This window comes from Aotus nancymaae, unplaced genomic scaffold (assembly GCF_030222135.1).
Source record: "Aotus nancymaae isolate 86718 unplaced genomic scaffold, 86718_ANA_hifiasm-v0.15.2.pri h1tg000064l_0, whole genome shotgun sequence".
Classification (NCBI taxonomy): Eukaryota; Metazoa; Chordata; class Mammalia; order Primates; family Aotidae; genus Aotus; species Aotus nancymaae.
The window spans coordinates 4311641-4414863 of NW_026988478.1; the positions used below are offsets into that span (position 1 = coordinate 4311641).

The window sequence follows — 103223 nt, forward strand, 5'->3', positions numbered from 1 at the left end:
GCCAGGCTGAGGGGCTGCCCTTACCATGTGGGCTGGAAAGCCAGGGAGAGGTGAAGATTGGCAGCGCTTTGGAGGCCAGATTGGAGAGCTCTGAAGCTGGGCAGTCCTCAGTTTCTTGGCTCTAAATTCCCTGGAACCAAAGTCTGGATTTACTTCAAAGCCTGGCTGGAAGTAGGGAAAGGGAGAAAGGAAGTGGGGGGGTTCCAGAGGAGGAAAAGAAGTGTTGCTGCACAGAAGACACAATTAGGCCAGGAACTTTTATTGTGAGAATGCTCTTTTGAAAAGGATCCTTTTTTTCAAAGGCCCCTTGTCTTTGCCAGCAGTTAGAAACCAAATTGAGAATTATTCCAGCCTGATTAAGCTTGCTGGTATCTCAAAATACTGAAATTATAAATATGTAATTATAAACAATACCAAACTGCAAAATAGGCAAAAGAAAAGTCCCACAAAGTTCTGATTTTGCCACTTTTTCAATTCCAAATTCTTTCCCTAGGAAGAGTCTGATGCTGAGCCTGTCCTGTCTGTGGTGGGGAAGGAAGCCTGGGACACAGCCACTGCACCTGCCTCTGGGATCTGGACATGATGCCCAGCGAGTAGCCAGCAGGTTACGGCCCCCACTGGAACACCCCTGGGAACCACATGGGAGCGACAGGTACAGGGGCCAGTGTAGGGTTAGGGCTTGGCCCATCAGGCCCAGGCCAGCACAGTGAGGCACATTCATTTGTACGCAGGAGTTGGATTTGCATTCTGAAAAGGTAGCACACGTAACAGACCTGTGGGCAACCTGGCAGTGGCCATGCCATGAAGGAAGGCCCAGGTGCAGTTGCTGAAAGGAACCCGTGCCCCTCCCAGCTGTGCCAGCTGAGGGCCCTCAGGCTGCTGTATGAGAGTTAAAACACTGAAGGCCGGGCACAGTGGCCCATGCCTGTAATCCTAGCACTTTGGGAAGCTAAGGCGGGCAGATCACGAGGTCAAGAGATTGAGAACATCCTGGCCAACATGGTGAAACCCCGTCTCCACCAAAAATATAAAAAAATTAGTGGGGCTTGGTGGTGCACGCCTGTAGTCCCAGCTACTCAGGACATTGAGACAGGAGAATCGCTTGAACCCAGGAGGCAGAGGTTGCAGTGAGCCGAGATCGTGCCACTGCACTCCAGCCTGGTGACAGAGCAAAACTCCATCTCAAAAAAAAAAAAAAAAAAACCGGAAGTACCAAGATTTCTGTTCTATAGCAGGACTTTCTTTGGAAATGAGGTGAATTCCTTTATGTTCTGTGGAAACCCAGGATTAACATCACAAACGTGAGGGTGACCAGGTTAGCGGGGATGCTTGCACAGTCTGAGAGATGAATGGATAGCTTTGCATCGGTCTCTTACCCTTTTCTGATTTTAAAAATTTGAGAAAATATGTCGGCATGAGACTTCAGTTCCTGAGGAAAATAACACTATTCCTTTACCCTTAGTATTCATTTAAACAAGTGTTTAGCTGAAACCTTATTAATTAAAAACTTGAAGCCCACCCAGGTACAGAAGGCTCTGCTTGTACAGCAGCTAAGGTATATTTTCATTTCACCATGAGTGATGCTAATACATTGTAAATAGTTCTTTATTATGAGTTTATGTAGTACTTGGTACATAAAATAAATTTCATTTGAATATTTAAAGTAACTCCTGAATATAAGCAATTTTTCAGATTATTGCTAAAATAACATTTATATTCATGCCTATAAATCTGAGGAATCACTATTACATATACACAGGAGGCCACAGTCAGTAGTCTAATAGTGCTGTTTACCAGAGTAGTGTAAACTGCTTTCAGAATCAGGGAACAACTCTGGATCACCAATGAAGGTAAGAAATAAGTGCTCTTCTCTTAGGCCAGCGACACTTCTCACAGGTCTTGACATCCCACATATGGACTGGTGGGTGAAAATCTCAAGTCTACTTCCCTCCCCATTTTTTTTTTTTTTTTTTTTTTTTTTTTGAGACAGGCTAGCTCTGTCACCAGGGTAGAGTGCAGTGGCACGATCTCCGCTCCCTGCAACCTCTGCCTCCCAAGTTCAAGCGATTCTCCTGCTTCAGCCTCCCAAGTAGCTGGGGCTACAGGTGCAAGCCACCACACCCAGCTAGGGGTTTCCCCATGTTGGCCAGAATGGTCTCAATTTCTTGACCTTGTGATCCGCCTGCCTCACCCTCCCAAAGTGCTGGGATTACAGGCGTGAACCACCAGCGCCTGGCCCCTCCCCAGTTTTAAGAGTCACCATGTCACATAAAAGCTGCAGGGTCCCACACAATGCCCTGCTGATCATTGGAGGTGTCATGTGGCCCATCTACCAGCACCCTGTTTGAGTGCTTTTCAAGAGGCCTTAGCCCCACTCACTTTATTCAAGCCCACGGTAGGTGCCTTTGTCAAATTTGGCTTAATGGTCCCACTGGCTGGGGTCCTGCTCATCACTGTCTTCCTCTGAGTCAGCAGACACCCTCTTGATTCTCTGGAGCGCAGCCTTGATGCTCCTCTCAAGATCACTGGTGTGTCTGCTGCTGGGGTTTGGGCCAAGGTCCGGGTGAACTTTCTTCAGTTTGACCCCTTGCCTTATGGCAGCCAGAATGTGCTCATTGACTAAGGCGTGGGGAGGGCGCACCACCGGCACTTCTACCTTCCGGAGAGGGGCTCTGCCATGCCTCAAGGAGGCCAACACTTCGTCCATAGATCCTGAAATTGGGTAAGCAGAGCAAGTACCATCAAGAAAACATGCTCCCTCCCCACAACATTATTGCTACAACATTGTTAAATCTCACATCAGTTAACAGCATGATTTAAACAAATAATCATTTCATTAAGCAAATGCCTTCAGTACCTGCTAGACAGATCAACGATAAGCTCCCTGGTTGAATCCAGGATAGCTGAATAGCTCATGTTTTAGCTTAACCACTTCCTTTCTGCCAACTTCTTCAAATCCATAGCAACCGAGAAGCATAGGCAGGTATACCTTTTGTTAGAATGACTGTTTTTTTAAGACAAATGTGATCTGTCCCTCCCATCCTGAAGAGAGTTATGGATGCTGGGGTGGAATAGTCTTATCCAGTGTGCATAACCTGGATACCTCTGAAGCTGTGTCTCCTTCATTATCCCGTCCAACTAAAATAAATCTTTAAAAAAAAAAAATTTATCCTGCTCAATTTAACTTCAGTCTTGGATATTAGTCAGTGATGACTCATTCTACGACAATGAAGTGAATAGGTTTCTACACATGAAAAGGCTTAAAATAAAACTTTAACCAGCAACTCAATGAACCGGGAGGGGTAGCGCTGGCACATTTTTCCGTAATATAATGTGGTTAATTCCACCTACATTACCCTGAGGTGGCTTACATACTTTATTTTTGAGGATGTGAAATGCTGTCAAAACACAAATTAGATCAGAGCTTCAAGGCATTGGTGAGGAGAAGCTATTTTTCACTCTGGCACTTGGAGACCCCTGAGAGGGTAAAATCTTATCGCCTGCTGGAGACAGGCCTGATTGTGGCCACTAATTTAGAGATCTGCCAGGTAAAGCTTCAGGATTAATCATCGTTTCTAGTTCAGGACTGAAAGGCCATGCTATGGATAACAAAAGGCTATTCTGCTTTGGTTTTAAAGCTCTAACTTCGTATTACAATTTCTTTCTGGGAGTCATGATGCAGGTTTCACAATCAAGGGCATTCTGTGGTGCAAATTCACACCTCCTTATTCTTTCCTGTGAATTAGCAGTGTTTGTGAGTTGAACAGGTCTTCCCAAAACCATGTGCATTAAACCTGGGCTGGGAATGTGGCACCCCACAAAGATCTGCCCACTTCCAAAGTCTGATCTAGACACAGGCATGCGAACTCTTTTCATACATGGGACAGTTCCTGCAAACCCCATGGAAACAGGCCATTGGATCTCCACCTAATATTTGGGCATTTTCATTTGTACCTGGTTCTAGGCACAGTTGAAGCTCTGAACTTAGAATAGCCAAACTAATCAACTAACCAGAATCACAACTTGGAACTGTTACTCAAATCAACTATTACAGTAACCTTGCACAGTATAGGTGAAGGTGCTCAAGCATACTTTTAAAAACAAATTAACATAAATTTTGGTAGGATTTATCTAAAACACAACCACAAGGCTCCAAGTCTCGTCAGAGTTAGGCCATTCTCAATACTCAATGTCTAAAGCCATAATTCAAATTCTGAGAACTATAGCCGTATTAAAGAAACAGTCAAGAGTATTCAGTGTACTGCACTTGCCAAGACAAGTGGCCCACTTTTTCTTTCTGATCCATTACACTTTAGAAAGATTTCCAACAGTAAGGGTCATCAGTCTGCAAGAACAGCCTTCTACATCTGGCTAATATGCCTCTACAGTAATTTCCAACCAATATTCTGCTTAAAATACAACAACTGGATTCTGTAAAGGACTCAGATATAACAGTAAGCATAATTTAAAACAGTATTGAAAAGTATTCCAATGGCAGACATCAAATACATACTGAAGTTTTAAGAAACTTCAAATAAGTTGATACTTTAACAACCTCAGAAAACCCAAGTCATGCGATCATTAAAGGTATAGAGATGGTTTCTTCAAACTGAATTAACATTTATGAAACCATATTTAGGCTGTACTAACTTTGTGATGAAAGAATAATGATAAGGCAGCAAATACTACATTTTAAGGCTAGAGAGAATTCTAAAAATGATTTCCATTTGAAGATGATGGCTTCTGAAGCTAGAATGCTTCAAAAGCTTAACAACCCATGGAGAGCAGGGACAGAATTCCAGTGGATTACCTGGACATGGGAAATGTCCCAAGGAGTCACGTGGTCTCTCAGCAGGTGATTCACACACTAGAGGAAGTGGCTGGTCATCTTTCACTGGAGCCCTGAAGCCTAAGTTCTGCTGAGTTGCAGCTTCAGAGGATGAGGACAGAGCAGGCAGAGGAGGTGGTGGAGGTGGTGGTGGTGGAGGTGGTGGTGGTGGTGGAGGTGGAGGTGGTGGCGGTGACAATTCCTCACTGGATTTGGAATGTGTTTGATCACCAACTGGAACAAAAACCTGGACAGAGGTATTTCCATGACAGTCTTGACACTTGGGGGTTTTCACGTTACTAGCTTCCGATAGGGGAACACCTCTAGTTTTCCTAGAGGATGGATGAATTACTGACACCACCTGGGAAGCTGGCAAGCACGTCTGCTGGGAAAGGCCACCTGGCAGGTTTGGAGCCACAGGTTCTGAGCCAGAGGTCTTTTGGACAGATTGACCTAGGTGCTTCTGAAAATGAAAAACCATGGTGAGGAATCTGCCACAAGTGCAAACCATCAAAATGCTGAAACTTTCTAGAAATTTATAAACAAACACATGCGTTTCTATGCGTGGATGGTCTAATTCACAAAGTAGCTCCCTCTTGTTTGTACAGCCATCCTTGCTACTGAATCCATTTTTCATGGATTAAAGGATAAGCATTTATATCCTTTGATCAGGTATTACCTTCTCTATGGTAAAATGAAGATATAAAAACATACATATAGAGGAAAATAGTCATCAATTTTTAGTATGGAAAATTAGAAACGCTAAAATATGAATAGGATGTTTAAAAAATTGTGACGAATCTATCCAAAATGTTAAGTACCCATAAAAAGTCATAAATAGTACAAAACCTGAAACATCTGAAAAAGATAGTGTTCAGTGAAAACCAGATATATATGTATTATGATTATAAATGAGAAAAACTCTATGAAAAATGCCAGCAGAGTGGACATCCAAGTGGCAGCTACAACAGAGCCTGTGGATATTTCTTTTCTCTTTTAGGCTTACAGTAAATTTCATAATTTAAAAAATATAAATTTAAAAAGTTCTGGTCTTTCAGGTATTCATTTGATAAAGAAAAATCTAGCCCTACAAAGAGCTAATCTTGAGAGGAGGTCCCTAAAGAAGGCACTGATTAGCCGATGAAATATAAAATGTAATAGTGGGAACTCATTAAAATGAACTAGGCCTATACATATTAGCATGAATATATCTCAAAAATGTAAATTAAAGAAACTGGCAAAGGATGCATTCAATAGGATCCTATTAATGCAAATTCCAGCTGTCATCCAACTGATCAGGTCGTACCTGATATTGGGGTTCCCTGAAACACCCAAGGATCCCCTCCGTGGCATCCTGGCTGCAGCATGCCACTGTGACTCTGGACTATTAAGTTCTGCCTTTGTTTTTTTTTGTTTTTTTTTTTTTTTTTTGCAGAGATGGGGGGTCTCGCTTTGTTACCCAGGCTGGTCTCAAACTCCTGGGCTACAGCAATCTGCCTGCCTCAGCTTCCCAAACTGCTGGGATTACAGGCGTGAGCCACGGTGCCTGACCAGGTTCTCCTTATATTGCACAGGCAGTCTGTCCACTCACAATAAATTAAATCCTTTACCTCACACAGCCCTTCAGATAGTCAAAAAACAACTTCCTTGATCTCACCAGATATCATGTATCACATGATTTTATTTCTAGTTTTCTCCCTCTCCTTCTTCCCTTCCAATGGCTCTGTCCCCTTCCTTCAAGGGTGGCACTGCCTTATAAACACAGAACTCCCTTATTCTACACAGGATGCTGCTGTCCATACATCCCAAAAGCCTGTGAGCTTTTGTCACACAGGTGGCTCATTAAGCTGAAGGAAACTGAATTAATCCTCAAATTCTTTTCCCAAAAATTTAAGCAACTCAAAGATTCTTTCCTATCACCCCATGCAAGTGCATACTGCATATGGGCTTTTTTGGCCTAGAAAACCAGTAATATATCCCAACTTTAGGTGAACTTATTAGTGTTCAACTAATTGTTCCAGTTTCATTGGAAGCTTGGGAGGCCCGATTCTGTCACTTAAATCTGGCTGCCCCTCCCATTTTCATATCACCCACACATGAAAAAGTAATCTTCTGTATTGCCAAACAACTCCTTGATCTGAATGAGGGCTGAGGAGGACAGGTTGGCCACCCTTGGATCCCGTCCTCCACACTGACTCCATTCTGTTCATCAAAACTCTCTTGGTGACGGCAACCAGCCAGTTCCTCTCTACCTCACTGGCTCTACATTCATCTGGCATTCATGCAGTTCCTATCAATTCAGTCTTCCTGCTGCAGTTCACACCCAGGCCCCTATCCAAGGCAGTCATATCAGAATTTCTGTGGATGGGGCTGGGCCTTAGAAGAAGCTCACCAAGGGGATTCAGATGTGTTGCCCAGGCTGCAAAGCCCTGTAGTGGCTCTGGAGTAAGAAAGACCTGGCTTCAATCCCTGCTGTTTAACCTTGAGCTAAGTTGTTTAACCAACCATTCTGAACCTTGGTTAATCATTTGTAATATGGTGATGAAAATATGTCACAAGGCTGTTTAAAGAACTAAGTGGGAGTGAATGTGAAGTGCCTAGCATGGTGCCTGGTACACAGAAGGCATGTGATACCTATTCCAGAATCTTTTCTGGGATAAAGTGGGTTGTTTCCCTTTTGGGAGCTACAATAAACTTGGGTCTTTGTGAAGGGGCTGGGGAATAAGAGCAGGTCTATGTATATAGTCAATAAATTAAATATTATTTTTGAGACAGTCTCACTCTGTCGCCCAGGCTGGAGTGCAGTGGTGTGATCTTAGCTCACTGCAACCTCCACCACCCGGGTTCAAGTGATTCTTCTGCCTCAGCCTCCCAAGTAGCTGGGATTACAGGTGCGTGCCACTATGCCCAGCTAATTTTTATATTTTTAGTTGAGATGGGGTTCATCATGTTGGCCAGGCTGGTTTGGAACTCCTGACCTCAGGTGACCCGCCCACCTCAGCCTCCCAAAGTGCTGGGATTACAGGTGTGAGCCACTGCGCCCGGCTAATGATATTCTTAAGCCCCTATTTATTTTATTTTTTGGGACAGTAGAGTCTTGCTCTGTTGCCCAGGCTGGAGTGCAGTGTCACGATCTTGGCTCTCACTGCAACTTCCGCCTCCCAGGCTCAAGTGATTCTTGTGCCTTAGCCTCCCAAGTAGCTGGGACTAAAGGCATGAGCCACCACGCCCGGCTAACTTTTGTATTTTTAATAGACTGGGTGACTATGTTGCCCAGGCTGGTCTCAAACTCATGGACAGCCTCAAGCAATCCACCTGCCTCAGCCTTCCAAAGTGCTGGGATTACAGGCATGAGCCATTGAGCCTGACTCTCTATTAATATTGTTTTAAAAAACCTATTTACCTTTAGATGAATGTTTGAGGTGACGGATATGCTAATTACTCTGATTTAATCATTACATGTTTTATATCTGTATCAAAATATCATACTATACCTCATAAATAGGTACAATTGTGTCAAAAATAAAAGCAAAAAAATTTTTTTTTGAATGTTCATAGCAGCTTTTAAAGGAATTTCTCTCTAATAATAAAGTCAAGAAATAGAAAAAAAATTAGATTCAGGATCATTTTGTGGAGGAAATGTAAATGTAGGCCTGGAACAGAAGGCATAAAAAATAACATTATCCTCATAAGTATATACTTAAAAAAATTTTTAAAAAGAAAGATGCAGATAAAAAAAAAATTAAAAACACATTTTACTTTTAACAGGGCACTTTCAACTACACTTATATCACAATGCTGCCTGGATAACATTTTAAAGAATTATTACAAATGAGGGGAAAAGCCAGTTAAAGTCAAGGGAGTTGAAGAGTTTTCAGTTTTCCCTGCCAATCTAAACCACCAGTCCAGCTAGGACTACTCAGTGAGGAGTGCAGAGCAGGAACCCAAGAGTGTTGTGATGTCAAAAACAGCAGTTATTTTATATCATGGGTTTTGAATCACTGATACTTCTATTTTTTTTTTTATTGATATACCGGAAATAATGGTATTTTTGAAACATTTCACGTTCTGAATGACCTGTTCCTAATATTTTATACTTTCCTCTTAGGATGGGTGGTCTTCATTTATTTCCCCAGAAATGTAGGTGAGGTGATTGTTTATAGAACTTACATCTTTAAATGCTCTCAATCGTTGGAGTGTTTTTTGGCGTTCTTGGTTGATCCATTCTTTGTTCTTTTGTTCCTCTTCTTTTATCTTGTCTCTTTTCTATATTTAAACAAATGTGTATTTGTAAGTTGCTCAACATTACAAAAAAATGTCTTGACAAAAAAGAGACTGTGCCCCAACATTACCAGCCTCCCAAGGCTGCGCCCAGGCTACAGGCCTAGGGCACTGCAACTCCAGTTTCCACAAGTTTAGGCCTGCATGTCACACTACACAAACACACAACATTTTCCTTCAGAGACTCACCATCTGAATACTATGATGCTGACGAGAGTATCTTATGCTTTCTTCAGCCTGTTGCAATCTGAGCTGATGATTTTCTTTGCATTGATCCTGGTGGAATAATACAAATCACCTACATGGTTTTTAATATTACCCTTATATAGCATAAAAGGTTGAAAGAAAAAAAGCACTGCATTTGGGCTGTAGTATAAGGCATTCATTAATATTAGTTCTGGCGCAGCCCAATGGTACTGTCTCCTCCACCGTCTACGATGAGAGTTGCTTGGCTGCTTATGGAAAGATTTGTTCCCAGCAGAGTCCTTTGAGAGATGAAAAACAATCTGCCAACCATGAAAGGACATATAGGCAGCCCTCATTCTTAAATGTGTCCCAACAATCTGTTTTAATGTGATTGTTTTAAACATATTTCCTCATATTATAAATACTAATTACATTTCCAAGCATGCCTACAAAAGCAGAGCAACCTACAAATATCTGAAAAATTATGTTAACTTTTCACCTGTGCTTAACCACTCATTATACCAATATATCCTATATGTACATGATTTTTTTTTTTTTTTTTTTTTTTTAAGATGGAGTCTTGCTCTGTTGCCCAGGCTGGATGGAGTGCAGTGGTGTGAGCTCAGCTCACCACAACCTCTGCCTCCCTCAGCCTCCTGAGTAGCTGGGATTAGAGGTGCACACCACCACATCCAGCTAATTTTTGTATTTTTAATAGAGACGGGGTTTCACCATGTTGGTCAGGCTAGTCTCGAACTCCTGACCTTGTTATCTGCCCGCCTCAGCCTCCCAAAGTGTTGGGCTTACTGGCATGAGCCACTGCACCCAACTGCAAAATTCTTCATCTATGTAAAAAATAATACAGTAATACTCACAGATAATATTAACATTTATTGAGGTTTTAGGTGCTAGCCTCAATGCCAACAACTTTTCATGCCTTATGCTACTTTATCCTCACATGAATCATGAGATTTGTATTACCACTATCATCCTCTATTTAACAGATGAGAAAACTGAGCTCCAAAGAGATTTAAATAATTTACCTAAGGTCACATGGCTATCTAAGTGGACAAGCTGTGATTTGAACCCAAGTTGAGAGCTCACCTGAACTGCCATTCTATTAACCGAGTGCCTTCCAAATTCCAACATTTCCAGAATCAGTGCAAGAGCTCCCCTAAATGAGGGAGGGGGAGTGATTATATCTTGAGAGTGAAGGTTAATGCTCCAAGTCTGGATAGAGAAGGCACAGGAGCATTACACACACACACACACACACACACACACAGCCAAGGAGAGAGAGGCATCTCATCCACAGTGCCGTGGGAGTGCCCAAGGAGACTTCTCTCAGTGCTCATGGTTTTTCTGAAATGTGGAGCAAAGGGCAAATGCCTGTATATCTTCAAATCCTCTGAAGAACAGTTCCTAAATCCAGAAGTACAATTCTTAAACACAAACATTCAAATAATATACTCTTCTAACAAAGTTTTTTATTTTGATTTTTTATTAGAGACAGGGTCTCGTTCTGTCACCCAGGCTGAAGTGTAGTGGTGCAATCATAGTTCACTGAAGGCTCAACCTCCTGGGCTCAAGCGATCCTCCTCTGCCTCAGCTTCTTGAGTAGCTGGCTCTATAGGTGCACACCATGGAGATGAAGTCTCATTGTGTTGTCTGGTCTCAAACCTCTGGCCTTAAGTGATTCTCTCACCTCAGCCTCCCAAAGTACTGGGATTATAGGCATGAGCCACCACACCTAGTCAAGCTTTTTTTTAGGTATCTGTATTTACATGGAAGAGTAACATTTTTGTAAGCTACAAAAGTCACAATTTTCGTGTTTTCCTAATTCTAGTAAGAAAAGTATAGTAAGCTGGGTGTGGTGGCTCATGCCTGTAATCCCAGCACTTTGGGAGGCCGAGGCAGGTAGACTGTTTGAGGTCAGGAGTTCAAGACCAGTCTGACCAACATAGTGAAACGCTGTCTCTCCTAAAAATAGAAAAACTAGCTGGACGTGGTGGCAAGCACCTGTAATCCCAGCTACGTGGGAGGCTGAGGCAGGAGACTCGCTTGAACCTGGTAGGCGGAGGTTGCAGTGAGCCAAGATCACGCCATCACACTCCAGCCTGGGAGACAGAGCAAGACTCCGTCTCAAACAAAACAAAAAACAAAAAAAAGTATAATAAATGTGATTAAATACATATAAACGTCTAGATAAAAATGATATATAGAAGCTTCCTTTTCTGTCAGAAAAAATTAAATTTCTTAGTGTATTATCTTTTTATGTATTCATGGATTTTTAAAAATTAAAAAAAACATCAGGTGTGATGGCTCATGCCTGTAATCCCAGCACTGAGGCAGAGGCCGAGGCAGGCAGATCATTTGAGGTAAGAAGTTCGAAACCAGCCTGGCCAACATGGTGAAACCTCCATCTCTACCAAAAATCAAAACAATTAGCCTGGCATGTTCTCCTGCCTTAGCCTCCCAAATAGCTGGGATTACAGACACGCGCCTGTAATCCCAGCTATTTGGGAGGCTAAGGCAGGAGAACTGCTTGAACCTGGGAGGTGGAGGTTGCAGTGAGCCCAGATTGCACCACTGCATTCCAGCCTGGGCGACAGAGCAAGACTCCATCTCAAAAAAACAAATTAGAAAAATCACCAAATATAAGCTCTGAAATGAGCTGAATATTCTATCAGTAATTGATTTTTGTACTCAAAAAATTAAAAAAAAAAGAAATTTAGAGTTGTTACAGTTGGTTATTAGAAATAGAGTTTCTACCTATTGTGGTTTTTAAAGTACCTGTGGTCCAGGGGCAGTGGCTCACACCTGTAATCCCAGTACTTTGGGAGGCCAAGGTGGATGGATCACTTGTGGTCAGAGTTCAAGACCAGCCTAGCCAACATGGCAAAACCCCGTCTCTACGTAATATACAAATATTAGCTGAGCATGATGGGACGTGCCTACATGCCTGTAATCCCAGCTACTTGGGAGTCTGAGGCACAAGAATCCCTTGAACCTGGGAGGTGGATGTTGCAGTGAGCCTAGATCACGCCTCAGTACTCTAGCCTGGGTGACAGAGCAAGACTCTGTCTCAAAAATAAAGTGCCTGTGTATGCAATGGGCATTCAACAAATAGTTGTTGAACGAATAAATTAAAACCTTGAGATTTGCTAAATGCTTAAGTCCCAAAAGAATAAAAGAATATTTTTTTTTAAGGAAAAAAAAGCATTTTAACTATAGCCATGAATAAGTACATAAGCACATAAAAAATTAATGACTGTGTTGGTAAAAACCTTATTTCAATACCTCTTTATCCTTCATAAAAGAATAACTATTTGGAAGAGAAAAGAAAGCCGCTCTGGGCGTACCTACCTTTTTGCTCCGGAGAGAGGCTCTTTTGGCACAGATCCTGCCCCGTTTAGACTCCAGCTGCTGGCACTGCCTTCTGAGTTCTTTCACTTCCAAATTCTTATTGTCCTGCAGCCCCACCACACAGGCAATGACTTTAAGTTCCTCTGGACTTTCACACGGATCATAATAGACAACTTCATCCTGTTTTTCTAAAAATGTATTAACGATTGTTTAAAACATTATTTTAGAAAATGCACTGAATTTTTTCAAATGTAAGGAGAATAAAGGTAACTTGTAATCCCACCACTGAGGGAGAAGCACTATTTACATATATATATATAAAAAACATGTGTGTATATATAGGTAACATACATATACACGTGTATATATACATGGATGTATACATGTATGTGCATACACACACGCATACACATACTACTTACATAGCTACACATATCAACAGAATTCTAAGACATCATTTTCCATGGAATGGAAATAAAAATTTTTAGGCCGGGCACAGTGGCTCACACCTGTAATCCCAGCACTTTGGGAGGACAAGGCAGGCAGAACACCCGAGGTCAGGAGTTCAAGACCAGCCTGGCCAACATGGCAAAACCCCGTCTCTACTACTAAATATACAAAGATTAGCTGGGTACAGTGGCGCATGCCTGTAATCCCAGCTACTCAAGACGCTAAAGCAGGAGAACCGCATGACCTGGGAGGCGGAGGTTGCAGTGAGCCGAGATCACACCACTGTACTCCAGCCTGAGCAACAGAGCGAGACTCCGTCTCCAAAAATTAAAAAAAAAAAAAAAGTGAAAATAAGGTAAATTTTAATGGCAGCATAGTATTCTCTAAGCAATCCATGTTGTTAGGCTGTTCCAATGTTCCATTATTATTCATTTCACTGTGATGAACATCTCTGTATTAATCTTTCTGTACACTTTTTATTATTTCCTTAACAAATATTTAAGAATCTTGATACTCATTGCTAAATTGCCCTTCAGAAAGGCAACTCACATTCTACCAGCAATATATTATTAAGATGTCTTAATGATATTTAATCTTGATTACCTATTGATTTTTTAAAAGTCATGCTTACAGTAACAAATTCAGACCCTCCAGAAGTACATAAAATAAACAATGAAATTTTCTTGCTCCTTCCCTAAACCTTCCGAGTCATTCTCAGAGGAAAAACATTATGAACAATTTGGCATGCATCCTTCCAGATTAACTTTTTTTAATGTAGTTTTTCCCTAAATATGTAAAATGCTTATGATCTGAAACTACTACAAAAAGTTCTGAATACTCAGGATTAAACTAAAAGTTCAGGATCTATGTGAAGAAATTTATTAAACTTGGAGACACTTTAAGAAAAAAGATTTAAATAAATGGAGAGACATACCATGTTCTTGGGTGGGAAGATTCAAATTGCAAAGACCACTATTCTCCCCAAAGTAATTTCTAATTTTAAGCAAAATCACAATCAAAATTCCAACGAGTTTTTGTTTTGAACTTGATTCTAAATTTCATCTGGAAGAATAAAGGAGTTAAAATAGTCAGAAAACGTCTGAAGAAGTAATGGGGCAGTGGGCACTTGCCTTACTAGACCCTAAAAATGTGCTTCCAGGGTACAGTCATGGGAACAGTGTGGAGCCAGCACCAGCAGCCACTCACAAACCAATGGAGGAGAATAACTCAGAAATAGACTAAAGTTAATCTAATGTTTAACTTGAGAAAAGTTAAATATTTAGGGGAAAATGGTTTTAAAATCAGTGATTGGGACTGCTTAACAATTTGAGGGAAAGGTTCAGTTCCTACTACAATCAAAATAAATTCCACCTGGACAAAAGAATTAAATGTTTTAAAAGCAACATCATAAACATACTAAAAGAAAACACAAATATATACTGACATAATTTTGGGATAGGAAGACTTTGCCAGACAACACTAAAAGCAGAAGCCATAGGGGAAAAAATTAATAAAACACGACTTCATAAAAATTATTTCTGAAAGGCAAGAAAACACAAATGACAGGAAGAGATTATTTGCAACATATGACAGACAATAGAGGATATTATTCTTAAGGTGGGAAGAAAACATTTCAAAGAAAAATGGACAAAGACCATGAATAGTCATTTCATAAAATAAGTACAGATGGCTTGTAAACATACAAAATTGTATTCAATATTCACTCATAATTAAATGAAAATTAGAGACTGCCATTTTCTCAAGTAAGCAAAAATGCAGAAGAATGGCATGAGTCTGGGAAACATACACACTCATATTCCGCTGATAGGAGTATCTTTTTTTTTTTTTTTTTGAGGCAGAGTCTTGCTCTGTCACCTAGGCTAGAGGGCAGTGGTGCCATCTCAGCTCACTGCAACCTCTGCCTTCTGGGTTCAACCAATTCTCCTGCCTCAGCCTCCCAGGTAGCTGGAATTATAGGCAACCACCACCACGCCCCACTAATTTTTGTATTTTTAGTAGAGAGAGTCTTGAACTCCTGACCTCAAGTGATCCTCCCAAAGTGTTAAGATTACAGGCATGAGCCACCACACCCAGCTTGGAGGGTCATTTTAAATGTACAGCCTATCTAGAGGGCCATTATGTAGTATGAAATTTGGAAATCAGAAAGTACAGAGGTGAGGAAAAAATGTATCTCAGATGATTGTTCTGTTGTTTGAACAGATATATATCAAAATGTAAAATATACATTGCCCTTGACCCAATAATTCCATCCTTAGAAATTTATTCTAAGGAAATAATCTGTCCTATACTCAAAGACATGTGTAAAGGAAAGTCACTACACTACTGTTGAAAACAGCAGATTGGAAATCATGATATTATCTATATAATGGAATACTATGCAGCCATTAAAATTTTGATACTTTTATTGTTTACTGAAATGGAAAGACAGTTATTACGTATTAAATGAAGAAGAGACTATTATGCATTGTATGCCTGTGTCAAAATATCTCATGTAACCCATAAATATACATACCTACTATATATCCACAAAAATTAAAAATTTTTTAAAAAAGGTTACTAAACTGGTTATGTAGTTTTGGTTAAAAATTTATATTTTTATGTATCAGCATATTTAAAAATCTACAAAGTTATACAGCAAATTGTTACCAGTAAGAATCTCTTTTTCTTTCTTTTTGAGATGGTCTTGCTCCGTTTCCCAGGCCAGAGTGCAATGGCACGATCTTGGCACACTGCAACCTCCACCTCCCAGGTTGAAGCTATTCTCCTGCCTCAGCCTCCTGAGTAGCTGGAATTACAGGCATGCACCACCACGTCCACCTAATTTTGTATTTTTAGTAGAGACGGGATTTCTCCATGTTGGTCAGGCTGGTCTTGAACTCCTAACCTCAGGTGATCTGCTTGCCTCAGCCTCCCAAAGTGCTGGGATTACAGGCGTGAGCCACCACGCCCAGCCTCAGACTTTGTATTTTTAGTAGAGACAGGGTTTATTATTTTTGTATTTTTAGTAGAGATGGGGTTTCACCATGTTGGTCAGGCTGGTCTGGAACTCCTGACCTCAAGCGATCCACCCTCCTCAGCCTCCCAAAGTGCTGGGATTACAGGTGTGAGCCACCGCGCCCAGCCAACCACTAAGTATCTGTAGATGACGAGCTTGGGATAATAATCATTTCTGTTTTGCTATGTGTTAATGAATATTATTTGAGTAATAAACCACTGAAGGAAAACGTCAGGAAATTTTCAGATGTTATAATTTACAAAATGTAATTAATATGGTCTCTATTTCCTTGAATTTGTAATTTAAACATTGTAATCTATATATTTAAATATAAATTTTACCTTTTATAAGTCTTTTAAGAGAGTCCAACTGTGTAGTAAGCAGTATTTCTTCATTTCTTAATATCTCAAATTTAACATCATATAGTTCTAACTGAATTTCATAAAATTGTATTTCTAATTCGTCTACAACATTGATATTTTTTTCTTGTTCTGGAAGATCTTCCATCTTGTTTTCATAGAAAAAAGGAAAATACATTAAAATAAATTAGTATATTAAAAACAAACTTTAGAAGCATTCTAGCTATTTTCTATTCCTTGTTCAGTACTAAATATAAAAAGGCAAATAGGAAATAAACACTTTTTCATTTCATCTAGTGATGCAAAAATACTTTATCTCATCCTTGAAACAGGAAAACATAGGTTTGAGGTATTATTATGTACTGAATATTGGTGTCCCTTCAAAATTCTTATGTTGACACTCTAACTCACAATGTGACGTTATTTGGAGGTGGGTCCTTTGGAAGTAATTAGGTTCAGATTATGTCAAAAGGGTGGTGCCCCCACCATGGGATTAGTGCCCTCATAAGAAGAGAAAGAGGGATCACTTTCTTTCTCTCTAAGCATACACACAGATAAAAGGTTGTATGAGCACTCAGTAAGAAGGCAACTGTCTACAAGCCAGAAACAGGACCCTACTGGATGATGAATCTGTAGGCACCTTGATCTTGGACTTCCCATCCTCCAGAACTATGAGAAATACATGTCTGTTGTTTAAGCCACCCATCTGTGATATTTAACCTTGTTATAGCAGTCTGAGCCAACTAAGTAAGACAGGAGTTTATTTTCTGCTTTAAAGTCATAAGATTATAGGAAAAAAATTAAGTTTCATCCTTCAGTGAAATATGTCTTTGATTATTTTAAAGTTGTACTGAAAACACTGCTCAATTGATTTTCAAGTACAGTACCCACTTCAATACTCAGCTCGGTGTTACTATAAAGTGAATCCTACAATATGGTATTTCAAAACATCTTAACCAAAGGAAAACTTTGTCTAACCTTCCATAGAAGATGGTGTTGGAATAAGTGAATTAAAGGTGGTCTTTAATGATGCCTGGAAAGAAAAGTGCTATCTAAAAATAAAAATGTGCTTCTACCACATGTTCTCACTTCTAAGAGGGAGCTAAGTAATGTGTATACATAATGGAGAGTGGAATAATAGACACTGGAGACTCAGAAGAGTAAGAGGGTGGGAGGGGAGATGAGAAATATTTAATGGGTACAATTACATTATACAAGTGATGATTACACTAAAAGCCCAGACTTCACCACTATACAGTATATCCATGGAACAAAACTGCACTTGCATCCTTTATAAAAATTTTTAAAAAACAAAAGGGTATTTTTTTTTTAAAGGCTGGTCAAGCAAAGCAGTGGGAGTGGAGAAGGAACAAAATCTGTAACTGGTTGTCATTGATTAGTTGTAAACACCACTGCACTCGGACCAGCCAAAAGTGTATTTTTAAAACAAAGTTATGTTTATCTTTGTCTTACCTTTCCCTGAATTTCAGCTCTTTTGTGATTTAAACACAGCTCTTTCGCTCTCATGAGTTGCAGAGTCTCTCGAGCTAGCATTAGCTTAAGTTTTTCTAGCCTGGGAGTTGCTGTGGCCCAGGCAGCCTGGCCAAATCTCTTTCCATCCTGTTCCATTTGTTTCTGCATTCCTGTTGGATTTTTAAAATAAAATACAATTACACCTTATTAAAATGGGAAACATTTATCATGAGCTAATGCTTTTTTACTGCCTCCATACCACCTGCAGAACATCCTTTTTAAAAGAAATTTTATTAACTATTATAAAAATACATGGTCATTGATATAAAAATTTTAGGTATTCCATTTTTAAAAAGACATAAGTCATGATCTCACCTAGTTGAGGCAACTGCTTCTTATATTTTGGCACACTTGCTTCCGTATTGTTTCTACATCTAGCTAGACAAACATGCTTATATGGATAGTTTGACCAAAAAACCAGGATCATCATTCTGCTTTATATCTTGTTGATTCTGCACAATAGATCAGAAACTCTTGCCACTCACAAAAAAAAGAAAAAATCAAGAATCATGCTTAACATCTATGTAGTTTTCTGTTTTAGGAATGAACCATAACAAACTGACAGACGTTGTTTCCTATTCTTTGCTTTTATCAACAATTATTTAAGACTGAAATAAGTCCTTCACTCAGCCCACAAACCCCTGCATGGTCTGACTCCTGCCTGTCTTGCCAGCATTTTCCATCATACCATATTATTTTGCACTCTCTGCGATCCAGCCCTGCAGGTTATCTTTAAGCTCCTATTTGCCAACTTCCCTCAAGCCAGGGGACCTTTGCCAGTGCTATCCCCTTCTGCCTGGAACACTCCTTACTTTTTCTGTCATCTCAACTTCTATTTACTCTTCAGATACTGGGGCAAGCGCCACTTCTCAGAGGCCTTCAATGACCGCCCTGATCAAGCCCAGTTTCTCTCACAGACTCTCAGAGCCCCATATGTCTCTTCTTTGTGACATTTGTCGTCACTGCCATTTTGCATGTGCTTCAGTGAATAATTAAGATTTCTCTCCCTTCACCAGACTCTACAATGTCTCTTAATGCTTGACACCAAATTCTTAGTACTTAGAAAACAGTGCCTGGTGCTTAAAATGACAATTACGTGTATCTTTGTAAAGCATTTTTTAAATTATCACCTGCTAATGCTTTTACTGTCTCCTTGAAATAATTCACTGTGACATCTTGAATAGAGACGACAGCTTCTTCAGCCCGTCTGCTCCATTCTTCGGCTTCTTTCTCCAGGGCAATTACCCTTCTAGGGCCTAGGTCATCCTCATCCAAGGACTTCTACAGACAGAAGGGAAATTTGTCTTAGTAAGAGCTAATAGTTATGTGACCCATTAGGAAACTGAAAGGAAACTGGTCACATGGATTAATTTAACTACACTACTACTTAGTCAAATTTTCATTCATTCATCAGTCCCTTACTGAGTATGAATACGGCCCTAAGCTGAGGACCACCTGGAAGACAAAAAAAGACACTCTGGGGCATAAAGGAAAAAAACTTACTTTCACTTTCCATGCCTAGAATAACTTTTTCTGGAGAAGAATGTTGTAAAATTATGTTTCTCTCTATTATAATACACAATTGTTTAAATGAGTGATCTGTGTTGTCAAGCACTCAGCATAGGGCCTGAAACAGCACTTAAGTGTTAGCTGTTGTTATGGTTTCTTTTAAGGATATGTAATATAATCACCTAAAACATAGTAGTTTCTGTATATATTCATGCTTATAACATGTACTGACATTGAACTGAATGTTTGGGTCCCCCCAAAATGCCTATGAAGCCTTAGTCCCCAGTGTGATGGTATTTGAAGATGGGACCTTCGGAAGGTAATTAGGTCATGAGGGTAGAGCCCTCAAGAATGGGATTAATGCCCTTATAAAAAGGAGACAAAGGATCCCTCTCTCTGCTCTTCACCATGTGAAGACACAGCAAGACTGTCATCTAGAAATTAAGAAACTAGCCCTCACAAGAAGCTGGATCTGCCAGCACTTGATCTTAGACTTCCCAGCCTCCAGAACTGTGAGAAAGAGTTTTGTTGTTTATAAGCCACCCTATCTCTGGTACTTTGTTATAGCAGCCTGAACTAAGACATGTACTGCTATGTCATCCAATATGCAATTTTTCTTCTACAAATCATAAGAAATATGTGTAAGTTAGCCGACAGGGAATTACAAATCAAAACTATAACAAGATACCCACTAGGATGGCTGTAACCAAAAAACAGACTACAACAAGTGTTGGTGATAATGTGGACAAATTGGAACCCTCGTTTACTGCTTTTGGGATTATAAAATGATGCACCCACTTTGAAAAACCATCTGACAGTCTTTCAAAATGTTAAACATTGAGTAATCAATCATATGATCCAGCAATCCTACTCCTCAGTACGTACACAATAGCATTGAAAACGTATGTCTACACAGAAACTTACACACAAACATTCATAGCAGCATTATTCATAATAGCCAAAAAGTGGAAACAACCCAAATGCCCATCAACTGATGAATAAAATGTCATATAGCTAGCCGGGTGTGGTGGCGCACGCCTGTAGTCCCAGCTACTTGGGAGACTGAAGCAGAAGAATCATTTGAACCCGGGAGGTGGAGGTTGCAGTGAGCCGAGATCACACCACTGCACTCCAGCCTGGGCGAGCAAGACTCCATCTCAACACACACACACACACACACACAAAAAAAAAAACCACACAAAATGTGATATATCCATACAATGAATATTACTCAGCAATAAAAGGAAATGAAATCCTGCTTTTTGGTACAACATGGAATAACTATGTCTTCAAGACATGCTGTTGGTATGTCCAGAGCAGGGAAATCCTCAGAGACAGAAAGTAGATTGGTGGGTTCCCAGGGCTGGGAGTGACTAATGGGTACAAGGTTTCTTTTGGGGGTGAAAATGTTCCGATATTACATAATGATCATTGCACAACTTTGAATATACTAAAAATCACTGAATCATACACTTTATATGTATATGTATATATATGTGTGTGTATGTGTATATATATGGTCTGTGAATGCCATCTTAAAACAGCTGTTACTTAAAGGAAAAATATATGCAAGAAATAGACTCTCCAAATAATAGACTTTCAAAATAATGAACAGAACAACTTTATCCACAGGTTAGAGTGGCATAAGTTTCATCTAAATGTGATACCATTTTTATAGTACAATCATCTGGCAGGGGTCATGAGATTATACATGGAAAGATGGCCCAGTGCAGGAGGCAGAGATCAAAAGACCTCTTAGGTGTCTTCTGATTCCAGTTGTTGAGACCCAAGGTGCAATATTTAACTCCTCTGGACTCGATTCATTATAACACTGGAATAAGAATGCCTTTTCTGAATGGTGTGACAAGGTTATCTGATGGCTCAATGAAGCAAGAACAGTAACAGCATTTACTAAAATTTAAGTTACTGAATTACAATCTAGGGTCCCGCTATTTAAATTTTCATGCTATTTTAAGAAATCTGTATGAGCCCTTAGAGGAAAACAAGCTGAAGCAAATAAACATCACATCAAAAACAATTCATCATGACGGGAACAGTTCCAGCATTTTGGGAGGCTTGAGGGAGTGTGTGGATCACTTGAGGTCTGTGGGTCAAGATGGCCAGGGGGAGACCTATGTTAATTCTAGCCATAGTTATAAGCTTGTTTGGCTCAGAGTACACTGAAGTTTATACACTGAACTACATTATTGGTGTGCTTAATTAGAAATCAAGCGGCAACAGGAGGCCTAAAGTAAAGACCATCCGAGAGCGCAGTAACACCAGGGAACACCTCGGGGTGGTTGCAGAGCAGGGAATACTGCTCTGGTCCCACAAATGCCTTCTCAACACGGAGACTGTATAAAGGCCTGGTAAAGAGGCCTTATGCAAAGATCTCTGAGAAGGAAGGCAACCTCTCCCACAAGATCTGGGAGGGTCTTTGCAGAAGGGAGCTGGCAAGGAGGAGAAAAGCCTTGCAGGGCAGAGATCAAGGAACACCTCAGGATCTGCCTAGGTTCTCAGAATATGGGTGATTTTAATTGTTCTATGTCTTCAATGCTCACGACATAAAAGCCCCTTGATGCATTGGGAGTAGTCAGACAGGGTAGCTCCTCATCCCAGCTTCTGATGCAGCCACACCGTGATAAACTCAGAGTACTAGTTTAGCATATCTTAGAAGGATCTCAAATGCTCTCCAGCCAGCTATCTGACTTACTCCTTTACCCTCCCTTTCCACTCCAACAATATCAATGAGATTATACACATAATAAGAGTTTGGAGCCCAGAGCTCCGGGGCCATTAGTCCCCTGGACCCATGCTGTAAATTCTACTCTCGTGTCTCTGTCTTTATTTCCTTTTCCCAATCCCTCATCAGCGCTGGGACTAAGGACACCCACGTACAGGGTTGGGCTGGTTCCCAACAAGGTCAGGAGTTCAAGACCAGCCTGGCCAACATGGTGAAACCCTAACTCTACTAAAAATACAAAAAAAAATTAGCTGGTTGTGGTGGTGCACACCTGTAATCCCAGCTACTTGGGAGGCTGAGGCAGGAGAATCGCTTGAACCCAGAAAGAAGTTTCAGTGAGCCAAGATCATGCCACTGCACTCCAGCCTAGCTGACAGAGGGAGACCCTGTCTCAAAAAAAAAAAAAAAAGAAAAAAGAAAAGAAATTCATTGGTAGAAAAAACATTTAACTTTCAAATCTGTAGGAATCTTAAGATGACCAACATAAATGTCTTCATTTTCTATCAATTTAAAATATAAATTCAATATTTAAACATAAGGGTGAACTGAGCATAATGGCCCACGCCTGTAATTCTAGCACTTGGGAGGCTAAAGTAAACTGCTTGAGCTCCAGAGTTCGAGACCAGCCTGAGCAAAATGGCAAAACCTCATCTCTATCAATAAATAAGTAAATAAACATAAGGGTGAACCCAACAAAGTACAGAGATTGAACATTAAGTGTAACTAAGGACATGACAAATGGTAAATCTGATTAAAAAAAAAAACATACCAAAATATCAAGCTTACATAAAGTTGCAACTTCTCTCATAGCCCTCAATGGCTGCAATAAATATTGGAAGAATGTGGTTGCCACAGTAACTAATTCCTGGTACGCTTCATCTTCCTCTTGGTAAACTTTCATTAATGCTACCATGGTGTTGGCTTTTGTGTGTCCTTGAAGAACCTAGAAAGCAAATGTGAATAAAGCTCATACATTTAAGATCATACATACCCAACAAATAAACCATGTTCTCAATTTTTAATACATTACTTTGAAATATTAAATATTAAAATGTTATCTCCATCAAATATGCCCAATAAAACAAGAATGGTTAAGTAAATTATGATATATCCATGGCAGATTATTATTACTGTAGTCATTCAGCACTCTGCTTTTGAAGATTGTTTGATAATATGGAGACTTTTGGCTGGGTGCGGTGGCTCATGCCTGTAATCTCAGCACTTTGGGAGACCAAGGCAGGCAGATCACCTGAGGATGGGAGTTCAAGACCAGCATGACCAACATGCAGAAACTCCGTCTCTACTAAAAATACAAAATTAGCTGGGTGTGGTGGCACATGCCTGTAATCCCAGCTACTTGGGAGGCTGAGGCAGGAGAACTGCTTGAATCCAGGAAGCTGAGGTTATGGTGAGCAGAGATAGTGCCATTGTACTCTAGCCTGGGCAACAAGAGTGAAACTCCATCTCAAAAAAAAAAAAAAAAGTATGGAGCCTTTTATAATACTAAATGGGAGAGGCAGCGTGCAAAATTTAATCTCAACTATGCACTAAGTATGCAGAGAAAAGGACCCAATAGAAGGTTTGGGGTTGTGGATATTTTTTCATTTGACTTTTCTTACTGTAAAGGTTTTCAAGGCTGTATTCCTTTTTCAAAAGCTCATAAAACATTCCAGAGCTGTCTCTAAGTACTTCAGCATGTTGGTTCTCTTAATGCCCCAGGTTAATATTCCCACAAAGCCCTTAGCAGTCAACTCATTTACAGAGCCTAAACTGTGGTTCCAGTCTCTGCTGGCTACTGCTTCTGCAGCAAGATGGAAAATAAACTGAACAGTGTATAAGCTAGGTGGACTCATTTGGTAGGAAATTATCTTACTCCCCTAAGAAGAGAAATCAATAGATTTTCTTTTTCAACCAATACATTCTTAAATTCTATTTCCATCCTTCCGATTAAGGATAAAGTGATGTACTTTCAGCTGTAGTTTTTTTATCCAGGTAATATTATGGGTTTTTAAGTGGCAGCCTCACTGAACAAAATTAAAACACACATGCAAAAGTAAACTTAAGGCAAGTGATACATTTCAGCCTTATCTCTTAGACTATCCAGAAAAATTCCAGAGTTAAGACATTCAGCTTCATTTTATATATCCTAGCGACACTAGCAATTGGTCTAATTCTAGAATCAATTGCTTTTCTATTCAAAATATAAAGTAAATGTTAAAATTACTTGGACGTGATTTGAATTTAAGCTTCCCCTCCCAACCCCCCATTTTTAAGTTCCAGGTAAATAAGTGAACTACTCTAATGTGAACAGCTACCTCAACAGTATGAACTACATTCGTGCTACAGTACCTCAGAGTGAAATTTCGGAAAACTATAACTATTCTGATAGTAACTACAGTAAATACATCATACAAATGTTCGATTTTAAGGAGAAACCACCTATCTCTGAGAAACCAAGTGTGTAAAAAACAAGTTTGATACAAAATAATATCATTTTTGAAACCCCCTGTGGTTTCCTGTATCTTAAGGTGAAAATGATAAAGTTGAAGATCAAAAGCTGACTGGTCTGGAACTCTCCTGTAGTTTCCTCATATTCTAAAGTGAAATCAACACGAGAAGTGGGTTGTAGATATTTACACATAAAACCCACACTTAAAAAAAAAAAAAAAAAACCCACAGTACAAAAATGACCCCACCAACGAGCTCCTTTTATAAAACCATTTTAATTTAGAAAGCTTATTCTATATTTAGTTAGCAGGATATAATTAAGATTTTGAAATGTAGCTGAACTCTTCTCTTCACCTTCCCTTCCTTAAAATAATGCACAGAAAAAAAATCATTCGGGTTAATAACAGCAGTAAGCCAAGATCGTGCCACCGCACACCAGCCTGGCTCTCCTTAGTAACCTGTGGGTGTGGATTTAGAAGGCATATTTTCTCCTAAACCCTTCTATGAACTTGTACTTCCCCTTCCCCTTAGGTTCGGTAGGTGTACCACTCAATAACTCCTTCTCAAACTACCTCTTTCAAGCAGCACTCCTGAGGTTATTCCAAACTGATGACTAAAGTTCACATTCTGCCGGCTTTCCATTTGACCAGGTCTTTATTACTTAAACAAAACAAAATACCCTATCTCCTAAGAGCCATTTCTTCCATTAAACCATTTTATCCCGTTTGTGACGTTCCCTCATACACAGACTTGGAATTGCTTACATTTAGCCCGTGTTATTCTTTCTTACGTGGATGGGTTGTTTACAGTTTTGCTTGCAATATTTCTGGCATTTCCCGTTACAACACCCTGCTCTGCCAGCATCTCCAGGGCAAAGGTTGGGAGCCTAGCCCAGCTCCCAGCCGCAAGTACACTCGGCTCTAACTTCGCTCGTCCTCTCTGCAGGCCCTCCCGGAGCTCCCTTCCGTTTCGCACCGCGGAGCCCGCGGCCTTCTCCACCCGCCGGTTCCTCCTCGTCAGCGGTCAGCCCGGGCTCTCGGCGCCCGGGGAGCCTCCTACAGGGTCCCAAGCCTAGGAAGCGCGGACTAGGCCCGGCCTCGCTTACCAGGCGCAGTCGCGCGTCCGCCTCGGCCCACCGCGCGCGCAGGGCTCGCTCCCGGAACTCGCGCAGGCTCTCGCAGTCTGCCGCGCCGCCCTCAGCCGGGAAGAGCGCATCGCGCACGGTGGCGCCACCGCAGCCGTCTGCCGCCGCGCCCAGGTAGCGCTCCAGCTGTCCGCACAAGTCCCGCAGCGCCGCCTCTCCGGGTCCCGCGCGCGCCGGCCACAGCAGCGCCCACAGCCCGAGCCCTAGGCCCCAGGCCCCGCCGCCGCCGCCTACATCCAGCTCCGGTGGCAGCCGCGGGAAGCAGCGCTCTAGAGGCGGCCATAGCGCCGCCAGCTGCCGGTGCGCGCCGCGGAACCCCGCGGCCGAGAGCAGGCCGGCCCAGCTTGGGGGGGACATGGCGGCCTCGGGCTCGGGCTGGGCCCCCTCGCGCCGCCACCGCCGCTGCTCAGTGCGGTCGTGACAAGTCACAGCGAACTTGCCCTCCGCGCCGTTCCAGGCCACCAGGAAGCGCAGTCGGTGCCGCTCGGGCTCGGCGAAGAGGCCCTCCCGGACCGGCACCCAGCCCTCCAGGCTGTCAGGCTGCTCGTCCTCCATGACAGTCGGTGGCAGTTGGCGGCAGCGGCTCTAGGGCTCGACGGCCGTGGGGCTGTCCTCCTCGCACCCCCTGTCACGAGATAGTCCGAGCTGAGGCATTTTTCGCTGGAATCGAAACCGCGTCAGCGTCCCATCAGCGCCCCGGTCCCCGGCACTTCTGATTGGCTGATTGCCGGAGGCGGGGCTTAAATGAGGCATCCGTCCGGGATTGGTTGGGTGATAGAAGGGCGGGTCAGCGACAACCAATGAAAAGGTGAGAAGGTCTCCCTCGGACGTCAATCATCTCGCAACCTGGTCCGGAGTCTGGGAAATAAAACTCTTGGCTCACCTTTTTCCACCCAATACATGCGGACGTTGGAAAAATGTCGTTAAATGGTCGAGTTATTATCTTAGTCTCCCACACTAAACTATGAACTTCTATGAACAGGGACCAAGCTGATTTCCTCTTCTGTCATAAGGGCCCTATTAAGTACATGGTTCCCGCCCTCAAGAACGTCACAAATGTGCTGGGGAGATGAAACAAACTTGATAGTCATTTATTGAGGGCTTCTAAGTGCCAGGTACTGGACAGAAGCCACAAATTTACTTTTGTCAACTCAACAAACTTTTACTGAGTGTCGGCTGTGTGCCAGTATCGAGAGGATGGAGTAAGAGGGAGAATTCAGGGCACCACAGCTCCCAGCCAGGGTGTTTAAATACAATCTGCATTCCAACTCTTCACTTTATACCAAGTACCAGCTCGGCCATAGAGACCCCCACCCAGGCAGCGCTGAAGGAAATGAGAGGCAGACACCCAGATGGAACAGCAAAGTGGGCCTACGGGGGCGAGGGGAGGGCGGTGGCCAACAGCCTTCTGAGCTGAGAGCCTCAAGGGCCGACAGCATTCCGGACTGAAGGCCCCGAGGAGACGCTGACCCATGCATTTATTCTCCCTGAACAGGTGCTCACTATTAACAAACAGGTGTTCTGTGTTTTCTCATAACACAAAACACGCCAAGTAGGCAGCTGGTGCCACTTACCACTGATCACAAACAACCTAAAAAGTATTCTCCACGAGGGAGCCACGGGGGCACGAGGGAGCTGAGCCATGGGGTCAGCTACCTTAAAGAATTGTTTTAACCGGTGTGTGATATTTATACATTGTCCTGACATTTTGGAATGCCCCAAGTAGTTTTCTACTTGGGTGGGGGGGCGCTGGTTTTCCTTGCCATCGTTCTTCCTAGCAAACAATATATTCTGTCATACACTCAGCATTCATAAACTTAACATTTCTCAACATCAATATTCATAAACTTAACGTTTCTCAACAACTTTAGAGTTAAGGAAACAGAGGCCCAGACAAATTTAGATATCCCAAAACTCAGGCTCAACGTGACCACCTGGCTACTGCAGTCCCGTTTAAGGAGATATCAGGAAATCCAGTTTCCATGTCAGGGTGGAGCTGGATCTGTTCATGCAATAAGGACCAAGATGGCCCTCGTCTCTGCCTGGGAAATGTACAGCGTCAACTGAGAAATAGAGTCCAGATTTTGGAATCAGATTTTGTACTTGCTGTTATCCCCAAGGGTAAACAAGCAGGAGAATCGCTGGAGCCCAGGAGGCGGAGTCTGCAGCGAGCGGAGATCGTGTCACTGCACCGTAGCTTGGGCAGCAGAGAAAAACTCTGTCTCAAACAAACAAACAAACAAAAAGTCTGTTTTAAATATCTTTCCTGTATATTCCTCACATTGTATCATTTTACTATCTGTTTTATACTTTGTAACCACTTCTACTAGTTTTCTAATCTATTTGTTTTTCAAGAGGAAATTGCCAGTCTTTCTAATTATGAAAGTGTGGTGGGTGGCCGGGTGCAGTGGTTCACACCTCTAATCCCAGCACTATTGGAAGCTGAGGTGGGAAGATCACTTGAGGTCAGGAGTTCGAGACCAGACTGGCCAACATGCCCAAACCCTGTCTCTACTAAAAATACACACACACACACACACAAATTATCCAGGCATGCTGCATGCCCTATACTTCCAACTACTAAGGAGGCTGAGGCACAAGAATTGCTTGAACCCAGGACGGAGAGGTTACAGTGAGCCGAGGTTGTGCCACAGCACTCCAGCCTGAGTGAAACAGTGAGACTCTGTCTCAAAAAAAAAAAAAAAAGAAAAAAAAAAGTCTCCTCTTTCTATATATTAATATATATCTTAGTCCATTCAGGCTGCTAGGACAGAATACCATAGACTGGGTAGCTTATGAACAACAAACATTTATTTCTCATAGTTCGATACCTGTATTCTTACTGCATCTTCACATGGCACAGCTCTCAGGGACCGCCAGTGTAATGGCACTAATTGTATTCATGAGGGCTTGCCTTCATGATCAAATCACCTCCCAAAGGCCACGTTTCCAAATACCATCATGTTGGAGATTTGGTTTCAACATGGGAATTTTGGGGGAATATAAACTGTCTATAGTATATGAATGTATATGTATGATGGTTAATTTTATGTGTCAATTTGATTGGGCCACCAGGATGCCCAGGTATTTGGTCAAACATTATTCACATTATTCTGGGTGTGTGTTTCTGGATGAGGTTAACCTTTGAGTCAGGAGACTGAGTAAAGCTGGTTGCCCTCCCTAATGTGAGTGGGCCTCATCCAATCAATTGAAGGTCTGAATAGAACAAAAAGCTTGAATAACAAGGAATTCTTCCTGCCTAACTGCCTTCAAGTGGGGATATGGGTTTTTCCCTGCCTTCCAACTCAGATGGAGACATTAGCTCTCCAGGGTATTGAGCCTGCTGGCCTTTGGACTAGAACCACACCAGTGGCTCTCTTGGATCTTCCACTTGCTGACTGCAGATCTTTGGACTTTTTGGTCTTCATAATTACATGAGTCAATTCCTTACGATAAATCTGCTTCCATATAGGTATACATTCTATTGGTTCTGTTTCTCTGAACAACTCTATTACTCTGTGTGTGTGTGTGTGTGAGAGAGAGAGAGAGAGAGAGAGAGACACAGAGAGAGACAGAGAGAGAGAGAGATTATACTGTTAATATGCTAATATACTGGTCTGTGGGCTCAGCATCAAAGTAGGAATTTGCAACACACTCCACACTTAACACTCACTTTTTTCCTCAACACCTAGACACTTTCCATTTCTTAACAGAATCAGAATTTGGGGAGAAAGGAACATTGATAATAAATTGTCATTTTACAAATGATGAAACTAAAGCTTAGAGGAATAATCAATCACAGTCCATAAGGAATGTATTAGCTGGACAGTCCCATCTCTATGTCATACTGTAGCAATGTTTTTAAAAAATGTTTGCTTAAGGCTTATATGGAAAGTATGTCCTGTGCTTTAATTGGAAAAGTCCCCCCGACATGTTTTTCAACCTTTATGGTTTATGAGCACCTCTGAGAATCTATTGAAACCTGTGAGTTCTTTTCCCAGAAGTGATTCCATAAAAGCGCAAACATAATTTTGCATATAATTTTAGAAACTCATTCATGCAGCCCCTGGCAATTCCTGAGCCATAGCTAAAGAAAACTTGCTTTAAAGCATTAGCTATACAGTGATACGAAGGAGTTCAAATCAACTTTACAGGCACAGCCCACTTAAAAATATCTTGTGGCATTTTCTACACTTACAAAACAGGCATCCACATTATCACTAGTATTATGTTTTTTAAGAGGTAGGGTCTCTGTCACCAGACTGGAGTGACAGTGACAAAATCACAGCTCACTGCAGCCTCAAACTACTAGGCTCAAGTGGTCCTCCTGCCTTAGCCTCTCAAGCAGCTGGGACTATAGTCATGAACTGCCATAGCTAGCTCCACATGATTATTTTTAATTTTTGAGACAGGGTCTTGCTCTGTCACCAGGCTGAATTGCAGTGGTGTCATCAGGGTTCACTGCAGCCTCGACCTCTCAGGCTCAAGCAGTCCTCCCTCCTCAGCCTCCCAAGCAGCTGGGACTACAGTCATGCACCAACGCGTCTGGCTAATTTTTTATTTGTGGCTATGGGGGTTTCACCATGTTGCCAAGGCTGGTCTCAAACTCCCAGGCTCCAGTGATGGGAATAGCTTCAATCAAGCAGGGAGAATCAAATGATGGGAATCCTGGCCCCATAATGGGAATCTCCAGAGACTCTCCATGAGAGAGAGTCAGAGCTAAGCATACTCCAGGCCCAGAGAGCCTGAGGTCAGTACCCACTGTGATGTCTACTCAAATAGGAGACATCTTATGGCTTCAGCCCTCCCGCCCTGGCTTCTAAACCAGCAGCTCCAGGAGGACAGTGGGGAGGAGAGGCCAACCCCATGCTTCTTTTCCCAGTGCAGGCTTCCTGCTAAAGAGGCCCACTCTGGGAAGGGAGAAGATTTGACTCTGGCTAAACCACATTTGGCTTGTTGATTAACATATTGACCCGGACATTCAATTCCTGAATTTGAGATGCTGACTTCAAGCGATTTTAAAACTGTGTGTCGCCTAAGAGGAAGAAGAAAGTCATTGGGTCTGCTGGATTTTCATCCAAAGAGGAGAATAATTCCCACCTGGAGTACACTAAAGGAAAGTTGGGAGGGAAAGGTAAAGCTGCATTCGATTGCCTTCAGAGCGGGGCTTACCCAGAACACTTTGGAAGAAGACCCCGGGAAAGCCCTGGTGGAAGGCACGCAGCCCAAGGGCTCTCAAGAATCTCCTTCCTGGCCTTGCTGTGACAGTCCCCACCCGTCACCACATGACCAGCCATCTGAGACCCATAGTAGAGCCACAAGTCTCAAACCCCCCACAGCTAAGGAAGTAACTCAGAGCACAGCATGTGACCTCTCCTGGTGACACCTGAGTAGTGAGAAGTGGCAGCTCAGCCACAGCAGGTCTATATTTGGACCTTCACTCATGGCAGGCCTGTTGCTATTTGTGGCTGGAGCCAGCTCATGTTACCATCCAGCCTCGGTGCCCCACCTGCGGAACTCTGGTGTATAATAGGCAGGGATAGCCTGCGGGGCATGCAGAGGTCACCAGGAAGGAAAGCCTGCTGAACACAGATTCAATTTTCTAGCAGAACTCCAGGTCCTCTGAGTTAAAGGAAGCATTTATGGATGCTTAGCAGGCAAGTTTTGGGGTCGTCATATTCTTCTAATGCAAATTACATTATTAGAAACTCAAGCTTAATGCTGCAATATTAATGTAATATCTTTCCTTTAGGTGGGAAAAGATATCATGGTAAATTGCAGATGTTTAAATTACAATAAACAGTGCAAATGTTTTCTGTGCCTTCTTCAAGTAAGAATTCGCATTAACTGAATGTGATGTTGGGACAGGATGGGAGTGGCTCTGATGAAAGTAGAGAGGGGCTGGTGATTCTTGTAATGTATCTTTAGGATATCTGTCATGCAGGGGCCCATTTGTTAGACCTATTTGCTAGAACAGTTTGGAAACCTAGGTGTTGAATATCATCTGGCTATAGTATTATGTTGTAAATACATTTTACTTAATCTGCAGGTACATGCTGACAAATAATTACTTCATGCTTTGATTCAAATACTTAAAAACAGCATTGTAATTGTTTTTCACTTGTTATGCATACAGCCTCCTCCTGTAGAAAGTTTTCAGGTTTGGGCAGTGTCTATAAAGCTGATTTGAATCATTTCATATCACTGTAACACTTTAAGGCAAGTTTTCTTTCGCTGTAGCTGGGGAATTGCCAAGGGCTGCATGGATGAGCTAAAATTAAATACAAAATTATGTCCCGCCCCTTATGGGATCACTTCTGGGAAGAGAATTCACAGGGTTCAGTAGATTCAGTAGATGTGCTCAGGACCAATAAACGGTTAATAAACAAACCAAGTGAGGTGGCAGATTGCTTGAGCCCAGGAGTTCAAGATTAGTCTGGGTGACATAGCTAGACCCTGTCTCTAAAAAAGAAAGAAAGAAAAAAAACATTCTGGGGAGACTTTTCTAAGTAACGTGCAGGGACACACCTCCCATATAAGCCTTAGGCAAACATCTTTTTTATTTTTTTAAGTGCTGCCCTATGGCACAGAGGCAAGGCTATCCAGCCAAAACATTCATAATGGACTGTGACTTATCACTTTACTTCTCCAAGCTTTAGTTTCACCATTTATAAAATGATAATTTATTGTCAATGTTCCTTTCTCCCCAGATTCTGATTCTGCTAAGAATGAGTCCAAGTGTTGAGGGAAAAAGTGAGTGTTAACTGTAGGGTATGTTGCAAAATTCCTTCTTTGACACTGAGCCAGTTTGTGTTGAGACCAGTTTGTGTGTATGTTCAAAGGGCAAGTGCCAGCTTGAAAGCACGTGTTCTTATCTGTATTTGCACTAAGTGTTTTCCAGTCTTCTTGCTTGTGTTTTTCTGACAGTTCAACTTGTGCTTCACATTCTAGCTTCTAGTTAAAAGAATTTCTCATGATTTACTGGTCAGACAGAATGCTGGCTATCTCCCTTTGGGTAGCACATGCGAATGTAAGCATTATTTTTAGTGGGCTGCTCCTCTGTCTGTAGATACTGTGATTTAGTGGAAACCTGGGTTCGACTCCAAGCTCTTCACCTGACTGGTTGTGTGTCAGTTAAGAGCTTGGATTCAAGCACAGGGCTAAATACAGAGTAGCCCAGATATATTTTTGTAAAAAAATTGGCTATAAGCAAGCACTTTATCCTCAGAGGAACTTATTTTGCCATCCTGAAATCAGGAATTTTTTTTTAAACATCCATGACCTCCTGAATAAAATCAGGAAATTGAATTAGATGCTCCCCAAGGGACCTCCATCCCTAGAGTACAACATCTCTGCCTGGGCCCCTTGGAAGCTTGCTATAGGGAGAGGAATGATCTCATAGCTGGTGTCTGTGCCATTATGAGGCTGTTCTGCTTTAGTGCCTTCTTTCGTCATCGGCTCTTTTCAAGGGACACATATTCCCACAGTGGCCACGGATGATTCCACACTGGTGTGGCCACTGTAAGCCTTCATTTTCCATCCCTTGTCCTCACTCTCCATGAGTGACCAGGTAGAAGGCTTCTAGCCCAGGTGGGAGACGCTAAGGTCAAATAATGATAGTGATAGTAAGAACAACCACCATCAGAGCAGCTAACACTTACTGAGGGCTTACTTTAAGCCACATACTATGCATAAAGTACGTTATGTTACTTCATCTAAATACCAACCTTATGAGGTAGACACTGTGAATAGAGCTGTTTTATGGTCCATGAAAGTGAGGCCTAGAGAGATGATTCTCCTGAAGCCATACTTCTAGGATGTGGCAGAAACAGAATGCAAACATAAGACTGTCTGAACCCAGAGGGCAGTGTTCTTGGGGAGGAAGGATGGGGGACAGGAAAAGAGATGATATTACCTAGAGATTAGAGGTAGAGTCAGAATCAGGATTAACTGGTTAATGATTAGATTGGGGATGTCAAGGATGAGCATCTGGTCTCTGGCTTGGTGCTGGAGGGGGTGAATGTCACGCTATCATTCATGGATAGTAGCAATGCAGTGGCCTTCATAGAGGGCCATGTTGGATGAGCAGGGGTTTGAGAAGCCGTGGTGAGATGGGGAAGAGCGGGGAGGTCTCAGCAGGCAGGACAGCCTGAGCCAGGGCCTAGGGTAGGTCTCACATGGAAGACCCTGAGAGTGACCAGAAGGAACGGAGGGTGACCGCTAGGGAAGGTGGGGCTGCTTGGGGAGTATAGAGCTATGGCATGGGGTTGGGGGGGTCCCTGGTGCCCAGGGGAATTGGGACTTGCCAGTAATGGAGCCCTCAAAATGCAAGAGATGCAGACCTACCACTTCTGCCTGAGCAAATGAATGTATGCTGTATAAGCTATGCTGCTGTCCTGGGCAGGGACACCCACGAGGAACAACCATGCCGTGCACGGTCAGCAGACTGTAGAGTCAGGAGGGTTTCAAGCAGGATTTCGAGCCACAGAGGGAAACAATGGGATTCCGGATCTCCTAAAGCACGGAGTCTGTGCTTTAGGAAGGAGAAGTACTCTGGGGACCCAGGAAAGAGGGAAAGTGGCATCTCTGAGAAGTTGTGCATAGCCCCAGATGGGGTAATAATCACTTCTTCACTTGTCTGGAGCCTCCTTGAGACCAGTAACTGTGTCTCATCGGTTGTACCCCCAGTGCCTAGCTCAGTCCTGTTCTCTTGAATTCACACCTCACCAGCCCCATGAACAGTGAGAGCTAGGGCAATGAATGATGACCACATCACAGACCATGAATGTGGTAAGGTTAGCCAAGGTCACAGACGGACCTAGAGCTTCCCCAGATGGCCTCTGCAAGGGCGCAGACTTTGCAGGTCATTCCATGTTGCCCCATAATACACTGGCTCCAGGACTTCTAACTCCGGCATGACCAGGTAGAATCTACAATGCCCCAGGAGCAGAAGCAGCAACCAGAAGCCCCGGTGGAGTGTAGATGAGGAACTGCTCCTAAGCTCAGGAGACCCGCTGCTGCAGTTCCTGGCTGATAAGAGGCCCCTGGAGAAGAAGCATGACCTCCCATTCTCTCGGGTTCTATTTGCAGAGATACTTGTATTCAGCTTCATTCTCCTCCTCTTCCTCCCCATGATGCCAAGTAAGAGCTCAACCCAGCTGTTAATGGTAAGACATTATTTCTAGGCAATGTGGGTAATTCTGATTAGCTGGACAATCAGATATACAGGAGTGTGAAGGCAGGACTCAGGGCCTCTTAGGGCAGAAGACTCTGATTGCTTTGTTGAGAATCATCCACTACAATAAGGGATTCAGAATGGATCATGATGAGAGAGGAGGCAAAGTGGTGTCTCCATAGCTGGAAGGCAACTTTGACCTTGGAAACCACCGGCGGGAAGCATGGGCTAAAGTGCAGGCAATGTGCCTGATACCCAGGAGGAGCTAGCAATCCCTTGGGTCTGTTATGTATGGAGGTGGAGACTTGTGGTCCAGCTCAGCACTAGTTTTGCCGGTGTGCAGATTCAGTGTGAAAAGAAGTTGTGTCCTAGTTAACTTGAAGCCACACTTCTCTAGTCCTGTGTACAGGCTGCATTAGTTAGGAGCCAGGACTGCCCCAGCCAGGGTCTGATGATGGACAGGTTTCTTTTTTTTTCTTTTTTTGAGACAGAGTTTTGCTCTTGTCACCCAGGCTGGAGTGCAGTGGCATGATCTCGGCTCACCATAACCTCCACCTCCCAGGTTCAAGCAATTCTCCTGCCTCGGCCTCCCAAGCAGCTGGGATTACAGGTGTGTGCCACCACATCCAGCTAATTTTGTATTTTTAGTAGACACGAGGTTTCTCCATGTTGAACTCTCCAGGCTGGTCTTGAACTCCCGACCTCAGGTGATCTGCCTGCCTCGGCCTTCTAAAGCGCTGAGATTACAGGCATGAGCCACCATGCCTGGCCTGTGGACAGGTTTCTTAGTAGTAACCTCCCCACAAAGAAAATTCTGGAGTCTTCATAAGTCATAGATGCTGTGGAGACAAAACCCTGGTGGCTTCGTGATGCTGCCTCTGGAAGCCTGCCTCCACTCATCCTTCTCTCCATCTAGGAGGTGGACCTGATCCTGTCTGTGGCCCCGGGTGGCGTGGACCAAGACATGGTGGAGCTGGTGCCTTGTGTGCCTTAATCCTTCGTGGTCATGGTATCTCAGCCTCAGCAGGTGTTACTGAAGTGATATTTACCATTATGTTCCATGTGAAGAGTTTTGGAGCATTAGAGAATGGGAGAATCCCAAGAGTGATGTTCCCAGGTCTTGGAGTCTCAGGAGTAAGGTTTCCTTATGGGGATGCAGAACTCTGAAACTAGTAACATACACGGCATTGGGTTAGGATAGCAGCATCTTTGTCACTAATGACCGCTGGAGGTCGACCTCTCTGTGTGGTGCTGATGGAGTACCTAGAAAACAGCATCCCGTGGGCTCTTCAGAGTGAAGAGGAGAAGAGAGAAGGTCCCCAGGGGCTCACCAGTGCTGAGTCTGTGCAGTCACACTCCCAGCTCTCACCCCCCCAACCCCTCCACCATCAGGGAAGGCTGTTTGGTTCTTGTGTTTTTGTCTTGCTATCAGAAAGAGCCAGGGTGAGCCCAAGGAGGGAAATGTGAGGGACTTCCAGGCTAGGTGTGGCCATGATTAATTGGGGGAGTGATATTTGGGACAAAGCCCCAGATGAAGTGGCTAAAGGCCCCTCCGGCTTAAGAGCAGGACAGGGTTCCATCAATGGCATCAGAACCTCCTGTTCTTGGATCGAAATGTTACCAGCATCCTGCGTTCTTATAATCTCCCAGGATAAAAATCAAGAGAGATCACCAGATACAGCAGCAAAGAGAAAGTTGATTTCAGCTTGTGCCCAAGGAAGCCAGCACTGAAGAAGCAAAGAATGGGCTGCTCCTTGAGGGCAGTCGTGTGTGGGTTAGTTTTACAAAGTCTTTCTCTAAGGAAAGTTTACATTAAGGCATGTGTAGGAGGGTTTTTCTAGTGCTTGCACAGTGGCTTAACAAGCTTCTTCAAACATTATATGTAGCATTAGCATTTTAAATCTCCATCCCAGTGTGATTTTTAGCATTAAAATGAAGAAGGGGTAACTCCAGGTTGGAGTTTAAATCTAACTGCACATTTGGGGCTCCAGGGAAGTCCCCAGCTCCCTGAGGTAGGAGCTTATAGTTACAGTGGTTATAGTTTCTGGGGTCTTTTGTTACTGATTGGCTGGGAGTTAGATAAGCAAGAGCTTGACTGAGGAACTTTTTAAGACAGAATCTCGCTCTATTCCCAGACTGGAGTGCAGTGGCGTGATCTTGGCTCACTGACCTTCGCCTCCCAGGTTCAAGTGATTCTCATGCCTCAGTCTCCCAAGTAGCTGGGATTACAGTCACCCACCACCATGCCTGGTGTGGTGGTGCATGTCTGTGATCTCGGCTACTCGGGAGGCTGAGGTGGGAGGACTGCTTGAGCCCAGGAGGTCAAGCCTGCAGTGAGCTATCACACCAGTGCACTTCAACGTGGGCAACAGAGCAAGACCCTGTCAAAAACAAAACAAACAAACAAACAAAAAACAGTGGAGGTAGTGGAAAGAAAAATTCATGGCTTTTTGAAAATACAGGTTGAGGGCCAGGTATGATGTCTCATGCCTGTAATACTAGCACTTTGGGAGGCCAAGGCAGGTGGATCACCTGAGGTCATGAGTTCAAGACTAGCCTGACCAACATGGAGAAACCCCATCTCTACTAAAAATACAAAATTAGTCAGGCATGGTGGTGCATGCCTATAATCCCAGCTACTTGGGAGGCTGAAGCAGGAGTACCACTTGAACCTGGGAGGCGGAGGTTGCAGTGAGCCAAGATCACACCATTGCACTCCAGCCTGGGCAACAAGAGCGAAACTCCATCTCAAAAAAGAAATAATAATAACATACATATGTATAGTTTGGGAAGTGGCTATTAAAAGGACAGTCTGTTAGCAGAAGTGACAGTTCATCACTGTAGAAGGATAAACAGAGTTGATAGGAAGCTGTCAAACTTGTTGACTTCTGTTTTCTGTGGACAACATAGGGAAGATGAACAGCTGGCTGCTAACTTTGATCGCATAAATGGAAGTTAAGGAAAACTGGATCATAAAAGTGGTGGATAAGGGAAGAAAGTGCTAAACCATATCTTTAAATATTTTGCTTATCTTATTTTTCTCAAAATATTGTATGTATGTCATGTTGAAATAGTTTAATAATATTAGTTTTTTTTTAAGGCATTAGGTCTACCACAATTTTTAAATGGGGATGGCTGCACAATTTGGGGAATTTACTAAGAATCGTTGAATTGTGCACTTGAAACATGAATTTTGTGGTATGTCAATTATATTTCAATAAGCTTCTTTTTAAAAAGATACTATGAATCAGATAAGCAGGAAATCGGTTGTTGATAGTACCCGTGCAGATGAATTACCATGGTACAACAATTACGGTGGCTGGAAATTTAGATCAGTATTTGAATATCTATCATACCTATTTGTGATTTGTGCAGATACATTTAAAAACAGCTGCTTTTCTAACAAAATGAGCAAGAACAGTTTTAGTGGTGTGTCGGGATTAGAATCCAGACTGCAGTATGTGGACCTTTTACTTAAGAACCCTCTTAGAACATTATGTTATCTAACAATTGTTATTAAAAGTTAAATAGCCTTGGATTAGGCAGCAATTTCTCAGATATGGAACCAGAAACACAAACTAAAAAGAAAAACATAGATTAGACTTCATCAAAATTAAAAACTTTTGTGCCATCAAGAATGTAAAAAGACGACTCAGAGAATGAAAGAGAAAATATCTGTAAATCTTATTTCTAAGAAGAGAATTGTATCAGAATACAACTGGGAGACCAAGGATGGAGGATTACTTAAGTCCAGGAGTGTGAGACCAGCCTGGGCAACATAGCGAAACGCTGTCTGTACTAAAAATAAAAATAAAAAATTAGCAGAGCACGGTGGTGCACACCTGTAGTCCCAGCGGCTTGGGATGCCGAGACAGAAGGATCACTTGAGCTTTAGAGGCTGAGGCTGCAGTGATCCATGATCCCACCCCTGCACTCCAGCCTGGGAGACAATGCGAGACCCTGTCTCAATAAATAAATGAATAAATAAATAAAATTTTAAAATGCAAGAACAAACTCTTCTGTAACATTAGAAATTTTACATTTTTTTCTCCTTGAACTTGTATTTCCATTTTACATCTCATTGGCACTTCATCCTAATGTAACATTTTTATTGTTATTTTGTTTTTTCTTTCTCTTTTCTTTCTCCTTCCTTCCCTTCCTTCCTTTTTTCCCTCTCTCTCTCCCTTTCTCGCCTTCTTTCCATTTTTTATTTTTTAAAATTTTTATTTATTTATTTTTATTATACTTTCAGTTCTGGGGTACATATGCAGAACATGCATGTTTGTTACACAGGTATACACCTGCCATGGTGGTTTGCTGCATCCATCACCCTGTTATCTACATTAGGTATTTCTCCTAATGCTATCCCTCCCCTAGCCCCCCAACCCCCAACAGGACTCTAACCCTTCTTCTTTCTTCAGATAGAATCTCTTGCTCAGTCACCCAGGCTGGAGTGCAGTGGCAAGATAATTGCTCACTGCAGCCGCAATCTTCCAAGCTACAGTGATCCTCCCCCGCCTTAGTGTCCTAAGTAGCTGGGACTACAGGCACACACCACCACGCTGGACTAGTTTTTTTGTTGTTGTTGTTTTGTTGTGTTTGTTTTTTGAGAGGTAGAGGTAGTTTCACTCTTTTTGCCCAGGCTGGAGTGCAATGGTACCATCTCAGCTCACTGCAACCTCTGCCTCCTGGATTCAAGTGATTCTCCTGCCTCAGCCTCCCAGGTAGCTAGGATTACAGGCATGCACCACTATGCCTGGCTAATTTTGTATTTTTAGTAGAGATGGAGTTTCTCTATGTTGGTCAGGCTGATCTCGAACTCCCCACCTCAGGTGATCTACCCACCTTGGCCTCCCAAAGTGCTGGGATTATAGGCGTGGGCCATCGCGCCCAGTCTTTTTATTTTATTTTATTTTTAAGGGTTAGGTTTCATTATGTTGCCTATGCTGGTCTCTAACTCCTGAGCTCAAGTGGTCCTCTCACCTTTGCCTCCCAAAGTGCTTGGATTACAGGTGTCAGTCACTGCACCTGACCTGTAATATTTTTCTGTGCTTGAAAAGTCTTTTGTTGGTCATCTATAATACTTCGTTACAAAAATATCCATGTATAACTTGAGATTTAAGATTTTCTCTTTTCCTGCGATCATACATCTCTGAATAGTAAACCCTTTTTTTTTTTGAATGAAGTTACCAATACAATTTTTAGTCAAATGTAAGCAAAACAACATAAATATATTACAAATTTTCATAAACAATTATTAAATGAAAAATAAAATGGAAATGCTTTTCTTACTGAGGTAGATGGAGCTTTTTTAAAAAAAGTTAATTTGTGTATCCATTGATGGAAATAATATATTTTAGACTGCAACAGGAATTAGGGTCAATTGTCTTTCTGCTTTTCATTTGGTTTATGTAAGCACTGAGCAACCTTGTTCCCCGTCTTGGTCAAACATTGATGGAAATGAAAGTGTTTTATTACAGCAATGTCACTCATACTTTTGAACTCTTTCTGAAATGTATGTCAAAAAGTACATAGTGATCTATCATGAAAAATTATTTTTAATCATATATTAGCTGACAATTTGATTAGCTCCTCCTTCAATTTTATTGAAAGCAAAGAACTGGAAACCACTCAGCTTGAAAAAAAATTTTTCCTTACACATTCATTAATGTCACTCACGCTCTACCATTGATACCAATACTTCAAATTGTCCTCCCATTTAGTCCTCTGGAGGTTTTTTTTTTTTAAATTCTCAATCAATGAAATCTTACAGTGCAATGAAATATTCAGGATGAGTGAGAGGCATAGTTTTACTTTTGTAATAAAGAGAAGAAGGGCTATTGCGAAAAAATAATCTGCATGAAGCTTCAAATGCCGGCTACTTCCCAGGCAGAGCAGCTCTGGGAAAGATTAAGTATGAGGTTGAACATCCGGAAGCCGATGCTCCTGAAACTATCTCTGCCCGTGTACCCCTTGGAAAGTCTCACATGCAGATGCCACAGCCTGAAGTGTGGTGGTGGAAATGCCACCCTTTGACAGAGGCTGGATATGAAAAGAGGAGAAAGAGAGAAGAGCAGCTGGGGGAAAGCTGGGTGGGAAGTTTGTTTTTAGTCTGGGACAATGAATTAGTCATCTATTGTGACATAACAAATTATTTCAAAACTTGGCAGCTTAAAACAACAAATATTTATTCTCTTGAATGGTTTCTGAGGGTCAAGCATCTGAGAACGCTCATCTGGGTGACTGTGGTTCAGGGTCTCTCATGAGGCCTGGTAACCACTTTCCCTTGGTCCTCCTGATATGCCTTATGCCCACAGCAATGCTGCCAACTTTCTCAGCTCACCTGCCAGCCAGCCTTGGTTCACCTGTGTTTCCATATTTTTTTTTTTTTTTTTTTGAGACGGAGTTTCGCTCTTGTTACCCAGGCTGGAGTACAATGGCGCGATCTCGGCTCACTGCAATCTCCGCCTCCTGGGTTCAGGCAATTCTCCTGCCTCAGCCTCCTGAGTAGCTGGGATTACAGGCACGCACCACTGTGCCCAGCTAATTTTTTTTTGTATTTTTAGTAGAGACAGGGTTTCACCATGTTGACCAGGATGGTCTCGATCTCTTGACCTCGTGATCCACCCGCCTCGGCCTCCCAAAGTGCTGGGATTACAGGCGTGAGTCCATATGTTTTTCTTGCTTGTATAGCTACTGGGGACCAGCTCTGGCTAGGACATTTCTGTTTGCCATGATGTGGGTTGCAGTCACAACTTCTATGACATTTGAACTCCCTGTCAGGTTTATCCTGTGTTAGAGTCTTTCAGTCTTAGAATATCCTTTAGTGCTCTCTTTATAATTACTCTCCTATCATAATTCTCTTATCATCTAATATCTTTTTTTCTTTTTTGAGATGGAGTCTTGCTCCGTCACCCAGGCTGAAGTACAGGGGTGCAATCTGAGCTCATTGCAACCTCCATCTTCTGGGCTCAAGAGACTTTCCTGCCTCAGCCTCCCAAGTAGCTGGGATTACAGGCGTGTACCACCATACCTAACTAGTTTTTTTTGTATTTTTGGTAAAGATGGGGTTTTACCATATTGCCCAGGCTGGTCTCAAATTCCTGAGCTCAAGCAATCTGCCCACCTCAGCCTCCCAAAGTGCTGGGATTACAGGTGTGAGCCACTGCACCCAGCCTAATACTCCTTTAGAGTGAACTGTCTTCCTCTGATACAGCTGTAAATGCCTATATTTAATTCTCATAGACTTGTAGATGCTAATCTTCTTCTAACCTCTGGTTTATTATCCTACTACGAAGTTGAGAATTGGAATGTTCATTATCAGGTTCTGGGGAGGATTTTCTTTGGGGGTGTGTTATATTTCATAGGAAGTGCCATTTTGTTATATGGAAAAAAGACATCATAGCTTGAGATCCTCCAACAAAGTGTTGTAATTTAGAAATTCTTAGGAAGCTTGTCATAATAAATCAATTAAAAAATTAACAACAATATAGCCAACTCTACGTTGTCTACAAGATACACACTTTAGATTCAAAAATACAAATAGGTTGAAACTAAAAGGATAGAAGATAAATCATGTAAACAGCAACCACAAGAAAGCTAGAGGGGCGGTACTGACATCAGAAAAAAAATGGATTTAAAACAAAAAAGTGTTACTAGAGATAAAGACGGATATGCTATCATTAGAAAAGAGCCAATCCATCAGGAAGATATGACAATTACATATGCACATGCACCTAACTATGCCAAACAAAAACTGACACAAATGAAGGTAGAAATGGAAACTCTAACGATAAAAGTTGAAGACTTCAATACTCTGCTTTAAATAATGGATAGAACAACTAAGCAGAAGATCAACAAGGAGACAGAAGACTTAAATAGTACTGTAAACCAACTGGACCTAACAGACATCTATATAACACTCTACCCAACAACAGCAGGAGCAGAATACACACATTCTTCCCAAATGCCCCTGGAACACTTTCTAAGACAGACTATATGCTAGCCCAGAAAACAAACCTCAATAAATTTAAAAGGATAGAAATAATACAAAATGTTTTCTGGTTGCAGTGGAATGCAAATAGAAATTAATAACAGAAAGAAAACTCGCAAATATATGAAAATTAAACAACACACTCCTCAATAACCAATGAGTCAAAGAAGAAATCAAAACGGAAGTTTAAAAATACTTTGAGATGAATAGACACGAAGATAAAACATATGAAAACTAGTGGGATGCAGCGAAAGCAGTGATTAGTGGAAAATTTGTAGCCACGAATGCCTATATTTAACAGGAAGAAAGATGTCAAATCAATACATTAAGAAACTGAAAAAAGAAGAGCAAACTAAACAAAACAAGCAGAGGAAGAAAAGAATAAATATTCGAGTGGAAATTAATGAAATAGAGAATAGAAAAGTGATAGAGAAAATTAAATAAACCAAAAACAGATTATTTGAAGTAATCGGCAAAATTGACAAACCTCTAGTTAAAGGTTTAACAAAGAAAAAAATGAGAGAAGAATCAAATTACTAGAATCAGAAATAAATAAAGCATACGGAAATAAAAAAGACTGAAAAGAAATATCATGAACAATTGTATTTGAATAAATTAGATAATTTAAATGAAATAGACATTTCATAGCAAGTCACAAAGTACCAAAACAGACCCAAGAAGAAATAGGCAATCTAAATAGGCTTAAGTAAAGAGATTAATAATTTAAAAACCAGCTCTTGACGGGCACGGTGGCTCACGCCTGTAATCCCAGCACTTTGGGAGGCCAAGGTGGGCGGATCTCCTGAGATCGGCAGTTTGAGACCAGCCTGACCAACATGGAGAAACCCCATCTCTATTAAAAATACAAAATTAGCCGGGCATGGTGGCACATGCCTGTAGTCCCAACTACTCAGGAGGCTGATGCAAGAGAATCGCTTAAACCCAGGAGGCGGAAGTTGTGGTGAGCCGAGATTGTGCCACTGTACTCAGCCTGGACAATAACAGCAAAACTTCATCTCAAAAATACAAAAAACAAAAAAAACCCCAGCTCTTTCCAAAGTGAATTCAGGGCCCCATTGCTACTTATGCTATATTTCAACATACCTTTCCTTTCTTATTTTGAAAACTTCCTGGAAAGCCATCTTCGCTAAGTCTCTCCTAGTCTCTGTATGTGTGGCTGGTAGTCGTGGAAGTGACACATTAAGTAAGCCAGAAGTTTGGTGGAACGTGTAAGAAACTGTTTTGTGCTTTTATGGATGTCATACTTGACAATACATGTATAAGTTACTAATATATGAATTGATGCTAAATATATCTTCCATTTGAATTCCTTTTGGATAAAATTATTTCTTGATGTGAAAAAAAAAACAGCCTGGCCAACACGGTGAAACCCCATCTTTACTAAAAATACAAAAATTAGTCAAATGTGGTGGCAGGTGCCTGTAATCCCAGCTACTCAGGAGGCTGAGGCAGGAAAATCGCTTGAATCTGGGAGGTGGAGGTTGCGGTGAGCCAAGATTGCGCCACTGCACTCCAGCCTGGGTGACAGAGTGAGAACCTGTCTCAAAAAAAATTAGTAATAATAATAATAATAAACCAACCACAGAGAAAAGTCTAGGACCAGGTGGCTTCACTATGAATTCTACCAAATATTGAAAGAAGCAATAATACCAATTCTTCACATACTCTTCCAAAAAAAACAGAAGAACAGGAACACTTCCCAGCTCGTTCTATGAGACATATTACCCTGATACGAAAACCAGAGAAAGATACCACAAGAAAAAAACCCCAAAACTGCAGGCCAGTATCTGTTAGGAATATGAATTCAAAATTCCTCAGCAAAATGCTAGCAAACTGAATCTAGTAGCATATAACAAAAAATTAGGCCAGACATGGTGGCTCATGCCTGCAATCCCTCTTAAAAAACAACAACAACAAAGAAAAAATATTAACCATTATGATCAAATGGGATTTATCTTAAATTTGGCAATGGATTATTAGACATGACACCAAAAGCACAAGCAGCAGCAACAACAGAAAAATAGATAAACTAGACTTCATCAAAACTAAAACCTTTTGTGCTTCAAGGGACATCATCAAGAAAATAAAAGGACACTTCAGAGAATAGAAGAGAAATATTTGTAATTTACGTATCTGACAGTGTACTAGAATCCAGAATACATAAAGAACTCTTAGAGCTCAATAATAAAAAGGCAAATAACCCAATTTAAAAATGGGCAAAAGATTTTGAGACATTTCTTCAAAGCAGGTATACAAATGGCCGGTAAGTACATGAAAGATACCTGACATCATTATTCATCAGGACATGCAAATCAAAATCACAATGAGGTACCATTTCATATCCACCAGGATGCAGATAATAACAAGTGCGACAAGAATGTGGAGGAATCCGAGATTTCCTACGCTGCTGGCAGGAATGTAAAATGGTGCAGACAATTTGGAAAATAGTTTGGCGGTTTTTCAGAAAGTTAAACATAAGTTACCATTTGACCCGGTGATCCCACTCCGAGGTGTTTACCCACTCCTAGGTATATATCTAAAAGAGATGAAAACATATTCTCATAGAAATTTGTACACAAATGTTTTTATCAGTATTATTTAAAGTAGCCAAAAGGCAGAAACAATCCAAACAAAATAGCAAACCACCGGAATCAACTAAGGCGTGAACGAACAAAACATGGTATATCCATACAACAGAATATTTTTCTGGTCCTAAAAAAGAAATGAAATACTGATACATGCTACGACATGGATGAACCTTGAAAACATTTTGGTCAGTGAAAGAAGCCAGTTACAAAAGACCATATACTATATGATTCCATTTATAAGAAATGTCCAAACAGGAAAATCAATAGAGACAGAAAGTAGATGAGGTGTCGCTTAGGGCTAGGGGAGATGGGGGAATGCTGGTGGTGACAGCTCAAGGGTACAGTGTTTCTTTTTGAGGTGATAAAAATGCTCTAAAATTACGGTTGGGCACAGTGGCTCACGCCTGTAATCCCAGCACTTTGGGAGGCTGAGGCAGGCAGATCCCTTGAACTCAGGAGTTCAAGACCAGCCTGGGCAACATGGCGTGACCCTGTCTCTACAAAAAAAAAAATTTAAAAATTAGCCAGGCATGGTGGCATATGCCTGTGGTCCCAGATACTTGGGAGGCTGAAGTAGGAGGATCACCTGAGCCCAGGAGGCAGAGGTTGCAGTGAACCAAGATGGTACCACTGCACTCCAGCCTGGGCAACAGAGGGAGATCATGTCTCAAAAAAATTTTCTTTAAAAAAATTAAAAATACATGCTCTAGGCCAGGTGAGGTGGCTCACGCCTGTAATCCCAGCACTTTGGGAGGCCGAGGCCAGCAGATCACCTGAGGTTGGGAATTTGAGAACAGCCTGACCAACATAGAGAAACCCTGTCTCTACTAAAACTCTGTCTCTACTAAAAAAAAACCCTGTCTCTACTAAAACTGGGCGTAGTGGCACATTCCTGTAATCCTAGCTACTCAGGAGGCTGAGACAGGATAATCACTTGATCCCAGGAGGCGGAGGTTGTAGTGAGCTGAGATCATGCCATTGCACTCTAGCCTGGGCAACAAGAGTGAAATCGCTTCTCAAAAAAAATAAAATAATAAAATAAAATAAAATAAAATACATGCTCTAAAACTGACTGTGGTGATCACCACACGTGTGAGTACACTAAAAACCACTGAAGTATACACTTTTAACAGGTGAATTGTATGGTATATAAATTATACCTCAATAAAACTGTTACAAAAAAGAATTAATAAAATACAGTGGCAGCTCTATGCCAGGAAGAAAGCAAGGACTTCAGAGTTCAACAGACTGTGTTAATCTGGTTCTCCAAGAAGCAGGCACAAGATGGAAAAGAATTTATTAGAGGAAACACCTGTGTGAGAGATAAAATGGCGAGGAAGGTAGGAGAGTCTGGGAGAACTGTCAGACCATGATGCAAGTCTGACCCTGGCTGAAGGAGAGCAAGAGGGAAGGTTCAGGTGAGAATCCCGGACTACCACGCAGCTAAGAAAGCATTGGCAAGGCTGTCAGGGAATCCTCCAGCCAACTCTTCTGGCCACCAGAGAAGTTTTTCTGTTTGTTTTTTAAGAAACAGGGTCTTGCTATATTGCCCAGGCTGGTCTTGAACTCCTGGGTTCAAATGATCCTCCCACCTCAGCCTCCTGAGTAGCTGGAATCCCCCTAGAGGAGGGCTCAAATGAGTTATGTATCAACCAGAAATGGAATCCCTGGCTGTGCTTGCCACTGGATGGCAGATGTTTGTGGCAAGCGAGTCTTCCATGCTATGCAACAATGAACTTCAGAGGGCAACTGAAACCTCCAGTCAATTACACTCCCTGTAGTTGGATATCTGTGAAGCGCAGTCTCATAGCTGCCACACCAATTCAGGCTCAAATCCAGTTCAACAGTATACCAACTGTGCGGCCTTACACAGGATACCCTTCCTGAGATACAGTTGTCTCATCTACAAAATGGGGATAATAGCAGTGCCTGCACATAGGGTCGATATTAGGATAATGTATATATAAAGTGCCTAACACAGAAAAGGCATACGATAAGTGTTCAAGAAGTAGTATTAACATTGTATTTACTATTACTATTGTTATTATTACATCCTTGTAGATTTTATGTACTTCATTAAAATAGTGGACATCATATTCTACATATAATGGGCATTCTGTTCATTTTGCTTAACGTCATATTGTAAGTGTTTTTCCAAGTTATCATTTGCTCTCCATGAACATGTTAAAGCTGCTTTGTATTCTATGTAGTGTACATACCCCAATTTACGTAGCCCTTCTCTAATCATCAGACCTTTAAAAAAACAAGTTCTTGCTACTTAAAACAATTATGTGGTGGACATTTTTACATAAAATAATTGTTTTCCTTGTATTTGGGATTTTTCCTCAAGGTTCCAGAAAAGGATTACTAGGTTAGAGAGTGTGGATAGGCTACAGAGTATTAACATTTTGTTTTTGAGACAGGGTCTTGCTCTGTGGCCCAGGCGGGAGTACAGTGGTGCAATCATGGCTCACTGCCTCAGCCTCCCAAGTAGCTGGGACTATAGGCATGCACCACCACACCTGGCAAACTTTTAAATTTTTTGTAGACATGGGGTTTCACTATGTTGCCTAGGCTGGTCTCGAACTCCTAGCCTCAGGCAATCCTCTTGCTTTGCCCTCCCAAAGTGCTGGGATTACAGGCACGAGTCATCACACCCCACTGCGAGTATGAACATTTTTAAGGTTCCTGACCCAGGTTACCAAGCTTGCTCTTCAGAAAAATGGGGCCAGCTTATATTCCAGCCAGCAGCATATGAGAGTGCTCACTTCACTGTCCCCTTATCCAGCAGGGGGTATCATTTTTGATATTTTTAAATATTTGCTAACCAAAAAGGCAAAAAAGCATCTACTTATTTGTTCGTTACCTTTTTTTTTTTTTTTTTTGAGACAGTGTCTTGCTCTGTCACCTAGGTTGGAAGGCTGGAGTGCAGTGGTGTGATTCAGGCTCATTGCAAACTCCACCCCCACAGGCTCAAGCGATCCTCCCACCTCAGCCTCCAAAGTAGCTGGGACCACAGGCACACACCACTATGTGTGACTTTATTTATTTATTTTGTATTTTTGATAGAGATAGGGTCTTGCCATGTTGCACAGGATGATCTCGAACTCCTGAGCTCAAGCAATCCATTGGCCTCAGCCTCCCAAACTACTGGGATTACAAGCATGAGCCACCACACCAAGCCTGTTCTGTCACTTTCAAGTACAGTTTTTTTCAAATGTTTGTGTGCAGTTACTATGATATACAAAATCAATTGTTTTGTGAATTGTCTGTGCACATTCATCTATTGTCACTTTTTCAATTAATTTATATAATTTAAAAATAATAGACCAGGCACAGTGGCTGTAATCCCAGTACTTTGGGAGGCTGAGGTGGTTGGATCACCTGAGGTTGGGAGTTCGAGACCAGCCTGGCCAACATGGTGAAACCCCATCTCTACCAAAAATACAAAAATTAGCTGGGTGTGGTGGCACATACCTGTAATCCCAGCTACTTAGAAGGCTGAGGCATAGGAATTGCTTGCACCCTGGAGGCAGAGGCTGCAGTGAGCCAAGTTCATGCCACTGCACTCCAGCCTGGGCGACAGAGTGAGACTCCATCTCAAAAATAAATTAATAATAATAACAAAAATTTCCTGAGATGCTTCTCATTATTTTGCCTTTTAAGGTTTTTTTTTTAGTGTATAAGAAGGGAAGTATTTTGTTGGTCATATCTATTAGACATTTCTTCTGTAATTTCTTTTGTCTCTTTTAACCTTAGAAAGTCCATCCCAGGGCCGGGCGCGGTGGCTCATGCCTGTAATCCCAGCACTTTGGGAGGCCGAGGCGGGTGGATCACGAGGTCAAGAGATCGAGACTATCCTGGTCAACATGGTGAAACCCCGTCTCTACTAATACAAAAAATTAGCTGGGCACGGTGGCGCGTGCCTGTAATCCCAGTTACTCGGGAGGCTGAGGCAGGAGAATTGCCTGAACCCAGGAGGCGGAGGTTGCGGTGAGCCGAGATCGCGCCATTGCACTCCAGCCTGGGTAACAAGAACGAAACTCCGTCTCGGAAAAAAAAAAAAGCCCATCCCCCCCAATAGAAGACAAACCTTTTTTAATAGATGATTCAAAGTGAAAACACAACTGAGCTACACAGATAATTTTTAAAAATTTTCTGAGTAGAGCCCAATCTAACGATCATCTACAGCAATGCCCTTCTCCAGAACTGATTTTCCTCCTCTTTTTGTGTTCCAGGGCCCAGATATTCACTATTAAGTGTCCAGGAAGGCTCTTTCTTGTGTAAAGGTGCTTCTGAGGACTTCCAGAGTTACAATGGAGGAGGAATCCGGGGAGGAACTGGGGTTGGACAGGTCTACTCCCAAGGATTTCCACTTTTACCACATGGACCTGTATGACTCTGAAGACAGACCGCAGCTCTTTCCAGAAGAGAACCCTAGGATGAGGAAAGAAGTAGTCCAAGATGAAACGGCCAATGAGTCAACAGGAGCAGGGGATGGTAAGGCTCAAAGCGACCTTCGAGAGGAAGTGGAGGAACTTGTCCACTTATACGGACTTGAAGATGACCACGAGTTAGGGGATGAGTTTGTTGATGAAAACATGCCCAAAATGGGAGTTTCAGAATATCCTCCTTATGGGATGAAGAGGAGAGACCCAGCCAGGGAGCAGAGAGACTGGAGACTTAGTGGAGAGGCAGCGGAGGCCGAGGACCTGGGCTTCGGAGGGTGGGGCTCAGCAGGCCAGTGCCAGGACTTGCGGGAAGTCTATAGGTACACACACGGCCGTGCCAGCGAGGAGTATGAATGCTACGTCATCCCCGAGGAAGAAGATGAAGAAGAAGCTGCTGATGTCTTCTGTGTCACTTGTAAAACTCCAATAAGAGCTTTTCAAAAGGTTTTTGATGAACATAAGGAGCATGAAGTGATTCCACTCAGTGAAGCACTGGAAAGTGCCAAGGTAAATAGGTCTCCTTGGTTCTTCTCTGTCTTGATACTGTGTTTGTATCTCAAGTACATTTTCAGGGAATACATCTAAGATGCCCTCTACAAGAGCGAGACAAGACGTAACATTAATATCTTCTTTGTGATCCTCTGTTGAATAGGATGAAATTCACAAAAACATGTACAAATTGGAAAAACAGATAATCGATATGGAAAACTTTGCAAATCACTTGGAGGAGGTTTTCATCACTGTGGAGGTAAGAGCATACTTGAAGACATCATCAGACTCACAATGCTTCCATCAGTGGCTAGGTCAAGCAGCTGTTTCTGATATGAGTTCCAGAATCTGTTTCCTTAAAATGTGAGGAGTCACCTCTGCCCCTCTCCCCTCCCCATTTTTGTCGACCTCCCATAGCACCTGGGTGTGGATGTCATGGAACTGATTACCTGTCAGCATTCCCTACTGAACTATAAGCTCCTGGTGTGGAGGCTGGGTTTTCTGTCGAAATATCCCTAGTCCTACTACATAGCATGTTTCAGAGCAGGCATTTTATACATGTTTGTTGCATGAGTAAATAAGGCAGAAATTTCCCAATCACAATCCCTCTCCTTCACTGGCTTCATTTTCTCCTAATCCCCCTTTACCCAAATCACTAATTTTATGTGGTTTAGACCCTTATCCTAATTCTTTTTTTAATGTATATTGTTTTCATCATTCAACTTGATAGATCCTTATTCTAACAAAGATGACTTCACGGTGGCATCTTCAGTGAAGTCTCTCATTTGAGCCCGGGTGGTGAAGAGGGGATATCTTTTCTTTTGCCCTTGTCTTTTTTGGTTTGTTTATTTGTTCTGGACCTCTTTTTTGGGGTAGAAGGTCTTACTGAGAATCCCTGGGGTGCTCCCTGGTGCACTGACTGAGAAACCAGAAACAGTGGAGTTCCATGTTATTTCCTTGGTTTTGGGAGCTGTTAATTTTAGGCTTTTAGAGGTACCTATAATGTTGACTACATAAAGTCAGGTGTAGACTGTCAAACACTTTGTTGTTGTTTTAGGAGGCAAAATACTTACTTCTACCAATGATTGCTACTCTAACAAAGGAATATTTTTAGCTCTGCATGCATTTAAAAAATAAATTTATGGCCAGGCACAGTGGCTTATGTCTGTAATCCCAGCACTTTGGGAGGCCAAGCGGGTGGATCACCTGAGGTCAGGAGTTCAAGACCAGCCTGGCCAACATGGTAAAACCCCGTCTCTACTAATAATAAAAAATTAGCTGGGCATGATGGCACATGCCTGTAGTCCCAGTTACTTAGGAGACTGAGGCAGGAGAATCACTGGAAACTGGGAGGTGGAGGTTGCAGTGAGCTGAGACCACGCCACTGTACTCCAGCCTGGGTGACAGAGAGAGACTCCATCTTAAATAAATAAATTTATTTATGTGTTGCCTTTGTCTAGTTAGCAATTTCCAGACTTTCCTGAGAGATCAGTAAAAGCTTAGAATTCTAGGACTGAAAAGGAGTTTTTATCCTTTGACGGCCCCTCTCCCTCCCAATCTTGACATGGGGAAGAATGTGAGCCTTGATCCAGATGCCAACATGACTGAGATAGAAGGTGTGGCTCTGTAACTTCCGCCCACTAGTCATATTGGCCCCTAGAGCTACACAGAATAAGACTAGTCCCTCTTTCATGGGTCAGCCTTGACAAGGCATTGCAAGATACCCATCCTGTTTTTGATAAGTGTTCTTTTCCTATTTCTTGTAAGATTATTAAGTTTCCATGCCTGCCATCAAACATGCCACAGTCCCCTGTTGTGACCTAGTAGATACATGGTACACCATTATCAGCACGCCAGAGCTCAACCCAACCCCTCAAGTGAGGTCAACCAGGACTGAGGAGCTCAGGACTTGCCCTCTCTCTTCTCTTCATGCAATGCTCTACTTCTATTAATGTAGCCTCGGATGGTACCAACAGGAGCATTTCATGTGAATCAGCTAAGCCCCAGAACCATTTCCCATGAAGCTAGACCTTTTCCACCCCCAATATTAAGGAGAGCTATTACATTAATCCCCCATGGAAGACACAGAGAAGGGGGCAAACCCTTCCACTGCCAAGTATAGGGTGGTGGTAGAAGCGGGTAAGTGTACCACATCTAAGACAAAACTTCTTACACTGGCCGGCACGGTGGCTCATGTCTGTAATTTCAGCACTTTGGGAGGCCAAAGTGGGTGGATCACTTGAGGTCAAGAGTTCAAGACCAGCCTGGCCAACATGGCAAAACTCTGTCTCTACTAAAAATACAAAAAAGTTAGCTGAGCATGGTGGTGGGCGCCTGTAATCCCAGGTTCTTGGGAGGCTGAGGCAGGAGAATCGCTTGAACCCAAGAGGCAGAGGTTACAGTGAGCTGCGGTCGCTCCACTGCACTCCAGCCTGAGTGACAAAATGAGGCTCCATCATAAACAAACAAACAAAAAAACAACAAAAACTTCTTACACTCTGCTCTGCCAGCTTCCTCTCAGATCAAAGTCCCTTCATCCTCAGTGAGGACCCTGTGGGCCATCCTTTCATACTCAACACTGGGAAGTTCATCTGTTGCCTTTCTTTCTCTTCCACCACTCTGAGCAAGTCCTATGCACATAGCAGGTGTTCAGTAATTACTCTCTGAATGAATGATAAGATCCTCTTCCTTGGAAATGTCCCCATCATCTGATGAGGATGACATCCATCAGAACTTGCAGAGCTCTGGGGACAGTATAACTAATATATACTCTATTAATATTTCGCATCCACTGTGCTCCTGGATTAATATTGTCAGAACCCTCCCTCTGCTCTCCTGCATCTTCTCAATTATTAGGCAGTGCTGCCTGGCTGCAACCCTTGTTCCCCCTTTGCCTTTATCTCCCCTGGTTGATATGATCTTAGTTGATTTAATCTTGGTGTTTGTATGATCCAAGCACCAAGGAGTGAAGAGAAGCCTCATGAGATGTTAAGAGCTCAGGAGGGAATAGTAGATGGGAATCTCTCAGGGAAAATATTTCCGCATTAAGGTCCGATATTGGGCAGAGTCATCACTGATAATCTCCCTGATCAGTTATCGTGGTGACAGAAGGTAAATGAACTGGAGGTGGATTGCAAAATGCTGCCAGGAGAGAAAGCAGTGCTTTTGTTTAGATTATTCCTGGGGATCTAGGCTGGAGACGCCTGTGTTCTAGCACCTCCAGCTTTCATTCCAACATCCTGACAAGAGATGAGAGGACAAAGTAGAGGGACTAAAATAATTCTGGTAGGTACACATTTATCTAATGACTCTAATCAGGCTGGGCGTGATGGCTCACACCTGTAATCGCAACACTTTGGGAGGCTGAGGTGGGTGGATCATTTGAGGTCAGGAGTTCAAGACCAGCCTAGCCAATATGGTGAAACCCCGTTTCTACTAAAAATACAAAAATTAGCCAGGTGTGGTGACACGAATCTGTAATCCCAGCTACTTAGGAGCCTGAGGCAGGAGAATCACTTTAACCTGGAACACGGAGGTTGCAGTGAGCTGAGATTGCACCACTGCACTCCAGCCTGGGTGACACAGTGAGACTCTGTCTCAAAAAAAAAAAAAAAACGACTAATCAATGCACCACATGTACTGAAATGATGACTGAGTTCAATTGTCTTGCAGGAGAATTTTGGAAAACAAGAACAAAACTTTGAGTCACATTACAACGAGATCTTGGAAACACTTGCTCAAAAATATGAAGAAAAAATACAAGCTCTAGGGGAGAAAAAGAAAGAGAGGCTGGAAGCCTTATATGGACAACTGGTCAGCTGTGGAGAAAACCTAGATACCTGCAAAGAACTGATGGAAACAATAGAAGAGATGTGTCACGAGGAGAAGGTGGATTTCATAAAGGTCAGTCATGAAATGAAATGAAATGAACATAAGAGAGGGAATTACAAACAGAAACGACAGTTTCAGTTACCTCAGTTATGGCTGAGGTAAGCTAGGTTGTCCTCGCTCCTCCTGGAGGCACTGGAATCGACTTTTATGGCCAGCATCCCTTTGATTCCACTGGGTGATCATGACAGGGAGGCTGTGACCCAGTCTCTCTGCATGGCCACACGAGTAGCCAGGGAGACTCACAGCAGCAGACTCTCTCCCTCCCCCACCGCGGAGGCAGCACCAGTCTTTGCTCCTCTGTTCTGGTCACCTGGATACCTGTCCCCTCATCCTGGAGCTGAGCTGAGCAAAAGCCGTGCTCTGAGAGTTTTCCGGCCCCCTCTTGGAGATGGCCTCTTGGAGCTCTGGGGAGAAAGTTGTCAAGGCTGAAAAGGTACTTTAAATTTCCCAGTTACAAGTGTAGCAATAAAAAAAAAAGGCTTACTTCACAAACTCAGATACGCAAAAAAAAAAAAAAAAAAAAAAAAAAAAATCCGTTGCCTAATTTTCTTGAAATCAAATTAAATCTGACCCAACCCCCTACGAGGCTGGGCTGTGGGAAATTCAATCTCAGTCAGAGCCGGGGTCCCGTTTCTTCACAAGGTCCCACAGGAGTACGGGGAAGATGTGGTGTCCAGGGCATGGGGAGGGGCCTTTAGCCTCCAGAGCTTCCTGGTTGCCAAGTATGGCCCCCACATTTTCCAAGCACACAGTCACCCCTCAAAGTCCAACCGTGCCTCCTTCCTGCTGCGCTTAGGGTGAGAGACCCGTGAATGAAGCTGGAGAGCAATTTGTCAGGCGCTCCAAGAACCATCAATGGTCATACCTTTCCAACTAGTGGGCACACCATACGCAAAACGTGGAGAAAGTGATAAACACGAAGGTGGGCTTCTCACTGTTACGTATGATGGTGAAAAACTGGAAACGACAAAACGTCCAACGATAGAGGAATCGTTAAGTAAATGATGGAGTTTCCATTCATTCACTGTTCATAGTCAACTGTACAAGTGTTCAAGCTGATGGCCCAAAAGACTATTCTTAACATGGAAAGTGCTTACACAGTGTGGATTTTTTGCTGTTGTTTTCTCTTTGAGACAGGGTCTCACTCTGTTGCTTGGGCTGGTGGACAGTGGTGTGATCATAGCTTACTGAAGCCTCCTGGGCTCAGATGATCCTCCTGCCTCAGCCTCCCAAGGAGCTGGGACCACAGGTGCATGCCAAAGTTGATGGGGAAAAGCAGTGCTGTGGTATGGAAGAAAATGCACAGACATAAGGGTGGTTTTGTTAGGGTATGGGACACAGCTGGGCTTTTTTACTTTTTCCTAATATTTAAGTTTTCTTCTATGTTTATGTTATATATATTGTACATATGTTATATATAGTAATATCAATTGTTATATATATCATCTTATATATGTAGGATGTAACAATATATATTATTATATATATATAGTTATAGCTATCTATATATTTATTACAATATGTTGGTAAAAGAAATTTATTTCCAAAATCAACTTCATATTTTCTCCTTTTCCTTTTTAGGATGCAGTGGCTATGGCTGACAGGTAATACATTTGTTCTAATATGTATTTCCTTTTTCTGTTTTTTTCAACTTTAGATATCCAAATAGACTCTGTTCCATTTGGTTATGCGCTTCCAGCTTCAGCCTTTGTGTCAATCCTGAGTAAACTAGCACTAGCTTTGGAATGATGGCGTGCAGTCACTAGGAGCATCTAGTATTGAATCTCAGGATCTCAGGCCTAGCAGGGGGCATGCATGGTGAGGCTCAGTCAGCAAGCCTGTGGGCAGCCCTCCTCCACAAGCCTCTCATTTCACCAGGAAGAACCGAGATCTGCAGAGTATCCCCAACATCCCCCACTATGTCTGGCTGGGCCCAGACTATGCAGTTGCAGAAAGCATGCACATTTTAGAGTCAGACAGACAGGAGTTCATATCCTGCTACACTCATGACCTTGGCAAATCCAATCAGTCTAGGACTCATGTTATCTACAAATAAGGATAGTTTTGAGAATCAAACAAGATAATGTCCATAAAGCAACATGAACATATAAGTTTAATAATGTAAGGGTTAAGTGCAGGGATTTTGGCAAAGATGGACCTGGTTTCAATTTTTTTTTTTTTTTTTTTTGAGATGGAGTTTCGTTCTTGTTGCCCAGGCTGGAGTGCAATGGTGTGGTCTCAGCTCACTGCAACCTCTGCCTCCCAGGTTCAAGCAATTCTCCTGCCTCAGTCTCTGAACAAGCTGGGATTACAGGTGCCCACCACTATGCCTGGCTAATTTTTTTGTATGTTTAGTAGAGATGGGGTTAAACCATGTTGGCCAGGCTGGTCTTGAACTCCTGATCTTAAGTGATCTGCCTGCCTCAGCCTCCCAAAGTGCTGGGATTACAGGTGTGAGCCACCGCTCCCAGCCCTGGTTTCAAATTCTGCCTCTGCCATTTACAAACCTTGTGACTGCCAGGAAGCAGGTACAAGGAGCCCCCGAGTCCCATGATCAGCAACTTGAGGGATTTGACCATGTAGGAGGAAGCCCTGGGAGTCTGCACCCTCAGTACATCTTGGGCCTGGAGTGACTTGAGAGTGGGAACTCCCAGGTTAGCACCTAAGAGATCTTCCAGAGGGTGTGGTTCTGGATCTTGGTGGATCGCCTCTGACATGGCCTTACCCTTCCTCCTCTCCCTCAAAGGCACAAATCAATCCCACCCATCCCCATTGATGACCCCTAGGTCAGTCTCCAAAGAAGATGGTAGATGGCAGCCAGCAGCTGTAAAACGAACTAAATACAAGTTCCGCAAAGAGGTCCTCTTCATTCATGACTAGTGACTCAGTACTATAGATAGACCCGAAGGAGAATGCCCCTCCATTCTTGTCAGCGTGTCTTTTTACACCAACAGACTCGGGAAATTCCTGAAAACAAAAACGGACGTGGAAATCTCCGCACAGCCTGACTTTGAAGACCAGACCTTGGATTTCTCTGATGTGGAGCAGCTGATGGACTCCATTAACACCATTCCAGGTGCGTGTCTCACCTGTGTGTGTACTTCACGGCAGGCTCAGACTACAGAGCACTTTTCTTTCTTGTGATGAAAACACTTAACATGAGATCTATCCTCTTAACAAATATTAAGGTGCACAATACAATGTTGTTAAGTATAGGTACTGTGTTGTACAGCACACCTCTAGAACTTACTCATCTTGTATAACTAATCTTTGTATCCACTGAGCAACAATTCCCCATTTCCCCTCCCCCAAGCCCCTGGCAACCACCATTTCATTCTCGGCTTCTAAGAGTTTGACTATTTTATATACCACATGTGAGTAGAATCATGCAGTATCTGTCCCTCTGTGACTGGCTAAAATCACTCAGCTTAATGTCATCAAGTTTCATCCATGTTGTCACAAATGGTAAAACTTCCTTCATTGTTAAGGCTGAATAATATTCCATATGTATACACACACACACACACACACACACACACACACACACACCACTTTTTAAAACCCACCATCTATTGATGGACACTGAGGTTGTTTCCATGTCTTGGTTATTATAATGCTGCAATGAACATGGGACACAGGTATATTGGAGATCTTGATTTCAATTCTGGTGAATACATACCCCGAAGTGGTATTACTAGATTATATGATAGTTCTGCACAGAAGAAGACTGAAATCATATCAAGTATTTTTTATTGTTATTATCATTACTATTTTGAGATAGGGTTTTGCTCTGTTGCCCAATCTGGAATACAGTGGTGTGATCATGGCTTACTGCAAACTCCAACTCCTGGGCTCAAGCAATCCTCCCACCTCAGCCTCCCAAGTAGCTAGGACTAGAGGCACATGCCACTATATCCAGCCAATTTGTTCAATTTTTTTGTAAAGATGGGGTCTCACTATGTTGCCCAGGCTGTTCTTTAACTCTTGGTGTCAAGTAATCCTTCTGCTTAAGCCTCCCAAAATGCTGGGATTACATGCCTGAGTCACTGTGCCTGACCTCAAGTATTTTTGTAACCACAATGGCATGAAACTGGAAATCAACAACAAGAAAAAATTGGAAAATTCACAGATATGTGGAAATTACACAACACACTCCCGAGCAATCAACGGGCCAAAGAAGAAATCAAAAGGAAGGTAAAAAAAATCTTGAGATTAATGAAAATGAAACGCAACATACCAAAATTTATGGGATGCAGCAAAAGCAGTACAAGGGAAATGTATAGCAATAAGCGCCTACATTAAGAAAGAAGAAAGATCTCAAATAAACAACCTAACTTTACACCTCTAGGTACTAGAAAAAGAACAAGCTAAGCCCAAATTTAGCAGAAGAAAGGACATAATAAAGATTAGAGCAAACATTATAAGAAATGTCATATATGACATCCCACAGCTAACATCATACTCAATGGTAAAAAGTTGAAAGCTTTCCCTCTAAGATCAGGAACAAGACAAAGATGCCCACTCTCACCATCCCAGTTCAATGTAGTGCTAGAAAATCTTGCGAGAGCAATTAGGCAAGAGAAAGACAGAAAGGCATCCAAGTTGAAAAGGAAAAAGGGGGCAAGCATGGCGGCTCACACCTGTAATCTCAGCACTTCGGAAGGCTGAGGTGGGCACATCACAAGGTCAAGATTGAGACCATTCTGGCACACGTGGTGAAACTCTGTCTCTACCAAAAATACAAAAATTAGCTGGGAGTGGTGGTGCGTACCTGTAATCCCAGCTACTCGGGAAGCTGAGGCAGGAGAATGGCTTGAACCCAGGAGGCGGAGATTGCAGTGAGCCAAGATTGCACCACTGCACTCCAGCCTGGTGACCGAGCAAGACTCTGTCTCAAAAAAAAAAAAAAAAAAAGATTTAGAAACAAGTATTTTTTTTTCTCCTAACTTCCTATTTTTGTCTTTATGGCTCGTAAGTGAAAACAGAGGCTGACCTCTCTAAGTACCTACCCTCACTCTCCAGGTTGCCAACATCTGACGTTAGTCTTGAAATATTTTCTGTTTATAGCCTGTACAGCTTCCTAAACACCTACCTTCCTGTCTAATTTATAGCAAACAAGAAGCTCAAATTTTATCTCCTTAAACGTATTTATGTTCCTCGTGGGTGTCTGTTTTTAGCATAGTGGTTAAGAGATGGGCTTTGGAATTCTATGGACCTAGTGAGAATCCCAACTCTGCCACTTCCTAGCAGTGTGACTCTGGACGACTCACCTAACTTCTCTGAGTCTTGGTTTCTTAATGTGTAAAAATGGACATTATAATACCTCATAGGAATATGGTGAGAATTAAGTGAGATAACTTATGTACAACATAGTACATGGTGCCAAGTAACTCTTTAAAGTATTATTGTGGGCCAGGCGTGCTGGCTCATGCCAGTAATCCCAGCACTTCGGGAGGCTGAGGTGGGCAGACTGCTTGAGCCCAGGAGTTTCAGTCCAGCCTATGCAACATAGCAAGACCCTGTCACCACACACACACAAAATCTTAAATCTTAAAAATCTACAGGTGCATGCTGGTGTGGCAGCATGCACCTGTAGTCCCAGCTACTTGGGAGACTGAGGTGGAAGGATTGCTTGATCCCAAGGGAGACTGAGGTGGGAGAATTGCTTGAGCCCAAGAGTTTGAGGCTGCAGTGAGCTATGATTATTCCATTGCACTCCAGCCTGGGTGACAGAGTGATAACCTGTCTCAAAAAAAAAGAAAAGAAAAGAAATAAGCCAGGTGCAATGGCTCACACCTGTAATCCCAGAACTTTGGGAGGCCAAGGCAGGCAGATCACAAGATCAGGAGTTCAAGACCAGCCTGACCAACAAGGTGAAACCTCATCTCTACTAAGAATACAAAAAATTAGCTGGGTGTGGTGGTGCGTGCCTGTAATCCCAGCTAGACAGACAGCAATTTGTGGGTCACTTCTACGATAATCTCGATTTTCATCACCTTCTTCATCTACTTTCGGTTTATCAACTTTTGAAGTAACATCTTGTCCATTTTCTTGAGGCTTATTTTTCTTCCAAAATTCAGATTCACACTCAAGTCCTTGTTCTCGTAGTCCAGGGACCAGCTTAAATATAATTTCCTCTAATGTACTGTCCAATCTCAACATTTCTAATGGCTTTGTCTCATGAACTTGGTTGCCACACCTTGGGCAATCATTGCTATCTTCAAAGTGCTGAACACCACAAGTCTTACAGACTGCATGGAGGCATTCCGTCACTGTTGTTGGCTTGATCAGATACCCTTTACAGATATAGCAGGTAATGAAAGGATTAAAATCTTTCACCAAGTGTTTGCTTTGTGTAGCCATTCGTGGCTAGTTAGGACTGGCTTTAGTAGTTCAGGCAAAGAGGAGTCCTAAGTAGATGAAAGTCTGATCCCAGGAGCTGGCGTGGTGTTTCCAGTAGGACGTCCTGAGGCATGAGAACTAGCATCCAGATTTATCCTGAGATCGTTGATCATCACTCCTTTTGGTGGTTGTGCTTTCCCACGTCCAGCGGCCGCCACCGCCACCGCTCCTCACCCGCCAGTGCGCCAGCCTCAGAGTGAAGGAAAGTGAAAGAGAAACAGGACCCGCCACAGCCCAGGCGGTCCCTACCACAAATCTTTAATCATAGATCTTGGGAACCATTCTTAGAATCACTGGGTCAAGGAGAAATTTCACTGGGCTATGAAGTCTACTGGATGGTTCTTTTCATCATCTAGGAATGGTGCTGCTCAGATGATCAGGCTTAGTCATTGGGAACGAAAGGCACTATTGCCCAAATCCGTGCTCGAGAAGCAGTGATATTTTTCTTCACCTTCCTGTGTCCAGGTCTCACATAAACCACCACCTTCCTGCTTGCATCTAGGGCTTCCTGAGGGGTTAAAAGCTCCCAGAACCATCCAACTTCTTACACTGCATCTCCAGGTGAAGCTGTATTTGACAGTGTCTAGCAGGGCATCTGTTGTGCACCCTGGACTTTGTCATTGGGAATATAAGTTCTTTGTCTTCCTCCTCACCTCTGTCACGTTATGGTCTTTCAGCCCCTGACTAGAAAGCAAAGGATGAGCCAAAGCTAAGTCAACTCCTTTAATCTCAGCTGGGCTTTTACATGGGTTGATCAATTTCAACTTTTGAAACTAAGGATGGGATGGAGGAAGGTGCTGCCATGGGAGAATAATTAGGGAAGAAAGGGCCAGGCACAGTGGCTCACACCTATAATTCCAGCACTTTGGGAGGCAGAGGCAGGCAGATCACTTGAGGTCAGGAGTTCGAGACCAGCCTGGCCAACATGGCGAAACCCTGTCTCTACTAAAAATACAAAAATTAGCTGGGTGTAGTGGCATGCAACTGTAGTTCCAGCTACTTTGGAGGCTGAAATATAAGAGTCACTTGAATCCAGGATGTGGAGGCTGCAGCGAGCCAAGATCATGTCACTGCACTCCAGTCTGGGAAACAGAGTGAGACTTTGTCTCAAAGAGAGAGGAAAAAGAAGAATTTTAGAGGAAAAATACCACTTGTTCTTATTCTTGGTTGTGTGTGTGAGATTGTATGGGGTTGGGAGAGATAGAAGTATTCACCTACAGAGAAGAAAAGAATTAACTTAGTAAATGAACTATAAAGAAGTTGGTTCTGAAAAGCACAACTGGGCCACCCCAGTCTTCGCTCACTGTAATGTGGGAGATGGTTCCTGGATGCCCCTTCTCCGCACCATCAATAAAAGCAGATCCTTCTTGCTGAAGGCTTCTTTCTCTCTGCTGAGGCAGCAGCGCTGTGATCCTGGTTGTCCTGACTCTTTAGGTGCCATGGAAGGGCCAGAGGACCCACAGCCTGGAGCAGGACTCACAATCTATTCCCTGGCCTGAATCCCCATCACCTACCCCTGCTCTCTAAGCTCATCTGCACTTGTCAAAGCAAGAATAGATATACTGGTTGTATTTTGCAGACTCATGATTGAGAGGCTCTGTGTTCCCATCCTTGTCTACTCTGGGCTTCCTCTTTCATTCCAAAAGGGTGTGGATTCATTGGGGGGGATCAATGGTCACGGGAAAGGGGCCACTGTCATCCCACACCTCTATTAGAGGCTTTTATTATTTTTTTCTTTTCTTTTCCTAGCTCCTTCTGCTCCAGTCATAAATCCACAAGCCCCTAACTCAGCCACAGGTTCCTCAGTCCGAGTGTGCTGGAGTTTATACTCCGATGACACCGTGGAGAGCTACCAGCTGTCCTACCGGCCAGTGCAGGACAGCTCACCTGGGAAGGACCAAGCAGGTGAGGCTCTGCCAGGAACATGCTCATCTTCATGGGAACGGTTCAGGCCCCGCAGGGGCCTGGGCCCTGTCTTCCTGGCAGTTGGGACGGTGGAGACAGGGTGGGTCTATACATGCCGAGGATGGGATGCAGGCAGGTAGGCAGGCAGAAAGGGCTAGCAAGGCATCCTGGGGCCTGATGGGAGGATGGCGAGGCCAGGCAAAGGGGGATGGAGTGTATCTACAGCCATCGAGTCAGAGTTGTCCCTGAGACCAGTCTCTGGCTGCACCATGTGCAGGAGGGGCCAGGGACACCCCTTGTCAAGGAGGCCCTGCTGGGCTGGCTGGATTCTAACTTGTCCTGGCAGCTGAGGGTCAGATTGGCTCCTCTCACAGGAGCCTTGTGCTGCAGGAGAAACTGGAGGATTCTCCTGCAGACCCCATGATGGGTGAAGGGGCCTGTGCAGCCTACAAGGGCTGCTGCTGACCAGCTCCACATTCCCAGGTGGAGACAGCTCCTGGGATGGCCCCCAGCCTCCACTGTGGGCAGCTCTTGGCCAACGTCCTTTTCCCTGGAAATGGGACTGGCTGGTGTGGGGTTACAGCTGGGGTAGGGCCACACCCTAATCAATAAGCTGTTCTCTTTTAAGGAGGGAGGGTCAGACAGCAGAAGAGCCCCAGCTGAGTATCTGAAGATTTCAAGGGATCAGGGCCAGCCTGACAGCACCTGTCCTGTGCACGTGGGGTCAGAATGGGATTGCTGAAAAGACACTTAGAGATCTCCATTTTATGGATGAGGAAACTGAGACTCAGAGGGAAAGTAGCAGTCTGTGAGGACATAGTGAGTTATGGCGGAATGAGCGTGTGAATCAGGTGTGTAGGCATCCTGCCCCAAGTTCCACTCATTGTACCAGACCATGCAGGTGGAGGGCTGAGTTCCAGAAGCTGAGGATGGTGTTTCTGCCCAGGAAAGAAGGGGAATTCTAGGGAAAAGTAAGAGTAAATTTAAGCGCTGATGAGGGTGAGGGTGGTCAGCACAAGGACTGAAGAGGACAAGGAGCGAGGTGAGGAGCTTTGAAAGGGAGGTTGGAGACTAGCAAGTCAGACTTCATTAACCCCAACTTTTGCCACAAATCAACCCTGCCAGCATCCCCTGCAGATACACAGAAGCCACTGCATTGGGGCTGTGTCATGGCAATTATAAGATCTTTTAAAGTGACCATTTCGCTATAAAGGAACTGATAACTGAAGGTAAATTAAGGAGTTATCACTGCCTTTCAAGATTCTGGGGAAGTCTGGAGTTGTGTCAGTTTTTGCTGCAAAACCAATCCTCCTCTGCACCCCCTACAACTTAGTGGCTTAAAATAACATTTATTATTTCTTATAATTCTATGCATTGACCAAACCAATGCACAGAAATATAAGACCACCCCTACCCAAGGTGGTTCAGAACAGAACGGGGTGGTTGGTCTAGGATGGCCTCACTTACTGTTGCCTCAGGTAGGATGGCCAGGAGGACTTGGGTGGCTGGGGTCTCTCTCCCTGTGGTCTCACATCCTCCAGGAGGCTGGCTTGGCCTTGCTGACATGATAGTGGAAGCATCCCCAGCAGCAAGAGGGCAAGCCCCTGTGCTCCAGCACTTCCCACACCTCTGTTTGCATCATTTGCTACTGCCCCATTGACCAAAGCTAGTCACATAGCTAAGCCCAGTTTCAAGGAGCAGCGAGAAGAAAGAAAGCTCTGAAAGGAAGGAGCAGCAAAGTCATGCTGCAGAGGGAGTGCATACAGAGATGGGAGGAATTTACAGCTAGTTTTGTAATCTACTACAGTGGGAGTAATCTACATAATGAACTTGAGGCCACTTGGCCAGTTTTTAAGGTTGAATTCTTCTCTCTTTTTTTCTCCAGAGTTTACAGTGACCATCAAAGAAACATATTGCTCAGTGACAGACCTTGTGCCAAATACCCAGTATGAATTTTGGGTCACAGCTCACAACAGGGCTGGCCCGAGCCCCTCCAGCGAGCGTGCAGTGTACGTGACAGGTAATGGGCTACTCATTTCCTATAGCAGGGCTTTCATTCAAGGGGACACAGGAGTCATGGGTTTCTATACATGGCAGCAGGCTTGATTTCATTTGGAAGGGTAGGAAGAGCTGTGTATATATTTTTCTTTTATTTAATACACCAAATCTACATGCCTAGTTTGACAGTGACATTTTCTTTTCCTTTTTTTTGGAGACGGAGTTCCACCCAGGCTGTGTGATCTCAGCTCACTGCTACCTCCGCCTCCCAGGTTCAAGTGATTCTCCTGCCTCAGCCTCCCGAGTAGCTGGGATTACAGGCATCTGCCACCACACCCGGCTGAATTTTTTTCTTTTTTTTTTTTTTTTTTAGTAGAGACAGCGTTTCACCATGTTGGCCAGGCCAGTCTCGAACTCCTGACCTCAAGTGATCCGCCTGCCTTGGCCTCCCAAAGTGCTGGGATTACAGGTGTGAGCCACTATGCCCAACTGACAGTGACCTTTTCTGATGGTTGGTCTCAAAATATAAAAAACTCCTATTCTCGGTCACACTCACATTTGAACCTTGCAACCATCTTCTACTCCAGGAACATCTGGAAGGGATTTCCTGGTTTGCTTATTACACTGAATCTCTTTTGTGGGAGGAAGAAGGTGGCTGTGATGTTTGTCCTTGGCTCTGAACAAAATGGCTGGAAATGAACACAGCAGTTGTTCATCTCTCCCTTTCTCCCACATTTAGCGCCTTCTCCCCCCATTATAAAAACCAAAGAGATAAGGAGCTGTGAAGAGGCTGTGCTGATTTGCTGGGAGTCTGGGAACCTGAATCCTGTGGACTCGTACACTGTGGAGCTGACCCAGGCTGAAAGTCCAGAAGCCTCAGGTGTAACTGAGTAAGTCATAAGGGCATTTGTGGGGCATGAGAGCCCTGACACCTGATACAGTGACGTGGCTTAGGAAGTATATGTAGTCTGGAGAGAAGGTTGGCATTTTGATACAAGGAATCTCAATTTTTGCTTCCTTAGTCTTCACGAGAAGTAGCTGGAATGCTATTACTCAAGGTGAATGATGTATAAATAAGTTAGTTGAACCTCGGGTTTTGTTGTTGTTGTTTTTAAGCTCAAGCAAGGTTTCCCATTTATTCATTCAACAAGCATTGAGTGCCTGGGTGGTGCCAGGTCCTGGACAAGGCACTGGAAACTAGATGGACAAACGTCCTGCCCTACTGGGGCTGACAGTCTGGTGGGGAAATAGACAAAAGGCAAGAAAACTAACCAATGTGTAAAATACGCAGTGCTAGGAAGGAAAAACAAGTGTAATAAAACAGAGAATGGTGCTGGAGGTGAGGATCCACTTTGGATAAAGAACATGTTTAAACTGAGACCTGAACAGATGGGAAAGATTGAGCCCCAAAAACAGCGAATGCAGGGGTGCTCCGGGGAGAGGGGGCTGTATGGACACAAGCCCTGGGCAGGAGTGAGCTTGATGTGCTGGAGGAACTAAAAGACCCACCTAGCTGGAATGCAGAGAGGAGAGGGTAAAAGCCATAAGGTGAAAACAAAAGAGACTGCAGCTCAATGTACAAAGAATGTTTCATCTATCATAGAAGACTGTCTGGAAGCTCATGCTCACCCCTCATTCTCAGAGAGCTGGAGGGGTTCACAAATTGATAAGGGTTGGGCTCAGTGACCACAAGGGCTCAAAGAACCTATGAGTTGACAGCAGCCTACGACGGAGGAAGCATGGATTTACCTCTGGTTTACAAAGTTTGTGAAAGGGGATGAGCCAGCCAGGTAGGCCAGCACCAGCCACCGGGACCAGGGGCTCCCCTGCTGTGTAGTACAGGGGTGCACTGACCCGGAGCTGGAGAAATGAACGGGGACTGGTGTCAACTGTTAGGGAAGCAGATTCTTCTGTGCTAAATGTCAGGCCTGAAATGTGGCCATATGCCACCCATCCATCTGTTCTAGGTGGAATCTGCATGTCCACAGCCACATGGAGGCTGATCTTGGTAATCCACTCTGGAGATACTCAGGAGTGGGGCAGGGCGTTCAGTGGTTCTGGCCATTCTAATGGTTCAGGTTTCCTTTGCAATTTATGTTGATGCTTTAGGAGCACTTGACCAACTCACAATGATGAGGTCATCAGAGGGCTGGTCAGTAACCTGAGAGGTGGTGCGTATTCTTCCAATACAAATCCAATCATGGCGGCCCACTGCTGAAGAAAAGGCAAAAGTCCTTCACAGGCTCTGGCCCCTTCCTGCCTCTCCAGCTCCTCCTGCACCAGCTCTCCTCCCTCTCAAGCTCCCACCACACTGGTCATGTTTCAGTTCCTCCTACTTTTTGTGCTCCTTCCTGCCACAAGTGTGGCCTTGGCACATGCTTCTCTTGTGTAGGAGACCCCTCTGTCACTTTTTCATCTAGTTACGTCTTCAGCATTCCTCAGAACTCAGCTCAAAAGCTATCCCTCCCCCACCATTATACACTATAGCACACTGTCACCTTGTCATGGTTACCATCTTATATTCCTTCCAGTGATTGCCTGAGGAATACCTCTCTTCCCATCTAAACTATAAGCCCTATGAGGGCAGGAACTACATTTGGGTTTTCCCAGGGCCATGCCATACAGTGCCTGGAACCTAAGGAGTTTAGTTAATATTTATTGAATGCATAAGTAAAAGTGCCTCTCTGGCCCAGAGCTGCAGCCTGAAGATAACCTGGACGGCCTGGCCTCATCTGGGTGAGGGTGTTGTATTGGTAAATGGGCATCATCCCAAAGATTTCTCTTACCCACTGGACTGAAATGGGGTTGGCAACCGCAGCAATATAGACAGTGGGAATTATGGGCTTGTAGTTCTGTATAGTACAATTTAAATAAATTGGATTATTTCCAATAGGCAGCTGTTCTCAGGGGGTTAATATAGTTAAGCCTTTCAGCTCTAGTCAGAATTGTTTGTTCACGAAAATGAATCAAGGGCCTTTTTTTTTTTTTTTTTTGAGACAGAGTCTCGCTCTGCTGTCCAGGTGGAGTGCAGTGGCGTGATGATCTTGGCTCACCGCAACCTCCGACTCCCAGGTTCAGGAAATTCTCCTGCCTCAGCCTCCCGAGTAGCTGGGATTACAGGCACCCACCACTATGCCTGGCTAATTTTTGTATTTTTAGTAGAGACAGCGTTTTGCCATGTTGCCCAGGCTGGTCTCGAACTCCTGACCTGAGGTAATCTACCTGCCTCAGCTTCCCAAAGTACTGGAATTATAGGCATGAGCCACCATGCCCAGGTTGTTTTTTTTTTTTTTTTTTTGAGAAGTCTGGCTCTGCCACCCAGGCTGGAGTGCAGTGGTGTGATCTTGGCTCACTGCAACCTCCACATCCCAGGATCAAGCAATTCTCCTGCCTCAGCCTCCTGAGTAGCTGGGATTACAGGCACCTGCTACTACACTCAGCTAATTTTTGTATTTTCAGTAGAGACGGAGTTTCAGCATGTAGGCTAGGCTGGTCTCAAACTCCTGACCTCAAGTAACCTCCCACCTCTGCCTCCCAGAGTGCTGGAATAACAGGTGTGAGCCATCACATCCGGCTGAACTGAAGGCCCTCTATGGGCCCAGTACTGTACTAAGAATAGTGGCACTCAGCCCTGATCTCAGAGACGTTATGATCCGAACAGACGGATGGAGACACACTGGATTCTTCTGCATGCACACTCCATGATGCAGCGTTAGCCATATGCCAACTGTGGTGCTGGGTGCCTGGGAAACCAGAATGAGGGGCCTGGAGGGGAGACAGCCACAACACAAGAAGTAGCAATGAAGTGAGAAAAGCAGACCAGAGACTGTGGGAGGGAATACGGAGGGGGAGTCAACACTCCTGGCTGTGCTGCTGTGAGTCAGAGGACAGGGGTGTAAGAGTGAGTTACACCTCCCAGCTTTGAAAGGGATGCCTGGTGCTTGGGCCCGGTTGTCCTGGCCCCATTCTCACTGCAGCTCTGCTTCCTTGTACAGGTCTGTTGTGGGCATCCCAACCTGTGAATCTCTGGTGCAGCTGCAGCCGGGACAGAGCTACATTATCTATGTGCGAGCCCTCAACATGGGGGGCCCCAGCGTGAGGAGCGAGCCCGCTACAGTCCACACCATAGGTCTGTGCCCCAGGCCACACAGTCTCTGAAACCCAAAGTGGCCACTCTGTGGCAGACCCAGTGCTGCTGTGACTTTGCTGGGAAGCTGATGAATATGCACAGATATGGACATGTGGCAAGTCAGGCCAGAAGGAGTTCAGGGATGATACCCCTGTGGTCCCATCTGACAGATGAAGAGACTGAAGTACCAAGTCACATAGCAATTTGGTAGCTGAGCAAACAGAACTCAAGGCTTTTCTCCATGCCCCTCTGCTGAACCAGAGGCTGGTCACACCAGACCTGGGTAGCCCAGACATGTCATATTATATCTCACATACCATGTGTGGGATGAGTTCTTTATGAAATTCCCAGAAAACGCCATAGGTCATGGCTCACCTTCCTGTTCCTGCTGTCAACCCAAGCATCTCTCCATTCAGAGGGCAACTTAGATCTGGCTGACCAGCCTCCTCCCATCAGCCTGGCTCTAGTGGGTGCTCACATACCCCATTCCAGCTTCTTCTCCCTTCTCACCTGCCGTATCGTATCACGGAACTATCACATCTCATGTCCAAGTCTTAAGTTAGCAGAGGCATCACTAGAAACATTCTACACATCTCCTGTTGTCCTGGCACTGCTTGATAGAGTACAGCCAATTCTTGATTATTCAGTTGTCTCTAAATTTGTTTATTCAATAATTGTGTTCAGAGATGGAGTCTAGCAATGTTGCCCAGGCTGCAGTGCAGTGGCTATTCAGAGACACCATCATAGTGTACTGCAGCCTCAGCCTCCTGGGCTCAAGCAATCCTCCTGCCCCAGCCTCCTGAGTAGCTGGGAATACAGGTGCACCTCACCATACCCAGCTCTCAAGTAATTTTTGTTTTTTGTTTTTCAGACAGGGCCTCATTTAGTCACCCAGGCTGAAGTACAATGGTGCAATCTCAGCTCACTGTAGCATCCACCTCTCAGGCTCAAGTGATCCTCCCACCTAAGCCTCCTCAGGCTTAGGGACTACAGGTGTTCACCACCACAATGGGCTAATTATTTTTTAAAAATTTTTATAGAGACAAGGTTTCACCACATTGCCAGGCTGGTCTTGAACTCCTGGATTCAAGGGATCCACCCACATCAGCCTCCCAAAGTGCTGGGATTACAGGTGCGAGCCACAGCACCCAGCCAAATAATTTTTTAAGAGAGTATTTATCAGAAATGTAAATAAATGTGAATCAGAGAAATATATATATATACACACACACACACACATATATGTATGTATGCATTCAAAACTGATCCTTGTTTGGGACTAGGGAGTAGGCAGTAAGTGTCATGTGTTGTGTTAGTTGCAAGGTGGGAACATGCCTCCCCTTCATATCAGCTCAGATGGCAAGTGAATTTTCCAGCAGCATCACATTGTGAAAATAATTGTGAACAGCTTGATGGTGATGCTTGAACTAGGGATTGAGACAATAAGAAATGACAGAATGGGAACTTAAAAGCTTGACTAAAAGACAATAATGGAGAATGAGTTACTATGTTCTTAAAAACAGGTATTTTTTACTAGATAATTATTTATTAGATCAAGTGCCACTTTTTTTTTTTTTTAAGGAACAGGCTGGCTGTATTGCCTAGGCCGGAGTGCTGTGGCTATTCACAGGCATGATCCCACTACCAATCAGCATGAGAGTTTTGACCTGCTTTGTTTCCAGCTGGAGCCAGTTCACCCCTCCTTATGCAACTTAGTGGTCCCCTGCTCCCAGGAGGTGACCATATTGACAGGGAACTTAGGGCAGACACACCGTCCATATTGCACAGTATAGCCCAGAACTCCTGGCCTCCAGTAATCCTCCTGCCTCAGCCTAGAGATCCCACCTCAGCCTCCAGCGTGGCCGAGACTACAGGCTTGCAACAGCACACGCAGCTATCCTATGTCACTTTTTGATGGTCTTTGTTTTAATCATGATTTGGGGATGACTCTAATCTACTTCCTTCTCCCCCACTGCTAACTGCAAATCAAATGAATCATTAAGAAGTCCCGGCCGGGCGCGGTGGCTCAAGCCTGTAATCCCAGCACTTTGGGAGGCCGAGGCGGGTGGATCACGAGGTCAAGAGATCGAGACCATCCTGGTCAACATGGTGAAACCCCGTCTCTACTAATACAAAAAAATTAGCTGGGCACGGTGGCGCGTGCCTGTAATCCCAGCTACTCAGGAGGCTGAGGCAGGAGAATTGCCTGAACCCAGGAGGCGGAGGTTGCGGTGAGCCGAGATCGCGCCATTGCACTCCAGCCTGGGTAACAAGAGCGAAACTCAGTCTCAAAAAAAAAAAAAAAAAAGAAGTCCCTCAATTCCTCTTTCCTTTGACAAATAGGTTAGAAATTCTTACCCATATACAGGCATTACAGCTAGAGGTGAAGAACACAGCCTGTGAAATCAGAAAGGCTTGGGGGTCAGTTTCAGTTCTATCATTTGCGAGCTGATTTCTTAACCACTCTGCCTCTGTTTCCTCATCTACAAAATGGAAATGGTAACACCTGTTTCTAAGGGTAGTTGTAGGATCGAAGGAGGTACTAGGCACACAAGACTCCCCAGTTAGTGTTAACTGCCATCCTTGTTAACGGGACGGCTATTACTAAGCCAGGTCCAGGCTTCCTGTGTCCCACAGGAAGCTAAGGCCGCAACACCCCCTCCCCTCAGTGGAGAAAGCAAGTGATTGCCTGCGGGTCTTCTGTGTGTTCCTCCTCCCACAGGAAGCTACTTCCGCCTAAACAAGGACACCTGCCATCCTTGGCTGGCAATTTCTCAAGATGGACTTACGATCATACGAAGTGAAAGGAGTACCCCCCGCAGGGAGCCACCACCCAGCGACACCCGCTTCACCAGGTACTTTGTCAACAGCTCACAAGGGCATTCTGTGAACTTCCCGAATGTGCACTGTTATTCAGGTCAAATCTGAATATGGCACAGAGGCAGCCTCAAGGGAAAAGGAATTCCAGAAATGAGTGAGGAGGGAGGAGCCTAGTGGGGAGGGGACCCAGAGGAGTGTGGGCAAAAGAGGTCAGGCAGGTGAGAGCAGAAGAGCCCCTTGGAAGGGCAAGGTTCAGGGAGAGTGCGGGCCCTGGGAGGAATGATCCCCGGGTCCTAGGCTGCCAGAGCTGTAGCAGCCAGAGGTCATGAGGGGAGGACAGGTATTACTAACAGAGGGTGTCCAGGTTCTTGGCGTTCTGAACAAACAATTGGACAAAACAAACAAAGCAAGGAAAGAGGCTGGGCGCAGTGGCTCACGTCTGTAATCACAGCACTTTGGGAGGCCGAGGCAGGCAGATCATGGAGTTTGAGATCAGCCTGGCCAACATGCCGAAACCCTGTCCCTACTAAAAATACAAAAATTAGCCTGGCATGGTGACCTGCACCTGTAATCCCAGCTACTTGGGAGGCTAAGGCAGAAGAATAGCTGGAACCCAGGAGGCAGAGATGGCACCACTGCACTCCAGCCCAGGTGACACAGTGAGACTCCAAAAAAAAAAAAAAAAGGAAAGGAAAGAATGAAGTAACAAGAGCAGAGATTTACTGAAAATGAAAGCACACTCCACAGGGAGGAAGCGGGCCAAGCAAGCGGCTCAAGCAAGCGGCTCACGGGCCAGGTTACAGAATTTTCTGGGGTTTAAACATCCTCTAGAGGTTTCCACTGGTTACTCGGTGTACACTCTATGCAGATGAAGAGGCTTAAGTGAAGTTACAAAGTCATTTATTCAGTATACACCCTATGCAAATGAAGAGGATGTTTCCTGCCATAGCTGAAGTGCAGTTATTGACTTGGACTTAGAAGGTTGGGGTTTTTCCATTTAATTTAGTTCTGTAAGTCCTTAGGCTCTCTGCCCCCCAGACCCTATTCCGCCTCACAGGGTCATGCTGTGGGGTAGTGGTAGAACAGAAACAAGGACCCAGGTCTCCCACCGATTAGCCCAGTGCTCTTTCTCCTGCACTGTGGTTCCTTATAGCAAAACTCCTGATGGAAAACTGGCCATGGAGTCAGTCTGTTCCAAAGCTGGGGGACACCATCATTGCGCTGGTGCATGATCTGTGGGCGGGGTGGCCCACCAAAGAGGCTGGCTGGCTCTCCAGTTATTTCTAGAACTTGGTACACAGCGCATGTTGAAATTACTTACATATTCCTTACTTCTTTCCAAAGACTTAACAGACAAAATAAGAGCCAAATATAAAATGCTGAAATAGAAAAATCAAAGCAATGGGAAAAAAGAAAGGACACAGGTTAACTTCAAGGGCTAATTCGGTTTCTCGGATTAAACGTAAATATGGCCTCTCAGCTTCCTGGTATCCAGGGCAAAGAGTTCTTGGTAGGTTGATTTTAGAGTCAAGAGGATCTTCTAAAAAGCAAAAGGGCTCTCCTATTAGGGTTGGAAGGGCCACTGAGGGAAACTATCCAGCCCCGCTACCTGGGCCCTGAACAGTCCCCTCAGCTGGCTCTTCCCGACCCTGGCTTCCTGCTGGCCTTTTTACTGCACATGGGTTAAGCACCTACTATATGCAAGTGTTAGTGTGAACTAGCAGGTGGAGAGGAAAATGATTTTGTTCCTTCCTCCTCTGCCCTTTCAACCCAGGTTTGTGCGCGTGTAGAGATGAGTAAGAAGCAATAAAAGTCTTGCCTGACTGGCACCAAAGCAACGTTTAAAGCTACTCTCATGAGCATTGTCATAGGCCCCTCTGACAGCAGCTGTGGGCCCCAGGCAGTTCCCCCTCCCTCCAGGGGCCCCTCACTACACTTCAACCTTTGCATCCAACACAACTCTAGCATCTTTCTGCTGAGGTCTCCTTGACCTTCACAGGAAGCCCTCTTGGACAGGACTCCCTCAAAAACAGCACTAAGACAGCATCCCTGTGGTGGTTTCCAGTCACACCTGGTCCTGGGAAAACACACATCTTAGATGAGGCCACCGCTACTCACTCTGTGTAAATAAAAAAGCTCTCTGGGCAGACAAAGCCTCCAGCATCTTCAGCTTCAGCCCTTTGGTTTTGCACCGAAAAGCTGTGAACCCAGTTTTTGGCTCTCTCCTTCTAAACTTCTGCCTAGGAGGTCTATTTCTAGCATCTCACCATGAAATACAGGAGTTCTTTACACCCATCGTTTGGTTCTTGGCTTTTGGGGATCCAGCCAAGCTGACTTAGAGAGTCCTATTTTAATATCCTGTTGCCAGTATATCTGTTGCCCTGTGAAACACTGTGCTGCCCTGGGGGAGAAAGAGATGAAGATACAGTCCCTGCTCACCTAAGACTCAGATCTCAAGTGGGGGAGACATCCATGCAAAAGGCACACATACTAAAGGTAAGGCAGATTTATGGACAAAGCATTGTAGAAGCCCCAAGAACAAAGACTTGGAAGGACAAAGACATGAAGGATAAATAGGAGTTCTCTAGGCCAACAAGGCAGATAACTGCTTTGTACATACATATGAAAGAAGCCAGAAAAATCATGTTTGGAGAAATATAAGGAATTTAGTATGTCTGCAGTATAGGGTCCACGATGAAAAGAGGTGGAAGATGAGGCAGGAAAGTCAGAGAAGGTCCAGAACAAAAAGCAAGTTTGGATTTTACCCTTTATGTAATGAGAATTATTGGAGGATTTAAAGCAGGGGAACAAGATCAGGTTTACATTTCAGAAAGATTCCAGTGCATGGTAGAACGTGAGCTGGGGAGGGAGAGGGAAAGGGAAAGGCAGATGGGAAACAGAGAGCAGAGAGGAGACTTTGGAGGAGACTTGACTACACAGTAGGGTGGGTGAGAGGAGCCAGTGGAGTCAACAGCTGTTGAGTGCATAAAACCAACGAGTCTAGGTGGTCACCTAGGGCAACAGAGAGGGAGATGAGACAGGGATTATCACACTGCCATATTTATAGAGTGTTTACCAGGTGCTAAATGTATTTCATTTCATACAATCATCCTAACAGCCCTGTGAGGTCTGTACTATTATCAATCCCAGTTGACGGATGAGACAACTTAAAACACAGAGAAGTAACTTGCCCAAGAGTATAATGCTATTAAGGGTTGAAGTAGGGATTAAACCAGAAGGTAAGCTTGTAGCTACTGCATTATTCCCATCTTAGTTTTCTGCCAAGGGGTACTGGGCAGATAATGAGTCTTTTTTTTTTTTTCTTAAAGATGGGGTTTCACCATGAGATAATAAGTCTATTAACCAAAATGGAGATGTGAGAAGTATGTGCCCCTCCCCACTATACCCCAAACTTTGGGAGATAAGAGGGGTGGGAATATGACTATTTGCATTTTGGGACATTCTGAATTTAAAACAACAGGTGGAAATGTGGGTCTGGAGCTTGAAGCAGAGATGGGCTCATTTTATAGATGAGGTAACTGGGTAGAAGCTAACGTGCAACCTCCTTCCCAAAGCTTTGCTTGGCAGTTTGGGTTTTAGAGAGAAGATTTTAAACTGAACAAATCTTTCTAGGGATGTTGGAGGCACATATATTTTGGTTAATGTAGGAGTCTCCTGAAGAAGGTAGAACATTCACTTTGGAGATACTAATTGGTTTTCACTGAAAACCTTCCTCTGTTCATACTCTACTGGTGTAGAACAAAATGTAACCCTAACCTTTGTCAGTATAATTGTTCCCAGTGCAACCTTGGAGGTAGATTTTGATGATCTATGATGAATCTGCTATCTTGTTCTTCTTGGGCTGGCCCCTGAATTCTTGTCTTCCATCAGGAGTCATCCCTACCATGATGGCTACCTCAAAGACCTTCCATGTTCATTTTGTACCATAAGCAAGTGCTGGTGAACTTCAAGCTTATGGTTCCCTTGACCGTGCTGCGTTGTGTATTTTCAACCCTTTTCTTCATGACCAAGTGAGCCAAACCTTTTTCTATAAAAGTCCCAACCATTTTAAAGATCAAACAAAGCTTGTTCTGTTGGTTTGGTGCCTCCTGCTCTTCCATTACCAAGCAGTATCATAATCTTCTCTAATCCTCAGCATCAGTCCAATGAGCTTTGAGAGCTAAGGGTGCTTTACAAGTGTCCGGAAGCACCTACCTCCTCCACATTCGTAGACCACTGACTGATCCCAGCAGCTGGCGTCACTGACCTGCACAGCCAGGCTTGGGAACCCCAAATCACACATGCTTCTGCTTTCTAAAACCAGGTGTGTTGCTGTCATGGGAAATCTAATTCCAGTCCGAGGGCACCATTATTGGGAGGTGGAGGTGAATGAGCATTTGGACTACACAGTTGGTGTGGCCTTTGAAGATGTCCCTAAACAGGAGGATCTGGGAGCAAACTGCCTCTCCTGGTGCATGAGGCACACATTTGCATCATCAAGGTACAGTAAAATCTGGATACTCATGATTAAAATTTGCTTTTGAAAGATTACAGCAAGATCTTTTCACTAGCAATAATTAAGACTCACATTTGTTTTACAAATATTCTAAGATATTTCAAAAGTTGCTGCCAGCCACTTTCCCTAAAGTCCAACTAAAAAGAGAAAGAGCAGCTTTTCTCTAAATTAAAAATAGCTAAAATTTATGGAGAATTATGTGCCAAGTATTCTTACATGCATTATCTCATTTACTTCTCATAATTGTATTATCTCATTTTAAAAATCAAAATGCTGGGCACAGTGGTGTGGGAGGATTGTTTGAGCCCTGGACTTCAAGGCCAGCCTGGGCAACATAGCAAGACCCCATCTCTAAAAAGACAAAAACAAAAATAAAATAAAAGAAAGAAGACCACACGTCACAGCAATTAGATAATCCAAACGACATGGATTTGGAGCTTGGATTCAAACTCAAGCAGTCTGGCTCCAAAGACTGCATTCCTAACCACTCAAGAGACTGATCTTTTTCATTTCTGTTCACCTTTAGTATTAAGCCAGTACAGTTTGCTTTGAAGCCCCAGTTCCATCTTTTTAAGTAAATTTGGGCAAGAGGCTTAGTGGTTATGGCTAATTCTGATTTGTTCCTGCTGCTGGGCACTCTGTCTTTACACATGGAGTAGTTCCCTTTAGTGGGAAGAAAGTCTCATGAAGCCCAGGCCAATGAATAAACTTTCAGATTGAGAAGGCCATGGTTACAACCTTCCTTCAGGTCAAAAACCGAAAAACAAGAACCCACACTGCTTTCCCATCACCCCTTATAAAGTGGGGCCTCTGACCCTCCTTGGTTTGATGAATCCTATTGATGTTCATCCAGTGTTCTCTGTCCATGACCCTCTATCATGGTTATTTACACATTATGTGTCATGCCCAAGCATAAGTGGGAAGACCAACTTCCCCCGGATAATAGATGGGGACTCTAACGAACTCTACTAAACCTCAGACCCAGTTTGGGGAATGCAAGAATTACTATACACTGAGGGAGATACTTTATATGTGGATTCTGCCTGAACTAAGACTAAAAATCAAAGTCTCTTCTTTCGAAAGGCAAGAACAAGGGACAGAGTAAAACTGAGGGAGCATAAAGAAAGCCTAGGCCAGGCGCAGTGGTTCACGCCTGTAACCAGTACTTTAGGAGGCCGAGGCAGGCAGATCACCTGAGGTCAAGAGCTCGAGACCAGCCTGACCAACATGGAGAAACCCCGTCTCTACTAAAAATACAAAATTAGCCAGGCGTGGTGGTGGGTGCCTGTAATCCAAGCTACTCAGGAGGCTGAGGCAGGAGAATTGCTTGAACCCAGGAGGCGGAGGTTGCGGTGAGCCAAGATTGCACCATTGCACTCCAGCCTGGGCGGTAAGTGGGAAACTCTGTCTCAAAAAAAAAAAAAAGGAAGTCTTGCCTAGAAGTCTATGTGTAGGGGGATAAGTAAGGGGGTAAGAAGACAGAATAGAAGAGGGGTGGAAACAGAAGAATGCCAAAGGAAGGGCAAAAGGTACAGGCCAAGTGCTAGAGCCAAGCCAGTTTCCTGCAGATGTAGCGGTGTGTGTGCACACACGTGTTACAAGTGGAGAATGAAGGTAAAGTATCCTAGGATAAGGTCTCCCAGCAGACTCCTATTTTTTGGCTCATAGTATTAGACTCCATTGGTGGTGGGAGAGAAAGTAGAAGGACTCAATATAGCTTCTGGCAGCTGCTTAGTTAAGACAAGGTGAAATGGGCTAAAGACAGGCTGGCTTGCTCTGACACATTTAGATAGTATCCAAGTGTTCATCACAGTAGCCTAGACTTGTATGTTAACACACAGAGCTCTTCAAATATCTGTAGATAGCAGGGTTAGGAAATTCCTGTGCCAGGTTTTGGTTTCTGCCATTTTTCAAAGTACACAGGATGCAGAGCATGGATAGTAATAAAATACTGATCGGTGACAAGCTCACTGGCTCCTCACTCAATTTGAAAGTTTAAGAACCGGAGTAATTGTGCATAGAAGAGCTTATACCAAGAGGCCCATTTTATCACATGGAAAATCACAAGGTTCTGTTTCAAATGTCTAATCCAAATCTTAAAAACATGTTCTATTTCTACTCTAGTTTAGATACAAGAGAGTTCATGATGCTGTGGGTTAAGTTTCTTAGGTTAAGAGGTTGCTCGAGAAAAAATGATGTTTGAGAACGTTTTGGCTGGGCATGGTGGCTATGCCTGTAATCACAGCACTTTGGGAGGCTGAGGAGGGCAGATCGTCTGAGCTCAAGAGTTAAAAACCAGCCTGAGCAACACAGTGAAACCCCATCTTTACTAACCATACAAAAAAATCCGCCAGGCGTGGCAGTGTGTGCCTGCAGTCCCAGCTACTCAGGAGGCTGAGGCAGGAGAATTGCCTGAACCTGGGAGGCAGTGGTTGCAGTGAGCCGAGATCGCAGTACCGCACTCCAGCCTGGGTGACACAGCAAGATTCCATCTCAAAAAAAAAAAAAAGAAAAGAAAAAGAAAAGAAAATCTTTCTTAGGACAAATTTTAGAAAAGAGATAGTTTAGAGAGTATAGTTTCGGAAATGGCCTGTTACTTTGGTAGTCATTTAATACTAGAAAATAACAAAATCATAGGACAATAAATTAAATTAATATGAAATGTTCCATATTAAAATCTATAGAATTTCTGAAACTTTATTATGTCAAATTTAATTTTCAGGCATAAGTATGAATTTCTACACAACAGAACAACTCCAGATATAAGAATAACAGTTCCTCCAAAGAAGATTGGCATTCTATTAGACTATGAAAATTCAAAGTTGTCATTTTTCAACGTGGACCTTTCTCAGCATCTATACACATTTAGTTGTCAGCTTCACAAATTTGTGCATCCCTGTTTTTCTTTGGAAAAGCCTGGGTGTCTAAAGATACATAATGGCATTTCAATGCCAAAACATGTCACTTTCTATTAGAACATTCTGATGTCCAGTTTCCTATCTTCCAAGCCTACCCCTCTCACAGCCACTCATGCCTTAGCTGGCTGAACTTGGCATTCAAGCACCATGTGCCCAGCATAATTTATGGCTCATGTTATTATCTGACAGAATGGTGTGCTGGCGCTCATTTCACCCAACCTAGATTCTAGTCCAGTGTGCTGCTACTCGAGTGATGCTCAGATGGTCATTAGCAGGCCTAGCTGTAACATAAAGGCTCAAACTAAATGAACTCAAAAGTCTTTCAGGTTGTCAAACCATATTTGTATATATGCAAAATATCTTGAGTTTCTGAGACCTAGAGAGCTTGGGAGAGGAGGGGGAAGTCTTAATGGCCCTAGCAGCGCCAGTACACTCATGCATTTCATGAGTCAGCCAAGTATATACTTTAGAAGGTGAGAGGCTGTCTGCAGAGAACCAGGGAAGCTGTGTGGCCTTCTCAACGTCTTCTACTCTCGTTTTCCCAACAGTGAGCAGCACTGTGGTGAGGTCCCTCCCACTGTGTACTCTTTATGACACCCTGTTCCACTCCTACACGGTATGCACCACTCTTTAATTTTGAAATTACCTCTATAATACCTAATTCCATGAAGGCAGGGACAGTGTCTGTTTTGTTTATCACTAGATCCCCAAGGGCTAACACATAACAGCTGTCACCAAGTATTAGTTAAATAAAAGAGTATCTTCCTTAGCCACTGCTCTTTGGCTTCTAACTGCTGTCCATCTGAAGGATGGCAGGGCTCTTTCAAAACTACGGCAAAGGACCTATGGCCAACAAATGGGAAAAAACCTAGAATGGAGGCAGCGTGAAAGAACAGAAGGGCATCTGTGGCATATTAACACGTGCACAACATTTTTTTTTTTTTTTAAAGAAATCAACAGCCCACCAAAGGGCAAAGCTGAGGATGGGAAGGAAGTGATCTCTAGGCAGCTTTCAGGCGTCCTGTCTCACTGCCCCGAGGCCATTCTGTGACCTCAGTGGCCAACTTCATCAGCTCCATTCCTGGTTCTCCCGTTCAAGTTTCCAGTTGCAACTTAAGCTCTGCACACACAGCATTTTCAAAGCTTGTGAGTGAAACTGCAAAATCATTCCATTTGTGAAGCAATTACAATTCAGTATCTTGCCCCACAAATGCCTCTAAACCCAGATATGCCCTAATCTCATCATTTAAGGTTGTGTGTTCAAAAAAAAAAACCTTTTGCTTTAAAACTCTGATGTTTTCTGGCGAAACCCCGTGTCCACTAAAAATACAATAAATTAGCTGGGCATGGTAGCAGGCACCTGTAATCCCAGCTACTGGGAAGGCTAAGAGAGAAGAATTGTTTGAACCCAGGAGGCAGAGGCTGCAGTGAGCCAAGATCATACCATTGCACTCGAGCCTGGGTAACAAGGACGAAACTCCGTCTCAAAAAAAAAAAAAAAAGCCTCTGATGTTTTCCAGCACATGCGAAGTCTGACAAACTGAAAGATTCTCAACTCCTACTTAACTCTGCCTACTGGTATAAATGGCAGCTCAGATTCCTGAATTAACAACTCACAATGACAATTTAATAGCTCGTTACACACACACACACACACACACACACACACACCCTGTCCTGCCAAGCTGGACTGTTTACTCTAAAATAAGGGACAATAGATGTAATCACAGAAATGGTTCCAGTTATAAACAATTAAAAGATACATATATGTATATTCAAAAATGTTCTCAGCTACTGAAATAGAAATCACCAAGTAAGAAACAGGATATCGCAGAGAAGGCAAGTTTGAATTCAGGGTTCTAACAGGCTTTATGGAATACTTCACATGTTAATATGAACATGGAGAAATGGATTAAAAACTCAACACCTATACATTTTTAAATTTTTATTTGACCAAGAAAAAACTGTCTAGAATTGTCGGACATTTAAAATCCACTTAAACAAAGCAGATTAGCAACCTCAAGAATCACAATTATTCAGCATAAAGAACCTTTGTTGAAACATCTTTCTCATTTATTTAGAAGAAAAAAATCTAGAACGGAACCAAACAAAACTTTTGTATTTTTGTTAAAAAAACCTTCCAATTCCTTAAAATATTATGAGCAATCAACTGAAACTATATTCCAACAAGGGGCATGATTTACCTCAAGGCCATGTTCACCTGCAACCTGCTGATAAATCTGTTAAAAAACAAAGCAAAAAAAAAAGATTTTTTTAAAAACTTAGACCACTAGCCACAATCCCTAATCCTGGACAATTAAAAGATATCAAAATCTTTTTTCTTAGCTTTATCTGTATCAGTTTATAACTCCTGAGAAAGTCATTCACATAAGCTGTGGCCTCCCCACCTTAACAAAGGGGAAAAAGAACATGTAAAACCAGCACAGTATCTTGGTGTAAACTAACATGGGTTTAATATTCAGAGCTTAAGGCACCCTTATAAGACAGAATTGGAAAGTTGGTTTGAGATTTGCAATCTAAAATGACACTGGTTTCTGGTAAAATTAAACTTTTATTTAGCAAAGTGTGTTTAATAATTGACTTCCTGCTGATTCAAGTGACACACAATCACTTGTATACATCTAATAAGATATTTTTGAAGTGTATACTTGGTCAAAAGTAAAAAGCAGAGCAAATGCATGGGCAGTGGGGCCTTTTTCTTAATACTTCTCATCCTCCAAAATCTGTTAAAATCATCATTTTCCACAACTTACACACTGGATGCTGTCCACAGCATAATTCACTGGGATGTGGCATTCTGTAAATAAGACTACATTGGTCTTGATGCAAGAAGGTTCAGCTACCAGACTGCACTATAAGAAACGTCCTCTCCTCAACTTACCAAAACAACTTCTCCAATTTCTAGTCAGTTTCCTATCAATTAGTAGAGCAAGATTCTCACATATTCACTATGTCTTTCTCTAGTTTTCTCATCCATAAATTTACTATTCCTATTTTCTATAGAAAGACAATGGAAAGCATATAATTGCTGTTGGTAGATAAGTAGGTCTTGAATTTATTTTGCAAACAAGACCTGTTCTATCTACCTTTTCATTTAGGAGGCTAACAGCAGAGTCAGCTTGACTTCAAAGACTCTATTTTCTTAGTCTCCAGAAGAATACAGCCAAGTCCACCTTTTAAAACACTGTCCCTTAACATGTCAAGATACTCAAGTAAAGATCATTTGTAACTTCAAGCTATAAGAGATTAACTCTGTACTTATGCTTGTTTCACTGTAAACAATGGTTAATTAATCTAAATGCAAGAGAAGACTTTGTTATTTGGAAAGAAGACCTCAGCTGGCCAGCATCTTTTCTGTCATCAGGAAGTTCTCTGGAAGGAGTATGACTATCACCTGGGCACAGCAACTGCCCCTCAGTAATTATTTTAGAGTTGCTACTGAACAGGTGCTGTTCTTGTCAAGTATATCATGTCTGTCTACTTCACTGCTTGTTTTCTGCTATCGCCAGTTCCAGAAAAAAAAAAAAGATTAAGCCCACTCACTAATTGATTGCTTTTTCTTCATTTTCCCAGACTGTGACAGAATCATGGTTTTCAGTTCTATTTTCACCCTACTCAAATCCTGGAGGAATTAAACTATTATTTATTTGAAATGTTACAAATTAGCTTGCAGCTGATCCAAACAACATGTAGTCACTCAGACATAGCCAATAAAAATGTTTTGGTAGTATGAACTTGGATTCTAATCTTGCTGTCTCTCCCACTCTCATTCCAAAGTCTAAATGTTAGGTCTCTTGCTTGAGAGGAATTTAAGAGATGCTCTTAAATTCAAACAGACGAGATTGGAGGAAGGAATATAATCCATTCACTGGGAAAGTACACAACCAACAAAACTGAGATTTCCCAACCATGCACTACAGTAATGCAGAAGCGCATTTTAGAGACAGCTTTACTGGATATACACATTACTCTTGGTAAACCGATCTATTATTCTGCCACCTGGAAAGATTCTTACCCTTCTACTTCCTTCCAAACATTCATTTAATTTAAAGGTGATAGGGACAGGGAGAGAGAAGGAAAAAACAAGAAGTACTATCTAAAAGTAAGAACAGTACTCTGGAGAAAGGTATAAGATACTCAACACTGTTTTTTGTACCATTTACAATTTATAAACCAGTCAGAGTCCTAGGCACCCAGAATGGACCTCCCCTTCCTTGTCTACCTAATGCCTGTATAGCTCCAAAATCACCTCTTGAAAACACTGCCTTATTCCTCCCCCTCCCAGCAGAGGTTAAGAACCACACTCACCTCTTTTAGATTACTTAAGTGGCTATACTGCAATCATTGACTTGTGTCTGCTCCATTTGACTATAAGCAAATTAATGGCAGGGTGTGTGCCTTCATAATCTCTGAATGATCTGAACATGGAAATAACTACTTTGTGATTTCAGGGAGCTTATATACCTGCAAAGAGAAAAGAGACATCAAATTATCTTCCAAATCAGTGGAAAAGCCTCTTTATTAGAACGCAAAGCAGCTTTCAGATTTGTGTGTGCTTGGGGAGTAGAAGGAAACATTTAAAATATAAACCTACTGGTCACGGTGGCTCATGCCTGTAACCCCAACACTTTGGGAGGCCAAGACGGGCAGATCACCTGAGGTCAGGAGTTCGAGACCAGCCTAGCCAACATGATGAAACCCTGTTTCTACTAAAAATACAGAAATTAACCGGGCATGGTGGCAGGTGCCTGTAATCCCAGCTACTTGGAAAGCTGAGAATCACTTGAAACAGGGAGGCAGAGATTGCAGTGAGCTGAGATTGCGCCATTGCACTCCAGTCTGGGCGACAAGAATGAAACTCCACCTCAAAAAAAAAGAACCTGAAATATCAACCTTTCTTCTGTCCCAATACACCTGAAAGATCTGATACACAGTTCCATTACTAACAGTGCTCCATGGTGATTTCTAATCTAGGAAGAGTGGGAGAGGGCACAGAAGAATCTGGGAGTGGGAAAGATGTGGTTTAAAATGCTCTTCCCGTCACTGCAAGAGACCTTTGATACATTTAATATGTATCATAACCAGACAATACTTAAGAGAGCCCAAAGATCTTCAACACATGTTTTAAATGTTTGAAATCATAAATTTGGTTCATATGCCCTGGAGGCTGGTGAGTGAAAGCTACCACCTTGACTACTGAGTAAGCTTAAATGTCAATCCTATATTTATAGCACAACAAGAATATTTGGCTTTCTGCTAGTTTCAGGATCTAAAACTTTATGGAATAAATTATATGCTATAAAGGTAATGTCGAATTAGGGACTTAAAAGGTCACTCCTTTTCAAATGTCAAGTATCTTTAAAAGTCATTTTCTGAAGTGACACAAAGCAACACAGAATTATAGCTCAGTACCTAACAACAGCCCATCTCCCCCAAACAACACTTTGGCCAAATGTATATATTATCTGTAGGGTGGAAATCAGATAAACAAACCCCTTGTTACTGAAATCTCATCCTTTTCTTATAAAGTGATGGATGGCTAAAATTTTCAAACAGTGGGATCCTATGCTCCATTATTTTAAATTGGAAATAAAGGGATCATTCTATAGTTCATTAATGGACATGTTTCTCTGAACGTGTAGAGTACACATGCAGGCATGGACACATTCAACATGCAAAAGAAAGAAATACATGTTCCCAGCCCTTCAAAGGACCTCAAGCCACCTTCCCAAAAATAACCACATACAACTATCTACCAAAGATTTCTACATAAGGCATTTTAAACACCATTTACCTATTTATTATAAACTCAGTAGTGGGTATGTTTCTGTACAGTTAACCACTGAAAACTCGTCTTAGTTCTGGAAGAGAGAGAAAAGGGAATGGAATATAGAGGCTGTAACATGCTGCTAGCTACTGGCAGGGAAGTGAGCAAGAGATAACTGGCCAAGAGAGTGAGAAGAGAAACTGCCTGTGGCTTGTCCATGACCAAATCTATTAAACTGGTAGTCTTCTCTTCTTAGTCCTTGATTCTCTAGCAGCTGGTCTGAACCACTGTCTGAAACTATTAAAAAAAAAAAAAAAAAAGCAATGGAATAAAAACAATACAAAATGGCTGGGTGTGGTTTTGTAGAAATGGGGTTGCCCTGTTGCCCAGGCTGGTCTCAAACCCCTAACCGCGAGCGATCCACCCACCTTGTCCTCCCAAAGTGCTGAGATTACAGATGTGAACCACCACATTTGGCTGAGAAAATTTTAAATCTCAGGTTATATACGCTTATTTTTGTAGAGAAGTATCCTAGCTGATTAATAAAAAACTTTCCAAGCATAGAAAAATATTACAGGTCAGGCACAGTGGCTGACGCCTGGAATTCCAACACTTCAGCAGGCCAAGGTGGGAGGATTGCTTAAGCTCAGGAGTTTGAAACCAATCTGAGCAACAAAAAAGACCCCATCTCTAAAAAACCTTTTTTGTTGTTGTTTTTTTAGCCAGGTGGTAGCACACACCTATGGCCCCAGCTACTCAGGAGGCTGACTTAGAGGAGCTCTTGAGCGCAGGAGGTAGAGGCTGCCAGTAAGCTGTGATTGTGCCACTGCACTCCAGCCTGGGTGACAGTGAGGTCGTCTCAAAAAAACAAGAAAATAATTAAAAATAGACATGTGTTTGTGTTCTCTGTACCTGGAAATATACAGCTACTGAAAATACAAGCTACTGTGCTTGTTGTTGCATTTTTAAGGTGATACTTCTGCTCATGTCACAATCACTTGTGACAGCCATCATTCATCTACATAATGTAAAATTTCTTTGAAACATTTGCATAAAGCAGTTCTTAAAAGTGTGGTCTCTGTGGGGTGCTTCTGAGAGCCCTTCTGGGGGTTTGTGAAGTCAAAACTATTTTCATATAAACCACATAAACAAAAGCTCTTTGGAGTCCTAAATAACTTGAGTCTTGTGACCAACAAGTTTGAAAATTGTTTATATAGGGGCTGGATGCAGTAGCTCATGCCTGTAATCCCAGCACTCTGGGAGGCTGAGGCTGGAGAATCACCTGAGGTCAGGAGCTCAAGACCGTCCTGGCCAACATGGTGAGACCCTGTCTCTACTAAAAATATAAAAACTAGGCCAGGTGTGGTGGCACATGCCTGTAATCCCAGCTACTCAGGAGGCTGAAGCAGGAGAATCGCTTGAACCCAGGGGGCAGAGGTCGCAGTGAGACGAGATTGCGCCACTACACTCCAGCCTGGGTGACAGAGTGAGACTTCCTCTCAAAAACAGAAAAATTAGCCGGGTGTGGTGGCGCACACCTCTAATCCCAGCTACTCAGGAGGCCAAGGCAGAGAATCGCTTGAACCCAGGAGAAGGAGGCTATTGATGGCTTCCCCAAAATAAATATCTGGTTGAATGAGTTCCTCAGTACTTAAGACACCCACTATGTGATGTGAACAGTTTTTCAGTATTTGCTAATGTATGGATTGTTTTCTGGGCCTCAGGCTCACTTACTTTCTTCACAGGCTTGCCACTGTCCTACAACACATTTCCATTTCATAACATGAGAGAGATGATCGCAATAATGCACAAGAAACTTAAGCCACACGAGCACCAAGTGTAAGACAGAATCCGTTTTCTAGGACAAGCACATAGCTTGTTCAATGAACCCCAGGCCGCTCTGTGTAAATATACATAACAGGCAATGAAAGTTCCTTCGTCACATATTGTTACTACACATCTGTCGCTAAAAGGTAAATGACAAAAACGACATGGGCTGGGCGCGGTGGCTCACGCCTGTAATCCCAGCACTTTGGGTGGATCACGAGGTCAGGAGTTCAAGACCAGGCTGGCCAAGATGGTGAAACCCCCATCTCTACTAAAAATACAAAAATTAGCCGGGTGTGGTGGCACGCACCTGTAATCCCAGCTGCTTGGGAGCTGAGACAGAGAACTGCTTAAACCCGCGAGACAGGGGTTGCAGCGAGCCGAGATCACGCCACTGCACTCCAGCCTAGACGACAGAGCGAGACAATGTCTCAAAAAAAAAAAAAAAAAAAAGCGACAGAGTCATCTCCGTCTATACAATATGAACGATGTAGATGATTGACACAACTCTAAATCCTAACACACTGACGTTGCCTTTCATGGATTTATACTGTATATAGACGTACATTACTACTCTCTTCACTCCTCCTTTCAACTCCTTATCCACATCGTAAAAAAAGACGAATTGTTTAGCAATGCAAAGAAACACTATGGTGCAGAACAAAGAATTCCGGGCTGAAAATAAAGAAATCGCGCTTTCACTCCCGACGCTGTTATTAACAAGCTGCATAACTTACGGCCTGTCTCCCCCCATCACGCTTCAGTTTAAGCTGAAAGGAGGGAGATGACCAAGATAGCTTTGCTCTGCTTCGGACACCAAATGACTGCCAGCAGATTCAGGAAACTTAAAATTACCAACTCCGTGTGTGTGTTCTCAAATTAATGCAACAGCTGCTGTTGCCTCCAGGAGGCGTCACCGATTCAGGATGTCTGGGTTTGCGCAGGCCCTTAAGGGACACGAGATAGCACCGCCTATACGAAAACTGAAGTTTTCTTAAACTTTAGTCTGGTGAGTGCATATTTCTCCTTTCCGCATTTATACTTCCCTCAGCTCCGTTGTCTACCAAGCTCGTTCTTCAAACGAGGTGGAGAAATGTAAGCGCAATGAACTAGGAATGAGGCCCACGTCGCTGGTGGCGCTGACCCCCCAAAAGATACACACCGCTACAGATACAACCCCTCACCTCTACTCCCGTTCTCTGCCGCATCCTCTGAAACCTGATACGGCTGCCTGCTTACCAGGGCGCTGCTGTCACCGGCTCCGCCGGGTGGCCAAGGACCGGCCTTACTGCAGGCTACGGCCCCTCCAACGTCCCATCTTCGTAGTAAATCCACTCTTTTTCCGGCGGAAGAGCCCTTCCCGTTTCCTGGAAGGGAGAGGAAGTTCCGCCCTACGCACCAGCGGGATGTAACCGGATGCGCCGGGGCGCTGCGCGCAGGCTCAGAACCTGGTTGACGTTACCTAGGAGAAGGGTTGGCTTCGACTCAGGGAAGCCCAGCATGGAACCCTTTTTGCTGGGTCTGAGGGTGGTAGGAAGTGGAGAGAGAGCAGGATTCGCTCAGCGGGGTCTGGGAGAACGGCTTGCAGACTCACATCTCCTCTGCCCGCGGATGTCCTCCGGGAAATTGAGGCTTCCTTCCTCAGCCGCCCTTGTTTCTCTTTGCTCCCGCTGCCCCTCGTATTTGGTTTCTTACTGTTTATCTGTGTAGCCCTGTAGCTTACGGTTATAATGATCACCACTTTATTGAGCATTCACTGTACAAGTATCTCGCAGCAGGCGCTCATAAGCGTCTGGCAGTTCTTGGCCACTGCTGGAAGCCCAGCCATTCTTTTACCATGGAAGGGATTGAGCCTACCTAATCCTGTACTCTAATATCCACATGGTACTCTTGGAGCTAGGAAGATAAAGTAGAAATTGAAATTGCCATTATGTTGGTTTTCCGAAGCTGCCATAACTAAGTACCACACACTTTATAGTTTAAAACAACAGATCTATTTTCTCACTTTCTGGAGTCGGGGAGTCAGAAATTAAGATGTCAGTGGGGCCTTGCTTCTTCTGAGACTCTGGATAGAATCCTTCCTGCCTCTTCCTAGCTTGTGGTGGAAGCCGGCAATCGTTGATGTTCTTTGGCTTTAGCTGTACTACTCCATTCTCTTCCCCTGTTATCAAATGGTATACTCCTTGTGTGTCTCTGTCTCTGTGTCATTTATAAGGACACCGGTCTTGTTAAGTAAAAGGCTTACCTTACTCCAGTATGACCTGATCATGACTAATTACATCTGCAATGACCCTCTTTCCCAATAAGGTCACATTTTGAGGTCCCAAGAAGGACTTGAATTTCGGGGGCAACACTGCACTGACCAACCCAGTACAGTTGTCAAAGTTCTTAAGAAGTAGACAAATGAAGAGTTGACAAATAACTGTGGTACAAGTGGATTCAAACTTAGTTCAGTTGTATCTAAGTTTTCATAGACATTCGGGGTATCCCTTTAAAAGATGGGTAGGGGCAGGGCACAGTGGCTCACGCCTGTAATCCCAGCACTTTGGGAGGCAGAGGTGGAGCAGATTGTCTGATCTCAGGAATTCAAGACCAGCCTAGCCAATATGGTGAAACTCTGTCTCTACTAAAAATACAAAAATTAGCCAGGTATGGTGGTTAGCACCTGTAATCTCAGCACTTTGGAAGGGCAAGGCAGGTGGATCACCTGAGGTCAGGAGTTCGAGACCAGACTGGCCGACATGGTGAAACCTCATCTCTACTAAAAATACAAAAATTAGTTGGGCGTGGTGGTGGGTGCCTGTAATTCCAGCTACTTGGGAGGCTGAGGCAAGAGAATCACTTGAACCTGGGAGGCAGAGGTTACACTGAGCCAAGATCACATCACTGCACTCCAGCCTGGGCATCAGAGTGAGACTCTGTCTAAAAAAAAAAAAAAAAGTTTACTAGTTAAATTATGGTCTATTTATACAGTAGTATACTAGGCATTCATTTAAAATGATGCGAGCATGTATTTTGAGCATCAGCAACTAGGTAAGAGAAGTGTATTTTTAAAAGCAATGAGTTATACAAATACAAATTAGATACATACACGTGACTAAGGGGTAGGGGTGTCCAGTTGTAACAATGGCAAGTTGTAAGAGATAAAATCCTAAGTTCTTTGTTTTTATTTCTATAGACATCTTTGTGTCTTCTGGATTCTTTCATAATTAGCATGTTTTTAATAATTAGAATATATGTAAATCTATTTTTGAAGTAATATAATGACTAGCCTTGTACATAAAATTTTGCATACATCTTGACTTCCTTAGAATTAGTACCCAGGTTTAACTTATTTATTCAAGAGAATAAATTTTTTGAAGCTTTACATGCATATTTTCAAATTTCCTCTTTAGAAGAAATGCAAATATATATTCACCAGCAGCATTTGACAGTGCCACTTCCCTAGGCCCTCACTGGAACTTCTTAAATCCTTAGCCAGTGTGATCAGTTATCATTTGTGGTTGCTTCTAAGGAGGCATGTCTCATGTGATCAGCACTCAAGAAATTACTCCTTTCAAACTGGCTGTCTATACGCCTCAAAGTTTTGTTTTTAGGTCTTTCTATTATAAACATTTATTATCTGTCTGGTTTATCTTCTTATAAGCAGTTACCGAAAGAATCAGTTTAATTAATATTTGGAGCACTTCTATACCCAGTCCATAGAAGTGTGACAATTCCTGAACTCAGTTAATCAGGTTTCAAAATGATTTTTCCTCTGGTTGAGGCAATATAGGGAATTAGGATTTGGGGATTTACAGTCAGACTGCCTGGGCTCAAATCCTAGCTCTGTGACAACTTACTGATTTGCCATCAGGAAACCAGGAAGAGAACCCTCACCAGGAACCACATCTGCCAGCACTTTGATCTTGAACTTCTCTGTCCAGAACTGTGAGAAATAAATGTCTGTCATTTAAACCACCCAGTATATGGTATTTTGTTGTAGCAGTCTAAACTAAGACATACAATTTTGTTCTTAGCATTCTTCATGGGTCCTGAGAGTCTGATGTGAGAAATAAAAGGGAGGTAATGATAATAGACTGTGAGAAATGGGTTAGGAATGCAGGTGAAACTAATAAACACAGAGTGCTCGACATTGACGCTTTTTCTTTATCTATCAGTGTTGACCCTCTCGCGTGTTTCTCTGGCAACTGTTCTCCTTAGCAACAAAAACCTGGTCTGCCTGAATTTGGTGCTAATTTTGCAGAAGATGATGGAGTGAGGTTTCTGTATGAGGCTGAGTCATCCTAACTGTGAAATAGAGGACCTGCACTATGTATTCTGCAGCTTTCCTTCTAAATGGTATTTACTGTGTAGGGATTCACTTCACGGATGAGAAAGCTGGAATCTGTATGTATTTAGTAAAAGTCGAATTCTGAATGATTCACTTTTTCTATTGGAATTCTGAGTCAATTTTTTGTCTTCATTATAATCATTATAAGTTTTTCTTATCTTTCCAAGAAGACTTGTTTTGTAGAGTTTTCCTTTTGTGGAAAAATACTCCTTTGTTACTAAATCAGAATTAAAGTGTTATAAAAGGAATTAAAATTTTTCTACCCACACACCATCAATACCAACTACTTTAAGGCTAGGATATCTACTAACTACCTAATAGAAGTTAAGAAAAAAAAATCAGAAAAAAAATGGAAGAAAAGAAATACTAGGAGAACAAATAGGTCAGGTAACTCAGAGATACATGTCTTTATGTTGAAAATGTACCAAGCATAGTAAATTTTAAACACATATATATATACTCACACATATTTGTACACACAGCAAATTTAAACACACACACACATACACAGAAACCTGTTACTGGAAAGGAGTCCCGATCTAGACCCCAAGAAGGGGTTCTTGGTTCTTGCACAAGAAAGAATTCAGGACCAGTTCACAAAGTGAAAGCGAGTTTGTCACGAAGCAAAGGAATCAAAGCTGGCTACTGCAGAGGCAGAGCAGCAGCTTGGGCTGCCCCACTAAGGATACTTACAGTTACTTCTTGATTATATGCTCAACAAGGGTAGATTATTCAGGAGTTTTCCAGGAAAGGAGTGGGCAATTCCAGGAACTAAGGGTTCCTCCCCCTTTTAGACCATATAGGATAACTTCCTGATGTTGCCACAATATTTGTAAACTGTCATGGTGCTGGTGGGAATGTCTCCTAGTATACTAATGTATTGTAATTAGTATGTAATGAACCATGGGGACGAACATAGGTCACTCTCATCACCGTCTTGGTTTCGGTGGGTTTTAGTTGGCTTGTTTACTGCCTGTTTTATCAGCAAGATCTTTATGACTAGTGTCTTTGCTGACCTCCTGCCTCATCCTGTGACTTAGAAAGCCTAACCTCCTAGAAGTACAGCCCAGTAGGTCTCAGTCCCTATTCAAGATGGAGTTGCTCTTGTTCAAATGCCTCTGACAAATCCTTCAAGATTTTGGAAGAATAAAGATTAAAGGAAGAGCTTAAAAGTTTCCAGAGAAGGAAAACAGAAGTTACCTTTACAAGAATGAGAATTGGATTGGCATCTGTTCTGTCATCAGCAAAAATGTATACAAGAAGATATTGAAGCAGAACCTTCAAAGTCTGAACAGAAAGTTCTTTGCATCTATCATTCTATACCAGACAAATTCTTTTACATGAGAGAGTAAAATAGATATTTCAGAGATGCAAGAACTCACATTTATTTCACTTCTACATTTTTCTAAAAAAAAAAAAAAAAAAAAAAGGATATGCACTGGGCAGAATGAAACATGTGACCTAGTAAAAAGGACCCAACCTAGGAATGCAATGAAAAGAAATTCCAGGATGTTATCTTTGCAGCAAGCCCCAAAAATAATGGATCTGCATTTGAACAGGATTCCAGAGGGTCAGAAGAAGGCATTGAAACAAAAAGTAGATTCCAGTTAACAAAGAGTAAGATTAAGAACCTGGATGATCATCACCAAAAAAGGTAATGGTATATATTTCATTTTCTCAAATAAAGAGGTTAATAAAATACCAAAGAAAGCAGAGTTTTATAAGAACATGATGGTCTACATACAAAAATTAGGCCAGGCACAGTGGCTCATGCCTGTAATCCCAGCACTTCAGGAGGCTGAGATAGGCGGATCACTTGAGGTCAGGAGTTTGAGACCAGCCTCACCAACATGGTAAAACCCCATCTCTGCTAAAAATCCAAAAAAAAAATAGCTGGATATGGTGGCAGGCACCTCTAATCCCAGCTACTTGTGAGGCTGAGGCAGGGAGAATTGCTTGAACCCAGGAGGCGGAGGTTGCAGTCAGCCAAGATTGCACCACTGCACTCCAGCCTGGGTGACAGAGCAAGACTCCACCTCAAAAAAAAAAAAAGATTTGGTTTGACCTGGAGGCAGTTGTCTTTTAGTGGCACAGGTTTAGTGATAAAGGATTATATTTCTCACTGTATGGGTCCTGGGTCCATTCTTATTTCTTAGTTCTGTAGTGAATGATATTTACAAAAATATAATCTTGTAAATGATATATACTGGTTTTGAAAATTTTATAATCCACCTGTATATAAAGTATAAAAAACAATTAAAATTACTAAACCGCATATACAGTTTTGTTTATGGATTTATTGATTGATTGAGACAGAGTCCTGCTCTGTCACCCAGGCTGGAGTGCAGTGGCTCGATCTCAGCTCACTGAAGCCTCAACCTCCTGGGCTCAAGCACTCCTTCTACCTCAGCCACTCAAATAACTGGGACTACAGGCATGCACCACACCTGGCTAATTTTTTTTTATTGTTTGTAGAGATGACATCTTTCTGTGTTGCCAATGCTTGTCTCAAACTCTTAGGCTCAAGTGTTCCTCCCACCTCTGCCTCCCAGAGTGTTGTGATTATGGGCATGAGCCACCACGCTTGGTCATAAAGTTTAAAATAATGCAACCAATTGGGAGGATAAAAGAGGGGCAGATAAGTTGGGAGATAATTTCCTCATCCTATATAGAAGTCAATAGACTGATCTACAGTAGATACATCAGTAACTAAAGGACCAATAGGAAAAATAAAAACAATGTGATGTATTTGGGGGGAAAGATGAGAGTAGGTACTGTAAGTGACCTAATTCTTCTTTTTATATGAAATGAAATGTTTGATTACTATAAAAATCAAACAAGTTTTTGTGAAACTTGATAGATTCTAACATGCAAATAAAAGAGCAAGAGGCCAAGAGTAGCCAAGACACTCTTGAAGAGTGAGGTGGGAGATTTATTCTATCAACTATCTAGTCTTGTTGAAACAGCCTCATTGTCTGGAGTAACTCCAAGGTTCGTTGTCCCACAGCCACAGAGAACAAGAACAAGGACACACAAAGAGTGAAGTTAAGAATGGAATTTACAGGCTCACGCCTGTAATCCTAGCACTTTGGGAGGCCGAGGTGGGTGGATCACCTGAGGTCAGGAGTTCAAGACCAGCCTGGCCATCATGGTGAAACACCATCTTTAAAAATATATATATAAGTAAGAGTGGAATTTTAATAGTGAAAGAAAGAGAAGAGCTCTCTGCTGCAGAGAGGGGTCCTGGAAAAATAGGTCGCTGGATCTGCAGTGAAATGCAGGGGGTTTTATAGATGAGCTGGTGAATAGGTGGTGTCTGATTTACATACAGTGCAAAAAACTGGTTATACCAGGTGTGCCATTTGCATAGGGCATGAATTTCTGGTAGCCACCACCCTAATTTTTTTTTTTTTTTAGATGGAGGTCTCCCTCTGCTGGAGTGCAATGGCCCCATCTTGGCTCACTGCAACCTTTGCCTCCCAGGTTCAAGTGATTCTTTTGCCTCAGCCTCCTGAGTAGCTGGGATTACAGGTACACACCACCATGCCTGGTTAATTTTTGTGTTTTTAGTAGAGACAGGGTTTCACCATGTTGGTCAGGCTGGTCTGGAACTCCTGACCTCGCAATCCGCCCACCTCAGCCTCTCAAAGTGCTGGGATTACAGGCGTGAGCCACTGCACCTGGCCCACCCTAATCTTTTATTATGCTGACAGGTTCTCTGCCTGAGCTGCGCCATGTTGCCCATTTCTCTATTACTGTACACAAGGTAACAAAAAAAGGGAAGATGACGCCTCCATGTTGGATATGCCTGGTCCCCAGGTAGCCCTTTTCTATTGGCACAGCTGCCGGCATTCCCCCTTCCAAGCTTCTAGCTTCCTTATGTTTGCAGCTTGGTTTTTCAGGCTGCTCTTTGTTAGGAAAAATATGATTCTTGGACTGCTTTTTGTTAGAAGGGAAGCTCTGCTGAGGACTTTGTTGACCTCACTATCTGCCTAAATAATTTCTTTCTACCTCTTATATCATTATGACAAAGCTATAGTAATTAAGATACTCTGGTATTGGTTCAGAATTAAACAAAATGAGTGGTAGAACAAATTAGAGGTTCTAGAAACAGACCCACACATGTGGATGCTTGATATGACAGAGGGGGCATTGGAGATCGGGGGGGAAGGAATAGTCATTTAATGACTAGAGGTGGGACTATTGATTATCAAATTGAAGTGAAAAATAAAACTGGGTCCTTATTTCACACCACATCGCCTAGAGAAGTTCCTATTTTTTTTTGGAGTCTTGCTCTGTCACCCAGGCTGGAGTGCAGTGGCATGATCTCGGCTCACTGCAACCTCCATCTCCTGGGTTCAAGCAATTCTCCTGCCTCAGCCTCCCGAGTAGCTGCAATTACAGGTGTGCACCACCACACCTGGATAATTTTTTGTACTTTTAGTAGAGATGGGGTTTCACCATGTTGGCGAGGCTGGTCTGGAACTCCTAACCTCAAGTGATCTGCCCACTTTGGCCTCCCAAAGTGCTGCTGGGGTTACAGGCATGAGCCATTGTGCCCAGCCAAGTTCTTTTTTTTGAGATGGAGTTTCACTCTAGTTGCACAGGCTGGAGTGCAATGGTGCGATCTCGGCTTACCGCAACCTCCACCGCCCGGCTCAAGCGATTCTCTTGCCTCAGCCTCCCTAGTAGCTGGGATTACAGGCATGCGCCACCATGCCCAGCTAATTTTGTATTTTTAGTAGAGATGGGTTTCTTCATGTTGGGCAGTCTGGTCTTGAACTCCCAACCTGAGGTGATCTGCCCGCCTCGGCCTTCCAAAGTACTGGGATTTACAGGCATGAGCCACCGCGCCTGGCCCAAAAGTTCTTAAATAAGATACAAAATGCCAATTAGTAGAGAAAAGATTCGTAAATTTGTCTGTATTAAAATTAAGATATTAGATTACCAAATGGCACCGTAAAAAAAATAAAAATGAGCCACATACTAGAAGATATTTGCAACACATATACCAACAAAGTATTAGCAATCAGAATGTGTTAGATCTTGTCCAAGCCGATATGAAAAAGCAAACACTATATTTCATCAAATCTATGATATCAGTTGTAAATGCACCATTATTTCAGGTACTGCCAAGAAGGAAACATTCAATTAAATAGCTGTATGACTTTCTTATCACCTCCCTTAAGAGAACTGATAAGGTTTGGATCTGTGTCCCACTCAAATCTCATGTCAAATTGTAATCCCCAGTGTTGGAGGCGGGATCTGGTGGGAGGTGACTGGATCATGGGTGGAGATCCTTCATGAACGGTTCAGTGTCATTACCTTGGTACTGTCCTCACAGTAGTGAGTGAGTTCCTGTGAAATCTGGTCGTTTAAAAGTGGGGGCCGGGCGCGGTGGCTCACGCCTGTAATCACAGCACTTTGAGAGGCAGAGGTGGGCAGATTACTTGAGGTCAGGAGTTTGAAACCTGCCTAGCCAACATGGTGAAGCCCCATCTCTACAAAAATACAAAAATTAGCTGGGCATGGTGGTGTGCACCTGTAATCACAGCTATTCAGGAAGCTGAGGCAGGAGAATTGCCCAAACACGGGAGGCAGAGGTTGCAGTGAGCTGAGATTGGGCCACTGTACTCCAGCCTGGGTGACAGAGCAAGAGTCTGTCTCCAAAAAAAAAAAAAAGAAAGAAAGAAAGAAGTGTGTGACACCCTCTCATTCTCTGGCCATGAGAAGTGCTTCACTCCCTTCATCTTCCATCATGCCTGGAAGTTTCCTGAAGCCTCTCCAGAAGCAGAAGTCACTATGCTTCCTATATAGCCTGCAGAACTGTGAGTCAGTTAAACCTCCTTTCTTTATAAATTACTCAGTCTCAGATATTTCTTTATAAGCAATGTGAGAATGGACTAATAGAAGAACTTGTAGGGAAAATCAACAATTCCTCTGCCCAATGCTAAGCTGTTTTGTTGTTGTTTTGAGATGGAGTCTTGTTCTGTTGCCCAAGCTGGAGTGCAGTGGAGCGATCTCAGCTCACTGCAATGTCTGCCTCCTGGGTTCAAGCAACTCTCCTGCCTCAGCCTCCTGAGTAGCATGGGATTACAGGCGTCTGCCACCACATCCGGCTAATTTTTGTAATTTTAGTAGAGACGAGATTTCACCATGTTGCCCAGGCTGGTCTCAAACTCCTGACCTCGTGATCCACTCGCCTTGGCCTCCCAAAGTACTGGGATTACAGGTGTGAGCCACCGTGCCCGGCCAGCTGTTTTTAAACATAGGGTTTTTATCATTTGGCAAGAGAGCAGCAGATGTAGCATATAGGCCACATCCTTCCTCCCATGATAACAAGTCACTTCAGCCCCTGATTGACTGCTGGCCAGGTCTCCACTTCAGCCAATCCTTCACAGGGTGTAGCCAATTAGAGGCCTCTACTGGGCACCACGGGGTGTTACTGGGTACAGTAAAAACCCTAATTGTGGAGGGTTGCTAGAGCCCATCCCACTCTGTGAATTGTCTTCAATGAACCTGTGCTTTCGCTCTCTTTCCTTGCTCCATTCTTTTGTTACTTCGTGCGTTCAATTATTTGTTCAACACAGCAAGAACCTCAGCAACTCTACCCAGTAACAACACCTTTTCTACTCAAATCCCCAAACATTCTAAATTCGAGTGTTCAGATGCTCTCATACGTGTGTGAGAAGATCCAGGATAGTGATCAGTTCTCTATTTTTTCCTGTTCGAACCTCAAACCCACAAGTTAAAGCACATGTGCGAATTTCACAGAAGGTCCCTAAAGGTTTTCCCAAGTTTAATACAGATGAAACAATCTATCTGGACATATATACATTCATGGTTACATACAGAGGAAAATGCATGCTCTTTTGAAGAGGCCGGATGACAGTAATAATCTGTGATAAGATACCACTTTAGAGGAAAATTTGTTCTTAATCGTTTAGCCCCTGATGCTTGGTTGGGAAGGGAGGCATCTGTAGCATTCCGCTGGAGGCAGGAATCAACTGTGGGATGGGGTGGGAACCCAGTCAACACAGTCGGGAGCAGAGGGATAGACAGGTGGGTCCTCAATGCTTTTCCTAGGCTCTAGGAAGTGTCAGTAAGTGAAAAACCACAGTTTTGTCTGGATGCCATAAGAGAAGCCCTGTGTCACTGTTGGGGAAGATTGGTATGATAATAGCAAGAAAGATAGTGGTGATGACCTTCCTGATTTGAGGACCTAGCCATGTATTCTCTCAGAATGGTCCTAAAGAGAGGTAAGAAATGAGGCTTTATGAGAACCGGCCAGGACTGAAACTTCATGAAGATATATGTCCTGGTCTCTCCACAGCCCCATCAGCCAAACTGAAGTTCCTCTGTGTTGTTATCCATAGGGTTCAACTGCAGAACAGCTGAGTTGAGTGCCCTTTGAACCTTAAAATTAAGACCCTTTAAAGTCATTCTAAAGTGGTTGTCTGCATTCTTCTTTTGAGAAGATCAAATAAGTCAATATTATAGCACTGTGAAAGAGTCTAAAGTGCTGTTGTTTACCAGTGAAGGTGAATCAAGAACTAGAGTGGAGGAAACCTTAATCCTTAACCTACTTCAGTTAGGAAGGGCGATGTGAAAGGATGGCTGGGAACAACCCACCTCAGAGGATTCTCAAGTGTCAATCACTCTTTGTGTCTCCTTTTGTAAATCACCTCAATCACTCTTTTATGTCCTCTTCTTTCTTTCTTTTTTTTTTTTTTTTGAGACGGAGTTTCGCTCTTGATACCCAGGCTGGAGCGCAATGGCGCGATCTCGGCTCACCGCAACCTCCGCCTCCTGGGTTCAGGCAATTCTCCTGCCTCAGCCTCCTGAGTAGCTGGGATTACAGGCACGCGCCACCGTGCCCAGCTAATTTTTTGTATTAGTAGAGACGGGGTTTCACCATGTTGACCAGGATGGTCTCGATCTCTTGACCTCGTGATCCACCCGCCTCGGCCTCCCAAAGTGCTGGGATTACAGGCTTGAGCCACCGCGCCCGGCCTCATGTCCTCTTCTTTCTGTTCTTCCTGCCACTGCCTTAATGAACACATTCCTCATTTAATTATGCATTTGCCCTCATCCAGCCACCCTAAAAAACCTGCTTTCTCTGTTTCCAGTATCTTTTATACTGTCTCCTCATTATTCTTTAAAACATATCTAATTACACAATTTCTGTGGCTTAGACACTTTTATTGACTCCTTAGGAAACTGCAGGATGGATTAAATTATCTTATGGTATATAAAGTCCCTTCCACTCAGATTTCAACCTTATTAAATGTTCTGTAGGAATTAAATATTAACATAATCAATAGAGACAAAGCCACATACAAGAAACGATACCTGATTATTGGCTAGTCAAGTCTATTGATAGCATGAATGGAGGCCAATAACACAAGCTCTAGGGTAATATTTGCATCTTGGCTTTACTACCTAGCAGAGCTGGGGACCTGGGGCAGTTGTTTAGCCTTTCTTAATAGGGTCTCCATCTGTAAAATGGGGATACTTTTAGCAGGTGATTTTCCACACTACACTCAAACTCACAGAGTAATAATAAAAATCTGTTTGCCAATGGTTCAGCCCCACACAGCTGAATCAACAAAGCTATGTCTCGACATATTGGCTCCTGAGGCAAATAAAAAAAAGTGTGCCCCATACACGTGTTGTAATATATTATCAAATGGTTAATTTTTTTCAGAATGCTAAAGTGGTTGAAAATTATTTAAAAACTGAAAAATGTGTTAAAACTCACAACGTTATTGAACTATTTTATTGATACCAAAATAGAACAATTTATTACAATTTTAGGTAAAAATTATTTAAGGGTCTCCCAGGCTGCTGCCAGCCCACCCTTGACATTGTCCCATCACTCCTCTGACAGATCGCAATGGAAGCAGAAATCACCTTGCTCGTTGTTGGCAACAGCTTTGACATGAGCAAATCTGCCTTTGCTGGGGACAACCCCCTCGAGTCAGGTTCCTTTCCATTGTCAGGCACCCCTGACACCAGGGCGTAATGGTGAGCGTGGGCTAGGACTCCTATGTGGGTGATGAAGCTTAAAGCAAATGGCATCCTGACCCTGAAGCGCCATTTCTATAAATGGTGGAATGGGGAAAAGACCATTTCTATAAATGATGCTGGGACAACTGGATATCTACGTGTAAAAGAATGAAGTTGTACTCCTACCTGACACCACATAAAAAATTAACTCAAAATAGATCAAAGGCCTGAAGGCAAGAACTAAAACTAGAAACTCTTAGAAGAAAACATAGGTATACATCTTTGTAACTTTAAGGTAGGCAAGTTTCTCAAATATGACATCAAAAGCAAAGCATCAGCCGGGCACGGTGGCTCATGCCTGTAATCCCAACACTTTGGGAGGCCAAGGTGGGCGAATCACGAGGTCAGGAGATGGAGACCGTCCTGGCCAACATGGTGAAACTCTGTCTCTACCAAAAACACATAAATTAGCTTGGCGTGGTGGGACGTGCCTGTAACCCCAGCTACTCAGGAGGCTGAGGCAGGAGAATCACTTGAACCAGGGAGTCAGAGGTTACAGTGAGCCGAGATCATGCCACTGCACTCCAGTCTAGCAACAGAGTGAGACTCTACCTCAAAAAAAAAAAAAAAATGAATTGGATTGTTTCAAAATGAAAAACTTTTGTGTGTTAATGGACACTGTCAGAGAGACAACAAAAGACAGTCTCCCACAGAATGGGAGAAAATATTACAAATCATATGTCTGATAAAGGTCTGGCATCTAGAATATATAAAGAATTCTTACCACTTAACAATAATAAGACAAGCCAATTTAAAAATTGGCAAATAGAAATTTTTCCAAAGAAGATCAACATGTGCCAGTAGGCACATGAAAAGGTGCTCGACATCATTATTCAGCAGGAAAATGCCAACACAAACCACAGCGAAATACTACTTCACGGTTGCCAGAATGGCTATAATAAAAAATACAGATAAAAACAATATTGGTGAGGATGGCGAGAAACTGAAACATCGCTCATGACAGTGTAAAATGGTGCAGTTGCAAGCAGGTGGGTGTTTCTTCAAAAAGTTAAGCGGAATTTTCATATGACCCAGCAACTGCTCTTGTACGTATCTACTCAAAAGAATTGAAATGTTCAAACAAAAACTTGTACATGAATGGTCATAGTACCGTTATTTATCATATTCAAACAGTGGAAACAATCCAACTGCCTATCGACTGATGAATGGATAAACAAAATGTGGTATATAGATAAAATACAATATTATTTGTCCATAAAAAGGGATGAAGGCAAGTCACAGTGGTTCATGCTTGTAATCCCAGCATTTTGGGAGGCTGAAGCGGGAGGACTGTTTGAGCCAGGAGTTTGAGGCCAGCCTTGGTAACATAGTGAGCCCCTGTCTCTACCAAAAAAAAAAAAAAAACAAATTAGCTGGGTTATGGTGGCATGTGCCTGTGACCCTAGCTACTTGGGAGGCTGAGGTGGGAGGATTGTGTGAGCCAGAGATGTCAAGGCTACAGTGAGACGTGACTGTGCCACTGCACTCCAGCCTGGGCAACAACAGCAAGACCCTGTCTCAAAAAAGAAAAAAAAAAAAGGAATGAAGTACTAGTACATGGCACAACATGGATGAACCTTGAAAACATGCTCAATGAAAGAAGCCAGTCACAGCCAGTCACAGCCAGTCACAGCTTGGGAGGCTGAGGCAGGAGAATCGTTTGAACCAGGGAGGTAGAGGTTGAAATGAGCTGAGATTGTGCCATTGCACTCCAGCCTGGGTGACAAAGCAAGATTGTCTCAAAAAAATAAAAATGAAAATTAAAAAATATAAATATATACAGTAGTGATGGTTATACAACCTTGTAAACATATTTTTTAAAACCCCAAATGAATTGTATATTTTTAAATGGTTAATTTGGCCAGGTGCAGTGGCTCACATCTATAATCCCAGCACTTTGGGAGGCCAAGGTGGGTGGATCACTTGAGGTCAGGAGTTTGAGACCAGCCTGGCCAACATGGTGAAACCCCATCTACTAAAAATACAAAAATTAGCTGAGCATGGTGGTGCATGCCCATAGTCCCAGCTACTCGAGAGGCTGAGGCAGGAGAACTGCTTGAATCTGGGAGGCGGATGTTATTGCATCACTGCACTCCTGGGCAACAGAGTGAGACTCTGTCTCAAAAAAATAAATAAATTTTTAAAATGGTGAATTTTGGTCGGGTGCAGTGGCTCACACCTGTAATTCCAGCACTTTGGGAGGCAGAGGCATGGTGGCGTGCACCTGTAGTCCCAGCTACTCAGCAGGCTGAGGCAGGAGAATCGCTTGAACTTGGGAGGCGAAGGTTGCAGTGAGCCAAGATTGTACCATTGCATTCCAGCCTGGCCACAGAGCAAGACTCTGTCTCAAAAAAGAAAAAAATATATATAGATAGATAGATACAAATAGTGAGCATAATATCAGATAAAATAGACTTCAAAGAAAAAGTGTTAGCAGAGATACAGAGGAACATTCATAAAGATAAAAGTTCATCAGAAAGACAATAATCATAAAATCTTTAATGTAACAATTTAAAATCCATAGAGCAAAATTTGACAGAATTATCAGGAGAAATAGATGATGCCATGATCATATTTGGAAGTCTTAACATTCCTCTCTATTTTTTCTTTTTTTTTTTGAGACGGAATCTTGCTCTGTCACCCAGGCTAGAGCAGTGGCACAATCCCGGCTCACTGCAACCTCCCCCTCCCGGGTTCAAGCAATTTTCTGCCTCAGCTTCTCAAGTAGCTGGAATTACAGGTGACTGCCAACATGCCTGGTCAATTTTTTGTATTTTTAGTAGAGACAGAGTTTCACCATCTTGGCCAGGCTGGTCTTGAACTCCTGACCTCTCGATCCACCTGTCTCGGCCTCCCAGTGTTGGGATTACAGGTGTGAGCCACCACGCCTGGCCAACGTTCCTCTCTTAACAACTGACAGAGAAACTACACAAAATCAGTGAAGTCATAGATGATCTAACAACATTATCAACCACCTTGACCTAATTGATATTTATAGAATACTATACCCTAATCTGCAAAATAAAAATGTTCAAGTACACATGGTA

At 43.1% G+C, this 103223-nt stretch overlaps 2 protein-coding genes and 1 non-coding gene across 5 annotated transcripts; 1 reads left to right on the forward strand and 2 right to left on the reverse strand.

Annotated features, from left to right (window-relative positions):
• Window positions 1-243: 243 nt before the first annotated feature.
• WHAMM (WASP homolog associated with actin, golgi membranes and microtubules) lies at window positions 244-88125 on the reverse strand. Of its 2 annotated transcripts, XM_012449277.3 has the most exons (13): window positions 88014-88125; window positions 83489-83644; window positions 36088-36207; window positions 25825-28081; window positions 23041-23214; window positions 19150-19300; window positions 17960-18129; window positions 16469-16634; window positions 12662-12849; window positions 9299-9385; window positions 8999-9094; window positions 4811-5291; window positions 244-2712 (listed from the first exon to the last, which is right to left on the reverse strand). In XM_012449277.3, exons 4-13 carry the CDS (start codon window positions 26416-26418, stop codon window positions 2420-2422), a joined length of 2400 nt encoding a protein of 799 aa, XP_012304700.2. In that variant the 5' UTR covers window positions 26419-28081; window positions 36088-36207; window positions 83489-83644; window positions 88014-88125; the 3' UTR covers window positions 244-2419. The 2 variants fall into 2 exon arrangements, with proteins under 2 accessions (XP_012304700.2, XP_064222247.1); XM_064366177.1 differs by lacking the exon at window positions 36088-36207.
• FSD2 (fibronectin type III and SPRY domain containing 2) lies at window positions 31404-87219 on the forward strand. 2 transcript variants are annotated; one of them, XM_012449266.3, is made up of 13 exons: window positions 31404-31520; window positions 49879-50598; window positions 50744-50839; window positions 54253-54483; window positions 56053-56075; window positions 57426-57547; window positions 62623-62778; window positions 64664-64798; window positions 65516-65666; window positions 68772-68905; window positions 71628-71760; window positions 76050-76226; window positions 86693-87219. In XM_012449266.3, exons 2-13 carry the CDS (start codon window positions 49957-49959, stop codon window positions 86727-86729), a joined length of 2037 nt encoding a protein of 678 aa, XP_012304689.2. In that variant the 5' UTR covers window positions 31404-31520; window positions 49879-49956; the 3' UTR covers window positions 86730-87219. The 2 variants fall into 2 exon arrangements, with proteins under 2 accessions (XP_012304689.2, XP_012304681.2); XM_012449258.3 differs by lacking the exon at window positions 86693-87219 and adding an exon at window positions 78964-85888.
• On the reverse strand, window positions 82207-82333 carry LOC135270583 (small Cajal body-specific RNA 15). Its single transcript, XR_010338739.1, has one exon. It is a non-coding gene; the product is annotated as a small Cajal body-specific RNA 15 (non-coding RNA).
• Window positions 88126-103223: the final 15098 nt, after the last annotated feature.

Coding starts and splice junctions, on each gene's coding strand:
- WHAMM (XM_064366177.1), bottom strand. CDS start 26,418: ATGGAGGACGAGCAGCCTGACAGCCTGGAGGGCTGGGTGCCGGTCCGG. Junction 9,386..12,661: donor CCTCTCTCCGGAGCAAAAAG/GTAGGTACGCCC, acceptor TTATTCCACCAG/GATCAATGCAAAGAAAATCA. Junction 9,095..9,298: donor AGCATCATAGTATTCAGATG/GTGAGTCTCTGA, acceptor GTTTAAATATAG/AAAAGAGACAAGATAAAAGA.
- FSD2 (XM_012449258.3), top strand. CDS start 49,957: ATGGAGGAGGAATCCGGGGAGGAACTGGGGTTGGACAGGTCTACTCCC. Junction 57,548..62,622: donor CTCCATTAACACCATTCCAG/GTGCGTGTCTCA, acceptor TTCTTTTCCTAG/CTCCTTCTGCTCCAGTCATA. Junction 76,227..78,963: donor CACACATTTGCATCATCAAG/GTACAGTAAAAT, acceptor TTTAATTTTCAG/GCATAAGTATGAATTTCTAC.